A 142,658-nucleotide genomic window follows, 5' to 3' on the forward strand; every position below is an offset into this window, starting at 1 on the left:
GGCTCCATCTGCCAGGCTGCTAGCCCCTCCCTCGGGTGCAGGCAGGCCAGGCAGGATCGGCGCCCCAACTCCTGAGCGGGCCCCCGCCCCACATGCCAGCCACCCTCTGCCCAGCTGCCAGGCGTCCCGGGCAGGGCCAAGTGGGTGTCTCGGCGACTGTGGACCATGAGGCCCCCCTAGGCGCACACATGGTGGGGGGGTGGGATGGAGCAAATGTCCCCGTAGTCCAACCCAACAGCTGGCAGGAGGCAGGCGCTAGGCTGCAGGTCCTCAGCAGACCTTTCCTAGTGGACATGGGTGGGAGGCAGAGGCAAAGAGGCTGGAGTGGTAAGGAATGTGGTTGAAGGCTTGCTGGGAACAAGGGACCACAAGTGGAAAGGGAAAGGGAAAGCACATGGAATTTTCTCGGCATCTTCCATGCACCATGGGCCTTGGCTACCTTTTCTTGTTTGATCTTCACAACAGCTCTGCAATGAAGAGAACTTGTCCCCATAATACAGATAAGGAAACTGAGGTTAAGAGATTACAGAGCCCAGGGGAGTTCCCGTTGTGGCTCAGTGGGTTACAAAACTGACTAGGATCCACGAGGATGTGGGTTCGATCCCTGGCCCCACTCACTGGGTTAAGGAACTGGCATTACCGTGAGCTCTGGTGTAAGTCACAGATGCGGCTTGGATCCCACATTGCTGTGGCTGTGGCACAGGCTGCCAGCTGCTGCTCCAATTTGCCCCCTAGCCTGGGAACTTCCACATGCCTTAGGTGTGGCCCTAAAAAGCAAAAAATAAAAATAAAAAATTTAAAGAAATAAAGAGATCACAGAGCCCAGGTAATTAGCTGATAAGAGGCAGAGCCAAATTTCCTACTTAGCCTCAAGTGCATCCAATTCTAAATTCCATAGTCTTTCTACTGCATGAATGTTTCCAAGTTCTTAAGAAGGCAACGAACAACTCACAAGGTTTTGAGAACAGCTCAAGTTAGCAAAACCAGAGCCATCACAAGGCAGTCACAACCAATCGTAGACAGGGAGCTTCAGACACAGCAGGAGACTGGAGGAAAGCAGAATAGTTTCAGCAGAATGTCTTGGGATGGCTGCATGCGGGTGGAGGGAGTTATCTATTTATAATTATCTATTTATAATTCTCTACTCACCATCTTCTAAACAGTATTGAAGAAGTTACAGTAAGATCACATGTACAATAGAACTGTCAAAATAGAAACTCAAAGATAGTACAGAAGAAGGGATATTTTTTGAAAATCTCAAACTAATAGGGAGGCTGGGATTGAACATTAAGTTTACGTGGAGCTTCCTGGCAGTTATGGCAAAAAGGGAAATGTAACCAGCTACATCATTCAACTACAAGATGAACTATACGGATGTATCAAGAGAGAGATTTATTTCCCAACAGTAAGTCCTAGAAATCAGGGATAAGGGTTCCAGGTGAATAAAATGTCACACACACTTGTTATCTCATTATATTTTTATACACACAGACACACACATACATAACTACATATAAAAAAGATGTGTGTATGTAACAAGATACAGTTATCTGTAACTACACAACTATACTTGTATATATAACTCTATGCACTCTTATGGTTTTATATATAATTATCTATGAAGTATGTAACTCTATAGTTATATATACAACTGTAATTATAGTTATATAGTACACAGTTATATGGTACATATTTAATGTAGCTTGTGTGTGTGTGCCTAAGCTCAAAAGAAAGAATATCCTTCCTGTAATAAATCATAATGGAAAAGAATATAAAAAAGAAAAAAATATATTTTATATATAATATGCATAATGAGTCACTATGCTGTACACCAGAAACTAGCACATCGTAAATCAACTATATTTCATTTTTTTCATGTTTTTTATTGGAATATAGTTGTTTTACAGTGTTGTGCCAATTTCTGCTGTACAGCATAGGGACCCTGCCATACCTATACATACATTCCCTTTCTTATATGATTTTCCATCATGGTCTGTCGCAAGAGACTGGGTAGCCTTCCCTGTGCTGGACAGCAGGACCTCATTGCTTATCCATTCCCAATGTCGTAGTTTGCATCTACCAAGCCCAATTTTTAAAAAGTTAAGTTGGAGGCTGAGAGCTCCGGATTCGTCCCTGGGAAGCTGGGCACCAAGAACAGAGCCCTCTGTGTAAAGCCTGGATTCCGAATTGCTGCTCTGGAGGCAAAAACAGGACAAGAATTGCTGCGCGCACTGGGATGCACAGAAGGAGTGTGTGGCCTCTCGGGGCCTTGGGTGGAAAAAGCACTGGGGCCAAGCCTGTGTGGGATCCCGGTTTACACGCCCTCCTTGATCACCTGCAGATGCTGGGGTCCCACAGAAACAGCCTGAACGTGTCCTGCAGGATGTGCTTATACCAGAGCTCATCGGACTTCCCGGGTGCGGGTGGGGGCGGGGGGATGCGCAAAGATAAACACACAATCTGAAGTCCCCGACCACTGAGGAATCGGAACCGGCAGAGTCCTCCCTGGAAACAAACAAGAGAGAACGAGAGAACCAGGACGATGCAAAGACCAGAGCAGAGCAATCAAATTACTGGGTTCAAGACGTCAAACGACATAACGGAAAAGGCCTTTAATGGCTTTTCTGTTTGTTCTCATTGGACGCAGTTGGGAGAATTGCTAGGTGACAATAACTGCTTCTGTGGCTAGCCCTGGCAGTGACCATCCATGGCAGATGAAAATATCCTAGTCCAATGAATTGCATCCTAGGTGTTGCTGTAGGGCAAAGCTGATCGCCTCTCTAGAGCAGTGTCGGGATGCTGTGCCTGGAAATGAGCTGGAACATGAAATTCAGAGAGAACTAGGTAGCCAGGGTGGGAGGTGGGGGGGGGTACCTTTACTGATACACGTGGTCAGACTGTGGCGAGAGTCTGAGCTCTGGTCCCCTGAAAGAAAGGGGACAGCCGTTAGGCCCAGTTAGAGGTGCTTAGAGTTTCCTGCATGGTTGGTTCACCACATATGGACGCAACTTACAAATACTTATTAATTAACTGCATCCTCGTCCTGTCTCTCCGAGGGAGTGCCTGGCTCGGCTTGGGCTGCCAGAACAAACTGCGAGAGCCTGGGTGGCTTAAAGAACAGAAACGGAATGTCTCACCATTCTGGAGGCTGGAATTCCAAGATCACAGGGTTGACAAAGGTAGGTTTCATTCGGAGGCCTCGTCCCTTGGCTCGAAGGGGGCCACCATCTGGCGTCACGCTCCATGAAGCCTTCTTGGTGCGCACAGGGAGAGTAAAAGAGCGAACTAGCTGGTGTCTCGTCTTGTAACGACGCTCAGTCCATCATGAAAGCCTCATCCCCGTGACCTTCATTACCTCCTAAAGGTCTCGCCTCCGAATATCACCCTGCTGTGGGGTTAGGGCTTCAACTTATAAACTGGGGGGAGGGGAGGCACCAACATCCTGTCCAGAGCAGGTGGGCACTGTGATTATTCCCACTTTTACAAATAAAGAAACCGAGGTACCGCCAGCTTAAGGGGTTGAGCCAAGATCCCCAGCTCCGAAGTGCTGGAACCAAGCTCTAAGCTCAGGCAGCCTGCACCCTGACCGTCTGATCTTAGTGGCTATGCTGTGCCGTTGCTTCGCAGATAGGTATTCCTGAATTCTCTTGACAACGCAGGGAGACACATGCCATCAGCATTTAACTAGAAGCATCCCTCGCTTCCCATGCCCGGCAGTACCCTGATTACCTTCACACCTGACCTCTGCTTGTCATCTCCACCTCTCTGGATTTGAGTCCGAGCTACCAACTTCTGTCCCTCCGTCACCTGCTTTACCTCCTGTTCAGGACAGTCCGCCCTCCACACTCGGCCAGAAGAGTCCCCCTAAAATGTAATCCAGAATCAGGCACCACTATCCCTCCCCTGCCTTTCCTTCCAGCAGTCGGTTGGATATGTGTCTTCATCAAATCACAGGTATATAACAGACCCTGTAATGTGCTCATTCTAAAACCTAACATCCCATCATGGACCTCTCTGCAATGCTATTGAGGTTTGCTCCCAGAGTATTATTTTTGATATCTGCATAATATTCCATTGCATGGATGTCCTATCATTTCACTTTTCTAATTCCACGTCATTGGGCATTTGCTGCCTTACAGTTTTTGCTATTATAACTCTAAGCTCCATGGGGAGTTCCCATCGTGGCTCAGCGGTTAACGAGCGCGACTAGCATCCATGAAGATATGGGTTTGACCCTAGGCCTTGCTCAGTGGGTTAAGGATCCATCGTTGCCAGAAGCTATGGTGTAGGTCACAGACTCGGCTTGGATCTCGCATCACTGTGGCTGTGGTGTAGGCTGGCAGCTACAGCTCCAATTGGACTCCTAGCCTGGGAACCTCCATATGTCACGGGTACAGCCCTAAAAGGACAAAAAGACAAAAAAAAAAATTAATGATAAACTCCAGTGAACATCTTGTGGTGAAATCTGTGACAGAAATATCTTTAGGGTGGTATTTTAGAAAAGACATTATTTCCAAGATGAATCAAAAAAGACAAGTTTTCCTCTGTTGCAATAAGTGCCAGGCTTGGGGCTGTATAGGCATCTCCCAGCTGCCCAGTTGATTCTATATGGAGTCTTTACCTGTCTTAGAAAATCGTCATCTAGAACGAATGGCTCCCAGAGAGAACAAATACTGGAGAGACATTTACGAGAGGCTCCCTGACACACAGTATTCCCTTCAATATTTTCCATTGCAAAGGCAATCGGAGTAACTTCCTGAAAGTGTGGAAAAGGTAGGAGAAATTTATTTCTGGCGAGGCTCCCCCTCAAGCACCCATAGCTGATACACAGCCATTGCCACGTACAGGTGGAGCCAGATAATTCGGACATCGCGGTAGGTGAGCATGTTCAATTCTATTCCAAGTTAACATTATCTCACATACAGCTTTTCTACTGTTACCAAAGCCATCAAACCCCTCCTTTTATTTATGTATTTACTTTGCCTTTTAGGACTGAATCCACGGCATGTGGAAGTTCCCAGATTAGGGGTCGGATTGGAGCTGCAGCTGCCAGCCTACACCACAGCTCGTGGCGACGCCAGGTCCCCACCCCAGCGAGCACGACCAGGGATCAAACCCGCATCCTCATGGATACTCGTTGGATTTGGTCCCGCTGCACACACAGCGAACTCCCAATGCCCTCCTTTTAAATGGATGCAAATACTCCATTTGAACAAACTCTTTCTCATTCATTCATTCCTTTTTGGTTGAACAAAGGCGATGCCATCAACGTTTTGCCATCATGTGTGTCATTGGCTGGGATGCTTCATCCTCATGAATAATAAGCAGTGTGTCTGATTCTTTTTTCCCTTCGCCTACCGAGAAGCTTAGCCTCAGATTTATGATTTCAGGGTAGCCTGCTTCTCTAAGGTGTATTTTTACATATGTGTATTTGCCTTACTCTATCTTTTCATCTCTCTGGTCTTGATGTTTTATCACTCCTTTACAGTTTATTAGATTTCCTAGCGGCCTCCTCAGAGCTTTCTGAAGGGAGGAGGCATGCAAATTACTAAAAAAGAACTTAATGAAATGTCGAGTTGATCATCTGCAGGCATGTAACCCTTTTACTCGTCAGGCAATGCTAACTAGGATACTTAGTACGGTTTCTGAGAATAACCTGACCAGCTCAAATAATCGAAATATCATGAGGCCCTTGCTATTCACTACCCCAGAGCTTTCAAAAGCAAATAGATGAACGTGGGAGAAACGTGATGGAGATAAGAAAACTGAACCCCCAATCACACCATCAAACACAGGCCGAAGAGCTGAGTTGCACGGAGCACCAAAGGTGACTGGAGGTCTGAGAGTGGCACCTGGTTACTGCCTCATTCTTCCTTTCACTGAACGGGCTCCTTGGTTCTGCACAACTGCTTCCCCACTGTATTGTGGGACACGGAGCAGATGCTACGACCTGTCTTGTTAACGGAAGGGAAGAAGAGGAGGTACATAGAAAAAAAGAGGGAAGGAGATGTCATCTTTGACCCTTAGTCGCTCTTTGCTTTGCTGGAAAGCCTGCCTACCCTCAGGAAATCAGCCTGCAATCCTTTTGACCCAAAGAAGTTTCACACGGCCTCGGCCCATTGAACGACACGCCAGCATCGCATTGTATCTTGGGATGTGGACAGGGAGAATGTCCGCCCATTTCTTCTGGACAGGACGCCAGAGTTCACATCCTGCATGTGTCCTAACCTGGACATTTCTTATTTTTTACACCTTTGATTATGAACAGTCACAGACACACAAGTGTACTTTTGTCATGGCCTGTGAGAAAGAAACCATAGAGAAGGAAGCCACCTTGGACTGTGGTGGGATACAGTGGGTTCCCTGATCTGTAATCCTGCAGCCTCCTGCTGGACCCTGCACTCCCACCCAGAAGACAGAACCCTGACTGTCTGTTCAGTTCCTGCCTCTCCAGCTAACTGGGAGTCACCCGGGCTGTGGACTGCATCTCCAGGGTCTGGGAGTGTGGGGTACTCTTTAGAACTCCAGAAACATGAAGGGGATAAATAACTGAATAGATGGCTGAATGTCCCACCTTGATCACTGAAAGATAACACCTTGGAAGGCAGGAGTGACTCTTAATGGTTTGTAACTTCCCAGTGGAACCTATGACACAGCGTAGATCTTTGATAAGTGCTTATGAAGGGAACAACTTATGGATGGTTGGACGGATGGATGGGTAAATGGATAGGTGGAAGGATGGAATAGATGGAAAATGGATGGATAGATGGATGGATGGATGGGTGGATGGATGGGTGGATGGATAGATGGATGGATGCATGGATGGATGGATGCATGGGTGGATGGATGGATGGATGGATGCATGGATGGATGGATGCATGCATGCATGCATGCATGCATGCATGGATAGGTAAATGGATGGATGGATGGACAAATGGATGGGTGGATGGATGGATGGATGGGCGGATGGGTGGGTGGGTGGATGGATAGATATGCTGTACTTTTAGGGTTTGGGAGAGATTCTTACATTAGGTGGGCTTGAACTAGATGACTTTCAAGAGTCCCAGTCAGCTGTAAAGTTTTGCTTCTCTATGGGCCTCACTGTGTTTTTCCAACATGCATTTTCCTAGGCCATACCCTCTGCAAGGCATGTCATTGCCCCTTCACCCATCCTCATCTTCCTAGTGTATCCTTACTCATCTTTCAAGGAGCAGCGCAATTTCCATAATCTTTCCTCTCCCCAGCTCCCTCTTCCAAGCTCCTCTCACTGCCCATATTGGCCCATCCTGCAGCCTTGTTTCATAACGCATTTCTCTCACTAAACGAGGAGCTCTTTGAGAGCAAAGAGCAGGCCCTGGACCTCCCTGTGCACCCAGGCCTGACATCCAGCTCAGTCTTTGCTTTGGGAATTAAATAGACTTTTGAGCTCAACCTGCTTTGGCTTCTTTAGAGCATCCCAGATGGTATTTAACCAGCATCCTCTAAAACTGTTTTGAAGCTTAGACAGTTCAGGCAATTAGTGACGAAGATTTTACCTGCATGCAAGAAAGTCAGAATTTAGGCCTCTGTGGCTTGAAAGTTACATGAGTTTCATTATATATTTCATCATGTTAACAATAGAGCTTTTAAAAAAAGCTCTGCTCATCTGGTTTTCTCTCCAAAGCAGAAGAGGAGGTTTTCTAGCTTTAATTACTGAGCTTAAGGTTCAAGAGCGAGTGGTCCAGTAGCCTGCTCTGACGCCCTAACCATGCTTTGAACTGCTCAGAAAGTAGAAAGACCCATGACTTACAGGGTAGCTGTAGACTCAGGGTGCAACCAGCAAAAACATGGGAGGTTTCTATGCTCAAGGACCCACTCTCCTCTCGATTTCCATAATCTGAATAGGGAGCATTTTTGACAGTAACCCTCCCATCAAATTTTGTTACCCTGGGCACACACAGCATGCTCACCAGGGTCCAACTATCTGAAGGCAGAACGGGTTCTTCCAATGGGGTACATATATTGTATACGTAACGGACTACTACTCAGCCATCAAAAAGAACAAAGTAATGCCATTTGTAGCAATGCGGATGTAACTAGAAGTTACCATACTAAGTGAAGAAAGTCAGAAAGAGAAGGACAAATACCACAAGATAGCACCTATATGAGAAATCTAAAATATGGCACAAGCACCCTATGTACGAAACAGAAACAGACTCACAGACATAGAGAAGAGACTTGTGGTTGCCAAGGGGGAGCAGGAGGGAGTGGGAGGGATGGGGAGTTTGGGGTTCGTAGGTGCAAACTATTCCACTTAGAACAGGTAAGCAAAGAGGTCCTGCTGTCCAGCACAGGAAACTATATCCAGGCTCCTGGGGATGGACCATGATGGAAAATAATATATATTTTTCAAAAAGGATGTAAAAAAATTAGGTCCTTCCAAGTCACCTTAAGGCTCCATTTTACAGATGGGGAAATGAGATCCAGAAAAGGGAAAGGACTGGCCCAAGGTCACACTGATACTGATGTGACAATGAAAACTGAGTTGAGCTTTTCCTTTGCCCTGCTAGTCATCTCCAATAGGGGCCCCCTGGGAGGGCCGAGGGAAGGTGTGACAGGCTGTGAGTGTGAGCGACAGGCGCTCACAAGGGTTAACGCCTTATCCCCAGCAACCTTTTTGTACTTGGTTTAGGTGTTTGTTTCTCAGCCCTAAGACGCAAGTTCTTCCTCAGACAAATGAGCATCTCTGTGTATTCCAATCAGAAAGCAACTGAGCATTTCAATGCTGCTATTTACACGGTGTTCCAGGCAGAAAAAAAAAATCACTAAGTCTCCAGGACCTGTGTTTTAAAGCCAGACTTGGAGCCCAGCACCTGCAGAAAAGAAGAGACTGGCTCTTTGGGAATTCGTACTTCCTGCAGCCCTGGAAAGGTAGGCAGGTCTTCTCCTGCATAACCAACTCCGTTTTTGGTGCTGGAGTTTAAATCCTGCTTCGATGCATCCAGTGGTTCAATGGGTCCTTGAGAAAAGAGTGACTTTTTGAAAATAGGACGCAAAGGAACATGCCACCTTCGTTTCTCCTATCTTCTCTGTGGGCAGCATCCATGCAGCATCTCAGCAAGCAGGCCCTGGTCTTTTCTCTTCTTTTCTTTTCTATGGCTGCACCCATGGCATATGGAAGTTCCGGGCCAGGGCTTCCATTGGAGCCACAGCTGCGGCAACACCAGATCCTTTTCACCCACTGCACCGGGCCAGGAAGGGAACTTGCGCCTCTGCAGCTACCCAAATGGCTGGAGTCAGGTTCTTAACCCCTGGCACCACAGCAGGAACTCCTATTTGCACTTTTTGCAAAGTCTCCTGGCAAAGGTTCTCAGGCCGCCTACCTTGGTACCTGGTTCCTAGCTGGTGCCTAGTGAGTTTGCAGAAAGACGCCTGAGCGGAAAGTTCTTGTGCTTTTAAGAGGAGGAAACAGAGGAGGGGTCAAGAAACCGGTGGGTCTTTGGTGTTCGTTCAGGAGTGCGCTCTGACTCTCACTCACGAGGAGGAAAGCAATGGTTCTGTGGTGCCTGGGTGGCTGAAACCCAGTGGAGGGTTGCCATCTTCCTCCTCCTTCTTGTTGGTGGCTCAGGGTGGGGCCCTGGGAAAAACCAAGCTGAAGCCGTTTCCTTCTGAAAGACCTTGCCTCCTCCGCCTCCGGATCTGTGAGCTTTTCCCTCCAATCTATCAACATCTGGCACATGGGAAGGGAAGGTGGGCCTCCTGCGTGATCGTGTTAGAACTCACAGGTGGCTGGAAGGTGCTCTCCAGTCCAATACCCTCCCTTCCCGATGGATACTCAAGCGGACAAGCCCAGACCAAGGACCCAGGGCAGCAGAGCCTCTGTCCCACTCACTTCTCACCCCTCGATGCCTCATGCAATGGCTCTCCCTGGGAATCCAGGAAATGTTAGCTGAATTAACCTAGACCCGAGCCTCATCATTCCCAGACAAGGACTTTTTCTTCTAAACCACCTGTTCTCGAGCCTGTCTGGGTGAGAGTCTCCCAGATCACGTTCAAAGATACGGACACATGGATCCCACCTCCAGAGATGCTGATAGAAACTGGCTTGGGATGGGGCCTGGACGGAGATTTTTTTTTTAATTTTTTTTAAAATTTTTGAATCAAAGTATAGCTGATTGACCATGTTGTGTTCGTTTCAGGTGGACAGTAAAGTGATTAAGTCATACAAACTTTTTTTCAGATGCTTTTCCCTTAAGGGTTATTACCAAATATATGAAGTATAGTTTCCTGTGCTCTACAGTAGGTCCTTGCAGGTGATCTATTTCTGGACACGGGGACTTTAAAAAAAAAAAAAACACAAAAACAAAAAACCTCCCGTGTGATTCTGATGTAACCAGGACCGAGTACCCAGTACCTCACTGGGGTCAATGAAGAGGCGCGTGGGTCTCTCCTGCCATTATTTCCTGGATGTGGGAATAAGGTTTGGGTCAGGAGAAAAATGGAGAAAGACCTTCAATTCCCCCTTGGAAATAAGCTGTCCCTTCCCTACCCTTGAAAGACACAGAAAAGGACAAGGTTTGGAGATCAAGTTAAATGTCCAATTTATTTTTATAACTTGAAACCAGAACAAACTTGGTTTTGAACAAGCGTACAAATGAAATGGCAGACATGCTGAACTCAACATTGTGACATTAAGGGGAAAAAGAAGAGGCCCCAAATCTTGTACAGAGAATAAAAGAAACAATAAATATTTTACTAAGCCATATTGAAATGACCTCCTGTCATCTCAACATTTTATCCATAATAATAAAAAAAAAAGTGCCTGTTTCTTAAACAGAGCACAAATACCAAGCAATAATAAATAGTTCCAAACTTGTAGTAAAAGACAGAACCTCCAGGTAAACAACAAAAGCTCATACAATAATAGAAAAGGTAGTAAAAATATTTCGCCTTGCCAGTACAAATGCAAATACTTAACTCAATGTAACTTTGCTTCACAAGGCTGATACAAAGAGCACCAAAGTCATGGGTTTGTCTGTGTTCCAAAAAAGCCTTTGACTGTCACTCAGGACCGGGACAAAAAGGCCCATTTCCCTACTTTTCACATTTTGCCTAGAGGAATTCAGCCTCCTCCTCTCCCCATGAAAGACCCTCCAATGGCAAGTGGCAGGTTCCAATTTGGGGCAGCTTTGCACCAAGTGGTGGCAGCATGGAAACCAGCCTGAGGTCGGCTGGGTCCCCACCCCTCCCCGGGGCTCAGGCCTCTCTCACACGGAGTCGTCTGCTTCAGCGTTGGCTTTTTAAACATGAAAGAGAAGCCACGTACTCTTTTCTCTGCCTTCGTCATCGACAGAGACACAATCTTTGTGCTTTAGGATGGCTTAGTCCTGGCATTGGGGTGACTTTGCACGGGCTGGCGCGCGCTGGCTAGCATTGGTAACTACGGGAGGATCAAGACCGAGGCTCTCGGGGACCTTCCCGGGGCATCCAGGGCAGCCCCCGGGTCTTGGGGACAAGCAGGCAGGACAGGGACATCTCAGCTTTATCTCGTACTTCCTCCCCTTTTCTTTGCACTTTGCAAAGGTAAGTGGCAAGAAGGAAAGGGCGTGTGGAACAGAAGAGCGCCCAGAGGAAAGATTTCTGCATTTGGTAAAGAACTGCCCAAAAGGATGCTTGGTTATACTTTCATAACCTGAAATAATGGTTTCTTAGAGTTCCTGAAATTAAAAAAAAAAAAAAAAAAGACTTCCTGATATAGGTTTTTTTAAAAAATGTATTATTCCCTCATCCAAAAAACCACCAGTTTATTATCTTAAAGCTACCTGGCTTTACAAAAAAAAAGGGGGGGGGGGACAGAAAGGGAGAAATAAATCAAATAAAAATGGAAAGGACAAATCAAAGACCGACAGAGGCTGGAGGATGGAGAGGAAATGCAGAAGAAGCAAAGAGAAAGAGCTATGGAAAGGCACCGAATTCAGCCCAGGCCCTAGGCATTCGGAAACTGACGGAATGTAGGTTTCGGAGAGAAAAGCAGCAAAGCAGGTAAGAAAGACAACAGGCCAACCCTCTCCATGGAATATAAGGTCCTGGTTGTGACAGGGACGCCTTCCTGAAATCCGATTTGATTTGCGCTGGTCCCAGCCACAGAATACGTCACCTGCGCCTGATACGCCAGCTCCCTTTATTACATTTTTCTGTTTAATGTTTTCTCAAGGACTAAAGGAAGCTCGGTGTGCACTTCTTTCTGCTCTGAAGGGCGGGAGATGTGGCGGTGGCAACGCCACGGTGGTGACAGCAGAGGAGGAAGATGCTTTTGGCCTCTTTTCCTCCACAGCTGCCACCCTTACGATGGCCTCGGAGAGAAAGGAGGACTGTGAAATGTTACCGACGTCTTTACAGAAACTGATTTTTCCACTCAACACGAGTGCAGAATTTCCCGTCTGGTCTGCTGTGGCCACACCAGGGAGCCTTGATGCAAGGTTGGGGGCGTTCAGAGTGAAGCCCTAACTATTCCAACAGTCCTTTGTCGAGGCCAATTCTGACAAAAATATATACAACTAAAATGATTTGTGAACCAAAGCATTTACCTACTTCCTTTTGTTTCTTTTCCTCAGAGGTTGTCAAACAACCTTTTTTTTTTTTTTCTCCTGTACAATAGGACTTAACATACAAATTTTTTTTTTTGCAATATTTTATCCTGCCAAATTAAAAAAATATATTATGGCAGCCTGCTTGTTTTTGTTTTTTTTTTCTTTTTATTTCCAAATTCACTAACAAAAAGGTACATTAAATCCCTTTAAAAGGACAAGCTTACAGTTAAAAAATTACAAGCTCCAGTAAAAATACAGCAAGTGCCTACATTATATGAACCAACCAATATATCCATTCCAGAGGGAGGTGGGAGGAGAAAAATAAGTACAGATCAGAAATGTGGACTTTTTTTTTTTCTCTGCAAAGCAATAACAATATTAAGCACTTTTTTTTCTACATACTTTTTCTACATGGTGTAGCAATCCCCTTTTAATCCCCCAATACAAGTTTCTATACATTTTTTTTTGAAATAAAAATTCAACACCCAAGGCAGAAAAAAATTTACTAAAACTCCGACTTTACAGTTACTGTGACAAGAACAAATTATTAGAGACCCACCATTTAAATTTTACTGCAACATTTTCAAGGAAAAGAAAAGGGTTTTTTTTTTTCTTGTTTTGTCAAATGCCCAGGCATTCTCGATTATTACAAATACTGGTCCACTTTTACAGTAATCAAGAAATTTTAATATATATAATATATACTAAAACCCCGTCACCAAAAGAAAACAATATACACGCAGCCGTTGTGGCATTTTTTTTTTGTAACCTATTAAGCAAACTTTGAAAAAAAAAATGATCGCTCCAACACACATACACACAATTTTTTTTTACCCTTGTATGTATCCAATACTGTAAACGTATTTTTAAGACAGAGTGCACTAAATTTAACTTTAGAAAAAAATTAGCCGTTGTTCCTGAATTGTTTTTGTTTTTTCATTCAACGATAGCAACTTGTAACTTGTGTCACTTGAGTTTTAATTCAGCAGTAAATCACCTCCACTCCACATGTAAGCAGCGTTGTCCCACAGACAAAAGGGGCTGAGGATAATTCAGCTAATGATGTCCAAGGTTGTGCTGGGTTTATTTCTTCATTTGATTGGGTCTTATGGCATTGTCATGTCTTCAACCAGGATTTTTAAAAATTTATTTAAAGGAAATGTGGCTTTGTTTGTTTCTAAAGAAATGTACTTTTCTCGTTTTACTTTTTTAAAAAGTCTTTTCATTTCAAAAAAAAAAAAAAAAGGTTTTGCATTTGTCTCAAGAGACTCAAATAGGAAGATCAGTTTTCAAGGCACTCACATCAAATTGAATGGCAGTAGAAAAACTGTCCAATAAATTATTATTTTATTTTGTTCTTTATAGTGCCAGTATTGTGAATGCCACGCTTAGCAATACTGACACTCAATCTCAGCGGTCCCTTGCAGTTTAACCCACCTCTGGGCCAAAATGAAGAAGATGCTGCAATTTCTTGTTTAGAAGCCATTTAATTTAAATGCAAACAAAAGCTTTAAAGTGCGGGTCAACAGAATCCAAATGTCTAATCTCAACACTCCAATGTTTAGTACTTTCCAACCTAATGGGACAGAAAAACAAACAAACAAACAAACAAAAAACACACACACCAAAAAAAACCTGGGAAGTAGCGCTGGGTACCTCCGGGTGGAACTCTTCCCGATTTCCGGTAAAAAGGGAACTGAAATTCACGAGATTTCCCCCTGCCTGTCTGCACCATGGCATCAGGATGCATGACAAGAGAGAATGCGAACTTCCCTCATTTTGCCATCAGGACACTTGTCTGCTTGAGAAACGATCGGTTGTCCCCTGTAGCAACGTGTGACTTAGGATTTCTGTGGTGGGGGTGATAAAAAAGCTAGAGAGAAGCAGTCAAGCCAGGAGACACCTGAAAGGACACCGCTGGTTTCTTGTGTTTGGAGTCCCTGCGGGCCACCACCATCCACCCCCCAAAAGTATCCCCAGCCCATGGTAGACAGTCTAATCTACCGCAAATAGCGAAGGGGGCATCTCAGGGCACATCGACATTCCAAGAAATGGAGAAGATCGGCCAGAAATGCACAGTTTTAGAACGCTCTTGGGCCATCTCCCTCAAAAACCCCTGCGTCTCTGGCAGTGCTGAGGTTTTTTGGTGGGTAGGGGGGCCTCTCCCCCCACGGCCACCACCGCGCAAAGGTTTCCTCATGTACGGTAGGGTTGAAATCAACACAGAAAAGGCCTCTGTTACTTGGGACAACATCAGTGCTGCTTCCCCATATTCCAAATCTGAAACAAAGTGCTACAACTTTAAAGATTGTTATCGCTGTACATCTGCACCCCCCCCTCTTTAAAAAAAAAAAAAAAGCATGCCACTTTTTATTTCAGGACTGAAAAAAGGAGGACTAAAAAAGTAAACAACTTTCAAAGTCATTTAAGTGTTGGCTTCTTCACAAGAAATTACACATGCTTAGCTTAGATTTCAAAAAAGCAGCGCCCTCCCCCCCAAAATTATAATTTAAAAAATGTTTCCCCTCTAGATAGCTTGGGAGTCATTGCTCAGGCTACTACCGGGTTTAAAAAAAAAAAAAAAAAAAAGGAAGAAACTGAAGAAGGGACGGCTACCCAACAAAATCTCTTAAAGGAATTTCAACAGAAAGAATAATAATAAAAAGTACCTGCACATGCCAAAAAAATTACAAAACCCAATAAATACAGAAATTATTGCACAGTTAAAAGGCTCCACAATTTTTACTGCCTTAATCAACCCTCGGGTTTCCATAGGACTTCGCAGACACAGGTTAGGTTGGAGGGGCCGCCTCCCCCGGGCTGCCGAGTGGCGGTGACGACGACGACGACGACAACGACGCGGCGGCAAGTCAGCATTCTCTCGCTTGGCAACGGGGCCACTGTACAGGTGCGCGGGGGCCCGGGGCCGCGCGCGCTTAGCTCCTCTCGGCCTGCTCGATTTTGACGTCGTTAGTCAGCAAGTGCTCGCCGTGCCACTTTTTCATGTGTTTCTCCAGGGTGCTGTAGACGCTGAAGGGCATCTGGCAGATGTCGCAGCGGTACACCTCCTTGCCGATCTGCCCGTGCGTCTTCATGTGGCGCGTGAGCTTGCTGCTCTGCGCGCACGCGTAGTTGCACAGCTCGCACTTGTAAGGCCGCTCGCCGGTGTGGCTCCGCCGGTGCACCGTCAGGTTGCTGCAGTTCTTGAACACCTTGCCGCAGTACTCGCACGTGTCGCTGCGCCGGCCCTCCTTGGAGCTCGGCCGCCCGGGCCCCGGGCCACCCAGGTGCGGCGTGCTGCCCCCGCTGGCCGTGCCGCTGCGGCCCGACAGGCCGCCGTCCAGCAGGTCCCCGGGCGGCGTGGAGAAGCGCAGGCTGCCGTTCTCGGACGAGTGCTCGGACGACGTGGCGAAGGGCGACTGGCGCGCGTCCGTGAAGCCCAGGAAGGGGTCCTTCATGAAGTGCCGGGACGCCGCGTAGCCCACGAGCCACTGCGAGTACACGTTCTCGGACGGGATGAGCGCGGCGGGCGGCAGCTCCAGGTCCTTCTCCACCTTGATGCGCTTGGCCGCGCTGTTGAGCCCGGGGCTGGGCAGCGGCGCCGGCTTGCGCGGGAAGAGGCCCGGGAAGGGCTCGGCGCCCGGCGCGAAGCCGCCGCCGCGCCCGTTGACCGCGCCGCCCGGGCCCGCGTCCCCGCAGCCGCCCGCGTCGTCGTCGTCGCCCGGGTCGCCGCCCGCCGCGCGCTTCAGGAAGGCGCCGCGCTTCTGCTTGTCGGCCAGCAGCTCGCCGTACTGCGGCAGCGCGCCCAGGCCCACGTTCTCCATGACCTTGCCCAGCACCAGCGCCTTCTCGTCGGCCAGCGCCTTGGCCGCGCCGCCCGCGCCCGGCACGCCGGCCACGCCGCCGCCGCCGCCCCCGTTCTCACGGTTGCGGCTCAGCTCCGAGTCCATGCTGAAGCTCGACTCGGGCCGGCTCTCGTTCTCCAGCAGCAGCTCCTCCTCTTCCTCCTCCTCCTCTTCATCCTCCTCCTCGGGCTCGTGGCCCAGCGACGGGTCACTCTCGTGGTGGCGGAAGTCGCCGTCGGCCGCCTTGAGGCCCTCGCCGGCCAGCTCGCTGGTGCCGGGCTCCGGGGAGCTGGCGGCCGAGAGCCCGTCGTCGGAGCGGCCGGCCAGCGAGCCGGCCTTGTGCATGTGCGTCTTCATGTGGCGCTTGAGCTTGCTCGCCTGCGAGCACGCGTGGTCGCACAGCTGGCACTTGTAGGGCTTCTCGCCCGTGTGGCTGCGCCGGTGCACGATGAGATTGCTCTGGAACTTGAAGGTCTTGCCGCAGAACTCGCACGACTTGCTCTTGGCGGGCGGCTGCGGGGGCGGCGTGCCGCCGGGGGGCATGGGCGGCAGCGGCGGCGTGCTCAGGAACGGGGACTTGGGGCTGGGCTGGAAGGGGTTCAGGAGCCGGTGCATAGGGTTGCCGCGGCCCGGCGACACAGGCGGCGGCGTGGAGCTGTTGCCCGCCAGCTCGCGGAGCCGCCGCGAGAAGTCCATGGCGGGCGAGTCGATGGCCATGGGGTTCAGGCGCATGACTCGGTCGAAGGCACTGGGGTGCTGGGCGACGAGTCCCATCTCCTCGGCACTGAGGCGGTGCGGGTCCAGGTGGTGGCGCGGCGGCGGGCTGAAGAGCGGCGGCGTGCCGGGCAGGCGGCCCTCGCCGAAGCCCGGGTGGTCCCGCAGGATGGGGCCCGTCATGCGCAGCAGGTTGAAGGGGTTGCTGTCGCCCAGGAAATTCATGAGCGGGGACTGGGCCACGGCCTCGGGCCCCAGCGGCGGCGGGATGGTGAGCCGCGGCGTGAGCGAGCTGCTGGCCGGCCCGGGCTCCAGGTAGATGCGGAAGCCGTGCGTGTTCTGCGCGTGCTGCAGCAAGAACCACGCGCTGTTGAAGGGCTGCTTGCATGTTGTGCAAATGTAGCTGGAAGGCTCATCTTTACCTGGGGAGACACACGGACAGAAAGGCAGAGAGAGCATGAGAGACGGCCAGGGCGCGCGCACCGCGGGGCCACTGGCCCTGGAGGGGATCCGCGGATGTCCGCAGCGGCCGCCGGACCCCTCCTGAACAAGCCCAGGCCTGCGACAGCGACATACCCCCGTCAGAGGGACCGGGAACCTGTTCTGTGGGCGGGTGGTCGACAACGCCCAGATCGAGCATGGACTTCAGCCAGTTACTCCCAGTTAGGCCTTGGTTTGTGCCCCTGAAATACAGGGTCCCTTACACCCATTATCTCAAAGGCCAGAGGAGCTGTGTTGGGGAGAATGCCTGATTCCAAGCGCAGGGAGTATCGGCCGGCTGGACAGCTGGACGGCGCGCAGAGCACACGTGGAGCATTCAGCGCCCTCCTCACACCAGCCACAGTTGGATGGGGATTGTCAAGCAAGGCCCGGGGGGCGTTTAGACGGCAAGAAATCTCGTGGGGGCTGTCCTGTGCCTTGCAGGGGGTTCAGGCGCATCCCCAGCCTCTGCCTACTAGAAGCCAAGAGCACTCCGCTCCCCAGTCATGAGGGTCAAAAATCTCTCCAGGCACTGCCAAATGTGGGGGGCAGGGGACTGGCAAAACTGCCCTGGCCCCCGTCACTCAGCAAAATATGATCCAAGGAGGTTCTGAAAAACACACTGAATCACCTTGTAAACATTTTAAGGGAACTAGCTGATACCCCTGTGTCGTTTAGGATTTTTTCTTTCTTTTTTTTTTTTTGGCTTTTTGGCTTTTCTAGGGCCGCACCCATGGCATATGGAGGTTCCCAGGCTAGGGGTCTAATCGGAGCTCTACCTGCTGGCCTACATCAGAGCCGCAGCAACATGGGATCCAAGCCACGTCTGTGACCCACACCACAGCTCACGGCAACGCCAGATCCCTGACCCACTGAGCAAGGCCAGGGATCCAACCCGCATCCTCATGGATACTAGCCAGGTTCATTTCCGCTGAGCCACCACGGGACCGCCCAAGCACTGTCTAATTTCAACACGGATGTGTAGCGACAGAGGAAATTCAGCATGTTGTGAAGATCACGACTGGGTGATGGCTCCCGCCCCCATTGCTCGCGTGGCCTCACACAAGTTCCCCCCCAACAGTAGCATCGAATCTGGCCTCTACAGACCCCAGGCGGGGGCGGGGGCGGCCACTGGCCTATGTGAGGTCATGAAGTCCTGTGCCAGAAATGCTGAGTGAAGGAATGTCACATCTGACAAGACAGTCAGGATGAATGGCAGCAAGCATGGATTTGTGACGAACTGGCACTGGTGGCATCAGGAGCAAATCCGAGTGGACACTGGTGGCACAGAACCAACACGTCCCTGTCTGTGTCCCTCACTGGAGCAGTCACTGCATGAAGCCTGCATGTTCCATCCAGAGCCGGTCCTGTGGCCGCTGTCCTTGACCTACAGGTGAAACTGGCTGCATCTCCAGCCAGAGTCTCTCCTGATGCCTCCTGTGGACGGGGTGGGTGTGGGAAGGCCCTGCCTCCCACCATCAGATCTGCTCACTGACCAGGGAAGAAAAAGGGAACAGGACATCACAGCCACAATCTCGAAAACCCCCTTTTGTTTTCTCAGACTTTCTTGTACCTGGGAGATTTGAACGCTGATAAAGTACAGTAGCTGCAGGCATGTTCCTTACCATAGGCTGGGTCCTTTGGGGGGGGGGGTGAAGCCAACCTCCATCTCCCCGGGAGATTAAGGACTTCTGAAATCCTGTACAGGGACGGATTTTTTGTTTTTCACCCACAAACTCTGCTTCTCCAGGGCTTCACCCTTAGCAGTAAAAACCAAGTGGCTCCAGGACCAGATGCCCCGAGTTCTATACAGTTTAGACCCAACAGGTACCAAGGGCCTGCACCCCCACAAGCCAGGCAGGGGGGCAGGGTGGAGAGTCTCCCAGACACAGAGCCAACTGGGCCAGATCACCTACTGCCAGAAACCAAGACATGCCTCCCAAGCCTGGTGTCTGCACGCGGGCCTCACTGCACACTCGTGTCTTGTTTGGTCTGCATGTTTGGTGGTTGAGGAGACCAGTGGGGGGAGCCGGTATAGGCGGTGGGGGAGTGGGGGGAGAAAGGAAAAAAGAGCTCTAAAGTTCAGAGCTTCTTCTAAGTTCCTCTTCTAAGTTCAGCTTCACCTCACACACAGCTCCCAGAGAAATTCTGAGACGATTCTCTTTCTCCAGGATGCCTGGGTACCTGCCTTCCCCCAGTTACATCTGCATGATTCGGTTCCCCATGTGGGCGCCTCCGAGGGGGGCTGCCCCCCCACAAACAGGCAGGAGGCCCTAGGCTGGAGCAGTCAGGCCGCTGCACTCCCCAGCCCCCCTTGCTGTGTGCCACACCGCTGGCACAGAAAAGCACCTGCTTCTTGTCGGCACCGGCTCCTTCCCTGGCTTATTGGTTAATGGATGTGGGGAGCAGAACTCTCCCCTCAGACAGGCTCACAGGAGGACTGGCCAACAGCCATCGTATGCAGAGTCCCCCTCAAACCCTTTTGTGGAGCAAGGCACAATAAATAAGTAATACATAAGAAGATAAATAAAAACTCCCTTTCTGACCAGCCGCTAAAAACACAAATGAAGCGCCACTTCCACGAGGTCATAGGCCTTCACGTGAAGCTCTGTACCCTGGCTGCAGCCACCCTCATTAATCGAGTGACGGCCCACGGCTGCTTGGCTCCTCGTGTTTTTAAGTTGGGCCCCCTCCCTTGGCCCAGTCTCCTCTGTCCTCATCTTCATGTCCTGAGGTATCTCCAGAGCACTTCCTGTTTCTTATTCTGATGTCCACACAGTTTCTAGAAAGTTTTATGGCTCCTGAGGAATGCAGGTATCAGAAGCCAGCGCAGAACTCCCGGGCAGGCCAAGAATGAAGACTGCAATGCAGCCAGAATGGCCCATTAAAATATATATGTATTTTTAAAACTCAAATGGCAGCTGCCGAGAAGCATGTAGTTGCATGTTCTAAAGAACTCAGATGTTTCCATTTCTTGTTTAAAATTAAAAAAAAAAAAAAAGGAGCAAAAGATACTTTTAAGATTCTAACTGGAGCCGCCTGGGGAGGAGGTTACCTGTCCATCAGGTGGGGAAGCGTTCTGTGTTGTATCCATCGAATGGGATCCCAGGCAGGGCCCCTCTTCCCGCACCCCTGAACCAACTTGGTTCCCCCACCCTCCGCTGCAGGTGGCAAGATTCATTGCAGGTGACTCACTTCCCAGGACCTGACAGCTCCCAATACTTTTTAAATCTCCCAGCCCTCAAAGGCCCTCCCTAAACAACGCTCTTTCTACTCTCCTGGAATTTCCTTTGAAAATAAAACGTTCTTTTCCATGTCACCACTCCTGGTTATCTTTCGCCTGGAAGTAGCCTTCAACACAGGGGCTGCTCGCTTTTTGAGAACTGAACCATGTCAGAGAAGAGCCACTTGGAACATTTTTTTTTTCTCTTCGCCACCTTGCTGAGTATTTTAAAGCCCCCACACACATGGTCGCAGATGGCTCGTGTTTAAACGCAGAAGACCCCCAGGAGCCGGCTGCTTCAGACTCAGGGCTGTCACCCCGTCCTGGAGCTCAAGGCCACCTGCGGGGGGAGGGGTCTGGAAGATCCACCTTTGCCGCCGGCGGCCCAGAGAGGATCCATGTCCCAAGACGCTGCCACTGTGGCTGCTGGGGTTCCAATGGATAGGTCCATGCCGAAGAGATTCAGAAGCAACCTAGCCAGCAATGCAGCCTACAGACCCAGAAACGTCAGCTGCACTCGGATCCTTCCATCAGGCTCGGAGACACAGAATCCAGGGCCCACGTTTTCCTGGTCTGCTTGCGTGCTTCCTTCCTCAGACATATTAGAATCCACTGGACCTTCTTGGCTCTGCACGCTCCAAAGGGAGACCTGTATGTTCTTCTCAAGTTCCAAATCCTCCCTGCAACCTCTCAGTTACGAGAACCCTGGGCAGCAGCCCGGGTGCCTACCTCTGCCTTATTTGCAGCAGAGTGACATTAATCAAGGTACCTAACCTCTCTGAGCCTCGGTTTCCTCATCAGTGGAGGGGGAACGACACACCTGCTTCCGAGGAGGGACAAGGGAGCAAATGAGATCCCGCACGTGGACACACCCGACAAAATCTGCGCATCACCGTGCAGGTGGTACGGCTGGGCTCTGCATGTTTCATTTTTTTATGATCCGTCTTGTGCCTGGCAGTGGCTGGTTCAGGGAAGCCTTCCTGCGTAAGGCTGGCAGTAATAAAACTGCGGCGGAATTTTAAAGCAGCCTGCCTGATGCAGTCGAGGTGCCAGGGAAGTCGAAACGTGCAAACGCTGAGGAAACATCATTTTTTATTGTGACTCTTGGGAACCAACCTGCAGTTGGGCTCCTGCAATGCAAGGCTACTCTCCCTCTGCTAGGAGCTGTTTGGTGTTCTGTGTGTTTTTTTCCTTTAATGAGCATTTAAATAACTGTTCATCCTTATTATTCGGGTTCCTGAAATAACACCAATAAAGGTATCAGGGATGCTCAATGAAAAGCACACCTGAGTTATTATTCAATAAAAAGGCCGTAATTGAGCGCCAGAGTTTAAGAGGCTTCTCCTAAGGCCGAGTGATGGCAAATAGAAGGGGATTCCTGCCTGGGGGGAATGTGGTCGTTCACGGCTGCTCAAGAGGGAGCGGCAAGCAGACGCCACCTCCCAGCTCAAGCAGGGGATCGCCAGCCCAGGCCTTTCTCCTCCAAAAGCTGGAGGCAGAAATGAGAAGCCTGACACTTGGACACGGAAGTCAGAACCGGGTCTTGGCTTCTACACAGAGCACTCTGCAGTTTGCAGGGCACTTGACTGTTGGTTTGGCATTTCAGCATCCCTCACGTGACCTCTGAGGGAGGCAGGTCAAGGACCACATGCCTGCCAGCGCGTGATGAGCGGAAGCTCAGAGAAGCAGCTCAGGCTTCCCGCTCCATCCCAGCCGCCCCCGGCACCCCTGAGAGATGGGGCGTTCCCTTTACATGTGGCAGGTCCTGTTTCACAATGGAAAGCCCGAGGTCCTCCTGCCACACCATGTGTGTCCTCCTCCCAGTGACGGGCGTAGATTTCCCACTGATGGAACACAGTCGGGTCCACCAGGGTCCCTGGTCTTGGGGGGGACGTGTTTCACGGAGCAGGTGAGCCACTCAGGACCTGGTGAGGGATCATGGGATGCCAGGCAGACCCATCCAGGGGCAGGCTGGCTGCTGGACCCAGGGGCCCCTGGGCAGGCCCCTTCCCCTTTCTGGATTTCGGGGTGCCCAGTGTCCAAGAAGAGGGCCGGATTCACTGGTCAACCACCCAATCCTTCTCCAGAATCCATGCCTGCCGACAACGCCGTCTCCTCCGTCCCAAAGGGATTGCAATTATGATCACTATTGACTCTAGGAGGTCCTGTCGTGGCTCAGTGGTCAAGGAAGCTGACTAGCATCCCTGAGGACGCAGGTTCAACCCCTGGCCTCGTTCAGTGTGTTAAAGATCTGGCGTTGCCGTGAGCTGCGGTGTAGGTCACAGATGCGGCTTGGATCCCATGTGGCTGTGGCTGTGGCGTAGGCTGTCAGCTGCAGCTCCAATTCAATCCCTGGCCTGGGAACCCCCATGTGCAGCGGGTGCAGCCCTAAAAAGCAAAAAAAAAAAAAATCACCATTATCTCCCAATCAGGAGACCGCTTATTGGTCTAAAGACTGCCTCCCCTTTTCCCCTTTCGTGACCCCAGAAAGAAAATGTCCACTGGTCTCCGGCGGGGGCGGGGGGGGGGGGGTCTTGGTTAAGTTTTGTGTTCAGATTATTTCTGAGCCTGGTCATTGATTGACAAAACCTATACGCGTCCCTGCTTGTTCTGAATGCTTCCTCTCAAACAAACCTCAGCCTCCCCAAGACAGACGGCGGAGCTAAGGGAATGATGACAGCAGTCACAATAAACCCTTATTAAACCCCCAACATCAGCCGCCCACAGCCAAGAAGAACTGTCCTCACCACAGCTCCCAAGGTCAAGAACTGTCATGGGCACCATTCTAACGAGGAGGAGAGTGAGGCCTGGAAGAGAAGAGGGGTTTGGCTCAGGGCCACACAGCCAGCTGTGCTCCAGATAAACACCCCCAATGGAAAGCGGAAAGGGCACCGACCTGGGCGCCTCCCGCTCCCAAGCCCAGGGACCCGGGGGAGGTGACGGGCCCATTGTGTGTCTCTGTACCTCACCTTTCGTTCCAACCACGAGCTAGCGAAACGTGGAGATGCGTTGTTCTTGGCTAGAACTGCCACAACTTGGTGAAATCCGGCCGATTATCTCATGGAAAGGTAATAAAAGCGCTTGGCTGGGTGTTGCTGCTGCTGGGGGCGGTGAAAGTAGTAAGGGAACGGCTCCTAATAACCAGTGTGCCTGGTGATGAAGGCCTGAACCAGCCTCTGTCTAACAGAGCCCTCACCCCACCACCAGGGCCCATGCCAGGCATGCCCAATCCCTCCCTGCGCTCGCCCTCCGGGCCTCAGAATCCTCTCTGACCCAGACAGCCATCACCACCACACCGAGGGGGTGTCGGCCTCGCTGCAGTTCCTGGATCCAAGCTTACATGAGCCCAGGACGTGGGGGACCAGGACCGACAGGGCTGAGTGGACGAGGTGGCAGGGTGTGTCCTGCTGGGAGCAGTGACTATACCTGCCTCTCATTCATTCACTGAACGGGCGGGCACTGGGGACGCTTCATCCGCTAGGAATCTGCTGCTACCGAGAGACAGTAGCGCTCAGATTCTGGGGGGGGAGGGGGCACCTAATAACCTCGGTGATTTCATGAAAAGCACGGGCGCTGCCAGGGCAGCGTTCAGGGTCCCGGGAGAGAGACGCGTTCGAGGGCTGGAGGGGGGGGTGAGAACCCGCATCATGAGTATCATGATAACGGCTTACGGGAGCCATAAAGGAGGATCAGAGAGTGGACAGAAGTTGCACGAGGCCACGTGACTGGCCTTGGGTTATGTATGTAATAAGGATTACCTGGGCCGGATTCCAGGCTCCCTCAAGACCGGGACCCTAGCTGATCCTGTCCACGGCCGTGACCCTGGCCGCCAGCAGGGTGACTAACGCAGGGTGACTAACGCACCGTGCCTGAGAATCGCCAGTGCCTGTGTCCATGCTGTGTTCTGTTTGCGCCCCCCTGGCCGGCGTCGCTGGGTCATCACCAGCAGGACACGTCATCCCCAGCGTCTGCCCAGGTCTGGGTGAACCTGCCCAGGCTGTGCCGTCTGCCCTCCGGGCGAGGCCGCCTCGGGAGCAGGGCGCAGCTCAGACTCAGCAACGCCCCGCTTCCCGGGCTCGCCGGTTGGGGCCCCACCCAGCACGCCCACGCCTCTCTGCTGGCTGTGTTCCAGCCACCGGGCACGCTGAGATGCCAGGTGACTTGAGCAGAGCCCAGCTGCTCCGCCACCACCCCTGTCCACCTCTAAGCCACCTGGGGAAGAGCGGGTGAGCGGGACAGCCATCCTCCCTGTGCCCGGAGGAAGCACTGGGCACTCCGCCTCCAGGATCCAGCCAGACTCGCTGCCACCTGTGCACTGGCCACGGGAGAGGCTCCCGTCCTCTCCTTGCCCGAGCTTTTTACACCTCTTTGCACCTGCTGTTTCTGCTGCCTGGAAGGCTTGCCTTCCTTCTCTCCCTGCAAGACATCTGAGACCCAGCCCAAGGGAACCCCCCCGCCCCCCGAATTCCCACAACCTCTGGGAAGGCTACTTGACGCTGGTAACACACGCCTTGGCATCATCCACCCTGGACTTTGGTGGGCCGGACTCCCATCCAAGCTGCACGTGCCAGTGGTGGACTTGGGCTCATAATGACTCTGGAAAGTGAGTTCTAATCCAGATTTTAACTAAAAGAGGAACTCGGTCTCATTAAGTTAAGCGAGGGGCCCGAGGTCACATAGCTCCCGGGTGACAGAGCCCAGATTCACGCCTAGGTCTGAGCCCAGGGCCTGTGCTATGGCCAACACACACCTGGCCGCCCGTTCACCAGGACTGCAAACTGCTGTCACCGGCCCCAGCAAAGTGCTCCTGCACCACGCACACCAGCGAGCTGGCCAGCGCCAGCAAGCTGCAGGCTCTGGGCAGGAAACGCCACCCGTAGCTTGGCTGAACAGAAAGAGGCCTAACAAGTGAGAAACCTCACTCAGCAGCAGTCCACCTGCCCCGAGAGCAGCGGAGGTCAGCGCTGTGTTCCAGCTGCCCAGAGTTAACTTGGTTTGAGGAACTGGGCCTCCAGCCCTCACTGCAGCCTCAAACGGAGGCCCCTAATGTCCTCCTAGACAGCCAGGTGCACAAAAACACCCCCGGATCTAGCTTCGAACAAAAGAGCATCCGGGGAAGTTACAGGACCCAAGGAAAAGGAATCTTATCCCCCACTTTCTCATCCGTTCACTCATCCATTGTCATTGCGTGCTCGGTGCTAGTCCGCGCACACACACACAGGGACTCCTTGGGGGCATGGGCCACGGGTGGGGGGGTGGGGAGCAGGGGTAGGTTAAGCTGTGGGGACAAAGGATTCTGTGGCACAGCAGAATCTGCCTGGGGGACCTCGGAGCCTCCAGGGAAGGGGCAGGCAGGGCGGGGCGGGGGGGGGGGTGCACCAAAGAGAAGGCAGCTCCTCTGTTCCCACCTAAGGAGGTGGGGAAGGGGGGCTGGGAGAGGCGCTGAGAAAGGCTAGCACGGGAGGAGAACTCTGCAAGGGTGCTTCCAGCTGTTGGACCCATCCCCTGCTCATCCTTCAGGTTTTCCAGGACAGAGCCGTCCACACCCGCCCACCCTCATCACCCAGACGGAGGCTCAGAGACCCTGCCAAGAGGACACCTGGCTCACGTTCCCATCCTCCTAAGAAAGCCAGAGAGCCTGTCCGGACCACACCCAAGGTCACACCACATCTGGCACCCCAGAAACCATATCATCGGAGCAAAAGATGAGAGGCCCATCTCGACGCATGTCTGCTGTGTGCCAGGCCCGCACTGGGCAGAGGGAGGCCCGCAAGGAGCCCGCAGTCCAGGGCAAGATGCTACTGACACCATGGACATCCAGGAAGGGCTCAGGCCACTGGGTCCCTAAGAAAGGCTGTGCCACGTGGTCCAGGACCCAGAGGAGGAGACACTGACAGCCTGGGAGGGTCAGGGGAAACTTCTCCCGGGGGACCCCAGGGCCAAGCTCAGAAGGAAAAATGAGTCTAAAGGGTGTGCCTGGCTGAGGAAACTGCATGCACACAGAGGCGTGGAGGTGGGATCCTGGATTCACGATGGGAGGACCTGGATGTGGAGCTGAAAAGGGAGGTGAGATCCATCCGAGAAGGCTCGGAAAACATGCAAAGAAACAGGACCAGATACAGACCAAATGCCATGGCGGCGAATTCCATCACAATGAAAACTTTGATTTTTTTTCTTTTTCTTTTTACATGTAGGCCACACTCAAGGCCTACTTGAATCACAAATTGTTCAGTATAACAGAATCTCGATATAACAAAGGGGTGGAGGTGAACCCCTTGCAGAGTTTTGCTTCAGACCAGGCCCATTCCTTCCAAATTATGAAAACACTAGATACAAAGAATTGAAACTGGAGAGGAGAAAACACAAAAGAGGAAATTTAAAATCCAATCAGTGAGGACCACTAGCCAACGACGGAAGCTGGCATCTAAGTCCCCTTCTCCAGAAGAAGTCCTATTATGCTAGCACAACTCCTGTCCAAACATCCAAGGCTGTGAAGCCACCTTCAGGAACGGGGTGGTCCAGCTTCTCAGTGGTACAGGGACGTATTCAAACTGAGCCACAGCTGCAGGCACCATGCACCCTAGATTTCCACAGAACAGTCTCACTTTCAACTGCTCGATTCTGTGGTCACACCAGGTGTGCAGTTCAGGCTCAGGAAACAGCCACCTGGCCCAAACCCAAGTGACATTGCTGATCGTGCGGGTATCTCAGGGCAGGCTGAGAACTGCGGGGTTTGCTAGTCAGGCGGAAGAGCCAGAGGCTGGACGCTGGAGTGGTGTTATACGTGGCAACTCATTGACGGTGTTTTTGAAAAAATACAGCACAGGAGTTCCCGTTGTGGCTCAGTGGTTAACGAATCCGACTAGGAACCATGAGGTTGCGGGTTCGGTCCCTGCCTTTGCTCAGTGGGTTAACGATCCGGCGTTGCCGTGAGCTGTGGTGTAGGTTGCAGACGCAGCTCGGATCCTGCGTTGCTGTGGCTCTGGTGTAGGCTGGCGGCTACAGCTCTGATTTGACCCCTAGCCTGGGAACCTCCCTATGCCACAGGAGTGGCCCAGGAAATGGCAAAAAGACAAAAAAAAAGTACAGCACACTCCTCAAGGCCCTCTTTATACAGATGACCCCCTTTGCACACGGCACTCAAATGCCCTGGAAATAACACCTTCCCTGAAACAGACAAATGCATTGTTAGGGTCCCCTGAAATGTGCCTTCTATAGATGTCTCTGAAAAGGCCCTCCGCTTGCACAGAGGGTGCTGATGGGCTGATAGATGAACGGGACCCCCCCCACCCCCATCCCGCAAGACAGAGCTTTTCTGAAAGGATTCTGGAACTCTGGGGACAGGGATTTCACAGAGAACACGAAGAGGAAGCAGAGAGCGAATCATCCTTATCATTTAATGGAAAAATCAAGAGTGACTTAAGAAATAAACAGGCAAAAATAATCCAGCAGTGAGCTGCGTGCGCGCTCAAGCGCCGTGTACACACGTGGGGACACGCCGGGCACCTCGCATGCACACGTTCTGGCTGGCCCACCCGGGACGTCTCCTTTCCCAGCGACACACAACCTCCTTTGAGAGGCAGGCCCCCATCCCTCCTTTCCTGAAATCCACAAAAATATCCACCCTTCCACCCCAAGAACTATTGCAGGGGCAGTAAATCTCGATTTAATGGAGTGTCCGTGGAGCTGGGAGGAGATAACTGACGTTATGGAGAGTCTGGCGGCCGAGTTATACAGGTTAGCGAATGCAAAAGGGACTCATAGCCACACGCTCCAAACAAGCAGTAATCTATGTATATTGTTCTGAGTGGCGTTAGAGCAAAAGTGTTCGGTCCGCGGGGATTGATAAAACACAAGAAAACAGCAGACGTGCACTTGTAAATTTGTCTCATTTGTCTCTGAAGTTAAAGGTTATTCCCTTGTTCTGAATTTGTAATAAAAACATGCTAGCCCAAGGTTTGTGGAGGAGGTTTGAATATTTAAATGGTGTATAATGATAGGCAATTACAGGGTGAAAACTGGACCTCATGAACGGGAGAGCGCTGTCAGGATCACCCAGTGTTTTCCCACCGATGACGCGTGTCTCTTTAATGCATACGCGCTTCCCCACCCCCACGCCACTCCGCACCCAAAGGGCTGCAGGGACCATTGGGAGATGCCACCGCCATAACCAGCAACCACCCAGGGTTTGCCTGCACGGGTGGATTCTCTTCTTTCTTTCATGTTTGCTTTCTTAAATATGCCTAGTACATCTCAGCGCCAGCCACGAGCTGAGACCGGGTCATGTCTCCCAGGACCACCTCTGCACCCAGCTGGTCCGTGCCTGCCCAGGTGTCACAGGAGAAGAGGCCAGGTATCCAGAGGGGCCTCTGTCCCCACGTGGTCGCCCCGCTCCCCAGCACCCTCCCTGGAGGAGAGCAGGACGGGGGGGGGGGGGGCGGAGGGGGGGAAGCTGGAGGGGAGCCCCAGCCGCGTGCCCCCCCACCCCGTGGCAGGGCAGCGTTCCGGCTGGAGCCAAGGTGCCCGCCTGGCCCCATCCAGGTTAACCAACTGCAGTGTTAGAGTAACTCCAGCCAGCTTGTCACCAAGCACAAAAGTCATCAGCGAGTGAATGTTCTTTTCTGCACCACAATTAAGACGAATCAATACGACGTGCCACAAATGGTATTTTACTCTCAATAAGAACTCGAGCTGAGTTTATTCAGAATATTTTAGCGCTTCCCCGGGGGATTTGGGGCCGACGCAGATGGCAAATAAAGTACTCAGCCTAAGGCTACAGCACATTATGGTAATTCTAATGTCAGATGTACTTTAATATACAGCTCTATTTAATCACCCCATTATTTCACATTTCCATATGAAAAACCTGCGGCACTTCTGCGGCGCTTTGCCTCTGCCACGGTGCCAGCTTCCTCCAACCCGCGGGCAGCCGGGAGATGGTCATCCTCGCCAGGCACGGCTCACAGCACCCGTTTCCGGTGCCCCGGTGCCCAGCGGAGCGGCCAGCGTGATGGGAAACCAGACGCTTCGGAGAGGTACCAAATGGGAGGGTACGGGAGAGAGAAACGAGCGTCCCACCCCCACGCACTGGTCTGTGCAAAAATGCAAGGACTGCAGGGGTGTGTCTCATTCACACACACACACACACACACACACACACACACACACACACGGGAGCCAGGAGAGGTTTTCACCACGATCGCCATGCGGCCCCTCTCCAAACCCCAGTGCCCCACACGACACACGTGCCTGGCGGGCCTAATGACGGGACCTAACCATGTCTAGATGTGCCTTCTACCCGTGGCCCAGAGAGCTGTGCCCACTGGTTGTCACAGCACTGCCCACCCACCCGCAAGGGCGAGCAAGGCAGCAGCGATGCCAAGGGGCAGGAGGAACCATGCAGGGGCAGAGGAGGCCATCCGGTGACAGAGGAGGTGAGGGAAGCCCGAGGTGGAGTGGGAGGGGCCGGGGAGCCGCAGCCCCAACTGTCCCTGCAGCCTGGAGCCAGGGCGGCTCCCTGGAGGGTCCTGTCGGGGTCTACCCTGGAGAATCTGAAGCCAAGGTGCCTGGGCCCCCTTTGAGGGGAGTCCCGTGAGTTCCAATGGCTCCAGCACCTCAAGGCTGGTGGGGCGGCCGGCTGGCAGGGAGAAGCCGGCGGAAGCAAGGGTTTGGGCTGAGCCCAGGAAATCACTCTCACGCTGTCACATGCACACTTGGCCACACGGCCTTCAGAAAGCCGGGCACAAAACCCGCTGACGGCCCAATTCTAGATTTCTCAAAGATGGGTGGCTGATGGGTGAAATGAAACCTGGCACCTGGCACCTCGCCCCATCAGGTGACCCACGAAGGAGTCAACATTTCAAGCCACAGAACAGGATTCCTGGAAATGGTTACAGAAACCATCCTGCCTGTGAGAGGCCAGGGCCCGCTCCGGGGGAGGGCGGGGGGGAGGGAGGAAGGAGAGGCAATGACACCGAAAAAGGCCTAGCGAATGTTGCCAAAAGCACCAGCAATGCCTCAGATCTGTCCATTTACCAATAAGACGATGGGTTACCTAATCCTAGCAGCTCCGTCTTAGAAGCTCAGCCTGGGAACATTTTTGTTAAAGGAAAAGTCTTGATTATTTGAAGGTACAGACTCTGGCCCTACCTGGCCATTCCAAGTCCCGTGGGTACCACGGGGCCAGACAGCTCATCACCCCACGTCCGCCACACACCAGGGTCGCCCCTGAAACCGGGAACAGCGTTTGACTTCTTTCTAAAAGACACTTTTTGGGGGGAACTCGTTCTTAGGTGCCAAGGCCTTTGAGTCCACTCTGTTATTATTGGTTATGTGTGAACCTAAAAATAGATGCTAATATTCTCCACTCCTTTTCCTGGTTGTAGTGACTGCCAGTTTGCGGGGGGAAACCCCTCTCCAACAGTGGTTTTGAACTGAGGACTATTTATCCGCTCTGCAAGAGGAAAGTGGGAGTCAGGGGACAAAGCAGAGAGGGAGAAGGCGGGGGTGGAGAAACTCTGAGACGCCAGAGCAGAGGAGGGGGGGGGGACCTCATCGTTGACTTTTGGCAGCAAATGAACTTGTGGCACCCCAGATCAATTTCATCATTATGGAAATCATTTGAATTCCAGAGGTGCCTGGAGCTTTGGATTCGGGCTCCTAGGGAGCTCTGTGCCTTGGAAAGGGGACTGCCAGCCTGAACAGGCGGGGGCAATCGATGTGTCAGCACACATAACACCCCCCCGCCGCCCCTGCCACCAAAAAAGCCTTCATCGTGACAGACGCCTCCCTGCAGAACAGGGCTCGGCCACCAGTGCCGGGGTGTCAGGGGCTGCCCTAGATTCGGCTGCTCAGATGTGAGTCTTGCAACGGCGGCTGCAGGAGATGAAAACCCAAATATACTTCCTGAAGTCAAAGAGATAAAAATACAATTTCTGCTGCGCACGCCACTCTTTTACGAGGCAGCAATACTGACGCGTGGGGGAGGGGGGGAGGATGACCACGCACGCTTAAGCCATTAAAAAAAAAAAGCGAGAGAAAGAGATTACATAAAAAGTACAATTAAGGACCGCTCAGAATTCCGAGGCCTTGGAGAACGTGCTGCCTCTGGAATATTTTTAGAACAATCACTGGAGTGATTCTTCTTAGTTGTAGAAATACTCCAAATCAGAAAGTCAATTTTTCCTCTATTTGCAGAAGTGAGCCGGCTCCACTGGACGGAATGCGTGTGTTTTGCTTGGCGGCTGCTCACAACGCTGTCTTGGCAGCGTTTCCTTGGAGCACGCACGGGAACCTGGCGCTCACACACAGTAGCACTTTCATCCGAAGCGCCCCAGCCACGCTTCCTAACAACAGCCTGGGAACTGCAACCCCCCTGGAAGCCCAGCTCTTTAGAGGGGGAACAGAGGCGGGCTTGGGGGGGCCCCTCTGGCCACAATAGGGATTGTAAACTGGGGCTGGTGCTTCCAATAAAGCTGTTAAAAGGCGGAAAATAAAACAATGCCAGCAGTTCTGGCCACTTTTCACCTCACCCCCTGCCATACACACACACACACACACACGCACACGCACACGCACACGCACACGCACACGCACATGCACACCCCTTCCCATAACTCTGCCTTCTCTCCAGTTCTGGCCCAGAGACCAGATTACCTCTGGACCTGCTAAAGTTTGGATGGCAAGGGACACGACGGCCATTTCCAAACCATGTTGGGGCTGGGTTCTTGGGCCTAACTGGTCTGATTCTCCTGCTTGGCAGCCTTGGCTGAACGTGAATGGGCGACCTCAGCTGTGAGCTTCAGTTTCCTTCTCCACAAACGGGGTGAAGACCCGTATTGAGGATCCAGAATACGGGTGTAAAGAACCTTACATCTGGTCGGTACCCAACGGAGGAGGCTGTGCATGGGTAAGAATGGGAATGAGTGAACAAATGGGTGAATAAAGGGAATGAATAAGAGAGTGAACAAAGGAGTGATACGCGAGTGAGCAAATGAATGAATGAGTGAAGCAATGAGTGAATGAATAAGTAAATGAATAAATGAGTGAATAAATGAATGAATGAGCGAATGAAAGAGCCAATGAGCGAATAAAGTGAATGAATGATTAAGAGAGTGAATAAATGAGTTAATAAAGGAGTAAACAAATAACTGAGTGAAGGAATGAGTGAATACATGAATGAGTGAATGGGATGCACGGATGACAGCAGAAGGCGCTGGGACGAAAGGGGAAGAGAGGGGGCGCTCATGAGCCCGACCCTCTCCGTTCACTAGTCAGTAGCCCTGGTTCCGCACCCCCAACATGGGAGTCATCACTCAGAAGGGACTTCCAGGTACCATTTCCTTCCCTCCTTGGCATCAAGCAACATAGTTATTTCGGCCTCTTAGAACTGGCTCATCACCACTGTCTCTGCTTCACACATTCCTCTTTCTTTCTCTCTGTGTTGTTTACAAAGGTTTCATTATGTTTTCAACTAATCAGAAAGGCCCCGCTAATACACAATTAACATGTGATTATAAAAAAAAATTAAAATAGCTTCCAGAAGAAGGAAATGTAATTAAGTAGAGAATGCTTTTCAATAAGTGCTTGCTTTAACCCATTGTCAGAACACAGTCTACGTTCGTCCACAACGCCTGGAACAGATGCCAAGGGCAGAATGTTAAAAGCAAGTTTAAAAAAAAGGACCTTATTTTCTGGGGGAATAATAACAACCAACTTGGCATAACATGCTGGAGAACTCCGATTCCGGCTGCAGAGGGCTGACCTCCCCCCCTCCTCTCACCGCTCTTTTCTGTTAAAAAACGCATCCCTTCTAAAAAATAAGACACGATGAAGCCCCAAATCTAACATCATGCGTGAAACTGAGTGAAGAAACAATAGCCACACACACGTACACACTCCACCATAAACAGCAGTTCTAGTCCAGTTCTCAAAGAGAGTCTGATATCACCACTTTTTCATCAAGTCTGGCATCATTTCATTTTGGCCAGATTTCGGAAGGGATCTGTCTTTTTAAAAACCTCAAATCTGAAGAGGATTTTGAACCCAGGTTCAAGAAGCAGGCTGACCAATCGAAGGGGTTTGTTTTCTGCCCCCCTTTGCCTGCCGCCAACTCAAATCAATTCTCTATGCCAAGGAAATCCAGCCATTCCACGCGCCCGGATGCTTGTCAACGGCAATGAGGGCCCTGTGGCTTTTGATGGTTTCTGCCAACCAATATGGCACCACAGCAGGCTGCAAAGTCAAGGAGTTCCCATTTCTTCAGGGACGCGTGTGTCCCCCGGCACACGAACCACCTGGCCTTCGCCATATTTCTCCCAAACACGATGGCGTGGAAACAACCTTGGGAGGCCGGGGGCTGGTCACAGGACCACTCTACCAGGCATGCTGTCCTCTACGCCTGAGCACAAAGCAAATGCTCCCAGCCCCAGAATGTCCCCAACCACAGAGGCAGCAGTCTGTGAAGGGCCGAGACCCCCACCCGCCAAGGAGCTGGGGCTTTCGGACAAGTGGCAGGAGGCTTCTGCCCTCTGGGCCACTTAGGACACTGTCCTGTGCGGCCACCTGCACCGTGAGCAAAGGACAAGACACCGCAGGCTTCTGGTCTCAGCTGGTGATAGCTGGGCGACCCCAGGCAAGGTGCTCGGCTCCTCTGAATCTGTCATCCAGGGTGACAGTCCTTGTTTGCAAAAGGGCCTCAAGAGGAAGCGAGCATCTCTGTCTTACTCAAAGGGCTGAGGTGTCCAGCCTGAGGTCCTACAGGAAGTGAAGGAACAGAGCCCCAGGCCTGGACAGTACGGCCCCAGAGCCTGTCTTAACCATGCGGCCAAAGCCCGTGGGGACAGCGGGCCCCAGGAGCTGGCAGACCAGCTGGCACGGGGTCAGCAGGTCCTCGTCTCATTCCACAAGGTACGTATTTTTGCGGCAGTCCGCGGAGGAGGAGCCCGAGGCTGAGGACTTACTCACGTCTGCCCACGGCCACCCAAAGTGGAAAGTCAAGGCAGGCAACAAGCAAGGCCGCCCAGCCCTCCCCACGGTACCCGGAGGAGGAAAGACCCCCCCACACACACAAGTCACACGTGTGCTCAGCAAGCCAACCAGGATTCCTGACCCTGGACTCTAAGGGCCCTCGACAAACCCAGCCCCAGAGGCTGGTCTGCCCTGACCCAGGGCTCCCTCTGAAGAAAAGGAAGAGAAGCCAGCAATGGCTCCCCCCATCTCCTCCAGGGGTCCCCAGCACACCCATTTCATAGAGACCGAATCCCGAATGCCACAGCATGCCCATAGCTTATACTTCCCAGCTTAGCACCCCTCATCACCCTATCCCACCCCACACCCCAAGACCCAGGACCCCAAAAACAATGGCCCACATTTCCCAGCGTTTCTTTGCTGACTTCTACTAGGGTCGTTGCCTTGGATTCAGATGGAGAATCCAAGGCTCAGAGAAGCAAAGTGATCTGCTTGAGGTCACACAGCTCAAACCCATCCAGGGGCCAGCAGTCCAGGTGGCACTCAAAACCAAATGGAAATCCATTTCCCAGTAACAGCACTCCCACCTCGCCCCCAAGCGACAACAGATCTCTCCATCCTTGAATGGCTTCATCACTGGGCAGCATCTGACACATAGTAGGTGTTCTGTCAGCACCTGCTGGACCGAAACCCACCTGCCACCCAAAAGAGCCATTAAGATTCTGCAGCTAAGGAGTTCCTGTTGCGACTCAGCATTAACGAACCTGACTAGTATCCATGAGGATGCGGATTTGATCCCTGGCCATGCTCAGTGGGTTAAGGATCTGGCGTCGCGGCGAGCTGTGGTGTATGTAGGTTGCAGATGCAGCTCAGATTTGGTGTTGCTATGGCTGTGGTGTAGGCTGGCAGCTACAGCTCTGATTCGACCCCTAGCCTGGGAACTTCCATATGCCTCGGGTTTGGCCCTTAAAAAAAAAGACTGAAAAAAAAAAAATTCTGCAGCCGATGCCTGCCCCGCACGTCTGCAGGACGCAGCAAGAACTGACAATCCTTCCTAGATAAATATCTGGAAAGAAGTCGGGAAACAATTAAAACTAGGAGCTAATAAATGATGGAGAAGCCCATGAGCCAAGTCCTGGCCCACTTCCCAGTCTTCATTCATGCATCAAAAAACCCCAGCGGTCCGAGGCTTCAAGAGGGCAGCTGGGCAGTGGGGCTGTCCAGCGTAATATAAATGGGAATTAGATATGATCAAATGTACTCATTGCATTCCCAACAGCAGACACTATCTCCTGACGCCCCCTCCCGCGTCCCCCCAGCCAAGCCCCCTCCTCGGGAACTCGAGACAGATGATCTTGTAACCAGGCAACCAGGCGGAGGGAAGGTTCCAGAGTTCCTCCGCTGGCGCGCGGCGGGCTGCGTTCTGCTCGGGGTGGCTACTGGGGTGCAGTGCCGTGCTACCCTCTTTTGGACCATAAAAAATGGGGGGGCGCTGAGGGGCTCCAGCGTCCTCCCTTTCACTCCAAGCCAGGCCAGTGGCCGGCTTTGCAGGGAGACAGGTCCTGACCCCCCAGCAACAACCATGGCTACGGATGGACCTGCATGTGATGCAAGGTCCCAGGCCACAGTCTTCCCAGAAAGACCCTCCCTCAGAGCAGCCCAGCCTCCTTGACTCTTTGCCTCTGCGGCTGTTTTAACAAATGCTCCCAAGATTCCGGGGAGCCTCAGAGGTTCAGCCAGGTCAGTGGCACCCGGGTAAATATGTGCCTGCAAAGAGAATGCCCTGCACCCACATGAGAGGGGGGACGGAAAAAGGATCCTGGGCTTCTTGACCGACCAAACGGACGCTCTGTGAGCAGGGAGCACGTGCAGCTGTCCACCCTGACGAGTCAGTGCTTTCAAGGCCCTTTTAGACACATCGCGGGCTCTTTCACTGGGCACCTGGCACAAGCCGGGGGTCCCCACACCCAAGGTGACACTGGCTGCTCACGGGGTCGGTGGCTATTGGGATTATCAGGCTGATCCTGGTAACAGTGAGGCTCGGGGACAGAGGGGGACATGCAACGTGTACCACGAGCAAGGAACTGGCTAGGAGCTTGGCCAGAAGGATTTGTATACACGTTCCCATGAACTTTACTCTCGTCCTCCAAGTATACGGAGACCCAAGATCCACACCTGGGAGCCCACTGCGTGATGCCCCCACGCCCGCCCTGCATCCTCCCCAGGCAGAGCCTTTTGTTAGTGGCCATCCCATTTTAGGGCGCTATGTGGGATTATGCTGGCGGCAGCCAGCGGACAAGTGAGAAGAGGACTGCGGGCAGACGTGCACCTCCGCAGAGGGCCTGGCACCACCCCTGGGGTCTAAAGACCCCCCTGTTCCCTTCCCACCAGCCGGCTGAAGTCAGTAGGCAAAGCAGAGTCCACATACTCTGAATTCAGGGCAGAGCAGTCATTTTCCTTCTTTCTCTCCAATATTCACAGTGCACTCACTAAAGAAAATGAGTGACATTGGAAAATTGGAAATTGCAAAGAGAATCATTTTTTTTCCAGGAGGTTCCTGTGGGTATCAGAGGGGGAGTAAGGGGAGGAAATGAAGGGGGGGGATATCACCCGAGTATCTGATCAGATTCGCTGACAACACTAAGATACACACACACTCCCCACACCTCCCTCTGCTTAGCCGTGTGAATAAACAGGAGTCTGTCTCGCATCTCTATCTGAATGGAAATGACCGTGGCCAGAGGTTGGAGTGGAGAAGAGGCAGAGACCACAGCCCATCAACTCAACACATGGCCTCATCACAGGTCCCCACTCTGGACCACGCAGCCTCAGCCCCGGAGGAGAAGAGCCCCTGACTCCCCATGTGGGGCCGCAGGCAGGGCATGGAAATAATGCTGATAAAACTAATAATGCCTCCCGATGCACAGGGATCCGAGCCTCCCAGGTTGGGAAGCTATCCATCACCGCCGGACTGACACACGCGCTCTCAGCTCCTATCCCCCTGTTCCATCTAAGGGCTGAATGGTTTTCTGGGAAGTGGGAGGAGCTAATGAAACCACAAGCTTGGCAGAGCCCCATGCAGGGTGCCCGGCTAGAAATGTCTCTTTCCCATCAGCCAAAGTCACCCCAACTTTAAACCAAAGTTACTGCACCTTCTGACTTTTAAAGGGACATCTTCTCCTCGGAGAAAACGTCACGGATTGAGATTAGGATACAGAAGAAAATAGGAACCAGGTTAGAGATTGGGATACAGGAGAAAGTAGGAACCACCAAAGTGACTTCCCATAACATCTTGGTGTTCCCTCCCGGTCACTTTTTCGGGGACTTAGACACGCACGCACAGACATGCACTGATTGAGCTCTGACTGTATACAGTTTGGGTCTGCGCTTTTCTCTCTCGATACTACATTGGGACCCTCCTCCCACCTCGCTAGAAACGCCGTGGAATCGTGATATGTAATCGCTATGCCATGTCCCATCCCACGGCTGGGACACGGCTCAGGCAGCCCTCCTCCTCCTCTTGGAATCTACGTGTTTTCAAAACCTGCCACTACGACAAGGACCCCGCAGCTTATGCGTCTGTGTTATCAGGCACATCCCTGGTGAGTCGTCAGGGTGGCATCCCAGGAGTAGAATTCCTGGGTCCAAGGCTAGGAAGGCTCTCGTCCCGTGTTCCCAGCCGGGCCCCCCAGCCCTCCAAACACCGCTCGGCTTTACGACTCACCCTAAAAGGGCACAGGACTATCCGTGGATCTGCAAGTCAAGAAAGCGTTCTGTTTGCTCAGTAATTTTGGGAAAAAACCCTTCCCCAGCGGGGTTGGCAGGCATGTGCTCTCCTGGTCCCTGCCAGGCTGACAACCTGTTGTGTGGTTCCGCCGTCTCCCCCACGCCCCCCGAAAGCAGGCCCTGGACAGATGACCCACCAGTGAGTGCCTCTCTCGGACCCAGACGCCCCAGACGCCCGCTCCCCATGGATCGGGGCCATTGTCCACACACAATCATTTAAAAAAACCAAACAAACAGGACGAGCACATCACCGATACTTTTGCGAGATCCTTGTCCGCTTTCTGAAAATGCGAGATAATGAATAAAAATGTTCATTACGGAATTATTCACTTTCCTCCCTGATTCACGTCCTGGTAATTACCGTGACCAGCCTAATAAAAACTGCTACAGACCGAGGGTCAACTGGCAGTTAGAAGTGTTCATTTTCATTTCAATGTGTTCATCTCTGGCTCCTAATGGCCTCATTTTCTCCCATGCTCCTTAATAAATACCACTGAATTACAGGTTAAATAGCTAAATTAAATTATTGCAATTACAGCGTGCAGAGCCCTGAATCTGGGTTTACCTTTCCCAGTTCAATTAGAAGCGAAGTTTCAACAGCCGTGGAATTGTGATTGCTGTCGATATTCTCAATTGCCGAGACGCCACGCGGACGCCCAGATATTTGGTGAGAGGGTTGTGTGTGTGTGTGTGTGTGTGTGATTTTTTTTTTTTTTATTCCCCCTGCTTGTTTCTGAGGGGCTGATTGGAGCACTCTCGACTGAAACAAAATCACACAATCAAAAGTGGTTTTTGGAAAGAGACCACAAGGCATAATTGATTCTTCTCGACTGAAAAGGGAAAAAGACTTAGCGGGGTTCTGGCTAAACGTTCTGTGCGTGCGTGCGTGTGTGTGTATGTGTGTGTGTGTGTGCGCGCGCGCGCGCGCGCACGAGCGCGTGTGTACGTACACAAAAGGAAACCCCATCTTCTGAAGGGGAAAAGAACATTTCAATAAATCCAGATCCTCCCTCCTTCACGCCACCGGCCCACAATTATTTTACGGGTCCACATTAAAGAGCTTCCTCATTATTTAAATATATTCGAATGATTGTTGCTATTGCCTCGCCGCAGGATTAATTATCCAACATCCCTTATAAGACAGAGTGTCTTAATAATACAGAGTGCCTGGGAAGGGAAAAAAGAAAAAAACACCTCGCCAGTTCTGTTTCCCCAAATCCCAAGATGTGAGAGTCTATTTCTTGTGAAAGAGCTCCCCCTTACTTCATCCCTCTGCTTCTAAAGGCACCAAATTCCACCACGGACAGGGACTCCTGTCTTGTTTCACTTTTCTTTTTTCTTTTTTTTTAACAATCTTATTAACCCAGGGTGGGTGAACAGCAGTGAACCCCACCACCCCCCCCCCGGGCTCACCCGCGCGTGTGCAGAGATCTGAGCTGCTGCGAGGTCCACACCACAGACAGGCAAGCCCACCCACTGCCCCGGCCTCGGCGCCCAGGCCTGGTCAGACTGCAGGGAGGGCAGATTCCGCTCGGGTGGGCAGGGGCGGCTGAAATCCCGTTTGGAGCTTTGTCATCCCAGTTTCAGGAAGCCCACAGCTGAGCTGGTGCCAAGTTGCACTGCACGGTCAGTGCCAGGGCTCGAGATGCTGGCACATCCTGGCCCCATCAGGGCCAGGGGTCTAGGCCGTGCACTTGGCTCCAGAACGCACAGCTGGCAGCCCTCCAACCTCGACAGGCCTCCTCTGGAGGCCAAGGGCGCGTTGTCTGCTCCCCCAAAGGTGAAGGATTCTCAGCCCAGTACCTGGGGATGCCACCTTGGTCGTGACACTGGAGTGGGAGGCATCTGTGTCCTCTCCCCCTCCTGCCCCCAACCCGTGCTGTGTGGCGCACCCCTCCGGCCAGGTTCCCGGTTCTGGACTCCTCAGCACACGGCAGGAGGCTGGCACGGCCGCCTCCAGGTCAACCCAGAAGGAACTCGGGAGCAGGGAGCTCACTGAGGACAGGGCCTGCGTGGGGGTCACCTGGGGGGCCCTTCCCCAGGCTGGGCACAGACCGGCCCTCCATCAATATTTGCTGATCCAAACTAAATGGGAAGCCTCCCCGCTACCAAAGGGAGCTGGGCCTCCCCACCCAGGGCCAGCTGCCTCGGGCCTTTCTGCCTCCCAGACCACACGCTGCTGACCTAGGGAAGCAGGCACAGCCCGGCCCGGCATGGGGAGGCGCGGCCTGGGCCTTGAGGCGGGTCAGAGAGTGGACACACATCGTCCAACTTCCCAGGCCCCCAGCATTCTCCTAAGGACGGGAGCAACGCCACAGAGCATCCAGTTTCCCAGGAGAAGTGGCCAGTGGCCCATGCAAATATTTCTACAGAGGAAAAAGCAACTCCAGCCAGGGATTCCTACCCCTGGAAGCCAAACCGAGACTCATTTTAAAGAAAGCCTGAAAAACAAATTGACCATCAACGGCTTAAGAGTGATCACTAGTTGAAAAGCTGTCACACACAATTAACACATCAGACCCTGGGGTTGGGGGGGGGGGGCCACAAAAGGTGACAGGGCAGTGCTCCCGTGCACTAGGGCTGCGCACGTCTAGAGCCTTATTCGAGCCCCGTAACCATCAGCATCACCAGCTTCCCCAGTTTACAGATGGCCACGGAAGGCTCAGAGAGGTGAAGTGATTCTTCCCAAGTCACACAGCTGGGAACCCTCCATCTCCCAAGACAAGGCTGCCCCCCTGGAGAAACAACAGACCCCCAAGCCTGGCACCTGTGCACCCCTTGATCTGCTGCTGGTGACCTGTTCCGCCCCCTCTGCACTGTGTCCTAGGCTCCCGAAGTCAAGCTGGCTACTTGCAGGGCCCAGAACACCCCGAGTGCCGTCACTCCCTCCGCCTCCAGTGGCCTCCCATCCTCCATGGGGAATGGCTTTGCCTCTTTCATGTCCCGGCTCAGGCCCCTTCCAGAGCTCTCAGCCTCCCTCGATGGTCCCTGAAGGCATCGCACGGCTCCCAGTTCCCTTGCCCGGCATCCTCCAGGGGCTGAGCCCTCATCTCTGTATCCCGCTGCCTAGAACAGCGAACAGCCTGAGCAAGACCCTCCCCCTCCCTGCGCCTGGGTCTCTGGCTGGGGAGGGACTTAGGCCAAACGACCCCCCCACCCTCCACCAAGAACCCTGGGAACTTGGGGCAGGGGCAGCCACTGAAAGGTTCTGTCCGTGGAGACGCACAGAGGGGCCCCTGATTCCTGTCCTCGGCCGTTTGATGCCACAGCCCACCTGGACAGAATGAATGGCAGCTGCCTTTCCAGGTGTCCAGCATGCCCAGGCACCAGGCTGGCCCCTTCCACGCGTTATCTCGGTTAACCCCCCACTTCCCAAAGGAGGAAACAGAGGCTTAGCCATGGGAAGGAGGTTCCCAGCCACCGAGCACCAAGGCAGCAGCTGCTCCTCTGCCCGCCAGCCCCCTTCTCGTCCCTGCGGCCTCAGCAGACAGAAAGGGCCTCAAGTGCCACGTGAGCAAGGACCCACTAGAGCATCCACAGTGAGCTCAGTCCACGCCTGGAAATGCCACCACCGGGGTGGAAACAGCGCAGACGTGCCCAGGCTCTGAGCTGGCGGGGATGCGGGTCTAAAAGGGACCCCCCAACACACACACCTGAAGGCATCATTACAGCCCAGCACAGCAGGAAGCTGCCACCTTGCTTCTTGAGGTCTAAAGAATCCTTTTGCCACACGCCCGCCCCAGCCCCTGTCACCCCACCTTCGAGCCAATGGGCATCGCAGAGAGGTCCTGGGTGCTGGGTGGCCCCTGTCCTCCCAAGGCTGCTTCAGTCGGAGAGGCTTCTTCCTCGTGGGTCTGCCCCTGCCCCAGACTTCCAGGCTCTGCGCAGCCCCCAGAGCGTGGACCCTCTGGGACCCCGCTCAGAGCTGACCTTGGAAATGGAAAAGGCCGCCCTGGGCATGATGACAGGGTGTGCAGCTGAAAGGGGCCAGTCACCGCTGTGGGCGGTTGCTGCCGATGGGATCCACCCCCGAGCTGTGTGGTGGCCCCTGGTGAACTTGGAGACCAGCCGTTCCCTGGCATCGGGCAGAAGCTGAGGGCCTGTGGACCCGATACTGAGCTCCCTGAGCGCCTCCTGTCTGCAGTGACGAGGCATCGCGCCCTCGGTGGAGGGGATGGGGGCATGGTGGGGAGGGAGGCAGGTGGTGGGGGAGCCAGAAACTTGTGCCCCCCACCCTGGCACCGCACCCCAAATGCACACAGACAACCCCTTCCCCCAGGCAGTGCCTGGCAGGGATCCCTCCTCTGCCCACCCCGCAGTCACTCAGAGCATCAGTGATGGGCGAGCGCTGGCCAGCAAGAAGCTGGACATTGACATGTGCTTCCAAAGAGTCCAGAACCTTCTCCCTCAAAGGTGGCCCCCTTCTTCCCCTGCACCCAGGCAGAGGGGGAGCCTGTACCCAAAGGCTGGAAGGCATACGCTTCAGACTAAACCGAGCACCAGCATCTCAGGTCCAGCCTTGGGTCCCTGAAGGTGGTCGCAAAGGGCATTCTCTGTTCAAACATGTTAAACATGCCAAAATCTAAAGAAACCCATGAATTTATCTACAATAAGGCCACATGAGCAACGTGAACACGACTGCTTGGCTTGGGTCCTAATTTAAGCCCACCTGGGCTGACAAGACCTCTTATCAAAGGGTACCTGGGACAGGACAGGTGGGCCAGGTCCCAGACCTGTGGGCAGGTGTACAGAAGATGCAGCTTCACTAAATTACTTTGAAAAGGCAGTTCCCATTGTGGCTCAGCGGTAACGAACCCAACTAGTAACCACGAGGATGCGGGTTCAATTCCTGGGCTCACTCAGGGGGTTAAGGATCCAGTGTTGCCATGGGCTGTGGTTTAGGTTGCAGACGCAGCTCAGATCCCGCGTGGCTGTGGCTGTGGCTGTGACTGTGGTGCAGGCCAGCAGCTGGAGCTCTGATTTGACCCCTAGCCTGGGGACGTCCATAAGCCATAGATGCAGTCTTAAAAAATAAATAAAAAGGAGTTCCCATCGTGGTGCAGCGGAAACAAACCCAACTAGTATCCATGAGGAGGCAGGTTCGATTCCTGGCCTCGCTCAGTGGGTTAAGGATCCGGTGTTGCCGCGAGCTGTGGTGAGGTCAGCGGCTGCAGCTCCAATTCGACCCCCAGCCTGGGAGCTTCCATATGCTAAAAAGCAAAAATAAAAAATATACAAATAAAGAAAGAAAGAATAAAAACATAAATTACTTTGAAAAGGAGGGTGAAATGGTCGTTACTTAATGGAAACGCAGTTTCTCGCAGCCATAGGAAGAGAGAATGAAAATAAAACAGTCGTGGAAGGAACGGTAGGACTGGCCTGGGAAGGGGAGAAAGAATTCTGGGGCTGGTAACTCGGGGGGGGGCTCGACCCTCAGCCGTTTCTTCCAGGCGGTGTGGCCAGTGGTTCTCCAGACCCTGAAAACGAGCACGCAGGGACCACCCTACCTCAGACGCCAGGGCCAGCTGGGCCCCCCGAGAAGTCGAATCCACACTGTGGGCCCCATTCCAGTTCTAGACCGCCTGGAAAAATTCAAAGATTTTCCCAAAGGCTCCACCTCCCCCCTGGACATTAGATACACGCAGCCGCGCAGGGCAAGGTGTCAGTGACCCTGGACCCTTGGGAAAGGGGACAGCCGAGTCTCAGCAGCTCCCGGCCTCACCCTGGGAGCTTCAGCAACCTCTGTTTTCTGTAGAAAGAAAAGCAGCTGAGATGTTCAGCACATCTTGGCAGGCCTTGCCCACCTCCCAGCCTTTGTGGAATGAGGTCAGGAGTAAGTAAATAAACAAACTGAAAGTTACTGCTAATGAGCAGAACGCACAGAAATTTCCTTTTCCTATATACCGCCCCCAGCAATCAGAAGAAAATGCCACGATAACTACCTCTTAACCCACTGTGGAGCCATACCTCCAGCCCAAGGCCCTCCTTCCAATACCCTTCCTTCCTTGGCAGAACAAGCTGTTGACAGAGGGTCAAGGTCAACCCACAGGGGCAGCCTGTACAGTGAGGTCACGCAGGAAGGGAGCCTGCGGGGCCAAGGCCGGGGCTTCGGGAAGGGCGCACCCAAGCTGGCGAGGTCCATCTGCCCCAGGCCGATGCCGCTGGCTTCCTTGACCAAACCTCTCCCTCTCCAGGGAAAAAGATGCAGAGTGAGGTCTGGGGGTGCCGAATAAGAGGACCAGACCCCCTCTCTCTGACGTTCTGTCTCACTTTCTGCGCGGGTCAATGTGAAAACCTGTCTCCATTTTTGGATGCCACAGGCCATCGTGATGTGTCCGCGTGACACTCACGGCTCCTCATCTTGTAGACCCGAAAATGACAGTTCTCGGACTGGCTGCCTGTTTTTGTAAAAATAAAGATTTATTGACACTGCCACACCCACTCAGTATACACTGTCTATGAACACTCTTGCCCTGCCGTGGCAGAGCTGAGTAGCTGCAAATGAGAGGACGGGGCCCACAGAGCCTCAAATAGCTACCAACTGGCCTTTTATCTTAGAGGAAGCCCTGCCTGATCTAAAAAAGTATGGGATGGACGCTCCTAGACTTGAAGCTGATCTCTGTCCTGAACCATTCCGCTTATATTCAGATGCAAATCCAAATTCACCAGGTTTCCCTTTTTGCCAAGGCCGCCAGGAAGTTCAGAGCTAAATTCTGTGCTCCATTGCAGTGCAGGTTACCGGAACAACCCTTTCCATCCCTTGAATGTCTGACTCCCAGCCTTTCAACATCGTTTTAACGCTTCTGACACTGGTTCACTCAAGGTAAGAGATTGTATAGTCCTTTCTCGTGGAGGCAGTTATGGCACACATAATAAAGGGAAAAATAGCACGAGAAGAAGACAGCACGCCAGCTCAGAGGTCCCTCTGCACCGTAAGCCTCTGCAGCCCCCACGCTCAGAATTCACCTGGGCAAGGGCTCCCCCTTCCCTTCCCTTCCAATCAACTCCCTCCAGCTGAGCCCTCTGGACTGGGGGTTCCCGCACGAAGCTGGGCGAGCTTTGGGCGCACGCTCGGGTGACAGACAGCGCCCACCTGCTTCTGGTGGGCAGGACCTTCCTCTCTCCCCCAGACCCTCCCAGGTGCTAAGGCCTTGCCCTGGGTGCTGAGGCCAGAGACCAATGCCCAGAGCTCAAAGCACAGTCAATGCCCCGGGGGAGGGACACAGGTAATGGGCTCAGCCCAGGGGTGTGTACTAAGTGCTGCCCGGGGGAGCAGGGACCAGAGATGCGGCAGGGAGCGGGCTCTTTGGGAGTAAAGAGGCTGCTGGGTGACCGAGGGGCTTTTGCTGGGCAGAGTCCAGCCAGGCCAAAGGGCAGTGGTACCCAGGACCCAGCAAGGAGCCCCGGAGGCCAAGCTCAGCCACCTGCCAGCAACCACCAGCCCTGAACAACACAGTTCTGGCCCAGCAGTGTCCCACAGCAACACCTGGCAAGCAAGCTGCAGGCGGGCTGGGTGACCCGAGCCAGCTACACATGCTCCCTGTCCTCGCCCCCACAGCGCCGCAGCAGCCATAGGAAGACGGGAGACAACAGGTGCACCAGCCTGGCACGGAGACGGTATTTCATCAACGGAAGCTACGACGGGGCCTGGTTGGGACGGCAGGGCCCAGGGGCAGCACTGAGAGGCGAGTCCCAGAGGCCGTGGAGGCTGCAATGAGGAGCTCCTTCCCCCCGGGCGAGCCTCAGAGCCCTGACCTTGAAAAGCAGGAGCTGAAGGGTCGAGTGCCTCGTCCTCCTGAGCAGCACTGCCTGAACTTGAGTTCAGCCAGGTCTGCCACCCCCTTCTCCCTACGGAAAAGCCCAGGTGTCACCAGGGCATCAGCCACAGGCCCTGGGACTTCCCGGAGCCCTGGATCCCAGGTGTGGACAGGGATCTGCCCCCACAGAGGCCAGCGTCTCCGGGGCCGCCATCCCGCTAATCAGCACATCATTTACTTGGAGTTTATTAGGCGGTTGCTGCCACTGGCTGCTGGCAGGCGCGCGTATTTACACCTGCTTTCTCGAGGTCTCCTGAAGTGCGGACGTAAGAAAAGGCCATGCGCCACCGATGGGAGACTAACGCAAGCAGAATCAAGTGTGGGGCTGCGTTTAACAAAAGGAAAGGGGCTTTCAGGCCCTCTCTGGCTTGACTGCAGGACTCTGGCTACTAACACCTGAAGAGGACATGCCAGCTGTCTCCATGCTGTCTGGGGAGGCCGGGAGCAGAACTCCTGCCTCAAATTCAGCCGGACTTGTGGAGGCCCTCCTGGCCCAGGGCACGATGAGGGGAGTTTGCTGGAAGGACCCCTCTGGCTTTCCACGCACCCGTCCCCAGGACATCATCACGTGCCTCCCGTGAGCCGGGCAGGATGCTCACATCAGCGATGCTGAGGCCTCGAGACACGGTCCCTGCCTTAGCCAAGGCCTGTCTAGAGGGGAGACGGGCAGACAGGCACCCACGCTGCAGCCAGGCCAGGGCAGCCAGGAGGAGGAGCGGAGTGACGCTGCGTGGGGAGCACGTCCCGGGGCGGAGGACAGAGACAGCTGCCCCCCGAGGAAGACCCTGGACTTCAAACCACACCTAGAGGGAGGGAAGGAAGGGCTGGGGCCTCGGAGACCTGGTAGGAGCCTCCTTCTGCAGCTTCTTTACAGCCACACGGTTCTATAGGAGAGCCTCGACCTGCTGAGCCTCGGCTCCCCATCTGTGAGATGGGAGTGGCCACCCCATGTCAGGGAGCTGTGACGAGGATTCAGGAGGTAAAGGGGGAAGCACAGGCTCCCACGGGGCCCCAGTGTCTCATCTCACATTCCTGCCGGACCCCCAAATTCAGCTTTTTGTTGATCAAAACACACAGCCTGCGCTGACATCAGCAGGTAATTCTCAGGCGACTGAGGAGCAGGCCACGGCTCTGGGGTGGAAACCCACGGAGACCACGGAGGCCATGTGATGGAACAAGCCGAGTCCCAAGCCAGGACCAGGTCAGCGCAGGGACCTCCCCGGCCTGGAGCACCTGGCATGAGCAGAGGAGAGAAGCGGGCACCCACAGTCCCACACTCTGCCTCCAGGGCTCACAGGGATCTCAACCAGGTACCAGGGAACCCAGGTCCCCAGTGCCAGGTGGGCGGGGAAACCGCAGCCTCGGGGCTGGGCAGCCCACTGCTCCAAGCGGTCAAGCCAGAGCAAGACCCCAGAGGGTGGGGCTGGGGCAGGACCCCAGAGGGCCCACCTGTGGCTCGGGGGAGGGGTCAGAGCCCTGGGGCTGAACAGGTGGCGTCAACCATCCTTCCCGCCTCTAAGTCTGTGACCTCAGCCAGGCCTCACCTTCTGCGCGTCTCCACTTCGACACTGGGCAACATTGTCTGCCCGGAGGGTCCGACTGGCCTCTCACACACCAGCCCCTCAGCAGGGCAGCCACCATCTTTCCAATGGCAGCGCTTAAGCCAAGACCTCCCAACTATCCGATAACCCAGAAAGCCCCATACAACCCAGGCTTCCCCTGGAGGCTGAGCAGACACTGCAAGCTCTCCTACCATGCCCTCACAGCAAAGGCATACTCGAACGGAAATGCAGTTTCAACTTCTGAGCCAGTGGGATCGATTACTAGTGGCTGCCTCACCTATTACTTGAGGTGCTCAGCCCCAGGCCCAAAGGAGACAGGTGCTGTGATCGACTAGTGATGTCTGCGATGGGTACAGGAAGGGGCAGGGGAGGTACCTATGCTATATACACGCCTGACCCTAACACATCTCCGGACAACAGAATCCGATTCCACCAGGAAGAAACAAACAAACACAGATGGAGCAAGGACGGTGGAAAATAGGAAAGCTGGGACAGCGGGTCCAAAAGAATGGCCCAGCCCAGGGAGGGGAGGAGGAAGAGTTGCCCAGACTGTCCATAAATCTCTGGGATTTACCAACAACAATAAACACAAGGCCACAGGTTTTCCAGTCCATCTTGCCTACAGAGGTGTTTACTGAGAAGGTTTTCTCCAGGGAGAGGTAACTGAGAATAGATCTCTACTCCACTAGCCACCTCCCGGCTCCAGCCCTTTGTTCTGGGTCTGGAACAGGCTCCCAAAGGAAGCCTGGGTCAAGTCCATCATCCTTTCTCCCCAGGGCGACCTCCTTAACACAGGCGAACCTGCAGCCGCCGCATCCAGAGGCTCTGACATGCTGGCTCTTCTCCCACCCAGAGGTTCCCTTCAAACTCTTACCCACCCTGCGGAGTCCCCAACCTCGGGGTCCTCCACTCTTAACCTTTGTTTATTTTCTGGGAAATTTAACGGGTAAACACGCTGCCTTTCCAGCCAGTGCCTCTCAGGATCTGCACGGGCTTTTACTTCTTCCTCGAAAAAGAGGAAACTTCAATTCCACCTAAATTCCATTCAGCGGTAAATGTCCCATCTTGACAGTTCCACACTCAAGACACCATACTCCGTATCAGACCCCAAAGCAGAAGCCTTTCCATATCCCTGGCCGCCGACTTCCACGGGTTCCCTCCTCCCCCCACACCTTCCATCTTTCTCAGATGCAGCCCTGAACACACTTCTCCTGCTCAAGGATTCACCTGAGTGGTGGGCAGGTTAGAGCATGTTGTGGGATAAAGAGAAGCAAAAGCAAAATGGACTCCCCCCCTTCAAAAAAGGCTAAATTTCCAAAAATCAAATGGCACACCTGAAGCCGAGGGAGGTAATTCCTGGTTGGTCTGACAGCTGCATGTGCAGAACCTCAGATCTCATATGTTTCCTCAAAGTGCAGCCCTGCAGCTTCCCGGCCCAATAGAGACTTCCCAGGACAGTCGCTTGCTCCCTCCCTGCCCCCCAGCTCTGGTGTCTGGGCCAAAGATCAGCTTTCCTGTTGCCCAGGCCCACGGCAAGAGGGCGAGGGGAGCAGGGAGGCGTGGGACACAGCCAAGGGGGCTGACCCTGTCCTCCAACCTCCCCCACCTGCCCGGGCTGCTCTCCCTCGAGCAGGATGCTCGGCCTCCACGTAAGAAGGTCTGAGTCTACCCCCCTCCCCCAGTGACACCTCCCTATCTTGGTCTAGGACTTGGGCATCGCAGGCTTCGGGGAAAGATACACCAACTCTAGAGACCAGTTTCTAGGAGGGAACGAAACCCAGCCTCTGCATCCTCACCTGAGCAGGAAACCCACCGGGGGAACGGGGCCCTGGGATTCTGTGCCAGGGCCAGGCAGGGAGCAGGGAGCCCCCTCCGCCCCACTCCCATCTGCTTCCAATTCGCATGAGCAGACAGATATGGAACCTTTTCAACTGGACATTAATCATTCGCAGCAATTAGATCCCGGAGACCTCGCAGAGGGAGTCCCATTAGCCCAGGGGCGAAGGAAGCCCTGAAGCGCTGCACGGCGCACGGCTCCGCCAACCTAGGTGTGCGACATAAAGGGAAATAAAGTCCCGGGCTTTGCGCCCTCTCAGGTGCCGCGTGCAAAGCCCCAACCGTAATCAGATGGCAGCAGGCCGCGATGCAAAACGCCTGGTGGATTATTCGGCAATAAGGTATAATTGAAAGGATTAACATGAATGCGATGCTTTCCTTCCAAAAATTCGAGGAACGCCAGAACGACTCTCATCTGGGCTGGGATGACTCATGGTTTAATAGAGGAACTTAATTTTCACTTCTGAGGAATCTGGGCTCTGGGGGAACATTGTCTAAGAAACAGTCCTTATACCCCCCCCTGATGACAAGAAGTACCGCCCCTCCGGAAGTAAAAATAAAGGTGCCCCTGCCCGTCCCTTGTCTCCCAGAATGCACCACAGCCACAAGGGTCAGGGCGGGGTGCGGGGGCCTGGACAAAGCACGATGTCTCTGGGAAAAGGGTGGAGTCCGAGGTCAACCAGGCAGGTCCTAACGTGGCTTGGTGGCCAGGGACCAGTCCCTTCCTGTTTCCAAGGTGCTGCTCGGGTCCTGCTCACCCAGAGGCATCTGGCAACACCGCCCAGGGGCACCTGGCATGGTGTGCCGTGTGGGTAGAAAGTGAGGCTGCCCACCAGCACAACGGGCACAGGGCGTCTTTCCCCTGATCCCCAAAGGCTCCGTGTGACACAGCACCCATCTCAGCATCCGATGCCACAGCGTCCTCCTCCCATCGGCTCCCAGGAGACGGCGCCTCAGGATGCTGACTCCTCCTCCTGCCTGAGCCTGGTCCGCACACCCAGCAAGGCCTGATGGAACCAGGGCTCAGAGGTCGGAACAACCTGCCACGGCCCACCAGCTGCCTCGTTAGTGGAGGTGAGGTTCCGTACCTCTGTGACGAGACACCATGCAAGTTCCAGAAGCGCCTATCCCTTCCCAGACCCCTCCTTCCTGACACAGTCCGTCGTCCACAATCCACGTCCAGACCCTGAGTCCGTCCCCACAGAGACCCTGCTTCCCAGGGGCCTCCAGGACCGCCTCGCTCCGTTCCAGGTTCCAAAGAGTGTCGAGTTTTACATAAAAACTGAACCCAAGTTGAGCATCTGGGGTGCAGATTTTTTGCCAGCAGCAGTACCTGGCAAGCCACTGGTTTTCTGCCTCTTTACCTTCCAGGCTGTATCTTATTTACATAACCCCCAGCACCCACGCGCTTCTGGCTGACGGATGGTTCCTAAAGGGGAGTGGGGATCAGCCAGCCCACTTGAGGCCGCAGCACCGAGTACCAGCATCACAGCACTGAAGCGGCCCGCAGGTGAGAATTTCCCATCAAGCATGCCTGGAGAGCGGATGCTCCAAGATCACACGGAACCTTCGAAGCTCATCGCGGCATCCTGGCAGCTGTCACCTGGCCGCACACCATTCACCAAGGCTTCCACAGGACCCAACAGTGACCAGGACAGCGGCCGCCACCCCTGCCCCCGCCCTGCGATGGAGAGCACCTCCCCAGGTCCCCTCCCCAACTGCTCCCCACCGCAGCTCGGGCCAAGGGAGAGGCACAGGGAGAGGCACTCGTTTCTAAGTTGCAGAGAATGTTGTCTACCGTTCCTCCAAATTTGTCACTTACATCCCATTAGACTGTAATTATTTTTTAATTAAAACTAAGAAAACTGGCATGCCTGTGCCGACTTTATGCATCTGTTATGGGTTAAAATAGCTTTTAAAAAATGTTTCGGAGACCGCAGTCTATTGTGGCCACGGCCTCTGCCAAAGAAAACGCAAGCTTGCTTATTTTCTCCGTGGGGCGCAACAGCGCCTGTGTGTGCCGGAACAGAATCGGCTGGCCGTGAAAAGAATTCTAAATAAAACACAAACATGGAATTTGGCAACGCCACAGAAGCAAGCTTAAGACTAATTCCAGCATGCGGACGGCTCTCACATAGTAAGTCTGGCTCCAGCATAAATGAAACCAGGCCCTGTAAAATACCAAGCAAGTTAGAATTTCAACTTAAAGGGGCAGAACGCTGGTTCCAGGTATAAAAGCTTATTAGGCCGGTTGGCACGGGCTCCATAAATCCATAGGTTATTAGCTGTTTGCTTTCAGCCGATCCCTCCTTAAAGAGATGCATGTTAAGAGAGAGAGACCCAGAAATGAAAACCATCACTTTGCACTTGACTTTCAGTGCAGTGGTTCTGGAAACACTGTGTTCATTATCTCAATTAGGGGAGAAAGACAATCAGACCTCATATACACACAAACCCAAAAGGGAGGGGAGAGGGAGGGAGGGGCCAAAGGCTGCGAGGTAAGGACGCCCATCGCCTGGGAAGGACGAAATGGTCCCCCTGGGAGCCAGAGAGGTCAGGAGGCAGGTCTGAGCCACGGGGGGGGGGGGGGGGGGGGGGGCGCATGCAGATGCCAGGAGACAGCGTGGTAAGGATTGCGGTAATACCTACAGCCGTAACAGCCATAAAAACAGTATAGTAATGCCTGCCCCTACTCACCTCCTCCACACACCAGCGGCAGCTGGAGGTGGGCGTGTAACAGGGAAGGTTCTAATCTAATCCAGGGAAGGTTCAGGGCTCTCAAGTCAGACTCGCCTCAGTTTCCACATCTGCAAAATGGGGACAACAGAGCCTCCCTTGCAGAGCTGGGCTGAGGGACACTGAAAGGGTTTAGCAAAGTGCCCTCATCAGGGTCGGGACTCGACCCCAGGCGTCCACGTCCAAGTTGGCATTCCCCCCATCTCCCCCCACTGCACACCCTCCCGGGCGGGCGCACTCAAGACTGGCCACATGCTCCGGGCCTGGGAACTGCAGTCTCCCTCTGAGATTGGGGTGGGACGGGGGACGCCGTCTCCCCCAGAAGGGACGGAGAAGGCGAGCTCACCCCCAGAGGGAGACTTGGCCTCAGCGCCGAAACCTGATCGCACACAGAGCGATCCAGGAGACGGCAAAGTTCGGGGAGGAAAAATAATCCAAAGTGTCTCCACCATAAACACCCGGCACTGGGCCGGGGCGGGCGGGGGGCTGCTCTGTGCTGACAGCGTCCCCACACCACAGGCCACTACCACCACGCACGCACACACACCAGAGTGCCCGCCTCCATACACGCGTACACACACGCACACACGCACAACCACACGCACTCACATATCAACGCACATCTACGGTCACAATCACATACATGCACATACATGTGCGTACACATGCATGCACAACTACACACTCGCATACACATATGCACACACACACATGAACATATGCGGAGATATTAATGCACAAACACACAGGGCCTTTTATTACGGGGTCTGTGCCAGTCCCAAGGCCCCTGGCAGAGGCAATGGGAAAAACCAGGGAGAAAATTACATGAGGCAACGTTTGGCTCCAAAGGAAAAAGCCATGGAATGTTCTCCCTCAAGTCTTGGTTATTTCTTGTAGGTCCACTCAGACCCGGGTCAGCACAGGAGGGTGGGGCAGGGCGGCCCCACCCAGAGGGAATCCCTGGGCCTCCGGGTCCCAGAGCTGCAGCAGTTTCAGCCCTCCCAGGGGGCCCAGTGTGGCCACAGTGAGGCCACTCAGGGACTGTCCTCCCCGCAAAGACATGCCCAGCAAACCGGGGGCCAGGACCCGGCTCCTGACCCTCAGACCCGCCCCGGTCCCCGCCCAGCTCCACAGGCCACCTGCCTTGGGGCCTCACACACGTGCTTCTTCCTGAGAAGACCCACCACGTCTCAGACGATGCAGACGAAAATACTCCTGGCTTCTCAGAGCCTATGTCCCAAAATAATTACATTTTCTTAAAAAAAAAAAAAATTATAGGCAAGTATGTGTCCAGCTATTTTTAGCTCCTATGCAACTCTACTAATTTTTCTCGTAATAATCACTGCAGACTGTTTTTTAAAGCTACCCCCCTCTCTGGTAACAACCGCGTTCTGTGGCCTGGGGCCAGAACTGCGGGGCAGGGGACACAACCTTCCACACACCGTGGAGGTCTGAGTCCTGCCCAGAGGTGACAGTATCTGAGAGCCACCTGGATCCTGGGGAGAGGACCACGTGGCCGTCCCATCGGACACCAGCTCCAGGTTCAACCTGACCCACCTTTGGGGCACACCCCGCCTGTGCCTGAAACTGCTGGGATCTTGGGAGTTCCCGCAGGGCACCCACCTGGGGTTCCTGCCCCGGAGGGCACACCGTGCAGGAGGGGTACATCACGGGTTGAAGGGCAGACGCCGAAATGAAATGTCCCTCATCCTTAGAATCTGTGACTGTGACCTTACTTGGGAAAAGGGTCACTGAAGGCACAATCAGGTTCAGGAGCAGCGATGACGGCCCTTCTGCATTCTACCCCTGGGGGCTCCAAACCCAATGCCGATTGGCCTTTCCAGGTTTTTTGTTTTTTGGGGTTTTGTTTTTTTGGGTTTTTTTTTTTGTCTTTTTGCCTTTTCTAGGGCCGCACCCGCGCGGCATACAGAGATTCCCAGGCTAGGGATCGAATCGGAGCTATATCCACCAGCCTATGCCAGAGTCACAGCAATGCCAGATCCCAGCCGCGTCTGCGACCTATACCACAGCTCACGGCAGCGCCGGATCTTTAACCCACTGATGGAGCCCAGGGATCGAACCCGAAACCTCATGGTTCCTAGTCGGATTCGTTTCCGCTGAGCCACAAGGGGAACTCCCTTTTAAATTATTATTTTTTTTTATGTTCCCTTTTTTATGGGTGCACCTGTGGCACATGGAGGCTCCCAGGCTAGGGGTCAAATCAGAGCTGCAGCTGCTGACCTATGCCACAGCCACAGCAACACCAGATCCGAGCCGCATCTGCAACCTATACCAAGGCTCATGGCAACACTGGATCCTTAACCCACTGAGCAAGGCCAGGGATCAAACCCACATCTTCGTGGAGACAACATCAGGTCCTTAACCCGTGGAGCCATACCAGGAACTCCTGTCCTTTTAATTTTAATCATCCACGAGAGAAGACTGACACGAAGGCGGAGGCCAGCTGACCAGGGAGGTAGAGGCAGGAAGGACACAGCCCCAGGCTAACGAATGCCTTGAGCCACCAGAAGCAGATTCTCCCCTTCAGAGGGAGCCCAGCCCGGCTGACACCTTGCTTTTGAACTTGTGGCCTCCAGAACCGTGAGACAGCGACTTTCGTTGTTGCTACAGCAGCCCCCAGTAACTAACGCAGGGCCACGGGGAGAAAGCACAGCAACAATCTGCACTGCAGCCCCTCACCCTCTCCCTGCAGCAAAGCACCCAAGACTCGGAACCAGAGTGGCAGACCCAGGACGCCGCCCTGTACTCCACCTAAGGCTGCCCTCCAACTCCTCCCAGCCCAGCGGGGTGGGCAAGGCTGGCGTGGTGACAGCAGGCAGACGGGAGATGCTCAGAGAGGACGGAGAGGGCCCAGGACACCAGCCAGCTACCCTGCCCCCATGTGTCCCCACTCTGAACACCCGCTCTTTCTGCTGAACTGAACCCAAAGCAACGCCCTGAGGACACAGCAGAAAGGAAAGTGAAAACTGTCCATCTGCAGAATTTCTCACCGCCACCCCCCCCCCAACTCTCAAGCTAGTGAACTGTTTAGCTGACTGCAGAAAACCAGCATCCTGGGAGATGAGAGCTGACGTCAGAGACCCTCAGAGGAACCCTGGAGGCACTGGTCCTTGATCACGGCCACAGGCGCCAAGGCTGGGGTCAGTGGGGGCCGATCCCACCCCAGACCCTCAGGTGTATTAACCACGTAACTTGGGCCGACTGGTATCCCTACACCTGAGGCTCGGGGTCCCCAACGACAAACTCCAGAGGTCAAGGGCGGGGGTGGAGAAACAGGGCCCCTGAGCACCGCTGGTGGGAATGAAGGCAAAGCCGCGCAGGCACTGCGGGAAATGGGTGCACGGTTCCCGAATGAGTTAGACCCAGAGTTACCACACGATCCAGCAATTCCACTCTGGCCATTCGCCCCCAAAGAACTGAAGGCAGGGTCTCCAACCACAAGGCGTCCACCCACTCACAGCCACACTGTTCACGGCAGCCAAAAGGTGGCAACAACCAGCGCCCATCGCACGATGAATGGATAGACTGAGCCCCGTCCACACAGCGACTCTTACTCAACCTGAACCCGGAGGCGATGCTGACACCAGCTCTTATGTGAAGGATATGATGCTGCGTGAGATGAGCCACGCATAGGAGACCCCCAGGGCGGTCAAAATCACGGAGACGGAAGGGGAAGAGTGGCTGTGGGCTGGGAGGCAGGGGGTGGGGAGTCAGTGTTGACGGGGACAGTTTCAACTTGGGACGACGACAAAGTTCTAGAGACGGAAGGGGGGGACGGTCACAGAACAATGTCAGAGGACTTAGCGCCGCTGGGCTACAAACAGTTACAGTGGTAACGTTTATGTTCCGTGCAGTTTACCACAATTAAAAAAAAATCCAACAGGCAGAGCCTCACACCATCATGAGAAAGAATGCGTGTACAGAGCCCGTGCACACAGTAGGCCCTCGAGCACGGATTCCCTTTACTATGATAGCAAGAATAAAATGAGGCGCTCGTTAATAAAGCACCAGGGGATTCTAGAAGAGGGTGCCCGCATCAGAAAGGACCCGTTAAATACAGCTCCACGGCCAACGCCCGGGCCCAGGGGGGCCTTGTCCCCCCAGCCATTCCTCACCTCTTATTAACAAAGGCAATAATTAAAAATGGCTGGATTTATGCAAAGACTCCTACCGCCCCGTCTCTGCAGGTAGAGACGCCGCTTTCGCATTAACCTCCTTGCAGGAGTCCTGCGCCCTCTGATCCCTCCCCCTGAAATCATAAAACACAGGCGTTCTTATTATCCCGGGCTCGGCCAGCCCTGAGCAGCTCCATGATTTATTGGCGTGCCCCTCGCCCTCACACGTGCCAGGTAGAAGGCCCGCGGGTGGGCAGTCTGGAAGCCAGAAAGCAAGGAGAAGAGCAGGCCGTGGCCCCCAGACCCAAGAGGACCTGGGTTCAAATCCCACCTCTGCCAGCCGTGCCATTTCAGGCAAGTCACCTCACCTCTCTGGTCACAGACGTCTCACCTGTGAACTACAGAAGATGTTACCTTCCTAAGAGAGACGCTGCCAGGAAGCTCAAATGTGTGGGAAGAGCCCTGCAAGAGAGCGTGACGCACAGCGGGGATGCAGGAATGATGACCTGGGGTGCGGACCGACGACTCTGATCATAAAGAAAATCCTGCCAAAGGCACCTACCCCACCCCAACCACACACCACCCCCCGGGCTCTCACTATTATGGAAGAACGCCCGAGGAGGCGGTGGCAGTGTTGAGCGGGCTACGAACCCCCACAGGTAGAATCCCGGGCAGCAGACCTCCACGCAGAGGGACCCCTGCCCGCCGAGGGTTTCTTCCCACTGCTTTTTGGATTAAATTGGCCAGCCTTGATTATGTTTGGATAAACTTTATTTCATGGTTTAGACTTTTGGGGTTTGATTGTGAAATATGTACAGCACGAAGCCCCTCCGTCCTGCCCGGCCCGCGGGTTGGAAAGTCAAGTACATCTAGTTCACCCCCACCACCGAAAAAAATTTTTTAAAATAAAAAAAAGCAACAAAAACACCTCCAGCTGTAAGGAGGATGCAAGTTGGTTTCTCTTGCGTCTAAGGAACTGGGTAGGAAAATGAGGGAACATGGTGTTGCCATCAGGGCCCAGCGGTCACAAACCCGACTAGTGTCCCTGAGGATGCAGGTTTGATCCCTGGCCTCCATCAGTGGGTTAAGGATCTGGCATGGCTGTGGCTGTGACACAGGCTCCAGCTGCAGCTCCAATTCAACCCCTAGCCTGGGAACTTCCACGTGCCTCGGGTGTGGCCCTAAAAAGACCAAAAAAAAAAGAAGAAGAAAAGGAGGGAAGTGACATCACTCCCTGCATTTCTGCTTGTTCCCAGGTGGCAACACACCTTGTCTGGGTCTTGATCCTCCATCGGCACTTCCTGAGCACAGAAGGCAGGGCCCGGCCAAGCACTGGAAGACGCGAGGGGATCTACACCGACCTGGTAGAGGAAGGAATTTGAGGGTGGCTGGATGACAACATCTCGTCCCATGCTCCTGGCCTCTTCTTCAACCTCAAAGCTGCCCTCCGGCAGTATGAAGTCCATTCTGCTGTGTCCTCTTAAGTCACTAACAACCCGGACCTCTTTGGGGCCAGCCGGGGCTACAGAAGGCTCACTGGGTCAGCGGGACCTCATGGCAGAGGCCCACACCCACCTCTGTCACTGGCCCACACTGTGGAAGAAGCTGGTCCCCACGGCCGGCCTCGCCCTCTCCCCAGCAGACTACCGGGGCCGTCCCAGCTCCCGTGAGCCCAGTTGTTTAATTTTCTTTAAGCAGAGAAAGGCATCTCGAGGCAGAGACACCCCCCTCCCCCACCGCCCCCGCGAGCCCCAGGAGCTCACTTCTGGATCCCTACATCAAGGCCAGATCAGGCACCAGCCTGACCGGGGAAGGAAGAAAGGAAAATGCAGGGACCATGTCTGCATGTGGTTTCCCAGAGGCCAGTGGCTTTTCTGCTGCCCACGTCTGAGCTCCCAAGTAGCCCAACTCGAAGCCGGAAGGGAGAGCTGAGAACATGACTCCAGGGCTGGCCAGACCCAAGTTCCAGTCTCAGTTCTGCTGTTTGTGTGCTGTGTGACCCCTGGCACGTTGCTTGGCCTCTCTGAGCCCAGGTACTCTCCTGAGCAAAAGGAGGGGGCCGCTTTTCCTCACGGGAGTTATGAGGAGAGGTGCCTGAGCGAGGTATGCAAAGCACCCGGGACAGTGCTGCACACAGTAGGCCCTTTAAATACAGCAGCCAGTCTCAGGAGCAGTGGTGGCCACAAGCCTTTCTCCTCTTTCACGGAAACTAAGAAAACCTCCCAGGCAGGACTTTCAGAGATGGCAACCAAGTCAGCATCCGGGTACCCAAGGCTTTTCAACAGTCTGGCTTTCTCCTTCCTGCCTCCCCCACGTCCCTCTGCCTTGACCTCCCCACGTGCAGGCAACCAGCTAAGGCCACCTCAGGATGAATGTCAGATATTGCTAGTGTCCCCACTCCCCAGGTGAGGAGACTGAGGCTTAGAGAAAGGAAGTGGCTTGCCCAGGGGCCCATATTCACACCCAGACACCTTAAGAATAAGGACCAAGCATCTCTGGAGCCTCCCACAAGGCCTGCAGCTCCTCCTCCTACACGTGTCCACCACGGCATCCAATTTCAAGCACAAGCGTTCCCACAGTGGTGCAATAGGATCGGCGGCATCTCTGCAGTGCGGGGACACAGGTTCAATCCCCGGCCCGGCACTGCGAGTTAAGGATCCAGCATTACCACATCTGCGACCATACTTCGCAAATGCAGCTCAGACCTGACCCCTGGCCTGGGAACTCCATGGGCCGAGGGGCAACCAAAAAAGAAAAACAAAATTTAATTTAAAAAAATAATTTCAAACCTAAATCCATGCCCCAGAAGAGATGCCTGAGATGAGACAGGGCAGCCAGCGATCAGAGCACAACAGAAAGCTGGGACCCCCGGCAGCTGACAAAAGTAGGGGTCCCAGAGGCTACGGGGGACCTCAAAGCAAATATTCTCTCTGTTGCCAGGCCTATAAGCTGAGACGTGGCTTCAGCCAGATGATGAATTTCCTCCTCCATTTTCAACAGAACGCAACAGGGCCAGCACGGCCCGGTGGGAGGAGCCTGAGGGACGCGGTCCCAGGCAGCTTGCCGCCCACAGCTTGTGGCCTCTTCCCCACTCTGCCTCCATGTCCCCATCTAGGTAAGGAAGGGGTTGGGTGAGATGATAATCTCTGATCCTAGAGCGTTAAAAATTAGCTCAAGCCTTCAGGTCACCCGTGGAGGACCCGCTTCTGGACCGTCCATCCCCGCTTTCGGATTCCCTTTCAAGCTACAGACGGTGGCCGCCTGGCTCTGAGACCCCGGATGCCGGTGGCCAGGGCTGGTTCTTCACATCCACTAACTGCTTTAAAGCGCTGCATCCAGCGCTGCATTAAAAATTAATTACACATGCTATTTTATTGCCAGTGCATAATGTAATGAGCACCAGCTGTGCTAAACAGCCAAACTCCTTTTTAAGACAGCTATAAAAAAAAAAAAAAAAAGAAAGACAGAAAGAAAGAAAAGAAAAGAAAAGAAAGAAAGAAAGAAACGGCACTTCCAAATGCCTCTCCTGTCAGAGCAGAAAAACAGCAACATCTTGGGCGGATTTGAACAGAATTCTTTGATTTAGCTCTGCTTTCAGAACGTCTGAAGGGCTGGCTTGGAGACGGAAACGAAATCTGGCCAGGCTGCAGCACCTCTGCTCCAGGACCTCGCTGGGACCCCCTTTCATCCAAGGACAGCCCCAAGGGTAGGTGGCCCTGCCCCCCACTGGGCAGCTCTGCACTGCTTCTGCCCCACCCCCACCCCCACCCCGATCCCCAGCTCCTCCGGCACCCATAGTGCTGGAGGAGATGTCACTTTGCAGCTCTGGCCACCAGGGGACTTTTCTGGAGTCCACTCAAGCCCTGCCACCCTCGGCCACCTCTGCCAGCCCGGAGAGGCGGCTCCCTCTGCACTGGGGGCCTTGCAGCTCTCCGTGGCCTCTCCCAGCACTTCCTCCAGTTTCGGAAGGAGGCGTCTGGGTTTCAGAGGCAAGCGGTCAAGGGCAACCTCGGCAGTGATGTGATCCCCAGAAGCCAGCAGACACTGGCGCAGACGCCAGGAACCTGATGAGCTGGACCGCCAGCCCCTCTAGCGAAGCAGACATCAGCGCAGGGCGTACAGATGACTCTTTGAATTTTTAATAACTCCCCTGGGAGCCCGTTTTCCACAATGAGCTGAGCCCCATCGACCTTGGGACCTGGTCGAAGGAAAGAGCCCACCACGAACGCACCTTCGTGGAATCGAGAGAATGGCGAGGGCGGGTCTGGAACCCTCCCCGACGCTGTGTTTCTGGTCCATGCACGCTCACCCACACTCACTCCTCTTCCTCTCCCCGTACTCACCCCTCCCTCCAAGGTCTCCATGGAGGCCCCCGGGCCCCACCAGGGCGCCTCTGCACCCCCTGCCCCAGAATGGGGGTGCAGGGCCAGCAGGGGCCTGGAGAGCACGGCCACATAAGTCCACATCGCCCTGTGACTGCCCAGGGATCCTCCGGTGTTAATCAAACCCAGTCCAAAGTGAAACTACAGCGTGCGTCTTGTTCTGGTATGAAATGTGCAAAGCACAGACCATATCATTAACATAAAACTTCCAGAAATAAGGCCACTTTCCAGACAGACTGTATTAATTGCATCAAGCTTCCACAGCTAGGGTGGTCTGATCCACACACAGCAGATCCCATTGGAAGGTTCTGGTGATAAAACCAACACAAAACGAACACTGGGATATAATTGAAGGAGGAGAAAACGACAGATTCTACTGTGAAACCTACTATTTACGCACAGGTATTCTTTTATCTTTATTGTCCCTTTAACCCATGCCAAGAAACCCCAGACTAGTTAAATAACACAGCAAGTACAATTTCAGTAGAAAAGTAAATTGAATTTAACTTTACAAGATTGCCCTGTGATTTCAGCATATACTAATGACTGCAACTGACTCCTTCTATTAAATCCAAACACTTGGCTTCCCAGGGCCAGGATCCTGTGTGTTCTTGCCCAAGACCTTAAACTTCACCAAGCGTGCGTATTAATCACTGTGGCTGATGACCACTGGCGGCTCTTAAATATGCAGTGAAGTTTCTCGGTTCCTGTTCCAACCTCCCAAGGAGGAAGCCAGCCAAGAGGCGAAATACCTTTAAGAATGGAAACTAGGGATCCAGCTTGACCATGATCTGAGACAGTTAAGGGGCCAACGGCTGTTAAGGCTGGGAACCAGGGATCCAGCTTGAAGTCGGCGTCCACATGGTGCCCGGCAGGTCGGGGTACGAGGTGGTGAGACATCCTGCTGGGGCATGAATGTCTGGAGGGCATGCTTGGCAAGACGGATTGTTCTCGGCACCTGGCACATATGACCTCATTCAATCCTCAGAGAAATCCTTCAATTACCCCCATTTTATAGGTGGGGAAACTGAGGAAGAGGGCGGAAATGACCTGTCCAAGGTCACCCAGGGTACATCAGCCTTTACTCCGCAGTCTGATACCCTGATGACAGCCTCCCGATGGCGAAGACCTCAGAACAAGGAAGGGTTCAGGGGATCCACAGCCCCCTGTTTCTCAAACGGAACACCCTACCCCTGCCCTGGGAACCCTGGCCAAGTCCCACCCGCAGGCAGACACAGCATTTCAGTCATTGACTGATCAATGTTCTGTCTCAGAGATCAATATGAGGAGCCTCGAGGCTTGGGGAGGGTTTTTTGGTTATTTTGTTTCTTTTTATGGCCGTACCTTCAGCGTATGGAGGTTCCAGGACTAGGGGTCAAATCAGAGCTGCAGCTGAGGCCACAGCCACAGCAACACCAGATCTGAGCCACATCTACAACCTACACTGTAGCTCATGGCAACATCAGACTCTTAACCCATGGAGCCAGGCCAGGGATCAAACCCACATCCTCATGAAGACTATGTCAGGTTCTTAACCCGCTGAGCCACAACGGGCTTTTTTTTTTTTTTTTTTAGGGCTGCACCTATGGCATATGGAGGTTTCCAGGCTAGGGGTCGAATCAGAGCTGTAGCTGCCAGCCTACACCACAGCCACAGCAACATGGGATCCAAGCCGTATCTGTGACCTACACCACAGCCCACGGCAACGCCAGATGCTTAACCTACTGAGCGAGGCCAAGGATCGTACCTGCGTCCTCATGGTTACCAGTCAGGTTCGATTCCGCTGCACCACGACGGGAACTCCAAAGCCTTGTTTTTAAATGTTACATGTATACCATAAATATATACATGCGTTAATATATATATTTACAGAAGGGGAGACTGAGGCCCGGAGAGGTAAAACGACTTATTCAAGGTCATAGGCCAGGTGGAGTAAGGGCCAGGACCACAGCCCCAGCCTTCTGACTCCCCAGACACCTTGGAGAAGGTCCTACCTGGAATTTCTCAGGGAAGAAATGTCAGTTTCCAGGAACACTCAGACTCAAAGCCCCCTACTATTTCAACGGAGTCAAAAAGCAAAGGGGACCCCTAGTCCCTTCCTCCCACTGTGACCATCAGAAGGCGATCTGGGGGTGGGGTCCTGGGAGGCAGGGCTGTTTGGCATGCCGCCAGTAGGAAAGGTACACAGACACACACACCTGTGCGCTGTCTCCCCCATATTCGATACCTAACCACAAGGGCATTCAAAGGCATGACACGGTCACACCGAAGTTTTCCATGTTAATTTGAAGAGACAGGTTCAGCACATCCTGATCCGAAAAGGGACAAAACAAAGCGAGTGAGGCCGGTGGCCCTGTTCCATCTTTGCCGAGGACCGGTTCCTCCGACCAGGTTACCGGGAATGCAATGACTCCATTCCAACTACTAATTAAACAGGCACTAAAAACACTTAAGCCAACAGCCCAGTGCCAGGGGCCGAAGCCACAAAGGGACAAAAACCGCTGGCATAGGATACTTCCAGGTATTGAAGGTGATCTGAAAATATGATGGTGCAACCAGGTCCAGCCTAACTACTGCAGACCCAAGCATGCTGGGGATCCAGGCAGAGCGTCGGAGGCTGAGAGCTGGCCCCTGAGGAGATCGGGAGCTGGTCCAGGGACCCCAGGAACTGAAACTGCGCCCCCCTACCCTCCCAGACACTGCCAGCCAGCCTGGGGGCTGCCCAGGGGCGCTGAGCCTTCATGGCATCAAGTTCTAAAATCCAAGAAGGCCTCTAAGCCAGGTGGGCCAAGCCAAAGATGAAGCAGGTGCGGAAGGAGCAGCCCAGGATCAAACCCCACCTCTGCTCCTCCCTCCCCTCCCCACAGGTCCCCATTCCCACCGTGCCACCCTGCCCGCCAGACTGCAAGCTGCTGGAGGGCAGGGACCTGCCGTGCTGGGCTGCACTGTGGTTGGCACAGTGCCTGCAAACTAAGTGCCCGAGAATGAATGAATGAGTCAGTGAACGAATGAACAGGAACCGTGACACCTCGTGTCCCTGAGCCTCGTTTTCTCATCTGTAAAGTGGGGATAGCAAGCCTACCTGCTAAGGCGATGATGAGGCTTAAATTCAAGAACATTCACGACATATGCAGCCCACGGCAGGCACTCGATACACGGCCCCTAGACAGGGCGAGAAGGAACCCTGGATGGAGGGAGGCAGGTGGCTCAGTGGGAAGAGGGGTGGCCTTGAGGGGAAGGGTCCTAAAGACACTTCCCTGTTCTGTGACCTGGGCCCAGCCACGCACCCCTGGCTTTGCTCCCCCATCTGTAAAACGGGGATGTTAACAGCTCCGCCCTGCACCACAGCTTCCAAGCCGAGCCTGAGCCACCAGCAGGATAAGCCAAGCCCCCAGGCGGTCACTGCCAGAGAGGTCATGTTTCTGCACCACAAAACTTGACCACGTCCAGTTGTAAACACCCAGGCTGGGCTTTGATAGTGCGGCCCCCGAGCAGCGGTAAGGCTGCAGCCTGATTTAAAGGAAGCCATGGGAGCAAGGCAGCCACCCAGCAAGCAGGGATCATGGCCCAGAGCCACGGAGCTGGGATGGGAGCCCCATTCACCGTGGGCACCGGGGCAGCCTGAGGCAGAGAGCCGGCTTCTTCGCAAGCCATGCAGACTCCTTCCCAGGCGATGTAGTCTTTGCTTTGTGCATTCAAGACACAAGCCCAGGACTTATGAAGTCACCATCTGTCATGGGGAGGGGTGAGGCAGGCTGCAGGCCACCCAACCAAGCAGGAAGGCCCGAGCAGCTCTTGAGCCTGAGCTGGGCTGCCCTCTGCAGAGCCGTGGTTCCAGCAGGAACCATCCTTTGGGGCAGCTTCAATTAAAAGTAAAACCTACCCAATAAAAATCATTTTCCCTTCACCATCCGCATCGAGAGAAAGCCTGCAACATGCCTGGGGACAAACAGAACCTGCCCCTGCTCTGCACCCACCCTCTCTTTTCCTGGCTCCTGCCTGGAAACCAGACCCCAGGGCCCTTACCACCACCTGCGTCTGTGGCAGCATCCAGGCTCCTGTGGCCTCAGTGCTCTTTGCATCAGGCCCTGCCAAGATCCTGGGCAGGAGCAGCTGGGGTGGCAGGTCCCTGCCTACAAATTCCAAGGACCCCAGCCCACAGTAGTGGTTTGGGTTTTGTTTGGGGAAGAGAGAAAGGATGTCACAGAGAACAGGGGATGTTGCCGCACTGGCCCGGTCCGCCCATCTATGGAACGGGCAGCCCCCCGGACCCCAGCCCGGCACTCAGCCCTGCCCCCACACACCCTGCCAGGCATCGCTCCCTCCCAGGGCCAACACTAGAAGACTCCTTCCGAATGACTCTATTTTTTTCTTTCTCAAAGTTAATGGGCAACACATTCTCGCAAAGAGAAACTCAGCATTTTGGACGGTTCCGGCAACGTACACAGACTACCAAGGAATCTTCTCCTAGCAGCGTCTGGGAGGTGGGGGGTAGTGGCTGGGTCGCGGGAGGGGGGTGGCAGTGACGAGGGCAGAAGAAAACCTCAGATGTTAAGCGTTATCCAATTAAGCTTTGGCTAAACAGCCCAGAGAGGGGACATCGGGAGGCTGGGGAAAGCACTGCGGGAGGGACACTCTCAGGACGGGGGGCGGCGTGGGTGGGGACCGCTTGACGGATGGGGACCAGGGCCCTGGTGAACAGTTCTGCTGACATCCTTCACCGCTTCCCCAGCACCTCCCCAAAAAGGCCTTGTGGGGCGCACGTCGTCGCACATCTCCCCTGGTCCCCACCTGGCCCCAGCCCGCCTGGGACAGGCCGCCACCGGGGCACACCCCCCCATCCCCGGGAGCCCGCCCCCCCCCACCGCGTCATCATCGTCGTGGTCGGTTACCTGACAACTGACACTGGCATCCAAAGGGAGCCTCCGTCTGACCCTCACCCTGAGTCCCGTCACCCGAGACAGGGCGCGCGCTGCAGCACGGCAGAGCGCCCAGGGCGCGCAGAGGTGAAGTGATCACGGATGTGTGAGGGTGGGAGGAGGAGGCAGCTATGGGGGCCATCGCTGGCGGCTGGGCAGGCCTGCACGGCCCTGGAGAAAAAACAATAGAAAAGGCTGGTCAGTCGGACCCTGGACGGGGCGAGGGGTTGGGGGTGCAGAACCGGGGCCCGGGGCAGAGGGCTGCGGGCCATCCTTCCAGGCTGGGAGGCCCAGGGTGCCGGGCGGGGGGGGGCGGCGGGCAGTGGGGACTCAGGCAGGGGTGGGGGCAGGGAAGTGGCGGGGCCTGAGAGGTCCTATGTTCACAGCTGCCAGGTTGGGTTGTCTCGAGATCAGACTCCCATCCCAGGCAGGCCCAGTGCACGGGGCTGGGGCGAAGAGGGGCTCCCTGATCCCAGGAGGGTCTCCCCAGGTGGGGGCTTCGGGAGCACACTCCCTTTGGGGATTTGCTTCCCCCAGATCTGAGCCACCCCCTCCGGAAGAGCCAGGAAGTCTGCGCCATGGGGATGGGCCGGCTGTACAGGCCTCGGACAGCTCCAGTCCACCTCCCAGCGCCAAGGATCTGCTGAGCCTCCGGCCCCGGTGGACCGCCAGCTGGTGTCTCTCTCAGCCCACACTCCTCCTCGACACGGACACCCACACACAGCACCCAACCGAGGCCTTTCCGAAGGCTTTGACTGCCCCCCCCACCCAAAGCCCTGGCACTGCCCAGCGTCCCTCCTCGCACCTCCCAGCTCTGACCTCCACGACGCAGGGCCAGGGGCCTGCCCGTCTCCACCCAGCCCCCCAGCCTGCCTGAGCTCCCCGGCAAGGCCTGCATTTGATTTGGCTGTTTATCTTAAATGGCTAAGAGACCACCAGGGCAAACCATTTGTGTGAAGCCCTTGCCAAAACCACAAGTGAAGAAGCCCAAATTCCCTGGGTAAATAATTGAGCGGGGAAGCATCAGAGAGACAGAAGAAAAACATCACCAAGATGACGGGCACCTCGGCCCCCAGCCCGCTCTACCAGGGACACCCCCCCAATGCTGCTCAGTGCCCCCCACAGGTCTGTGGGGGGGAGGGGAGGGGATCTGCCCACGCTGTGGCCCCCATGAGGGGCTCCCGGGGTCCTGAAGAGCCACGAGGCCCCACAAGCCCACTGACAGCCAGCAGCCTATCACTCTTCATCTTGAATGAGCTTCCCAGCACGCCCTTGGGGGCAGGGCTCCGCTGACCCATTGCACAGACCAGGAAACTGACAACATAACCACAGAAAACTGCAGACATCAGCAGCGGCCCCGCCAAAACCCTGGCTGCCTGGTTCCAGAACCAGGGCTCTTTCTCTGTGTCCCTGTCTCTCCCAGACAGGTGTGATCCAGGACTGGCATTAGAGCAGCTGAGGACACCTGCACGTGTCCTGCCAAGAGACCAAAGCTAGCACCCCACCACCTCGACCCTCTGGGCCAGTGAAGACCTTGTACCAGGCTAGTCAGGGCCCGGGACGTTTCTGAGCCCATGACAGCCCATGACGGGTGTGGCCAAGACCCCATGTATAGTCCCAGGCACGGACGCTGAGAGGGTCCTGCCCCAGATTCAGCACAGGCCCTCGAGAAAGTTCAGCACCTGATACCAGCATCACCAGCCTCCTCCCAGAAGCCCGCCCCAGCCGGCCGCTCCTCGCCCGAACCCCGCCGGCACTGGACACACGGCGCGTTCATCTTTGTCTACTACGTCAGCCCAGCCTTCGGGCCACGGAAGGTTCCGGGTCATCCTAACTGGGACAGCAGCCTGGAGGTGAGCACCAACCACAAGGCACTGGGCGCAGTTCATCACAAACACCCTGCCGGGCAGGGAAGACCACCCCCATTCCTCAGGGGAGAACGGAGGCTCTGGCAGCTCTGGACTTGAATCCAGGTGAGTCTCCAAAGCCTGACTATGCCCTGTCTCTTTCGGGGGCTGCAGCTGGGGTGGAGTGACCAAGATGCCCCATTAATCCTGAGAGGAAGGGTTGCAAGGGAGGAGGGAGGAAGCCTGAGGGTCCTAGGACTGGGTCGGGCCTCCGGAAGTGGCCAAAATCAACTCCAGGCCCTGAGGTTCTGAGTGAGGCCACGACACAGCCACCCCCGAACACCAAGGCTGAGAAACCCAGCTGGAGCGCCCAGGTAACTGCGGTCCCAAGCCAGGACAGACACAACCTGCGTGTCGGTGGCTAGGAGGAAGGGCAGGGGCAGGTCCAGCCACAGCCTTCTCCTCCTGGAAAGGTGGGGCTCCGTTAAGCCAGAGTCTGGAAATGCCACGTCGCCCCCCCCACCTCAGGCAGGGATGGGGGCTGGGCCGCCCCCCGGAGACGCTTCAGTCGAATTCCGGCCTCAGTGAAGCCCACCTGCTCCAGGGGCTGGCCTGATGGAGGAAGGGGAGGGGGCAGAAGGGTGAGGGACTCCCAAGTTTAAGCTGCCCGCAGAGGGCCCTCAGGAGGCTCTCAGAGCACCCTCTCTCTCGGGAAGAGGTCCCCCATCCTACCCCGAGCAGCTTAAACCAGAGCTCTGCCCGAAGGTCAAAGTCCAAAAAGCGCTCCTCTGCAACTGCAAAGACAAAGGTGACGCCAGGAGCCACCTATCCTCCAGGATAGGTCGAGAAAAGCAAGTCCACGGACATGGAAAGCGGGACGGGGAGTCAGGGCTGGTGGGAACAGGGCTTCTTTGGGGGCGATGGAAAATGTCTGGCACCAGCAGTGGCGACGGCCGTCCAACACCGCGAGCACACACAAGGCCACCGACCGCACACACCTTACAACGGTGAAACGTCACCTTCAAACGGTGGATTTTACAACTTACGCATCTTCTATCAACCTGTGTTTTGAAAGCTCACTGTGAGACTGTCTCTGGCCGCAGCACCTGTCCCAGGCCACCTCCCAGCACGCGGGAGCCGGAAAAGCACAGCCAGGGAATCCAGGATGCACACGACAGAGCACCTGGGACCCTGGGCCACGACTGTGCCCTGACACAGGCGGAGGAAGCCCGGAGCACAGAGGCCACGCTCTCTCCTCGAGGCCTGGGTCACAGCCTCCTCTGCCATCTCTCGGCCACGTGACCCAGGGTGAGTCACCTTCTCAGCCTCGCCTTTATAGGAAGGTCGGGACACGCCTGGCCAGAGCCAGGCTTCTAGTAAACACTCAATAACCGTCACTCGTATTCTCTTATTTTCCATTCTGGAACTTTCCCTCCTCCTGACCAGTCCCTCCCCCCCACACACACACACAGCAGGGCGGTGAAAGCCTTCTACACAGGCCTGCAAGGCAAGGCACTCCTCTAAAGCAGCGCTTTCTTTTGCGGTCGAGGCGGGCTCCCCCCTGGAACTGAAACAGACACACGTGCAGGGAGGTATGTGGCAGGGGGACGCCGAGACGCCATCTCAGCTTTACCCAGGATCCAGGTGGCTTAAAAATAAAACCCCGGCTGGCTCCGTTCCTTATCATGAAAGTTCACTTTCATTAAAGGAAAAAGAAATAAATGACGCGAGATATATACATAAATACACCATCTCATTTAAGCCCAGCAGACGTCCTATCAGCAGGTGCGAGGACGCTCCTCCCACAAACAAGGAAACAGAGGCTCGGGGGTCCAAGACCACAAAGCTCACGGGGGCACGAAGAGGTACAAAATGTCCAAAACTCAGACCCCTACCACGTTTCGTAAGCTCCACCCCGGCTCATTTTGCAAGCCTCCCTCCCCCGCGGGGGTCTGTGACCCATCTCCCTTCTAGAAAGGGCCCTGCGGCGCTCCCTCCTCACACATGCGCACTACCCCGACAACACGCCCACCCCGACCGCCCGGGCGTGCAGACACAAAAAACTCCCTGGAAAAGCCCCAGCCTGGTTTCGAGGGGAAGGCGAGCCTTTCCCAGCGCTGCATCCTCCGCGTCCCCACCCACACGGGAGGGGGGATACAGATTCCTAGCTGGCGAGAGGCGCTCTGGAATACAGCGTGCAGGAGATGTATATTTTTCTCCCTACTGCTGCCTTTCAATTGATACATTTTTTAAGCCAAGAACTCCTACTGATAGTGCAAAAATGAGTCATAGATCAAGGAGAGAGACAGACAGGGAGCGAGCGCATGTGAGTAAGGGCCACTGGCAAGGCGACCTGACAGTCCCGGCGCCCCCTCCCCCCATGCCAAGACATTAATTCTCACAAGTCGGAGAAAATTACTATGCATGAATGCAAAAAGCATGATCAGGAGTAATTAACATGGCTTCATATGCAAATTTTATTAATGCAGAAGTACAAAGTCATTATGCAAATGAGACTTACGTCAACTCTCTTGACAAATATTCATCTCTGAGGCTCAAGTTTCTTCCCTTTTTATTTATTTATTTAATCCCCCCCCCCGTTTTTTTTTTTCCCTGTTTTTTTTGTGTGTGTGGTGGGGGTTGGTGTTTTGTGTGTGCATTTTTTTCTTTTCTTTTTTTTTTTTTTTTTGCAGGTGGGGGCAGGTAGTGCTGGTGGCTGCTTTGGTGGCAGCAAACCACGAGGACTGTTTGACAAGTTTGCAGAGTTGTTTTTCAACGGGAGAAATTTATTCTTGCATTGTTGACTTTTTTCGGTGGGGGGGGTTGTTGGCAGGTATGAGACAGCTCATAGGAGAAGAGGAAAAAATAAAAAATAAAAAAGCTCTGGGCAGCAGGCAGCCAATCAAAACGCCAGAGCCTGTAATGAGGACGATTGATGGCTGTTTGGCTTTTACTGCAGGGTAATGAACTAGACTCTAGTCTGAGGAGGGGGAAAATATGAATATTCATGAGACTGTGCTCCTGCCTTTGATGATTAAAGAAATTTTTAATATTCAAATAAGCACTTGCCAAGTGATTAACAAAGAACATGCACGCAGAAATATGGAAATGGGAGCTGGGAAAGATTTGAGAGGCGAACAGACTGCAGGAAAGGCAGCCCCAAATTTCATAAACAAGATAGGCAGATAACCCAATTCGCACGCGGGCAAATAAAAACATTTCTTTCGGATCGCTTAAATATTTTGCCAGCTACTTTGTCTTAAGGATGATAAAAATGCTATGTATTAAAGGGGAGGAGGTGGGCTGGGGGGAGGAAGCTCAGGAAGTCAGATGCTCTGCTCACATTTAAGAACCATTACCCTGATCCTGGCCCACCTCCCCCCACCCCGACGGGAAATCGGGACTCTTTCCAGTTTGCAAGAGACACAAGATGGGGGGACAGGGGCTCAGATTTGCAAACCCAGCGCCAGAGGCTCCGTGTGGGGCAGCGGTTGGGCCTGGGTCCGCATGTCCGAGGCACGTGGTCAGCACGGTGCTGCTTCGAGGCTGGTCCAGGGGCCCAAAGGCGGGAGACCTCCAGCCTGGTCCAGAGGGGAGGGGCGTGACCCTGGGGGTCCCCAGCCCGGAGCGCTCAGGGGCCCTCTGCCCTCAGGCCCTGGTCAGAACACCTTAGGAAGGTAGTCACAGGGACAAAATGGTCCATCCTGAGATGCTGAGAGGCCTCGGGCTCCAACACGGGCCGGGCCTGGGCCTCTTCGATGCCAGGGAAGGACCCCCACAGACCCCGCAGGCCCCAGGAGCGTTGTGCAGGGGCCACGCGCTCCTCTTTTAACAGCTCCACCACAGCTTCACGCTGAAGCACATAATAACAGTATTAGCTGGTAAAACGATCCTGCAGTTAAAATACATCTAATTAGCAGCCAAGGACATCCATTTTGGCAATTTCCTATTTGAAAGAAGCAGAGTGTTACCTTAAACGAGACAGGCCGCGCGTATTCACCCAGCAAGCCCTCGCCTTCCCCTCATCTGTCTCCTTCTCCCTCTCCCTTTTTTGGGGGGACTGGGGGTGGGGAGGGAGTGGGGAGCGGCTGAGACAGCAGGAGTGGAAAAGAAAGATTCTTCGGCATCTTCTTTGTTGGTTTCAGGCTACGCGGGTCTTGAGGGAGGAGCGCTCAAAAAATAAATTCCTTCCCTCTACAGGTATTATTGCATGTCTTTTTCTTAGTTTTTAATTACTACAAACTAAGAAACCAGCAAAGACTAGAACTTGTTTTTCAGTTCATTATTATATAAATATACACACACACACACACACGTATATATTTATGTGTATATAAAGAGAGAGAGCGAGAGAGGGACGAAGCAGAGAGAAAAGGTATCCCAGGCTTTAAGTGAATACAGTAAGCCAGTTGCCATGAGAACCTGCAGGCCCAGGTCGTCTGGTCCCCAAGGCAGGCCCTGAGGGTGAGTAGGTGTCGGGCATGGCTCAGTCCCTGCACCAGAGCTTTGGAAGGACCCAGAAATTCTCTATGGGGACCTGGGGCTCCCCAGGTCACGCTCTGCACCCTTGGATTCTCATTTAGTCTGAGCACCCATCGGGGGGTCCCCTGCTGCAGTGGGTTTGGGCTTGGGGGTGCATCGCAAGGGTCCGTGAGAGGAGAAGCAAGGAAAAGGAGAAATCAGGTCTCCCAGGGTTTGCCCAGCTGTGTTTAAAGCATCCTTCGGGGTCGTTCCGCAGGAGACATGAAAAGAGAGACCGGCCCTCACACTGCAAACAGCAGCCCTCTCACATGGCTGGGAGGGTGGGGGTCCCAGCGCAGGGGAAGGGGCTGCGTGGCTTCCCTCCTGGCAGCCCGGTCCTGTCTGGCCTTAGAGGGGGGCAGGGGGGCAGGGCAGCAGGGAGGAAGGGGCGGGCCCGCAATGACATCTCTGGGTTTAAGGCTGGGTCTGCTGCCACTCCCCCAGGGACCACCCAGGGACCACCCAGAGCCCTGTGTGAAGACGAGGACCATCTTCCAGCACCCTTCTTCCCAAGAAGGCCACCTGGCACCCGCCAGGCCGCCTTCCCCTGCGCGCCTGCTGCCTCGCGCACTCCTGGCAGGGTGAATCACCCCTCAAACTATTTTTGCTCTCCGGTGTGCTGGAAGTTTGATGCATCCCAGAGAAGGGAGAGGCCAGGCCAGGAACAACTGTGCCCCCCACCCCCCAACAACACCACCACCAAAACCCGTCTCCCTCCTTCCAGCAGGGCCCGGAAAGGGAACACCCTCCCCAGCAGCCACGTCCTGCAATTAGAAGCAGGCACAGAGGCGCACCCCCTGGCCAGCTCCAAAAGCACCTGTTTCCATGGCTGCCAACCCCAATTTCCTCAAGATGCAAGCAGCTGAACTACTCCGGGGCAACAGATCCCCTTTCCTGTGCCCTGAGCCAAGGATCCGTGAGGTTACGTCACAAATTCCAAAACCTTCCCAAAGGCCCCGGGAGGGAGCAGAGGAAAAGTCAGGCGCTGCTGGGGAGGCAGGGCGTGGCGGAAGCACATTCTGTCACCTATGGGGGTAAGACGGAGGTGGCTGACCCCACGCTCAGGGCTGACCACGCCAAGCCGGGTGGCACCTGCAGGAGAAAGCGTGCAGACGCTCCTTTTGCTGTCATTTGGGGAAATCCCTGGAGCTCTCTGAACTGCTGGAATGCCAGCAAACACAATCATTTGTCCTCCAGCCAGAACGTGAGGCCTATGCACTGTGGCTTTGGGACACCTGGATAAAGAGGTATGAGTCCTCTGCCGTGACCTCAGCAGGAAGGGTCGGCCAACTGGGGGTCCCTCCGATCCTGGCATGGGCAGGCCTGGGGACAGCAGAAGGTGAAACCATGTGTTTCACTGGCTAGAACAATGTATGCACGCTCATCTATTATACAGAGATTATACATACATGCACGCACACATGCACGCGTGCATAGATCACCAACGTGGACATGTTAAAATGTCTGCATGCATCCCACTGAATGTAGAGAGGCAAGGACAAACTGGAGTTGACAGATTCTCTGAATCTCACCAGCAAAAACAGCCAACCCACACCTCGCAGAGGAATTTCCCCTTTGCCCCTGCTTTGGGCCTGCCTTCCGCGTGGAAGCTGGGTAGCAGCTTCAACCTGTAGCAGTTTCTGCCCTAAAGCACAACTTATCCAAGATCCTCCAGTAATGTTCTCTTGGAAAAAGAGAAGAGCCACAAACAGAATATTACCCGTGTTTCATGAAGCCCCCCTGGACGAAAAGCTCAGTCCATCAATGGAAGTCAGAAGCTGGTTAGACCATTTGGATTTCAAGCAGGAGGAAATCGGGAATGGGGTCAGGATCCCGGGACCCTTTCCCAGATGGAACTTAGAGGCCAGGCATGCCTTGGACATGCCCCTCCTCATTTCAAGCTGGAGGGAAGAGGGGGGATCCACCGTCAAGACAGAAGTCTCGCGTCACATGACAAGGGCAGCCCGGAGGTGATTCTCCGGATTTGGTACCTACAGTGAGGTTTCAATTAACGCCATGTTTTGTTTCTCATCAGCATCCGCTGTGCCTGGCCTCTAAGAGATGCCCGGGGAACACTGAATCCAGACACTTGTTTACACGGGGGGAGCTTAGAAGAGGGCACGGTCTACAGGTCGCACAAACGCCAGCATGGACCCTGCCGCGTGCAGGGTGCACAAGGGAATAACAAGGGGAAAATCGGAACCGGGAGACTCCCAGGGAATTAAGAAGGAAAACCAGGCAGCACAGCCCATGAAAAGAACCTGAGCGCCCAGCAAGGTGACTGTGATGACTCCAGCTGGGGGCAGGCGGGACAAGGGATGCCATTCCAGGGGCCGATGGAGTCCTGGGTTTGAGGGATGGTGGCGTCATCCACCTTCATTCAGGTGAGCCCATAAAATTCTACCTGGGCAATAAGAAAACGGGTAGCCACGAGGGCCAGCAGGGTCCACCCTTTTAGATGGACTAGAAATTTAACTCCATGAGTCAACTGTTTAAAGAAATAAAGGAAGAAAAGGAGGGAGGAAGGGAAAGAAAAAGAAAAAAGCCAAATAATTGTATTTAAATGCTTTGGGGGGGAAGGTTAGTTGCATTTATTAGAATTACATACAATTGATTTCCACTGTTGTAATAAAAAAATAAAAAAAAAGACCCAACCCAGCTCTCCTCTAGATTGTGTGGCTGATTGAGTCTTTCCTTTTCCTCTCTTTTTACCTTTTGCTAATGGACATAGAGAAAACCAAGGTTCAATGCTTTGCATCACCTAAGAACAAAATCTTTCTATGGTCTCTTTATGTTTCTCAGCCAAGTCTGAAATGTCACTGCCTAAAACATGGAGCAGGCCTGTAATTACTTTCAACAAAGTAGTTCCTTGAACTGAGTTTTCGGTACGTAGATGGCATTTAATATACATATTGTGAGCCTTCCTTTCAGCACAAAGTAGCATTTGATGGCGAAAATCACAAATTTTCTTCTAAGGGAGCAAATCCGACAGCCACCTTCTTACTGATTTTTCGACGTGAAATCATTTTCCTCTCCTGCCACACCAACAGTGACGTACAGTGTGTGCCCAACAAAATTTGTAAAAATTAACACTTGGCGGGATTAATTTAATAAAGACGGTTAGCACATTAACACTGCTCCTTACAATTCAATCGAGCCGCGTTCCCGGTGCCGCTGGAACAGGGGTTTACGTTCAGCTGAGGTTTATACCGCTATTTAATGTAATTAAAGAAACCGGTTGTGCGGTCCTCCACGGAAATATCATTTCTATTGCAGAGTATTCCCATTAGAAATAGGGGGGAAATCAGAGCACGCTGACTTTGATTTTGTGTAATTTTTTTTTTCCCTGGGCTGTCTTTGAAACGGAGCTGATGTGCAGGACCTCAAACTGTATTCACTGCAAAGATTCCCTGATAAGACCAGCCTCGCCCCCTGGCAGGAGTGCCCCACGTTTCTGTGCCATTGTTTTGCTTGTGAAACTGTTTAAAAAAAAAAAAAAGAAAGAAAAGAAATTTTTTTTTTTAAATCTGCGGTCTCTATTCAGCTGTAATTCTCTGCTCAGCAAACAACATCACATTATGAAAATAACTTTTCAGATAGCCCCCAGACAACGTCCTGCACAAAAAGCCAGAGGCAGCGAGGCCTCCCTGGCTGTTCGTACAGATAAAACAATGACAAGCAGAGCTAGGATCCCAACAGGCTCCAAACCCCCGAACCTGGACCAGAATCAAGCATCACAGAGGAGGTTTGCAGCAGGCACTGCTCAGGAGGCCTCGGAAACTAAACAGACACATAAACCAATCCGAGAAAAGAAAACAAAACAAAACAACTTTGCCCCACATCATCCAAAATGGCAGAGAAAATTAAGTCCTGGGGCTGAAAAGAAGGGACCCTGACTCAGCTCTCGGGCCGAGACAGCCTCTTCTCAGCCGGCTGCCTCCTGCCCTTGAAGCCGCCAAGTGCAAACAGAAGTGAGACCCGGTTCTAAACCCGCTCCTGCTCGCAGCAGGTCCCCACGCTGTGGGGGTGACTGGGTGGGTTTTTTTCCCTTCTTCCCTAAGTGCATTTTAATACCCGTACTCTCCCTCCTAATTTCTTTGGGGGAAAGGAAAAAAAAAAAAAAACATTAGTGTCACTTAAAAAAACGTCACTCTGTTTTGCAAAATCCAGCAGCTTCCTTGGCAGCGAGAAAGGCTGGCTGGCATTATCCCCTCGTTTGACAAAACTACTATTTCTGGGCATGTGCTCAAAAACAGGTAGGAAGCAAATGCTGAGAAATAAGGAAGTAAAAACAGCCAACAGATTTTTCACTACCAAGAACGCCAAGCGTAAACATGATTTATTTAGCTGTGTTTAACGTGTCTGTCCTCCACGCAACTAGGAGCCCACTTGGGCTGAAGGAAGGGTGGGGAAGAGGGGACAGGCGGGGAGGCAGGGAGCGGGCACTGCAGGGGACAGAGAGGAGAGGGGGCAGCCCCAGGCCGAGAGGACTTTCTGAATGCTTCCGTTCAGAATTTTAGGAGAACAAGACTCTTTTGCCCCCAAACCCATGCATGTGTCAAAAGAAAGCAGCAGTAACGCACTGGTTAATTATTGAGCTGCCCCTAACAAAAGATAGACGACCCAGTTCATACAATGTTTACATGGGGCTGCGCCATCCTGTCCCCCACTTGTCACTTGCCTTCCTCTTTTGCAAACCAAGTGGGATGGGTGCAGGAGACCTGGAGAGGAGGCCCTCCAGGTTTTTTTGGGGGGGGTGGGGGTGGGGGGGGGTGCTGCAAGGTTCCAAGTCCAGATGCAGGGAAGAGGGGGAAATGTCACCGCCTTCCCCGGCCACCCTTGCATGCCCACGTGGAACTGACTGCGATCTGTCTTCAATTAAGGAACACCAGACAGCTCCTGGCTCCAAGCCGGCCCCGACCCAGACTAAGGGATCTGCCTCGCCCCCTCCGCCCCACTCTGGCTCTGAGGCCGATGCCAGGGAACTGGGCTCCATGGAGAATGCCGTGGAGAAGGCTCACTGCCCCCCTCCACCCCACCCCCAGCCTGGGGTCTCAGGCCTCCTGGGTGACCTGTCCACATATACTGAGAAAGCATCAGGATTTTCCAACGAGCAGGACTACATCAGAGGTCTGGGGCCCTGCTAGAGGTGAGTCCTACTGAAAATCAGATTCGGGTTTGCTGGAAAAAAGATCCAAGCCTCTTCAGAAGAAAAACAAACCAAAAAAAAAAAGTAAGAAAAACAACAACAACAAAAAATGTAAGATGAAGCCCCAACAGGACACTTGGGGCCTCCTGTTTCCCCTGTGAAGGTCCCATTTCGGTGCAGCCAGCTGCATGCTCGGTGGGCAGAAATGCCCATTTTTGTTAGCTTTGAGCACACCAAGAATTTCCTCCTCCGGCTGCACCAGAGCTCCTGGTGCTCACCTGCACGTGGCAAGACGGTGCACTTAAAGGCTGCCTGCTGGATGCACTCCTCCCCAACCCAAATTGACCAGTCCTTTGCCCTGGGGCATGCCTGTCAGAGGCCACAACTCTGTATTAAGATTCTGAATTACGTGATGGACCCCAATAATAACAAAGAGCTGAGGGAGAGGGGGGCAGTGCCCTGAAATCAATGGGGATGGGGAGAGGGGCTTCCTACTGGTTCGAGGGTCCTAAGTTGACCATTTAAATCCTGCCCCCTTGTGCTCCCCCAAAATCTTTACTCGCCTTTGTCATCCCCTCCCCCCCCCCCCCCCCCCCCCCGTGCTGAAAATGACACCCTGCATAAGGAGCTATTTGATTCCTTTCCCTTTTGCAAATTAGTCACCCTGCCCCCAGGGGTGAACCCTAGCAGGCTACACGCTGATGATGTCTTTGCAAATCAGCAATTGCTTCACTCTCACAGAAGGGGTTGTTTTCAGGGCTGCACGGCGGGCGTCAACAATTGGGTACCCCCATTTTACAGATGAAGAAACAAAGAAGTGAACCGGCTGGCCCCGGGCCATTTAGGAACAAATCCTTTTTGAGATGTGCAACCACAGGCCTACGGCTGGCATCGCTTTTCAACAAGCCCCACCCCCCACCCCCAGCCAGGGTTCCAGCCACAGCAAGTACTGATCTCAAGTCCGACCAAGGCTCAGAGGCTGCTCTGGGAGGCCTCGCTCCTAGAAAATCCTGGAGGAAAAATCTAGATTTCTCAAAGTAATAAAGCTGAACAGGCTTCACTGCATCCCTGAAGGCGGCCTCCCCAGGATCCCTTGGGCTACCAACTCTACTGGTATTTCAGCACCATCCAGCTGACAAAACCCCTCATTCTCAAGCAACTCTCCCACAGGGGGCTCCTGGCACCAAGCAAGGCTAGTCACCTGTGCCCTGCAGACCTGTCCCACGGCTCAGAAAAACACGCCACAAAGGCAGCCCACCTGCCATTCTGATACCAAAAGGTGTGTGCCTTCCTTGGGGACCTGGGGCGGGGGCGTGCAGGGGTGGGGGGAGGTGGGGGGGGGAGGCTGCAGGCTCTCTTCGAGGATGCTGCACAGAACCTTCCACCACTCTGCCCCAAGCCTTAACCACGAGCTAGAGGGAGAAATCACTCATAATTTTTATCCCTGTTGAGGCACCAAAATAAAGAAAACAGAGCTAAGGTGGCCTCCTCCTCCTTGTGATAACCGTTCCATCAGCCATCACATGTTTATGTGCCTTTCAAGCAAAATATAAACCATTACCTACCCCCCCACCCCCCCACACCCACCTTTTCTCAAAAATCCTGAAACGTACATCTCTCTAAAGGAACTCTAGAGGCCTACGATGGGGCCCCTCCAACACACACACATAATTAGTGTTTCATCTTTCTTTCTGTAAAGGAATCCGGTAACATAAATATTAATCAAACACGAGAATCTGCCTCTTCAGTCTTGGACCATTACAAGCGCCGGATTGTGATTTTACCCGTATTTACAGATATTCAAAGGCAGATTCTATCTTGTTAGAACTGTTATAAATGGAAGTCTGAGAAATCAACGAGCAAGTTCAGGCAGATATGAAAACCTTCCTGTCCAGGGCTGGCAGCAGCCTTGAGTTCCCAAGTGCTGAATTTGTTACCTTTTCTGTAGGCCTTTCAAAAAAAAAAAAAAATTGACAAATGCCTCCAGATTCCTCCAGCAGAAAAGCTAGCCGCTCAAAGTTCGAGTTAGCGACATCTGAGGGGTGTTTTAAGATCAGCTCTTCCTCAAAATGCCACTTCCTCAAAATCCTTTCACCTTTGCGCGCACAGAAAGTGCCAAATTAATATTGTTATGATGTGGGTCGGCCCCAATCAGAAATATCTAGGGATATACACAGTTTTTTGAAATTATCTTGACGCTTGTTGCAGCAAGTAGGTTTGGTCTGCTTCAGACCTCTTTCTGAATAATGGAAAATAGAGACATGGTTCCAATTCTCGCTAGAAAAGCCGTCACAGCGAAGGTAAACTTTTAATCTTCCATAGGCAAACAGCATACATTTTGATTTCCAGAGCAACAGCTTTGGGGAAAATGTTTGAACATTCTCTTAAGAGCTTCGCGGTAAATAACCCTGGGCCTCCAACCATTGCTTTTCTGGGTCTTTGACGGCCGACTGGAGAGCTTTGAACAATTGGGGGCCAATTTTCAGGGAGCCATAGAGACTCCTAGCAAGGTGATCATTTGCATTGTTTCTCTTTGGCTGGGGGGGGGGGGGGCGGGGAGAAGGTTGAGAAGGTTGGGGCTGCGGGAAGGACTGACCTTGACTTTCCTGTGATTCCAGGAAGCTTTGTGCCCCACTCTAGTGCAGGGTTCCAGTCCCACACCTTTGGGAAAATACTTCTGCTCGTGAGTGTTTTAAAATCCCAGCCCCAGGAATTCCCTCTAGAAAAACAGGCTCCCTCTCCTGCCCGAAAATCAAAACAAAATAAAACGACTCCAAAGAAAACCACTTTGGGACGGCGCTGTCTGCCCTGGATGGACGTTCTAAAGGCACGACCTTCTCACCGGACCTCACCTGCACCTAGGGGGCTGCCGGGGCTCTGTCGGGCCAAGGTGGGTTGACGAGGGCGGCCCGACCCTCCCGTGCCTGGGCAGCAGTTGGAGAGGGGATCCCCCAAGGCCGGGGACCAATGCCCGGGAAGGAATGCCACCCCAGCGAGCAGCCCCGCCCCTCGCGCGCTGCGGTTTCGGGGAGGGAGGCCACTGGCAGGAGTTTTCAGGGGTCCTGAAAAGCAATTCCCCACGCCCGGGAGGGTCACCAGCGCGGGCGCACGCTGGGGGACCGGGAGAGGGCGGCGGGAGGAGGAGGGGAGGCCCTGTGCGCACAAAAGGGCCCCGGGCCGGCGGACCCCCGCCCTCGACCTCGGGTCTCCGCCCCCATCCCTCTCCGCGCGCTGCCAGGGACCCGGGCTGGCCTGGGGCCAGGGGCGAGCTCGCCGGGCGGCTTCGGAGCAGGGGGCCGCCAGGGGGCCGCCAGGGGGCGGGGGGCCGGGGCCTGGGGGAGGGTCTCGGGGAAAAAAAAAGACTCAAGGGCTGCAAAGTGCTCAGAAGAAACCTGCATTCCAACTCCTTCGGGAGCCGGGTCCTGGGGCGTCTCCGATTCACTGCACGCTTCCCCCAACCCCCCACCCCCGCCCAAAGAAAAGTTGCACGGACGCGCGAAAGAAGCCCCCTCTCCTCGGCTAACCCTACGACTCTCCCGTTGTCCCCCCCCCAACCCCCCGCCTTCCTCGGACCCGGGCCGAGAGGGGGAGGGGAACTGTCACGGGAGGAAGAAAGGAGCGCGCCTTCCTGGTGAGGCCAGACGCAGGCAGGGTCAGCTGCGCCTCCGCCCGCCCCTCGCCGCCCAGCTCCGGCAGCTGGCCCATTAAGCCCCCGAATTATGCATGGGCCTGGAGCCCCCTCGGTTCTCCCGCCCCAGGAAGACACAATCTACGTGCACGGCGGCCCGGGGCCCGGAGAGAGTGGCCGATGGTCGCACAGCCGCGCGCCCGGGGGGCGCAGGCCGGAGAGGCCACGGGCGAGTCAGCGAGCCCGGCTGCCCAGCGGGGGCCAGACGCGCCCCAAAGTCCCTGAGCAGCGCCTCGGCACCCACGGCGGGACCGGAACGGGCCGAGGAGAGGCCCCGACCGCAGGGGACGCCCCTGGAGCAGTCCTTAAGTTGCCCGAGTGTCCACCCATTAACCCATCCCGGGTCGGGAAGGGCGGGCCGCCGGAGAACCTGACTGAGCGCCGCACCACCCGCCCCGAGAAGGGCCATTGTGTGCCGGGTCTGGGCAGTGCAGGAACACTAATGGACCCCAACCTTGGAGCCACCCCCAGAGGGTGGGGCCTGAAGTCCCCAGCCAGCGTGGCAGGAGGAGCTCTGTCCCTGCCCCCTCCCACGGGGGAGGGGATGACTTGCAGGTGGTGGGCGCCGTCGAGGGGACGGCTGGGGACCAGGCTGGGGGTGGGGGATGGGGTCCCTGGAGATCCGGAGACGGAGCCTGAGGAGTCTTACACGTTGCGACCGTCGGGGCACCCGGGAAACTGCATTAGTGGTAAAGGCAGGTGGTGCCGGGTTTCATGGGAGCGGGAAAAGGCGTCTCAGCGTTGGGAGGATTTTTTATGTCCATCTTCCCGCCCTCCCCCATAGCGTTAGACCGGCGGCCGCCTAGGAATCAGGCTCCCTCACAGCACGCTGCTCTGGCGGTGTCCGGGGCTGCTCCGAGCAGCAGGACGCCCGAGGCCGGAGTGTGGCCCTTGTTTGGCTGTCTTAGGCCCCCTTTGTTTCTCTCTCCCCTTCTCTCCAAAGCAAAGGCCAGGTCAGGAAAATTACATCCTTCTTCCCAGCGAACCGAGTAGCCTCGCCCCCTTTGCAGGGAAAGTTTTACAAGCCAGTGATGTCAGTGATGCAGGGAGAAGCCCAGGCTGTTTAGATTTCTTAATTGGCTGGCTTTGAACTCGGAGTGGGAGGGGGAACGAATCCACTCTGGCTCCTTTGGTGAACTTAGTTTTGTGGGGTCTCACAGCCTCCCTGGTTTTAGCCAGTTGCTGGGGGGGTAGGGGGGTCATCAAAGATTTGTCCTGTTTCTCCTTTAAGAGAGAAAGAGCTCTAGATGGCTGTGTTCATACTGCGCCCAGGACAGGCAGCCCATGGCCCCCAGCCCCAAGGGAGGGCCCCCTGGAACCCAGCGGGGGGAGGGGGAGCTATACTCTCCAGATGCAGTGCTCTGGCCCCCAAAGCCTCTGAAATAAGGCCAGTGCTTTCTCCACTCGTTTGCAAGGATCCCTTTGGTACCTGAAGTCAGGAGAATAGAAGCGTGTTTTCTGGGCACTGCTGGGTTGGTGCTGTGTGAGCTCCATCGGAGCTCGGGCACTGGGGCTGTCAGGCCGCGGGGCTTTGCGTGCATGGGTTTGTCTTGGGTGGGCAAGGACTCAAGCATCTGTTTGTATCTTGGGGTCTGGATTCATCTGTCTACACTTAAGGCTGTGTCCCCACTTGCAACATGAAGGCCACGGAAGAGGCTCAGGGTACTCAGCCAGGGTCGGCAGCCCAGATCAAACTCTGCCTGGGCTTAGAGAACTAGCTGGCTATTTCAGGCTGGAGGCTTCACCCCATCCTTGGTGCATGAAAATCACTGCCCCCTCCTGTCCACACCAGGAGTGGGGTTTTCTGACCTCCCACCAAATAAAGCCATCGTGCTGCTATTTTCCCACACAAAGGAGCCTGGGGTCCTGGCTTCCTCGCTGTCCCAGCGGCGGTGGGCAGCCCCTCTCCTGGACCTGTCCCTCGCTCAAATGATCCCACCTCTCCCTCCCAGGCCTCCCCCTCCACGCCCACCCCCCTCAGCAGAGACTCTTTTCCTGAGCCCCCAGGTGGCCCTCCAGATCAAAACCAGGGGACCAGGAGGAGGGCCCTAAGGAAACCCACTTAAAACCAAAAGGAAGCCTAGAAGCCTTGCCTTCTCCAAACAGGCCTACCCACCCCTGAGTCCGGGTCAAGGCCTCCAAGTCCTGACTCTCTCTGCCATCTGGTGCACCTCCCTGGGCTCCATCCAGCCAAGCTGACACCCCTGCCTCCCGAGGTCACTGGCTACCACCTAGCAGTGTCTGGGCCAGGATGGGTCCAGGTTTTCTGGGGCCTGGGGTTTATACAATGGGGGATGGGTCCTCTTAGCAAAAAGAACACACACCAAACCAGATCTACGACATTGACAGTGCCCAGAAGGGGCCCGAGTACCCAAGGGACCCAGAGCCTAAACTCCAACAATCTCACAAGTAAGCACCAAATCCGCCCAGAAGAACTTCCAGTCTGGGGCAGAAAGAGGTCCTGTTTATCCTTTAATATGTACTAGTTTTCATTCTCGGCCACCAATTTCTTCAAAGAAAACTGACTTCCTTATAGCCCAAGGTAACAGATGCGGAAAGTTCGCCAAGGCTGCTGGGTAGGAAGGGGATTTGGGTGGAAGGGGGGAGTCTACTGCGGCCCTGACCCCCCCCCCCCCACACACACACACATATACCAGGCTCTTGCAGCTGTTAGAAACCACTGGTGGCTCCTGCTCAGATTCCACCTAGGGAAACTCAGGCCCAGAGAGGGGCTTGGGTCTGCCCAAGGTCACACAGCATGTCCACTCCCGGGTCTGGGGCCAGAGTCCACCACGCCTGGCCCTCCCCATGCTGCATCCAGCAAGCCCACCTGCCTGTTACGACCCCGGCCCTGGGTGGGGATCAGCTCCTAACAGGCTGGGTTTTGCACACGCGTGGGCAGGAAATCCACAGACGGGTAGGACAGGGAGAGGCCCACTGTTCTGATTCCTTCACCCCACACCAGACCCCACGTCCCGTCACGGAGTGCCACCCTGAAGTGGAAATTGGAAGCAGAAGGGGCCAGTGCCAGCCACAGTTGAAGACCTGCTCAATCCCGTCGGCCCCGGGAGGGGGGCTCCCTGGCAATGACCGGTAAGGACTCTATGCCACCCTGTGAAGGTCACTGGCTGGCAGTCAGGAGCCTGGTTTCTTTCCCTTTTTTTGTCTTTTTGCCTTTTCTAGGGCCACTCCATGGCACATGGAGGTTCCCAGGCTAGGGGTCGAATCGGAGCTGTAGCCGCTGGCCTACGCCATAGCCACAGCAACGCGGAATCCAAGCCGCATCTGCGACCTGCACCACAGCTCACGGCAATGCCGGATCCTTAACCCACTGAGCAAGGCCAGGGATCGAACCCGCAACCTCACGGTTCCTAGTTGGATTCATTCATCACTGTGCCACGACGGGAACTCCAGGAGCCTGGTTTCTAAGCACCACTGCTCAGCACCTCACAGGGAGGCTATGCAAGGCGCTTCACCTCTCTATGACTCGGTTTCCTCATCTACAAAATGAAAGTAATGTCTGATTTAGGGCCCTGGCGGGGCGGAGAAAGTGGATGGGAATGTGGCATGAAATACCACCACAGGAAAGAGCCTAACTACCGGAGTTTACACCCTGGGCCCCTGCTCGCTGGCTGTGTGACCCTGGGCGAGTGACTTAACGTCTCTGGGCTTCAGTTTCCTCTTCTTCAAAGTGGGGTTGCTCGGAGGGTTACAGCAGTTCACACGAGTAAAGCCCTTCAAACAGCGACTGGCACATGGTACACTCTAATAAAGATGTGTTAAAAATCCAAATGCGAAAAACTCAATCGTGTTGTCTCCTCAGAGACAAGAGGAGTCCAAGGGCACAGGGGTGACAGCCAGGCTGCCTTATGTATACAGCTCAGCGACAGAGAGCCACACTGAAGAGATTCTAGAACTGGGGGTTATGCATCAGTCAGGCATGAAGATGGGGGGAGCTGTCAAATGCCTAATAAAAAACTCAAGTCAACTGCTAACTATTTACTGTCAAATAAAAACACATAAGAAGAAGAAGAATTGAGGCTGAATGTTGGTTAGTTTCCCCGCTTGGAAGCCCGGCGCCTTTTTCTCTCACTCTCTCCCTTTATCTTCCTTCCCTTTTCCTGCTGCTCGAAGCAGGACCCACCTATGCAAATCACAGATAATAAGGTCCCAAACCTAAAAAAGAACAAAATAAAAAGGACCTTCTAGCTGACTGGTATTTTGTGCCTTCTTTTTTTTTTTTTTTTAAACTCGATTTATTTATTTTTTTTATTACTCAATGAATTTATTACATTTGTAGCTGTACAATGATCATCACAATCCAATTTTAAAGGATTTCCATCCTTTTGAATTCAATGCAACTTTCAACTACAACTCTGTGCTACAGTCCTGCCATGTATCGGCTGACATCTTTTGTTTTGTTTTGTTTTTTTGTTTTTTAGGGCCACACTCGCGACATATGGAGATTCCCAGGCTAGGGGTCGAATCGGAGCTGCACCTGCCAGCCTACACCACAGCCACAGCAACACCAGATCTGAGCCTCGTCTTTGACCTACACCACAGTTCACAGCAACGCCAGATCCTTAACCCACTGAGCAAGGCCAGGGAACAAACCCCAAACCTTATGATTCCTAGTCAGAATCATTTCCGCGGTGCCACGATGGGAACTCCAGCCGCTGACACTCTTTGCCGAGGTTTGGACAGGTTGCACAGTACCTGCCATCAACTGCTTCCCTAGGAAGCCGGCAGGCCTGAAGGGGGTCACTCACCCCCATTTACAGGTGAGGAAACCAGGGCTTGGCCAGGGGAATGGCTCACCTCTAGCCGCAGGGCTGGCCAGCCTGCTATGGCAAGAGGTCCCCTGTCCCCACTCAAGATAACCGGGGTCTGGACTCAGCCCTGCCAGCGACCAGTTACACCAGCTCAGACAAGTCCCTTCACAGTGGAGAACAGGGGCCTGGCAAAGACATCCTTCCAGCTCAGGCCAGGAGGCCCCTACCCCGTGCACCCCACCGGTGACTCTGTTATTAACAGTTAACCATCCACAGGCACCTACTGTATGCATACGTCGTCAAAATCCAACCTCATAACAAGCATGAAAGATCAGGATTAACTCCATTTTATAGGAAACCAAGATGTAAAGACGTGAACACTTGGCCGAAGGTCATACAACAAGTCAAAGGCAAAACCTAAATTCCAGCCCTGGTCTGTCCCAATTCACATTTGATTGCTTGCTCTTCTGCCATTCGGCTCTCCAAAGGGTCCCGCCTGAAACAGGTTCCAAAGGCTGCCCTGAATGGGGTCTGTGCCTGTCACCAATGGCTCCACCAGCCAGGCAGAACTAGGCTAACTCTCCATATCCTGTGCTATCCGAGGAAGCCGGGCAGACCTGAGTCTGATTCCACTTTGCTGTGTGACCTTGGGCAAGTTCCTTGACCTCTCTGAGTCCCAGCTCAAATTAGAAACAGCCATCAAAGTGGAGGTGACAGTATCCATTGCAAGACTGCCATCTATTTCAAGGTGAGATAACTCCAGAAAAGCAGCGGGCATGGCGGGGGTGCCCAGGCTGGGCCCCCTCTTCCCCACCACCCACAGTCCCTGCCCAAGCTCTGCGGTCAGCCCTGCAATGCCCGGGACCCCAGCCCAAGCCCAGGACGGTGTCCCCCAGACAGAACACTCAATTATTCCTTGGTGCAGACAGAACTAATAATTAGCTGTCACGATTTAATAATAAAAAAAGATAATCCATGCCACAACACACATGGATTTAACTAATCTTAATTTGAAGGGAAAATAACAACTCTAAATATATCAAATGCAAGTTTTTAAGACAACCTGCAAGTGGGGTTTATCTCCAGTTTCCAGCACAAGCTAGTTATTTAGCTTCTCCCACTGGCCAAGCTAATATGCTTTTTTTTCCCCCACATTTATTTTATTTATTTTTTAAAGTCTGAAACGAACATCCACAGAGCAGCATGTAAATCCTCCGGCTGAGCAGAAGCCCTTTTCTGCAATGCAGTCTGCCTGGCCATGGGGTCACTGGGACCCCAAACCTCACCCCCTGGGGGGGACCCGCCATCTTCTGTCACCAGCTGCCTGTCTCCAGCACTTTTCCAGAAATCCGACACTTGGGGTTTGGGGGTAGGAAGGGCAAAAGGCAAAAGCCCACAACTGACGGCGCATCCTATCCCTTTGGGCTTCATTGGTTATGGGCGGTATGATAAGATCCAAAAAAATTAAAATAAAAATAAAAAAATAAAAGAAATACCTGTGATCCGAGGCTATCAAATGGGACCGCTAAGGAGAAGCCAGGAGGACATGGCTGAGGGAGCTGTGTCCAGGGTGGGTTTTCAAGAGTCGGGCTGAGAAAAGCAAGCACCTCATGCTTGCAGGCAGGGTCCCCGTGCTTTTCAAAGCTTTCCAGATGCCTCCACTGCTCAGGGGTCTAGCCAGACCCTGGGCGCGGAGGGCGCTTAACACGTCTCATCTCATTTAGTCCCAGGTATGAAGTCACAAAGTACGTGCAGAGGGGGACACTGAAGCTCAGAAAAGTGAAGTGACTTGCCGGGGTGGGCAGAAGCCCAGATGCCACCCCACCCCAGGGCAACCAGCCCTCAGGGCTGTCACCATATGACATTAATGTGACTGAAGACAGGGGAAGGTGGGCCAGGGGACACACTGGATGGGACAGGTGACCGTGGTCCTGAGGTTGTTTCTGGCGGTGACATTCTCAGAACGAACAGGCAATTTCTCCCTGGTCCCCAGGAGACGTGCGTTCATTACTCCAATGCCAAGAGCTGACGGAGCAGAGAGAGCAGGGCATCTGCACCCATGAGGGAACGGGCAGGGCGCTCGTATTTGCAGCACGCGCCCCCTGTGCCAGGCACACATCATTTAAACGCCGCAATGACTGTGGGGTAGGATCCCAGATGAGGAACCCTAACCCTAACCCTAACCCTAACCCTGGCTCAGAAGGTCAAGCCACACTGCAGGAGGCTTGGGCTCCCCAGGGCAGGCAGCAAACCCAGACACCCCTCAACCCCGCTCCTCCTCTCCCCGCCTCAGGACGCCCTTCCCAGAAAACAGCCCAGGGACTCAGGCTCTTCACAAGCCCTGGTCCTGCGTCCCTTGATGGGCTGGCGGCTCCCAGTCCCCTTGATGGTGGCCTCCCAGCTCCATCAGAAGCCTCTGCAGAGGCAGGGAGAAGGCACCTGCACGGGACCCGAAGGGACATGAGGAACCCCACACAGGTGGACGTATTTCAGATGCCTGCCTCTGACCCACGCCAGCGCCCCGTGCTCTTGGGACCCTGGACATGAGCTCCAGGGACCGCTTCCGCCCACAGTCAAGGAGCCGGGCCCAGGACGAGACGGGCACACAGCAGGGGCAGCAGGGCTACCTGCTCACGCTCCGGCCATGTCCCCATGTCCCCCAGGCCGGACAAAGCAGCAGCCTGGATGGCCAGCCCCCTACCTTCCTTCCACCCCCTGGGGGTTCTTTCAGGTGAGGATGTCAGGGGGGGAGGGGCAGTAGGTGCTCAGGTGTTGAGCGCGTAAATGAATGAATGAATGCCCTCTAGGAGACGAGGCTTCAGAAACGTCCTCCTTCCATTTCTCCTACTTCTCTACCATTATAAGAAAAAAAAAAGAGTTCCCATCCTGGTGCAATGGAAAAGAATCTGACTAGCATCCATGAGGTCGCAGGTTCGATCCCTGGCCTTGCTCAGTAGGTTAAGGATCCAGCGTTACGGTGAGCTGTGGTGTAGGTCACAGACGCAGCTCGGATCCTGCATTGCTGTGGCTGTGGTGTAGGCAAAAGTTCCCATTTGACCCCCTAGTCTGGGAACCTCCATATGCTGCAGATGAGGTCCTAAAAAGCAAAAAAAAAAAAAAAAAGAAGGAATAGTTAACTATTCCCTTCACGCCTGTTTCCAGAATACCAGCCCAAGGAAAGGGTCCCACCCTGGCGTAATGACTGCAGAATTCCAATGTGGGTCTCACCCTCGGGATGCCCTTAACAATGGAAGGCATCCCCCATATTTACAGGCCAGCCCTGCATCCATCTTTGGAGCACGTGGCAGGAGAAGAGTGGGGACCCGTCTAGACAACATGCAGATTGCTGGCTCCAAGAAGGGGGGACCCTCAGGAACCCCTGGGTACCGCGCTTCAGACTGCCAAACCCAGAGCAAAGCCCCAAGACTCAACAGCGCCCCCGCTTCCCGCTCACCAGCTGCCCACGCAAGCCAGCCCTGGGGACGACAGAACCATGGAAGAGCTGGACATCCCCTCACAGCAGGGCCAGGAAGCAGGGACAGGAGAGGCCCGGGTAAGGCCAGCGGTGCCAGGGGGCTTGGGCAGCAGCTGTGCGGATTTCCGGACGCCCGGGCGGAGAAGCGCCTGTGATTCCTAGTCCCCCTCTTAAAATATAAAGACTCAATTATCTTTGAGCAGCTTGCTTTACACATGAATTGACACATTTATTTTACAATAAATAACTGAAAGTTATCTGTGTTTCCTTTACTGTTAATCTACACAGAGAAATAATAAACAGGGCTTGTCTACAAAAATGCAACTACTGCAGTCCTCGGAATTCAATTAAGCTAAAATAATTAATGCTCCCACCATATTAAATTACTTTATACATTTGAGCCACTGAAGTTTTTCTTCTTTAATCTTTCCTTTTTATTAAATAAAAAAAGAAAGAAAGAAAAGTTAGTGCCCACGTTGGGAGGGGAACAAGCAAAAAGGGAGCCGGCGAAGGAAAGACAGGATGGGCTTTTAAAAGGGAAGGGCCGTCTTCAGCTGACACAGCATGGAGACGGTTTTGTGCCTTTGATTAAAATAACATTTTAAATGCTTTGAACAAACACATCTCTTTAGACTTCTAAGGGATTATTTTACATATTTCTTCGAGAACGAAGAAATCCATTCGTCCTGTTGCTGCACAGTGAAAGGCCAAGAATAGCTTTCGTCACACATAGAATAAAAATACGGTATTACGACCCGAGGAAAGGGGGCTGGGGAGGGGCCGGGGGCTGGGGGGAGGGGGTGGGGGGGTCAGGACAGAGCTGCCCTGGAGATTAACTTGGCCTTTTATGACATCATATTTAGTCGCTTTCTTAAACACACCTCCCCACAATGCTCTGCAGCCTGGCATTGGCAAAAACACCTTTCATGTGCCACAAGGATTTGGATGGATTTGGGCGAAAGCAAAAAGTCCTTCCACAGAAACAGGAGCAGGGCCCGCATCTCCGGGGCAGACGTCACCCCCAAAAGGTCTGTGTGCACGGATGGACGCCAGGCGTGTCGACCAACTGGGGAAAACCAGCCCTCCAACGTCGTCAGACAAAGAAAGGGGTGGGGGCCCCCGAAGGAAGGGGCACGGCACCTGTCCTGCCCGTGGCTCCGGCCCTCAGGAAGGAAGGATGCTTGATATCTGCACGGCACCCTGAGAAACCAGACTCTATGGGACTTGAGCCTGAACAGGTCGGACACCTTTCTCGATGCCCTTGGCAGCTTAGCATTGTGGGAGAGTCCTCGCTAGGACCCCCACCGGAAGGCCAGGCCCATGGGCCAGTCCACTTCAAAGGGGTTTCCCCTGTCCCTGACAGGTGCCTGCAGGAATCTGCCTGCCACCCCCGCCTCCTCACAGGAGGGAGAGCTCATGAATCCCACTGTCCGGATGGGCAAATGGAGGCCCAAGGTCACGGAGCTGCCAGGCAGCTGCCGCAGGGCAGCTGGACTGGCTGCGTGAGCCCCCCACCCCCCGGGGTGATAGGGAGGATATGTCCAAGCCCATCCGTCCCACACGTGGGGACAGTGCTCCGGTGACCTCAGGCCCACCCGCCCAAAGCCTCAGCCTGTCCGGCATCTCCGCTGGCTTCCAGAACCAAAACACGGCGCAGACGGATACAGAGTCTTCCAGCCGGCCCCCCTGGCAGCACCAGCAGGGACCCCGCAGGAGAAAAGGTTCCCTGACAAAGCATTTATGGAGCCCCTGCTCCGGGTGACACGAGGAGGAACGAGTCTGGGACCCCGCAGGGGCCACAGTCCACTAGCAGCATCTGAACCCTGGCCTGCATATGCTCTGATGGCGGCTGGCTGCAGGACAGGCTGCCGCTTCCAGGAAACAGGCCAACCAAGGCCCACAGCTCAGAAGTGTGAACCGGAAGCAAATACTCTGGGCTGCACAGAGCGCGGGCTCCCTGGAAGAGGCTCCGGCCTGCCATGGCTGTGGCCTGGAGAGAAACTCACTGGGGTGAGGAGAGCTGGCTGGAGGAGGCAAGCTCCTACACCTGTTCCACAGCAGGTAGGAGCCAGGCATCCAGGTGGCCGGGAGTGGGGGCTCCTGGGGACTTGCCCAGGCCGGCCCTAAGATCAGGCAGTACCAGAAGGGTCCTCGGAGACCAGGGGCCTAGCCCCTCTTTGTGCAGATGGGAAACTGAGGCCAGAGAGCAGAGGGGCAGGGAGGGCTCCCAGCAGGCACCACCCACACGCAACGTCTCATTAAGCCTCCCAACGACCCCAACCCCGGTGACAGGGGGTCTCAGCAGCTCCATCTCACAGACAGGGAAACCGACTTGTCCAAGGTGTGAAGCACAGATTCCAAGCCATGACGGTCCGGATCCACAGCCAGAGACCAAGCCAAGAACACCCGCACAGTGAAGGCCAACTAGCTTTCCGAACTCCCACCCTAGATTCCTGGATCACACCCCACAAGGGAGCCCACGACCAACGACTGAGCAACCATCAGCCCGCTGGGCCGCTCTGAGCCCCACTCCGGCCCGTCTCCTCCGGAGACCTGGACGGCGGCCCCTGGGCCAGGGCGAGCCCGCCTGGTGGCCCCATCCGGGGGGGTCCTTGGGCCCTTCGAGCACCGACACCCTGCAGAGCGAGGGGCCCAGGCGGGCGTGGGACCCGGGAGGTGGCTTCGGCAGCGGCCGGGCGAGCCCCGCGTTCCATACCTGCCATGTTCTCCTGCTTGGGGCAGATGCCTTTTGTGGGCGAGAGCAGGTGGTCATCTTCGTCGGGGGTGACCTGGATGCCGATCTCCACCGGCTCGGACACCTTCCTGAGCTCGGAGCGTGAGGAGGGCGGCGGACTGCCCTTGTCCAGGCCTTTGTCGTAGCAGGCACCCAGGCTGCCGCCACACTGCTTCTTCTTGTGCTCTATAAAAACCAGGATGTCCCCCAGGGGGAAGTTCATCTGACACTGTCCACAGGTGAGCAGGTCAGGGTCGGGGCCTGCCACCATCAGCCCCAGGCCGCTGGGCTCTTCTATCTCCAGACCCTCGTCTTCTTCGAGGATGGCGGCCTCCACATGGTCAGGTTCTGCTGGAGAGAGAAAGGGGGAGGGGAGGGGGGCAGAGAAGACAAGATGGGCTTAGGCAGTCACAGGACCCGTCGCTCCTTCCAACCCGTCCCCACCAGGAGGCAGCCCCCCCCGCCGCGGGCTGCCGAGAGGTCACCACCACGTCCCTCCCAGGACCCCTGCGTGCGACGGGTGGGCAAACCAAGGCCCCAGGAGCCCACTGCAGCTCCCAGAGGTTGTGGCTTCAGCAGCGCAGATCTTAACTGCTCTCTCGTTTATTTCCTGCCAATTTCACTCTCAACATGGCGTGCGGGACACACACACACACACATGTCCACGTGCACATATGTCCACACACAGCCTGGTTTCTGGCCCAACCTGGCAGGCTCAGCTAGAGAGATATCCCTGAGACCCTGTGACATCTGGGAATCACCGGGAAGCTCTGAACCCCCCGCCTCGACGTCCAGGGAGCACCCCAAACCAAATACATCGAGAGCCACACATCAGGCTGCTTTTTTTTTTTTTTTTTTTTTTGAAGATTCCCAGGTGATGCCGCTGGGCGGCCAAGGCTGACAACTGTGAGCCAGAGCTGTTTCTCCCTGCGAGCTGCCCTCCCCCGTCCCTCCCCCCTTTCATTCACGTCCTCCCCCATTCATGAGCGGCCTGCTCGCATTCCCCTACCTGCGCCCTGGCGGGCACATCAGACAAGGAAACCAAAACTCAGACGGGCTGCCGGGCTGCCGAGGGAGGGCCAGGCCAGGCCTTACGAGAGAAAGAAGCCCACAGGCTCCGACAGCAACAAGTGACAGGTTGGTTCAAAAAGAAAAACCCAAGGAAAGAACAACCACCACAACAACAACGCGGGGAAGAGACGCGACGCGGCAGGCCGGCCGGCTGAAAGGGGGAGCTGGCTCTCCTGCCACACGCTCTGCTCCTGGTCAGACGGCCACTGCTTTGTAGATGTTCCAACACTCACCCACTCCCCCGCAGTCCGTTTTTTGTTGGTTGGTGTTATTTTCAACTCCCGGAAAAAAGAAAGAGGAGAAAATAATTCTTCAGACGCCGCAAGCGTTTCTTGGCAGATGACACACCACTCTTTCAATGGGCTGTACATGTTCATATTTCTCTAGCAGCCCATATATTTCTTTCTTTCTTTCTGTTTTTTGTTTTTTTGGTTTTTTGGAGGGGGCAGGGGACCCAAATATCTGCAGCGAATAAATGCCTCCAAAAGCAGTGACCCCCTCGGGGGGAAAGTGGGAGACGCGGCCGCCAAAAGTGTCATTATAAGGGGAGCAGACAGCGAGGCTGCTTGTCCTCCAGGTCTGAGCCAATTCTGGGTGGAATTTTTCGAGAACAAATGTCGGTAGCCGTGTAGGCAGCACAAGGGGCGGCGGGGTCTTCAGAGGGGCCAGCCAGAGGTCTGAAACCCGAGGAGGCAGGTACACTTGACGTGGTGTGGCATTCAGGAAAGGCTAATGAAAACCACAGGACAACAGAGGGAAGAACCGAGGCAGAGGCAAACACATTCCCTGGCAGTGAAGTTATGGACGGGCCAGCGCCAAAGAACAGATAATTTAAGGAAAAAATTCTGTGGCATCTTCCATCCTACATGGAAATCACTGCTGTGTAGTTTCTGAACACCAGCTTCTTCAGGGCCCGCGAGGGTCCACGCCTAAGACCGGGTGGGGGGGGTAGATGGCACAGGACGTGCAACACGTGTGTGAGCTGGGTGTGTGCGGGTGGGTGCGCAGGTCTTGCGGAGACGGGACGTGACAATCTGAGATCCCCCCTGTGCTCCCAGAAAAGCCACCAGAGCCCTGGTAGCCCGCGCAGAAAAGGCGGCAGGACAAAAACACCCCACAGATGAGGAAATCCGAAAGCCCTCGTCTGCGTACCTCTCACAAAAAGAACCTATAAGGTAAGAGAAGCAGTGGGCACAAAGGCGGCCCGAGGAACCATTCATTACCCTTGAAAAAGAAAATCGGAGTTGACTTGAAAACGGAGTTGGAAGACAATGCTACATAATTAATTTACCAATTTATTTTATGAAAAGATGCTTGGCCAGGCCTTCAAATGTAATCACAACCCTCACACCCAACAGTGGTTCTAGGGGGGACTGGGTTCCCTCGAACGGTTTGTCAGAACGTAAAAGGTAATTATTCGGTGCCTCTTTTCCCTTTAATGATCTAACATTGAGCAATACTGTTTATATTGAAAAGCTCGCACCTTTAATTACCAATTACATATACATAATTTCAGAGCCAAAGGAGAGGGCTGTGAAAACAGTTCTTTAGAAATATAAGGATGTATTGTACGCCATTTCCAGAGAAGGAACTCTAATACATAGGAGGAGGATGTCAAAATATTGTTTTGTTAAAAAAAAGAGAGAGAGAGCGAGAGAGAGGGGCACAAAGGAAATGAGCTAAAAAGCAAAAAGGGACAAAATGAAATTGAGAATTCACATGAAACCAGGGTGAGTCTGTGAGAGGGAGGGCGGAGGTCTTGGCCCTCCGGAGGGGGCCTGGCACCTGGCCGCATCCGTAAGGGCATCTGATAAAAAAATAAACAAAGACAACAGCTCATCCAGCCACATCCCAACTGGATCATCCTTTCAGAGAGCAGGGGAGGTGTTTGCCGTCGTCTAATTTCATCTTTGGTTTCCTCGTTTGGTTTTCCTTTGGTTTGGCTTTTCATTAACTTTTTCGGCTGGCTTCGTCCGTCCTTTTTTCCCGGTGGGAGTTCTGCGATGCAGGAGCAGCTCCTCTTTGCTAGGGGGCTGGAAGCTACCTCATTTCAAGTTTATTTTCTCACTCGAAAGGAACAGAGGCTACTGTAGAAATTAGCAAAGGACAGGCAGGCCTGTTCGCAAGTGTTCCTCCCTCTCTTCCATCTTTTGCTGAGGACTCTGTACCAGCGCGTTTTCCTTTTTCCTCCACCCCCCCCCTTCTTTTGGTAACATCTGGTATTCTTTCCTTTATTTGGCAGTCCCTGCCTTTTCGCTTTCCTCATGCAGCAAGCCCTGTGAGCCCCCGTAATTGAGTTTGAAAGTATCCGAAGCCGTTCACTGAGCACAGGTCTGATTTCTGCCTCCAGCCCCCTCGCAGCCAAGCAGCCCGGGCAGTCGGCCTCTGCGGAGGGCCCGGATGGGCAGACAGCCCTGAACTGGGGCCCCCCACCCCCTCTCCAGACCCAGGCCCGGCTCACTGCCTCCGCCAAGGATGTCCAGGAGAAGACACACCAAAACCTCTCCCCACTCCCACTTGCAGTGTTGAAAGTCAGACTCCCAAGGATGACAGGGGACATTCTCCCAACGCCCAGGAGCTCGGCTTCCTCTTCCCGCCCCAGGGGGCGGGGAGCTCTGAGCTGCTGCTGGAGGCATTTGCCAGGAAGGGAGCAACGTCACCCGCCCCTCCCCAGGGTTCAGGCGGCAGGGTCACCCTGAACCCCCAAACTGTCAAACTTTTAGGTCAGACCAGGGGTGGGGGGGACCAACACAGCTTTACTGAATCTCATTCTCAAGGCCGTAGGAGACACCCCCCAAAGACGGGCTGTGGTTTCATTTCCGCTGGCAGGCGGATACCGAGCTGGGCGTGTGGGGTGTGCGCGTGCATGTGTCTGAGTGTGTGAGTGTGTGTGTGTGTGTGTGTGTGTGTGTGTGTGTGTGTGTGTGTGTCCCTTCTTAGAACCCTGGCTCTGATGGAAGAAATAAAAGGAGAAAGAGCCACCTGGCCAAGCTCAGAGATGGGCACAGTGAGATGGGCCTGCCCCCACCCACCCCCCAGAGCCCTCCTCCCTGTGTCCCGCGACCACCTGGCTGGGGCCCCGCAGCCCCGCACAGCCTCAGAGAACGGGGCCTCTGCGGTGACAGGCAGGATGGCCCAAACTGCCACCCAGAGACAGAAAGCACCAGGAGATGGAGGAGCCACATACAAACAAAACAGCCTTTGGAATTCCCAGATCCCACCAACCAGCCCCCGGGGCTGCCCTTGCCCGGCCCACTCAGGCTTCAAAAGAAGACGACCAAGGGGCAGTATTTTTCCCCTGCGCTGATTTCCGCTTTCGTGAAAAACTCCCCAAGTGTCAGGCAGCCCCGGAAAACACTGCTGCCTTCACTATTCCGAGCCGAGGAAAGGAGAGGGCTTTTTGCTAAAATGTTGGACTCGTTAAGAGGGAAAATGAATGAGGACAGCAGACAACTTGTTTCGATGTCAGAAGCCAGGCTGAGGTGGGTTCTTCTGCCACGTGGAATCCCAAAGCACGTGGACAAATGTATATTTACCCATATGCACACGCGGACTCTGAGTTCATGTTCTTTTTACAACAAAACCACATTTAATTTACAAGCCTAGGCCTCCTCCCGGCTGCTAAATGCATTTAGAAGCAATGAAATCAGGGTTCACAGATAATAATGGACACTGTTGTTAAGTGGCTGGGGAAGCACTTGATCCTGACGCCAACTCCTCCAAGCCTCAGCCTGGCTGGGAAGGAATTTGGGCAGAAGACAGAAATGGAAAAGGCACCATGAGCACCGGCCCGGCCAAGCAGCCCACAGGCCCCCAGCAGCTGCAAAGGCTTAGCAGCCTTACCTGGCCAGCGATTTCCTCGCACGCTGGGTTCCAAGGGCCCCACCCGCCCCGGCTTCTCCTCTAACAACTGCCCCTGCACCTGCCCTTGGGGGCATTCCAGCCAAGGGGCCGGCCTCCTGCTGTCCCCAGAGCACAGCGTGTGTGTCCGGCTGAACACACAGCCCCCGTAACCCGGCACTGATTCAAACCCCAATCCCTATCTTTAATGGCTAAGCCACAGACCAGGAGAAGGAGATGTCGAATTAGGGTCTCCGAGGGTGGGGGGGGGGGATGGGTAGGGGAAGGATGTGGGCGGAGGGGTGCCAAGCTCTCCAAATCGTGTGCCACCAACGTCACAGCCACTATGCTATTTGTACGCGTGTTTACAAGAAAGGTTCAGCAAGCTTCCACACGCCGGAGCTCTGTATCCGACTGGAGACTTTTACACCTGCTTGCTACGAAGCCGGGGCCTTTGCCAGCCAGTCCAGGCTCACCAATAATCTGCAAAAGGATCTTTTCATTCTCCTCCCGGTGAACGCGCAGGGAGGGAGGGAGGGGCCAAGACCCCTGTGACACCTAAACGCCACCCAAACACGCACCCGACGGAGCACAACACTTTCTGAGCTGCCAGCAATTTTTAATTTATTGGATCCAAGAGAAAATAACCACCGTGGGGAGAGGGGGGTGGGAGGGGGGAGACGGGAGAGAGGAGGGGTCAATTCTTGGTGGAGAAAATAATCTAGACTAGATGACGCTGCAAGCACGACAAGAGGCTTTATGAAGTTCTCTGCACACAGGGCCCGGCAGAGGGGTCAGACGTAACGGGGGAGCCTCGGCCTGGCCGGGCACTTGTTCCCAGGGAGGCCCTCACGGGCCGCAAAGAGTCAGGGCGTGTCCAAGGGTGGGGGCCACAACCCGGGTCCCGGCCCCATGTGCCCACCAAACTCCTGCCTCCATCCCCTCCCAGACTTCCTGCCCTCCAAGGAGACAGGGCGGAGGGAGGACTCCGGCCCCTTCCGGATGCCACATCCCTGGAGGTCCAGGCCCTGAGCCTCCCTGAGACCCTGAAAGACCACCCCCCCAGCACCCTCAAATGGGCCGGAGGGACAGGAGCCCACGAGGCCCCTGCCTGCTCGGTGCCAAACACAGCACACACCTCAAGATGAAATGAGCAAGGTCTCTGGCATCAGGGCCGAGAGAAGGGTGTGGGGACCTATGCGAAACATGGATTTCGCTTCCCATGAAAAGGACCCGGGGTCTGGCTGGCTGCGCCTGCACGTGGGGATTCCTGACCAAGGAGAGGTTTGGGTGTAGGCAGGACCCAGCCAGTAGGCTCCAGGCAGGGACTTCCGAGGCTGTGGCGAGCTCCCCCAGAGACACACACGTCTTCCACGCCCCCAGCCTGGTTTCAGGATCCTTGGGCAGATCAAAACCAGCTCCCTGAAACACACCACAACTTGCTCACAGTCTGTGAGCCCCCTCTCCCCACTCCCCCACGGCATCCATCTCGCCAGATCCCCCAAAACTGAGCTCCGGAGACGAGAAGCAGGAGCAAGACCCAGGGAAGAAGAAAAGCAGCGTTCAGGTATATTCCCAGAGCCCAGCCATGACGACAGGGTTTCTAAGGAAAAAAGAAGGTCAGGCCCATGATGCCAAAGAATGGAGTGACCTCTGTTTTGATAAACAAAATAGTTCTTTAAAGAAAAAATTTATCACTCCAGATATCCTTCTCAACACATTCAGAAGAGTCTGTAAAACTGCAAACGCCTTAAAGCTTCAGAGACACAAGGGGGCCCATAATGATGCGATATAAAAGCATCCTTTGAGGCTCCACAAAGAGATTTGTTTTATTTAATGCTGTGCGTTTGCAAAGGTGCCACACAGAAGGAAAGAAGGACCCCCGCAAACAGGACTCCAAACTGCCTGCCTTTAACTGGAGGAGCTTCTCGGAGGCTGACAGCAGACTAGCAAGGACCGAAGCTGCTTTCAACATCTTATTTCCAGGGTAGACATTTAAACATGGTCCCCTCCCTTTAAAAGAAAAAAAAAAATCTTAGGCGTGCATCCATTTCTAAGGTACACGTTCCTCACAAGAACCCTGGCATTCAACTTTCCTGAGTCCTATCCGCATGTTGTTTTGGACGAGAACTCGTTAGAACATTCTCAGATGGGTTTGTATTTCAGCAGTTCAGTCGACGGGGGTCATAAAAATGTTGTGTAAAACAGAGGATTTTTTTTTTTTTTTAACTTTCAAGTTACCTAATTTTGTGTGGTCTGGGTTTTCATTATCATAAAAGAGCCCGGGCTGGCTAATGCAACACCCGAGCAGATTATCAGCCGCCTGGGAAAAAAAGAAATAAAGAATGAATTTCTTGAATTTCAGCAACTACACAAAAGACTTGCATATGTCAAAATGCCGGACGCAAGTCCCCGTGAATGTAGGACCATTAATCAAACCGCGATCTGGTGTCACTTTTGCCCGTAAAAACGATGCTGTCCCCCTCACCCCCCTCCCTGGCTCGTGCAGAAGACGCAAGAAGTATGTCCCTCTGCTTTCATGTCTCTCCAAATACGCTGCTCGCGGCACTTTTTATACACGCCTGGGGAAAACGACCGCTCCTAGGGGGGCGGTCAACAAATGCCTTTTCTTGGGGAGGAGGGAAAAACTCTCAAGTTCTCCCTGACTTGGTTCCCTGGGAAGGAAGAAAGCTTCGTGGGATGGGAAGCAGGGGGTGGCGGACCCAACACCCCCCCCCCAGCCCAGGCCCCATCATGAGTCAATAAAGAGCACCGGAAAGTGACAAAGCCAGACGCAGAGCAGCTGGGGGACACAAACATTCACTCCTGGTATTCTTCTGTGCCCGCTCCCCAAGGGGGGAGAAAAAAAAAATGCCACTCGGCCTAAAGCTGACACCATCTTCAGAGAAGGATGCTGGGCGGGCATCCCTAACTAGACGAGGCGGGACAGGGCACCGTCCCCAAAGAGCACTGACTTTCCCTCGTCCTCCCAGGTGTGATGACAGCATGAAACCTCCTCGTCCCAAGTCCTTGGAGAGTTTCAGCTAAAGGCGGATCTAACCGGACAGCCAGAGGGGCCTTCTGTAACCCAGAGCAGACGCAAGGGATTGTGCCCAAAGGTCAAGAACCACATCCTCGACCCCATCTTTCCTCTGCCCCGTATCTGTCCTTTTTTTTTTTTTTTTTTTCTCCTTCAAACACTGCCCTCTCTGTGGTAAAACTCCCCCAAGTTCCAAGGCAAAGGATTGGGGATTTCTGAAATGAATCTGTGTAACAGTTTCCTGCAGGCCAGAGGCCACTGCCCAAGCCCAAGGCTTCGAAGTGACAGGGACGCTTCCTCTCTGAGTTGTCAAACACGCTCTCGCTGCTGCAGTATGCTTACCACCGGCTCGATTCAAACCGTCAATGAAGTAGAGAGATCATCAGATAAATGGCCGGCCCTCCGTCCTGGGAAGTGAAGGCTCCTTCTCGGGCTGATGACAGCGCCAGGCTTTTGTCTGACCTAATTTATTTCTCTTTCAGGTTAGAATAAAGCACTCCTTTCCTGTCGCCGTGGAACCTCCTCTGCCCAGATACTGAACTCAAGCGTGAGACTCAGGGTTAACTGTGCTGTCTGCAGATTTCTTGAACTTGGAGAAGACGTTAGAGACGCAGAAATCTGGTGATCAAAAGCACACCTATTCCCCCGCACGAAATGACACGGTTAGGGGAGACACGGTCTCATTAAAAGCCATCCGGTAAGGGCACCCTTTGGGGTGAAAGGTATTAGCCACGCTGGGTCTAGCAAGCATATACCCCTTCCAAACCAAGTTGCACGTGTTATTCGAGTTGGCATTTTATCTCTTTGGGGACTGGTGCTATTTCCCTTAGTACAGAAGGAACATGACCTAATAAACGGAATGGAGAAATCCAAGTGTTATAAAATCTGAGCTGAAAGGATTGCCATTCATCAAGCTGTTTTAGATACATGACTCTCCCAAAGCAGTGATTCTCGGCAGAGCCCTGGGTCAGTGACATACACCCCAGGAAGCAGCAAAATGAGGTTCCCTCTTCCCAGACCCCCTCGCCCCAGCATGAGTGTCTCAACGGCCAAGTGGAATTTTCAGAAAGTCAAGACCACAGACTAAGGGGGGGGGGAATGGGGGGGGGGGACACACCCGATAAAAACTAACAATTGTTAATTGTTTCATTTTTTTAAAACAATGAAAAGGAAAGAAAAAGAAACTTGCCCTCATCTGCCTCCTGAGGGCTTGTAAATCAATGCCCATAGCTTGAAAATAGATTTCTCAAACTTATATTCTCATTCTGTCCTGCTCGAATCTCTGCAGGAAAATCAATATTACAACTTCACACTTAAGACATTTTGCAGCAACGTAAACTGCTTTGGCGGCTGATGGAAGCCGGATCCGGCCCCTCGCACGGCGGCTCCACGGATGACACGGGCACCGAGCTCCCCCTAGCTGCCAAGTGGTGCCAGGCGCGGCTGGGCGTTGCAGCCTTGCCATCAACCCAAAGCCAATTCAACTGAAAGTTTATTTTGGAAAGTATTTTATCACAACAAGCAACAGAGAATGCAAAGTGATGGGGAAAAGAGATGAAAAGGGGCAAGGGAAGGCTGGTGTGAGCCGCGTGCTAAGCCCAGAGACAGCGCCAGGAGCTTGATGCCGAGAAGGCACGAGCAACCTGCGGGCTCGGTCTGCAGTCGGAAACTGATCTGGAAACGGTTCTGGCGAGCTTCTAGCTCACCTGAGACAGAAATCTCATTACTGTCCAATGCACCCGAAGCTGGCCCTTCCTTCGGTCACTAAGACCCGTCGGGTCCTGCACCACGTTCAGCAAAGCCTCACCACCCAGCCATTTCCCCCTGTCTCCACGTTCCCAAGGCCGGCTTCACCAAAGCAACTGCATTCACTCTAGCACTTAAGAAATTACTCGTTTTCGGTTGTGAAATATTTGGAAGGCCAGACAAAACTGGCCAAGGCCAAAGCACGGACAGAGAGCAATCTCCCGCCCTCAATCAAACAAACAAAAATGAATATGCATCTGCACATAATATTTGGGAAAGGAAAGACGACCCCTTTAAAAATCTTCCGGGTTGTTAAAATATGCTCATGGCTGTTTTCTCTCAGGTGTGAATTACAAATGAATAAAATCAGCCTGGATAACACCTCTGATGAACACATCTTTATCCTCCCTCAGAAGCAAGGCAGCTGACTTCTGTCACACTTTTAATGATACGGGGTTCCCTTCTGTGCACAAGGACACAAACTTCACTTGCCCCCACCCCCCACCAAAGGAAAAAGAGGGGCCCGGGGTCTTGGGAAATTTATCCGAGGCCCAGTTTTGAAAGATACGCAGACCCGAGCTATGGAAGGCCCTGGCGAGTTCACACAATGCTAAGCACAGCGGCCTTCAAAACCTCCAGCTACGGCCAAACCTAATTTAAAAGGCAACCATGGAATTAACGCAGTTAGCCTAACTTCCGCGTCAAATCTTGGGTCTCGGGTTGTTTTGCAAAAGCGTGAATTCTAATCGTCCAAGGAAACTTGGTGGTGGCTGGCTGAACACGCACCTCCATGGGCTTGTGTCATCTACCACCGGCTCCACTTCTCCTCCTCCGAGAGCCTCAGAGCTCCCGCGTGGACCAGAGTTCCTTCGCCTCTGCGCTCAGCCGGCTCCCAGCCCCGGCCTCTGCCTGGCCAGCCACTGCCCCTCTTCCTCCCCTCCTGACAAGTGTCACTGTGTTGTGTGGTGTTTGTGTGTATTCATAGCTGGGGCTGTCCTCTGGTTTTAAAAAGCCAGATCCATCTGGGTCAAACGTTGTGAAACAAACCAGAAGCCTAGGGCTTCATCCCCAGCTGTCTCCCACCCCCTACCTCCCTGCTCCCTCTTCTCCCAGACCCTGTCTGTACATCTAACCAGCTCGTTACGGCGCCCTTCTCTGACTCCCCCTCCAAGATTATCCATGCTGCGTGTTTCTCAGGCCGTCAGTTATCCTAAGTTGCATCATCATCTTTAAAGAACCTGAGGCCCGGCGGCAGGCTGCCACCCAACTGAAGACAACCGCGTTCTTCTTTCACATTTAAAATCTAAAATGGGAGCCTTGCCTCCCCCCTCTCCCCCCACCCCCCCCCCATCAGGGCTGTGACAGCACCCATGTTGTTGGCCAGGGCTCCAGAGCACCCTAAGACCACGACGCCTGCATCCTTGTGAAGAGGCCCTGCAGCCTCAAGTGCATCCAAAGCTTGCCTTTCCCCTGCCTGCACCCCCATCCCCGGGTGACACAGGACAGACAGAAAAGCCAGCTGCTGTTGGATAATAAATAGCCTTGTCTGAAAACTGGTTGGACCACTCTCCCTGCTTAAGCCCCTGCACATGCCCTGGGCTCCGTGTGCCCCTGCAAGGAGGAGGCGACGGGATATCCTTGGCCCTCTGGTCTCCTTCTCCCCACCTCTCCTTCTCTGCCCCTGCTTCAGCGGCAGCCGGCTTTCCAGCACCACTCTGAGCAAGGCTGAGAGAGCCATGGAACAAATGAAGGACGGAAGGAGGTGACACCCCTCGCCCCCCACGGCCAGCTGCCACCAGTCCTTCTGGCCAGGCCTTTCTCCTGAGGTCCCAGGAATATGCCAGAAGAGGAGAGAGCAAAAGCAAAGCAAACCTACCTGCTTCTTTCCCCCTTTCCACACAACTGCAAACACTCCTGGCTTCTTTGCTGCTGTACCAGCTTGGCAATGCAGCCCCCCCTCCAACAACTCCCCCTTCCAGGACCACCCCCACCCCCCAACATCCCCCTCCTCAAAAACAGCCCTTGCAAATATACAGAGGCTACGTGGGGCAAATTGTCTCCAGGAGAAATTAGGCGTCTGCAAGCACAGACATTCTAACAGCCACTCCACCATCTGGGGGGGGGGGGTGTAGAATAAGCAATTGCTAAGGCTTGGTAAAGGACAAAATGTCAACTGGTGAAAAGGACCTTGATCAAACCAGGCTCAGATCTGGTTGCAAAACATTTTGTTTTAAATGCAACCAGCGAACCTTCTTTGATGTTAACAAGGTGCAAAATCAAAGAGAAGGCCTCTTCCCTCCCACCAAAAAGGCATCCCCTCTCCCAAGGCAAGCCCACTTTAATAGCTCTTCCCCTCCCCAAAAAATAATAATAAACTCACAAATTCTTACTAATGTATCTGCTGTAACAAAGGAGAGATGGCAGCAGCAAAGGCTCCGAGCAGATGGCTCCTATGCTGGGTTTTCAGGGGAGGGGAGAACCCCTTTATATATTTATTTATTTATTTAAATTTTTTAAAATATAACATAAATATTCGGCTCTCGGCCGCCCCGCCGCCAGTCCTCGGCGGCGGCTGGGCGCGCAGCCCTCTCCAGCTCCCCACCAGCAGCCCGGCCCCAGCCTGACGAGGTGCTCCAAGGATTGCAAGGCACACAACCTGCCCGCGGTTTCGATGGCACCCAGAGGATGTTTTATTTCTATTGCAATTTTAAAAAAGAAAGAAAGGGACGAAGATTTAAAAAACAAAAAAACAAAAAAAAACAGCAACGGCGACCCAGGCACCACGAGAGAAAAGACCGCGGGGAAAGGTTTGCGCGCCGCGAGGCAGCGGCCCCGCGGGCTGCGGCGGGCGGGGAGCGCCGCGAGCCGACCTTCGCCGGTGCAAGTGTGCAGGCACCCGGGCGAGCTCCCCTGCAAACCCCGTACCTGGCCCGCTCTCGCCAGCTTCTTCCCCGTGCCTAAATAAACCCAACTGGGGCGCTGGAGGCTGCTGCGTCTCTGCCCCGCTGCCTGACTTTGCCCGCCCCGCCACTTGCTTGAAATCCACACGATTTCAGACAGTGGATTTCCACGGCGACCTGCCTTGTTTATTTAGACAGGGAAGATGAAAGCTCGGAGATAGGAAGATGGGTAAGAAGAGATTGATAGGTCTCTCTCCTTTTTCCTTTTTTTTCTTTCTGTTTTTTTTTTTTCTTTCACTGTTTTCCAAGCACATCCCTCTTCCCACTTCTAGCTGACAACCCTTTTTTCCCCCGTGTTGGGGATTTTTCACCAGCCCCCGATGCCCCCACCTTTTTTGGGGAGTGGGGGAAAGAAGACAAGATCATCCCAGGAGACGGACGGAGGTGGGGAAATGGGGGATGGGGGTGCAGGAGCCCGGCAAACAGCCGCACAGCTGGATTCTTTTGCAAATAGCAAGAGGAGGGGAGAGAAAGGCGGCTGCGGAATCCTAGGACCAGCGTGGCCGGCGCCCTGCCTGGCCGGGTGCAGCAACCGGGACTCGGAGCCGGCGGCCGCCCCTCGCCCCGCGTCTCCCCCAGGCCTGAGCGCACCCCGCTCTCCTCCGCCCGCGCCGTCAGCGCGGACCCACGCGCTCGCCAACTTTTCCCCACTTCCCGGCTCCCCCCTCCCCCTCCGCTCCCCCAGCCCCCTCCCCCTCCTCTCCAAACCCCGCCACCAGCGCCGCCGCCGCCACACACGCCGCTCGGAGGGGCGAGCGTCCAGCCGGGCTCCGCGCGCACACACACACCTCCTCCAGCCTGCGCGCCCCCTCCCCGGCCCGAAGCCCGCTCCGCAGGCCCCCGAGCCCAGGGCGCGTCTGACTGCACGGCGCCCCGACTCCCCCGGCTGCAAAGAAACTTTCCTAGGGCCCCCCGCCCCTCCTACCATGCTCTGGGCCGACGCCGCTGCCTCTGCGAGCCGCCCGGGCCACCGGCCCGGCGGCGCCCGGCTCCGTGTCCCCAGCCCCGGAGCCCCATCCTCCGGCCCCTCGCGCGCACGCCGCAGACACTTACGGGTGATGAGCTCCCTCTGGGACAAGTGCTGCGGGTTGCCCTGTTTGCGGCGGGACATTGCCCCGGCATCTATTCTGGCATCGCCCGGAGAGCTGCACTGATGGGGGCGCCGGGGGAGGGGGTCCGAGCCGCCGCCGCTGCTGCTGCCGCTGCTGCCGCCGCGCCGCTGCCGCCGCCGCCGCCGCCGCCGCGCCTCCTCCTCTGCCCCGGTTGGTGTTTTGGTTTTTTTTTTTTCCCCTTCCTCTCTTGCCCTCTCTTCCTTCTCTTCTTCTTCTTTATTTTGCTCTTTCTTCTATGCTGTTTTTTGTTTTGTTTGCCAAAAGAAAAAGAAGAAAAAAGAAAAAGAAAAATCTCTCGATCTAAAATAGGAGAAAGGCAAAAAAAAAAAAAATCTGTTGCTTGCCGCGGACTGGCTGGTTTCTTTAAAAATATATTCTTTTGAAGGAAAAAAAAATCGCTTACACTTCTTCAAACTGCTTGGCCTCCTGGACTTCCAAATGTCTTCTTGAACTTAAACCGGATTTTGCACCGGCTCCTGACACTTTCTTTCAGGGTCTGGTAGGTGGAGAGCGCACTTCTACCAGGAGGGGGGGGGGAAGGGGGAAAAATGCAAACAAATAAAAAATAAAAGAAGAAAAAAAGAAAAAAGCAAAGAAAACTTGGGGACTTGTCTCGTACCCCCTCACCCCGCCCCCTCAAAAAACCCAAAGCAATGTAGAACTGCCCCGGTTCGGTTGTTTCTGGGTTTTCTGCGGGCCGCCTGTTTTTTTCTCGGAGACTGACCCTTCCGAGGCTCTGGGGGGACTCCAGGAGCTGCTCCTTCCCAGTTCACCTGGCAGGCTGGCGCCGGCCGGAGAGGCTGCCGGGTCCCCGCGAGCGCTCCCCAGCGCTCCCCTGGCGCCGCGGGCCCGGGGGGAGCTGGGCTGAGGGGCCGCTTGCCCAGTGCGCCTGGGTCGGTGCGGGCGCGGACTGGGAGCTATAGATTGCAACGTGAAGATGGCGGAGTCCGGGTTCTCTGGGAGCTCTCGGTCTCTCTATGGCTGGGGCTGCCTCTGTACAATGGGATAAAATTCAAGTTCAAGTGCGGACGTGACGTTTAATCTGCACTAGAGACAAAAAGACCCAGAGAGTCGGAGCACTGGGGGCGACTAGCGGTGGCTTTTTAACATTGTACCCTGTAAGAGAACAAGAAAGCACATACACACACACACACACTCGCGCGCGCGCGCACACACACTCACACACACACACACACTCGCCCGTGCGCACACCCGCTGTCCAGGCCGGCCACACGTGCAGCGTTTTTGTGGCTCTTCTCCCTGCGCACTGACAGCGCAAAAGGGAGGGGGGGGAGAACGATGGGCAGGATATTTTTAAATAAAAGAAAATCCTCTCCATCCCTCCTCCCCTCCAGGGAGCAGGACCCCCTGAGAAGGGGGGCGGAGTGCGGTGTGCGTGGAAGTAAGTGGAATTAACACAAGTCCCCACCCACTCATCTGAAAGCCTTTTCGGACGGGGTGGGGAGGAGTAGATGGCTGTGAATGAGGGTTGGGGTCCCCACGGGGACTGGGGGGGGGGGGTTGGTGGTCAATTGCTTCATCTCCCTAGAAAAGTGGCTTGGTTGTTTTTACTTTTGTTTCATTGAGGGGTCGAGGTTAAACTTCCCAAAAGTGTCTCCATATAAATCCTGATATTCCAAACTCTGGGAGAGCGAAGTGGACAAAATAAAAAGAGACTAAGAGGAGATTAAGAGCACATGGGGGGGGGGCGGGAGGGATGTGAGACCTTGTGTGAGTCCCACTTGGGAAGGAATGCTCCTCCGAATCTGTGAGTTCCCTTCACCTCGCCCCCACTAACTCCTGGGGGTCAAACACCGGCCCCACCCCCCAACGCCGAGGTCTGTGGCAAAGCGCGGGGGTGAGGGGGCAGGGGTGCTCCACGTGGGAGAGATTCTTGAACATGGTGACCCCACAGTAGGTTTGGCTGGGTCTTCGAACACACTCGTGTGGGTGACCCCCCTCCCCAGGTCCCCCGGTTCCCTCCCACCTCCTGACAAACGCTGCGTGCGACCTGGATGTAACGCCCCCCAACCCCAAGGCTCCTCCGCCCAGGGCAGGACTTGAAATCGCCGGTCAGACTGGGAAGGACGCAGCTGCCTTGTCAGCCGTTTCATCTCCCGGCGAGGACAAGAGGAGTTGTGGGGGGCCTGTCGGTGGCCCGGGGACAAGGCCAGGCCGCGGGCCGCGTGGACATCCCCCGCCCTCCCTGTCTCTCCCCAGGCCGCGGCCAACTTCATCGGTTCCGCGACCTGACCTCCCAGCTGGGCGCGCCACGCGGCCGGCCCCCTCGCCCTTCCCAGGGTTTCCCGGGTCTGGGCCGGGAGGCGGCCAGGGCGGGTCGGGGCCTGGCTCAGGGCTGGGCTTCGCCCGCGAGCCCAGCTGCACCCACCCCACCCCGCCCCCAGGCCGGGCTCCGGCGGCCTCGCGGGAGCGAAAGGCTAGGCCGTGACGCCTCCGGGCGCGCGGTCTCCCTCGGGGCCTTTTCCGGGGGGGGGGGGGGAGGGGAGGTGTTCGCCCCCAGGGTCTTGGGTGGGGCGACGGCACCTAGAACTTAACAGAGCGCAGAGCCCGTGAGAGGAGACAGAAAGAGCTCCCTGCCCAAGCCACCCCTCGCAAAAATAATAACAATAAAATGTGCCCTAGCATGCAGTTTTGCGGACCGGGCTGCAGGGTCGGCAGACGAGCGAGCGGGCTGGAGACTGGGCGGAGGGGGCGGAGTGGGAGGTGCGGCAGGGCGGGCGGAGAGCGAGTCGGCACCCCCCACACACACACACCCCGTAACCCGGACTGCAGGCTGCTGCCCACCGCCCGCCACCCACACCCCACCTCCACGTGGTCCAAAGTGTAGAAGCCCCGCCCTCTCCTCCCATCCAGCCCCACCACGAAAATCTTTCCAGGAAAGGGGCCTAAGTAAGAAAAAAATGCCACACGCACCTTTAATAAACTTCTTAGGAAAACCATAAACCGGACATCCCAACTCGCCCAACATTCTTAAATTTGGGAGAGAGGGTAACTCTCTTTCTGGGAACTGGCGATGTGAAGTCCAGAGAGGGTTAGCGCTCTGCCCAAGGTCACACAGCGCAGGGGGCTCAGGTCTGGACTCCAATCGTCACGGCTTGCCTGCCGCCCCGCGCCGCCTGCGCTCCGGCTTCCGAAATCCCGACATGCGACCCTCACCCTCCCAGGGTAGATAACAAGGACTGGGGACCCGGTCTGTGGCCGGAGAGAACAGGGCAGCCCCCTCCTAGAACGGGGGCCCCGCTGCGGACTTCGCAGGGCGCTCGGGGGCCCTGGCTGCAGCTGCCAACTCGTGCGCGTTCAGGCGGCGGGGTCTGGAGAGGGGGCATCCCCGCCCCACCCCAGCAGGAAGTAGCGGGCAGGGGGCGGCGCGGGCCGCGACTGACCCGGGGAGCACTTCCTCATTGGCCCCGCGCTGCCCCGACGGCGGGAACAGGGACGCGCAGGCGGGCCGGCGCAGGGCTGGACAAGCCGCCGCCCGCCGGCGCGCTCCACCTCGCGGCAGCCGGGGAAAGGCTGCCCTGCCCCTGCCCAGCCCAGCGCTGGCCCCTTCGCCCTCCTCCTCCTCCTCCTCCTCTCGGGAGTGGCGGCCGGGCGCAGGCAGCGAGCGATCCCAGCTGCCGCTCCAGTCTCCTTTTTTTCCCTCTGCCCGTCTGGCACGGGCATCATTAGCGCTGAAAGCTGTTAATGTCTGGTCTCACAGCTCCCCCTTTAGTCTTGCTGTGCTCCCTGTCTCGCGTTCCAAGCCGGATCAATAGCCGCCTCTCCGCCGACCTTGACCTCTCCCTCGACCCCTCCCGGCTCCGGCAGCTGGCCCACACTAATGTTTCCCCACTCTCTAGATGCCCAGACAACCGGCAGGCGGGGTGGGAGCCGGGTGGCGGATCTCGGGCCAGAGCCTCGTCCCTACACCCTCCTTCAGGACCCCTGGCAGGCAGGCTGTCCAGGACCCTTCTGAGAAGGTTACTGCGCGTGCGCGCAGGCGCGCAGGGACAGACTCTCACACACACACACACACACACACACACACACACACACACACACACACACACACACACACACCCCACTCCTTGATCAAGCCTTTGTTTAGAATAAAAGTCACTCCTGTCCCCCAAAGGGGGGGTACAAGTGCTTAACATATGCAAATATAAGAGGGGAAAGTGCAAATACAATGTGGTCCTAAAAGCCACCAGTACTTCAGACTCTTCTCCAGCACCTGCTGCAGGCCTACTATGTGCCCAGCCCAGAGCCAGGAATCAGATGGAAAGGAATGCCACATTTTCTGCACTATCTTTGAAAAAAAAAAAAAAAAGTCAACAAGCTTTTTGAACTCACAACTATTTCCCCGGTTTTCTAGCTGCACAGTAGTACATTCCAGCAAATAATCTCTATATTTTTCAGTCTCCTTAAATTTCTTTATTGAGGAATAGTTCGGAAATCATAAATCATTTTATCAAGCCAGAGTGCATTTTTATTAACCTCGTGTGGGGCTCTGATTCCCTGTGTGTGCTGCACCGAACATGCCATGTAGTGGGGGCAGATTACACAAGACATGTGACTCTCAACCCAGGCTTCTTGCTTAAAATTCTTTGAACAATTCTCAAGACTTATCTCTTAGCTGAGGTGAGGCTCTCTTCGAGATTCTGCAATGTTATCTTTCCCTTCTGAGCTGTTGTATTTTACTTTATGTCTTTACCCCCCAAATTGGAAAGAAGCAAGATGAACAGCGTCAGTAGAAATGGGAACTTCCAATATTTCTGCAGAAAGAAAACCAACTTTTCATTTGTCTCTTGAAACGCTGATCCACCCTCTAAAATGGAGTCAAATAACTTGGTAACAATATTAGCCACACATCTTACCCAATTAGCTTGGGCTTCTTTTCCCGTGCTTAAAAAAAAAAAAAAAAAAAAATCCAGGCAAATAGAGGGCAAGCCTTTTCACATTCACAGCAAACTGTCTGTTGATTTCTATTCCTCAGCGGCCATAAACACTATTGACAATGAAGATGAGGATAAATGAAATGCATCCATCAGATCGGTGGATTGACTTGTTTTAACCTTCACGAGGAAACCGCTATGGACATACCAAGCTCACCATGTGTATGTACATATTAATAAGGCTCCCAAGATGGCCCGTATCTCCTTCCTTCCTTTTCTGGAACCTCCAGGCACTGTCAAATCCAGAAGCCTAAAAAGACAAAAGAGGCATGTTAAGCTTCCTGGCATATCTTCTAGAATTATTATATGTCATTTCTGAAAATTACAGCAAATTTCTAGGAGCCATAAGCTCTCAATTAAAGCTTTGCTAGATTTGGAGACGTTTTTTGCATTGTCACCTTAGAGCAGAGGCTGGACCTCAAAACTCGCCTTTCCAATAAGTGTTAGGTTGATTCTTTCCAAGTACTGAATTTAGCAGCATTGCTTTTGTTAAAGCATGACATCATGGGCACCTTATTTGTTTCTGCAGTAATACTTGGGTTTGATAACGGTAAGAGATTTCTGACTATTGCTTAACTACCCGAAGCCTTTAGCTCTAGGAAATCTGAGAGGCATCTTTGCCTGCTGTCTTAGAGCTGCAGCCTGCAAGGGGTTAAACCAAAGTCACTGCTCCTGATTCATGTATTATTTTCCTTAAAAAAAAAAAATACTTACCCAGCTCTCCGTATATGAAAAAGACTCACACCCACATGGAATGTTCCTAGCTTTGTCCCTGTCATGAGAGATGATATTGAATGGCTCAGTACGAGGGGATCTGGAACTATTTCTACAGCTTTTCTCACCTCATTTGGAATTTTCTTGCCTTGCTAATTTTAATTCTTTAGTTGAGTCATCAACTCAAATTTGGTGTGGAGTTGGCATCACCCAGTTGGTCGACTTGGGGGAAAGATTGTCCATGAAAAGGATCGGTCTCCACGAAAGGCCCCCACCCACCCCACACACCCAGAGATCTGAGTGCTGTGAGGAGTGTGTGTGTGTGTCTGTGTGTGTCCGTGTGTGTTGTACAGAAGGGGTCTCTCTCCTGCTTTACATCTTGTCACCAAGTCTCCAAATTGTCCATCTGAAGTTGCAAAACACATACACCCACCCCCCCCCACCCCCACCCCCCCCCACCCCCCCACACACAGGCAAGGTTGAATTCTGGGGTCTAGTGACCGTCAGTCTACCCGATTTAGAGCACAGACGAGGACGAGAAAGGGAGTTAAAATGGTTCCTTTGGGGAAAGAACTGGAATTCAGAAGGGAATTTTCAGTTCAGTTCCAACTCTGGCTGTCGGCGGCTGTCGTCAGAACTGGCGCTACTGTGAGGTGTCTGCTGATAGGAGACGGGGAGAGGCCGGGGATGGAGGCTTTTGCCATCACCTTCCTAACAAGGGTTTTATGAGGCTGCAAGGATTAATTAGTTTGTATCCTTAAGCAGTTCAAGAAGGAGGAAGTTTCCGCAAACGCGAAGCTGGAGTTGTATACGCATCTGACTCAGTTGTGGGCTCTGTTCTCCCCCCCCCCCACCCTCCCCATCGCAGGCTCTGAAACCTCCTGCCTGTGCTGTGATGCGACAAAGGAAATGGTGAAAGGGAAGTGAGGGGGAAGCACTTGCTTAGGGAAGAACAGAGGAGAGAAAGAGGCATGAGTCAGGCCAACAACCCTCCGAAAAGCAAAGGCACCGCCAATGAGGCTGCTGCAAGGGGGCGCTTACCCCCGCCCCCCCCCAAAAGAATACACCTAAAAACTGGCCAACGCCTTGTTTCAGATACGCCTTCCAGAGCTGGAAAAGACAAGGGGATCTGGGAGAGCTCATCTGTTGTTCCGTAGTTTTAGAAACAGCCGCATATGCTTTCCAGTGAATTCACAACAGAGGTAGTTTGTATGCTAGAAAACACTGAAGGGTCATTCCTGCTATTGAACAGAGGAGGGTTCAGAGTGTGCACGGCCAGTGTTTGTACTGCAGACACAGTATCGGAAATGGATCAGAGTACAGTACGTGGAAGTTATACAAGTTCTTCCACTGCGTGCATCTGAAAACCCTGCATCTGCTTGAAGGCAGACAATGTACAAGGCTTGACTTACAAGGCGGACAACTTGCTACAACAAAAGATAATTAATGCTGCCCAGGGAAAACTGAGATGCTGGACTGCCCTGCCTTCTGGTATTAGCTCAATCCGGGTCCTTTAAAAAAAAATATTTCAGCACGATTTCCAGCCTTTTGGGGTTGTTGAAACAACAATGGCTCCTAAAATATGGATGTGGCAATAACGTTTCCCATTTGAACTTGGGACCAAGCCCCTCTGCTTCTCTCGAGCTCTCCCTCTCTCTCTCCCTCTCCCTCTCTCTCTCTCTCTCTCTCTCTCACCTGTGTCCTGAAATGGAACGCTGCACAGGAGCACAGACACCTGTCTCCAATGATCCACCCTCTAGACAGGCCGGATCTATGGTTGATTTTTTAACATCCGAATTTGGACCTCTGGATTCCAACGCATAGATTCATCAGCTGTTGGGACGTCGCACAGGCATCTGCAGTTTCATTATTTCTATCTGCTTAACAGGAACAATTAGAGAGCTGAAGAGTGAGGACGCCTGCTTGGGGACCGTTTCGGTATTGTACCCAGACCACACATTCCGGCTGGGAAGGAACACAGTAATGTATAAAGCATTAGTGGATTTAACACCCCGCGTTGTGTTTGGGGAATCGAATTGTCAATGCTTCTGGCAAGAACTCATACTCCAGTTGAAATCTATCAAACACCTTAATTAGCTCCGGGTACCTAAAGGCACCCAACCCAGAGGCACGGTGGAAAGCAGGAGACCAAAGACCAGAGCGGCACAGAGGCCAGGACCCCGTGGCCTCCGTTGCAGGACCGAGATGTATGGGGCCACCAAGAGAAGCCCGACAAGCCCCGGCTCTCACCGTGGCAGCCATGGGGGATGAGATGGAGAGTGTTTGGATGGTTTGATGGGTGTCAGCTCACAGGATGGGGAGAGGCCACTGTGACACGAAGCCGTTGCTGACGGTAACCAAAGCCTTTTCCTCAGCCAACCGTTCCACCTGGACCTCTGCACAAATTATTGTTTTCAATTACCACCTGTGTATTCCTTCCCATGCAACTTATTGATATAAAATTACAGCTACACCGGTATAAATAAGTTATGCTGCAGTTGTAAAATGGAAGAAATTTTGTTGTAGCAATTATGTTCAGCAAGATGACAAAATAAATTTCCAGAGCTGTGCCTGCAGTAACCTGGGGAATTTAAACCTCATAATTTCCATTCATTTCAGATAATTTGGAGTAATTTCTATATGTAATAACTTTGTAATGAAAAACACAGCGGTACTGAAGTGATTTCGCTCTGTTTTTTTCTCCTATGGTATACATGGCACAAAATAAATGATAAAAATAATATTTCCTTTTTATATGTGTGTGTGTTGAGTAATTCCTTCAGCAAAAAAATCATAAACTAATACCCAGACTAAATCTCTGTCCACAAAATGAAAAATAAATTGAGTTAAAGAAAGTGGAAAAGTATGAAAGGCTTTGGATGTTTCATTGTGACTTTATTGAATTGTCTTATTCTCAGGTTGCTTCTGATCTCCGAAGGGTTACACTTCCCAAGTAAGGGGTGAACACAAGCTGGCCCCCAGATTCCCAGGAGGGGGCCGCAGGGAGACCCCCAAAGCTAGAATACCCCGGGCAGGTGGCAGTTTCTCCCCCAGAAACCGTTAGGAAAGGCGGTCTCTCCTGGGATAAGCTGGGCTGTCCCCAGTTGCTGCTTTTCATCAAGGTCTTTAACGGCAACTTTCTCTGCAACTGGAAACAACTTATTAGGCTTGGCAGTGGTCACGTAGGTCCTCCTTTAATTAAAGACCTGGCGTGGTGACGCTGCTTCCCTGGCTGCCCGCGCCCCCCCCCCCCACCCCGTGCCCTGCCCCACCTCTGACACCCGCCGTGGATGTGCACAGCCCCCCATCACCCTGCGTCATCTGGCGGAAGCTCCCACTGCGTTGCTGCAAGAGGTGACAAGGATCACAGCAGCTGCGTTAGCTCCCAGTGCAGTGCAATTAGCCTCTGCCGCCAGCGCCCATCAAAGGTTTCCTCCCAAAGAAAAATGAGGCTGGGTCTAGATGAGTCATCTCCCCCTAAATCCTGCCTGCCAAGAGGGAAGGTCAGACCAGTTGTCAGCCCCCCCCAGCCAGCGGAGAGGGCTGCCTCCTGCCTCCAACTCGAGTCCCATACCCCCCCCCCCACCTTGTGTTTTCCTGCCCCTTCAAGCAACCAGGGGTGCAGATGTGAGGTGTCTGCTGTGTACTGGGCACCCACTGGCTGGGTGGTCCAGGAAGAGGGAAGAGGGGAGAGCGCTTTCCCATCTCAGCCCAGTGACCGCCCTTGTCACATGGGCTCCAGGGCACCTGGGGGCTGACCCGCTAAGCAGAGGAAAGGGGACATTTGGAACGTGGTAGGCAATCCCTGGCAGGCAGCATTCAGTCCACAAGCACCACTGTGACTCGTCATTTCAACAACACACAATGATGGGTGCCTGCCACGTGCCAAGCACAGTATGGGGCACCGGGGTCCGATGATGGTGCTCTGTGTGGGGTTAGTACCCAGCTGCCTCGTTCAGGCAAACCTGGCTTTGCCACACCACCCATGCCCCAAGGACCATGTGCGGTACAGCAGTTACAGGACTGCAGTAGCGTAACACAGGCCACGGAAGAGACTCGAGGCCATGCATCCTGCGTGCTGTAGGAACAAAGGAGCAGGGGCCAGGGGTCCTGGTCACAGAGCGCAGAATCCCTCCCAGACCTCGAGGCCTGCTCAGTCAGAGAGAGACTCACTCTTGTCCATCGACAGAGGGGTGGATAAAGAAGACGTGGTACCTATACACAGTGGAATATTATTCAGCCCCCAAAAAGGAATAAGATAATGGCATTTATGGCAACATGGTTGGACCTAGAGATTATTGTACTAAGTGAAGTAAGTCAGACAGTGAGACACAAAAGTCATATGCTGTCACTTAGATGCGGAATCTAAAAAAAGGATACAAAGAACTTCTTTGCTGAACTGACTCACAGACTTTGAAAAACTTATGGTTACCAAAGGAGAGAGGTGGGGGTGGGCAGGGGGCTTGGGATGGAAATGCTGTAAAATTGAGTTGTGACGATGGCTGTACAACTATAAATATAATAAAATTCATTGAGTTAAAAGAGAGAAAGAGGCTCACTCGGTTTATCTTCTCTAATCCCGAGGAGAAAAGGACCTCCGTCCCCAGGAAGCCCAAGGCCAGCAGTGCTGAAGCAGGGCCAGAACCACTGCCAAGTTTGTTTCTGGTGTCACCACGCCACCAGCCTCCACCCAGGAGTCCCAGCCCTCCCACCAGGAGCAGCGCGTGTAGCTCTAGATCAGCAAAGCAAAGCGAGCGCAGCCTGGGGACCCAGGGGACCCAGGGAGAAAGAAAAGTTGAAGAGAAGCAAGGATCGGGTGAGTGGAGGAGATGCTGCCTGCCCCCACTGGGGACTGCGAAATCCAGGAAAGCATGACCGTGGCTCTGAAACCAAATAATCCAGGCAGAGAGGAATGGGGGGAAGGGGCAAAGATAAAGACATCTGGGGATGCTGAGTCTCAGAGAGGCCTGACCAGAAGGAAGGGGCTGGAAGTGCAGACAGAAGGGGTGGGAGTAGCCAGAAAGGCCTGCCGGCTAAATTTTAGGACAGACAAATCCCTACGATTGGTGGCAGAAGGCCTAGCTCTTTCCCTTCCCTGACATGAGTCTGTCCTTCCCACAGCCTTGTGAGATGTGCAGGGCAGGTGCAAGCATCTCCCAGAGGCACGGGGGTCGAGTCCCTGGCTGTTTGCTGGGAGACCTCAGGCGAGCTGCTTCCCTTCCCGGCATCCCCAGTCCTCCTACGTTACATTCAAGGCTCGGGCAAAGATTACATCAGATAATCTACCTGAAAGCCATGCCCCCGCCCCAACACAGGGCCAGGCACGTAGTAGGAATGTAACAAATTATAAGTATTATTCTCATCATGCGGAGGCCTGATGCTGAGGCCAAGAGGAGATTCGTATCCAACCCAATCTATGGAGTACACCTGGGCTTTTCAGTTCAGGAGCGAAAGGCATGCTTCTCCCTGGATTTAATTCATGAACACATTTAACACATGTTGATGAAGCCCCTACTGTGTGCCAGGGACCAGGCTACCCTCTGGGAAGACCCAGAGGAAAACATCTTTATCTGGAAGCAGGTTTAGAGCACATCACTGGACTCTGAGCTCCTCCAAGCAGACAGTGGAATCAGCCTTTTCTCCTCAGCCTGTGACAGGCACATAGTAGGTGATCAAGGAGCAAGACAACAAGACCTAATACATCTGCACGGGGCCCTGAAAAAGCCAAGCCTGCAGAACCTAGGCTGAGAAGACACCCCTTGGGGTGTTTGCGAGTGTCATCTCGGCAACGGGGACCAGAGGCTCACCCTTCATTTCCTTCTCTTTCTCTCCAAAGCCCCCCCCCCCCAGTCGACATTTACGGCTTTTATAACCAGCCACAAGAAATTAAAAATTAAAAGTTGTGGCAGCTGTACTTCGTGTTAGGGGAGGGGGGAGATAAACAGACCACCTATAAGAAAAAGACTGGAGGGAAATACAGAGACGACAGCCACCACTGTGTTAAGATGATGGGGTTAGAGGGGCTTTTAAAAGAACTTGATTTTCCAAACCTTCTGAAATGTCATAAAAGACTTGCCATGCATTTTTAAATAAAGTTTTATAACAGAATCACAGGAGTGGTCACTGGGCTCTGAAGAGCTCTGTGGGGGCATCTGGCAGGAGGACACTGTCCTGGCACAGGGGCCATTCTGGGGGCAGGGGCCCCTGCGGGACGAGGTTGGACGGGACGCTTGTTAAGAAGCTGCCTGCGAAGTTCTGGCTGTGGCTCAGCAGGATAAGAACCAGACTAGCATCCATGAGGATGCGGGTTCGATCCCTGCCCTCGCTCAGTGGGATAACGATGAGGCATTATTTTGAGCTGCAGTGTAGGTCACAGACACAGCCCAGGTCCAGTGTTGCCAAGGCTGTGGTGTAAGCCGGCAGCTGTGGCTCCGATTCGACGCCTCGCCTGGGAACGTCCATATGCGGCAGGTGCAGCCCTAGAAGCTGCCTTCATTCCCTTCTGTTTGGGGGGCCTCCATCACCTGAACCTGTGTGCCGGACAAGACTCTCTGAAACCCAAAGGGGCAGATGTTAAACACCCCCTCTCCGCACCCGCAGGGGCCACGGCGGAGGAGCGAGCGTTCTTTGCTTCCCACGGGGCCATCCGCCGCGGGGAGCTGCCTGGCTGGGCCCGGCGTTGGGTACGTGCTAAGTGGGGGGTACTTTTAGACACGCACAATAAAGAATATGTCCTCTCGAAGCTTCCCCCTCCTTCCCACCTTCTGTCATCCGGGGAGATAATTCATTTATGCAGCTTTCACAGAAGACTGACATTTTCGACTTTTTTAGCAGAATAAATTTATCAGGTAAATTAGGGGGTGGGAACCCTAGTATCCTAGGCAGATTCAAACTGGTAATTACAGAGGCCTAATTATGTATTCACCGCAGAGCCTTCTGGAACAGGGACGGCTACGGGGTGGCTCTGAGTCCTTCTGCGGAGGACATACTCCCCTGGGAACTTCACAACCAGCGTTTGAGACTCTGCTGCTTCCAGCCCCGAGCTGTCGAGGGGACGTGCTCTTGTCAGAGGCACCCACGCCCTGGCATGTGTAGAGAAACTCCTGGCCCCGGTCAGGATGCCCAGATTTTCCCTGCAGATCAGGGGGGCCTGCCTTGGATAAAATCAAAGTTGTGTTCCTGTTTGTTTGTTTGTTCTGTCTTTTTAGGGCCATACCTGCAGCATAGGGAGGTTCCCAGGCTAGGGATCAAATGGGAGCTATTGCCACGGGCCTGTGTCACAGCTACAGTGGTTCCAGATCCGAGCCGCACCTGCAACCTACACCACAGCTCACAGCAATGCCGGATCCTTAACCCACTGGGTGAGGCCAGGGATCAAAGCTGCATCCTCATCGATACTAGTCAGGCTCATTACCCCCGAGCCACAGAGGGAACTCTCTGCTGTTTTTTTTTTTATGACAGTTTTGTGGGGTTTTTTTGTCTTTTTGTCTTTTCTAGGGCTGCTCCCATGGCACACGGAGGTTCCCAGGCTAGGGGTTGAATAGGAGCTATAGCCATCAACCTACGCCACAGCCACAGCAACGTGGGATCTGAGCCACATCTTCGACCTACACCACAGCTCACGACAACGCCGGATCCTTAACCCACTGAGCGAGGACAGGGATCGAACCCGCAACCTCATGGTTCCTAGTTGGATTTGTTAACCACTGAGCCATGATGAGAACTCCACAACAGTTGTTTTAAAAAATCTTGCTCTGCCACATTTTCCCCAAATCCCTCCTAGAAGTCTACATGTGCCTCTACCAGCCTAAGGGATCAAGATTACCCCTGCTTGGCTGGGCTCCTTGGGAACTGACATTTTACTTCTCCATCTCATCAGAACTCAGCGTGGAGGCTGGCCTCTCTGCCCCTGAATGAATGAATGAAGAGCAAAAGTGCACAGTGGCCCTCAGAAGAAGAAGACCCTGGGCCCCAGCAAAGTGATGAGCTGGCTGAACACCAGCCTTTCTCACTCATCACATGGCCACATCTGGAGATTTCCACATACCTTCATTGCAGAGCCCACCTCTCTGTGGCCAGCTCCTCCTCATTCTCCGGTGCCCCCTCTGTTTTCCATGACGTCCAATCATTCTCTTGGGAAAGTATGGATTGTGCTCTGTTATGAACTGAATTGTGCCTCCCCCCCCCCCTAAAAAGTACGGCAATCCTAACTGCTATATCTGCAAATGTAACCTGATTTGGGAAGTCTTTATAGGTATCGTTAGGTAGGGTGAGCGTCTCCCAGATTAGGGTGAATCCTGAATCCAATATGACTTGAGCCTTTACAAGGAGGGAGTTCCCTGGTGGCTCAGTGGCTTAAGGATCTGATGTTGATGCAGCTGTGGCTCAAGTCACTGCTGTGATGTGGGTTTGATCCCTGGCTCAAACTTCTGCATGCCGTTGGTGTGGGTGCAGCCAAAAAAAAGGGGGGGGGGAAGGAAGGAAGGAAGAAGAAAGAGAAAGAAAGAAAGAAAGAAAGGAAAGAAAGAAAGAAGGAAAGAAAGGAAGAAAGAAAGAAAAGAAAGAGAAAGAAAGAAGGAAAGAAAGAAAGAAAGAAAAGAGAAAAGAAAAGAAGGAGACACACAGAGGGAAAGACAGAGAAAAAGGTCATATGTCCACGGGGACAAAGATTAGCCCAGCATCCATGTGAAGCTAGAAAGAGATGAGAAAGCATCCCTGGGACCTTGTCCCTGGGACACCCTGATCTTAGACTTCCAGCCTCCAGAGCTCTGAGACCATAACTGCCTGTTGCTTTAAGCTCCCCTGTTTGTGATGCTTTGGTTCCCATAGTGCTAGGAAGTTGAGATGTGGTCCCATGGGGTGCCAAGCCATGAGGGGGGCACAGGGAGCAGAGCTGGACCGCGAGGGCAAGGACACTGCCCTCGGGGGCTCAGAGGCCACAAGCCTTTCCTACAAGGCAGTGAAACTGTGATAAGATTCCCCAGCATTGCACATTCACAAAGAGAATGTTGACAAGCTCGGCTGGTCCTCCCTGTTCCCCTAGAGAGAGCAGTGGCGACTGGACTGGCGATGCCTTGAGGCCAAGACAATGGCAGGTTCCTCCTTCCAGCTGGTACCCCGCGTACACCCCACGCCAGCCTCTTGTCCTCTGTTGGTACCTGCACAGACTTCAAACCCCAATTATAATGACAGAACTTGGGGAAAAGCAAAATTTCAGGGGGGAGGGGGTGACTTGGGGGGGCAAAGAGCCTTCCCATCAGCCCCCAAGTACCCCCCCATCCCACCCCTTCCCCCATAAGCTCACTCTCCGTATCTACACAGGGTTGACTCCAAAATGAGCCAGCTCCTCTGACACCCTTCAGCTGCTTGAGGTGTTAGCTTGGCCTGTGGTTGGGTTTCATTTTCATTTTGGGGTTTAACAAACAAAGAAGAAAAAAGCAAGCAACAACAAAGCTCTGACCACTTCATACTGCTGGTAGCAGATGACCCACAGGGCAAGGGAAATGGAATTGGGTAAAAGTGGGGTCTCTTGAGTTTTCCCAAAACTCTTTGGGGTGAAATAGAGTGAAGACACTCTCTTCGCTCCTCCCCACCCCCGACACGCCCCTGAATCCGCCTGGAAAACAGAACCAGCCCGGCTCCTACAGGTAGCAAATCAGAAAGAAAACTCTTTACCTTTCTCCCCGACATGTACCCTCTTAAGACAGCTGCAGCTTGGGCAGAACTGGCTCCAGATGGCCCTGCCACTTCCGGCCTGTGCATGCAGCCGGGGGGGAGCCAACTGGAGAAGTCACACTTCTGAGAAGTGCTGGGTTCACACCCAGAGGCAGGGCGCCTGCAGCTTTGACCAAACGCAGGCACCACTGGCAGCTGGATGTTAACTTAGCTTGTCTTCCAGTTAGGCTGTGAGGGATGGAACCACAGGGCCGGGCTTCCAGACAAGACGTGACACCGTCTGTGCCCCTACTATGCGCCAGCAATGGTGGACGGCTCACATGGATTCTTCCCACACGCCCACCTTGTCAGAGCGCAGGAGATCGCATTTTACACGAGGGGACACCAGGTTTTGCACCTGCCCAGGGCTGCTCAGAGTTAGGATCCAAAGTCTGGTTTTCCGCCTGTGTGGGGACCATTCATTTCTCCATCCCCACATGAGCCAAGCTCAACCAGGCTGTCCTGCAGAAACCAACTCTAAAACAGTCGAGTTTTACACAAAGACACCCACTGTCCCTGCTGTCCTTTGCTTTGCATGTGAGCAGAACTCCAGCCCCTGTGGCCACACCTCACGGCTGCCGGGGCCATGGCTGGGGAAGAGGGACAGCAAAGCATCCCCTTGGCCCTTAACTGCCTCAGTCCAGAAGCCACACCCATCGCTTCTCCTCACAGCCCATTGGCCAGAGCTCGTCATGTGACCCAACGTAACTGCAAGGGAGGCTGGGAAACGTGGACCAGCACCTGGGATGTTGGAGCGCTGTGCCTCTCGGCCACCGTGTCCAGAAACGGGGGGTGGGGGTGGGGCACTCAACTAAAAGGGACCATGGGCCTTAACTAGAAATTTCTGTACCAATCAACTTGGGGCAAAAGAGTATGGCGCCATGACAGTAATAACATGCCTGCTTCGTTACATAACTGTACTGAGGATTCTTATTCTGAGCCAATGAGATTTTTTTTCCCCCATCCTCTGATATTTACTGATGGCACTGCTTCTTCATCCACCGCTCCCTCTGCTTGCCCCCATCCCAGTGCCGACATGTGGGCCTGCAGGGTACCACGGAGGTCTTAATGTTAGACTCTGCATGTGGCGTTTGCCATCAGAAGCAAACAAACCTGCAGGATGGTGAGGCGACCGGTCACCTTCTCGGAAAAAGAGGCCCGCGGATGGAGCCCCTCCAGTCCAGAAATGTGTCCATTGGACCTGTCAGTCAAACCAGACTTTCGAACTCTGGAGGGTGTGAAGCAGGTGTGTGGGTGGATACGAAGCACCCAGGCTTCCCTTCGAAACCCTCAAAATAGTGTTTGATGGATGGATTTAGATCAGAGAGCTTTTACACTGGGAGGAGCCACGCGATGATGCTTGTCCACCTACCTCAGGAGGAAGCCTGAGGCCAGGGGAGGGCAAGGGGGAGCCAGGGCCCTGGGATGGGCCCCTGGCCCCAGGCTCCCGGGCCATGGCTGCAGCCCCAGATTTCCCCACACCCCCTTTTGACCTGTCAGTCAACAAAGGAGAAGGGAGCTCTGGAGGCCCTGCAGGACTTTGTTTCCATTAGGCCTGACAGGGGTTTGGAAAAGCTCATGAATCCCAGTCACCGAGGGTGACACCTGGTGACAGGAAAATGGCGGGCGTGGGGGGAGCCTGCCATCGTGGAGGCGGGAAGGGGCAGCTCTGCACGGCAGTCCCCTCCAGCTCCCTGCCATCTGCTGCCAGCCTCCCTGCGTCATTGCACACGCGTGTTCTCACTGGGTGCCACCCGCGTCCTGCTGGAGGCCAGACTGACCAGCCCTCACCTCCAACAAGAACTCTTCCTCCAGGAAGGCCTCCAGGTCCTAAAGAAGCAAGGCCTGACTCAGGAGGGCCCGGGGCCTGGGGGCGGGGGGGGGCAAAGAGCACCGTCCCCTTCTACGTGGCTACATATGCTGATGTGTGACCGGACCCCAGTTGGGCTGGGGAGCCTCTCCCAGGAGCCTCGTCTTGGCCCACAGACCACCCAGAGGCGAGTCTCAGGGCTCTGCCACTTTCTCGTGGTTGGCGATGCCCAGCACCCCCCCCCATGGGAAAGCAAACCCTGCCCTCTGCCAGGGACACCTGGTGGCCGTGGATCAGGATGGCTGTGCATCCTCAGTAAACCCTGAGAGCGGACGGAACCCCAGGAGAGCAGTTTAGCCACATCCAGTGATGGATGGGGAAACGGAAGCCCTGTCCCCAGCCGGGCTACCTTCTCCCTGCGACCAAGCCCAGCCTTCCTCCTGGCCCGGTGTCTGCAACAGGCGACAGAGGCTGCAACTCATGGTCCCTCCCTCAGGCGCTGGCTCTGCGCTCCCCCTTCCGCTTCACTTAGCCCCGTTCTCTGCTGTCCCCCACCTGGTCCACGACTAACCGTGGGCAGAGACCACGGCTCACTCAGCTGTGTGTCACCAGCCTCCACCCCAAGGAGGCTCCCAGGGTTCATGCACGGAGCCGGGGGCAGGGCAGGTGGAGGAGGGTGCTGGCATGATAATGGGGGTGATGATGGGAGTGGGGACCCGGGGGTGACCCACTGAGGTGCTGCCCTCGCTGGAAAGGGGGCAGCCTGCTTCCTCACCAGAACACAAAACCTGAGCCACAGCATGATCTCAACAAAACAAACACGTAAAAGAAAATATTTTATGATTTGTTTTTGGCTGTGCCTGTGGCATGTGGAAGTTCCCGGGCCAAAGACGGAAACCATGCCACAGCAGCGACCCGAGCCACAGCAGGGACAACCCTGGATCTTAACCACTAGGCAACCCAGGAACTCTTAAGGTATTTTTAATACAAGGGAAAGAAGGGAAGGAGCAGAGAGAGAGAGGGAAAAAAAGGAAGGAAGAAAAAGGGCTGGTGGTACTAAAAAGGCAGGGATGGAGTTCCCGCTGTGGCTCAGCAGGTTAAGAACCCAACTAGTATCCATGAGGATGCGAGTTTGATCCCTGGCCTTGCTCAGTGGGTTAAGGATCCCGCATTGCTGTGGCTGTGGTGTAGGCTAGCAGCTGCAGCTGCGATTCAGCCCCTAGCCTGGGAACCTCCATATGCCGTGGGTGCGGCCCTAAAAAAGAAAAAAGAAAAAATCAGGTAGAAGGAAAGAAAGGAAACAGAGAGAGAAGGAAGGAAGAGGGGAGGCAGGTAGGAGGAGAAAGAGGGGGAAGGGGAGAGGGAGGAGCTGAGGGAGGGGGGCAAGGACAGACTGGAAAGGGATGTGACAAGTGACCAGCTAATTTCACTGAACTTGACCTTCAGGGGTCCCTTACAGGGTCTGGGCAGAGGTGGGGCCCAGGGGGACTCGGTGTCACGTGGGCCCCTGCGGTCAGCCTGCAGCAAGGGCCGTGCCTCAGTTCTCCCTGTGGTTTACCTTGTGGCCCAGGGGGCCAGGTAGAAACCGTGCAGCCCCCACCAGGAGGTCCTGCGCTGGGGTGGCAGGAGAGCAAGACCCTCTCTGGGTTGTATCTATGCAGCCAGCCAGCCAGAAGACTTCCTGGGTCCAAGCCCGGATACTTTAATCCACTGTGCCAGGCCAGGGATTGGACCTGTAGCTCCACAAGAACCTGAGCCCCTGCAGTCATATTCTTTTTTTTTTTTTTTTGTCTTTTTGCCATTTCTAGGGCCGCTCCTGTGGCATATGGAGGTTCCCAGGCTAGGAGTCAAATCGGAGCTGTAGCCACCGGCCTACGCCAGAGCCACAGCAATGCGGGATTCAAGCCGCGTCTGCAACCTACACCACAGCTCATGGCAACACAGGATCCTTAACCCACTGAGCAAGGCCAGGGATCGAACCCGCAACCTCATGGTTCCTAGTTAGATTTGTTAACCACTGAGCCACGACGGGAACTCCTGCAGTCATATTCTTAACTCCCCATGCCACAGTGGGAGCTCCCTCACTTGGTTTTTATGTCCTCTCAAAAGAATCTTGTCCTGAGCCCCTGCTATGTGCAGAGGCCCCTGAGGTGAAAGATGAGAGTGGCAGGGTAGGGACTAAACTAAATTGAAATCAGAGCTCTGATACTTCCTGGCAGGCTGAACTTGGGCAAAGTACTTCATCCCTCTGAGCCTCAGTTTGCTCATCTGTAAAGTGGGAGTCAGAGCAGGACCTCTAAGGACTCGCTGAGATAATGCAGGTACCACACTGAGCATCTGGGTGGGGAAGGTTCCAGTACACTACATGGGATGTGGGTAAATAACCAGTACCAAACAGAATGAAGCAAGTTCCAAGGAGATGAAGATGGAGGACATGTGTAAAAACAAAGGCAGGGAAACTCTGACTCGGCAGGTCAGGGAAGACTTCCCAGAGGTGGAGACTCAGCCCAGCATCACTTCCTCCAGGAAGACCTCAGTGACTGCTCAGCTGGATCAGACCCCTCTGCAGGGCTCCCACCAGCCCTGGGGCTTCATCCATCGTCATATTATGTCCCTCACTGGGCTGTAAATCGCTGTTGCTAAACTGCATGGGGGCAGGGACAGTGTCTTCTTTGCCTCTGAGTCCCCAGAGTCCCACACGAATGACACATCCTAGGCATGAAGTAAATGGCTGCTGTATTCGGGGCTGTCATTAACACAGACTGCAGTTTTCTCATCTCCCATCTCTCTCCAGGCACCGCCCCAATTCTCCAAGAAGAGTAGATTCTTGTTTTTTTGTTTGTTTGTCTGTTTGTTTGTTTTTTAGGAGCACACCTGTGGCATATGGCGGTTCCCAGGCTAGGGGTCAAATCGAAGCTGCAACTGCCAGCCTGTGCCACAGCCACAGCCATGCCAGATGCGAGTCACATTTGTGACCTACCTACACAGCAGCTTGTGGCAACGCAGGATTTTCAAGCCATTGAGTGAGGCCAAGGATTAAACCTGCCTCCTCATGGATACTAATTGGGTTCTTAGCCCACTGAGCCACAACAGGAACTCTGAGAAGAGTAGATTCTTTTTTTTTTTTTTTTTTTTTAGGCCTGCACCCACAGCATATGGAAGTTCCCAGGCCTGGGGTCAAATGAGAGCTTAGGCTTCTGGCCTGCACCACAGCCACAGCCACACCAGATCTGAGCTGCGTCTGCGACCTACAGCACAGCTTATGGCAACACCGGATCCTGAACCCACTGAGTGAGGCCAGGGATCGAACCATGTCCTCATGGATCCCAGTCAGGTTCCTGCTGCACCACGACAGGAACTCCCTGAGAAGAGCAGATTCTTGAAAAAAGTTATCTACACTTTCTCAGCTGAATTCCTGTCTCCCATCCCCTCCGGAAGACACTCCATCAGCCTTGGCTCAGCCAGCTCCAGCCAGCTGCTCTCATCAAGGTCACCAGTGACTCCTTGCTGCCCGATGGTCGGCGCTCAGTGCCCACTGTGCGAGACATGTCGGGAGCCTACTGACCAGCTGACCGCTCGCTCCCTCCTCCTCTGTGAGCTGCCAAGGGGCCACGTGCCTCTAGCTTTTTTCTCCTGCATCTCACCAGTGAGCAATCTCTTTTCTCGTTCCTCCTCCGCTCTTGACCTCTGGACATAGGACAGTCCCGGGGCTCACGTCTTGGACCGCTTCTCAATTTACACTCAGGCGTTTGGTGACATCAACCTCCTAAGTCCTTTATTTTTATTTTTATTTTTTTGTCTTTTTTTTTTTTTTTGCTTTTTCTAGGGCTGCTCCCATGGCATATGGAGATTCCCAGGCCAGGGGTTGAATCGGAGCCGCAGCCACCGGCCTACGCCAGAGCCACAGCAACTTGGGATCCAAGCCACGTCTGCAACCTACACCACAGCTCAGGGCAACGCCAGATCCTTAACCCACTGAGCGAGGCCAGGGATGGAACCCGCAACCTCATGGTTCCTGGTCGGACTCATTAACCACTGCACCATGGTGGGAACTCCTCCTAAGTCCTTTAAAGGCTGTCTACACACCAGTGATTCCCAAACGTGTATCCCGTCCCCTGAACTCTGACTCCATCTCCACAACCATCTGGTTGACCTCCTTACGGGGAGCCTAACAGGCAATTCACCCCCTTTTATTTTCTTTTTTAGGGCCACTCCCCTGGCATATGGAGGTTCCCAGGCTAGGGGTCAAATCGGAGCTACCGCTGCCGACCTACACCACAGCCACAGCAACACTGGACACGAGCTGCATCTGCGACCTACATCACAGGCCCCAGCAATGCCGGATCCTTAACCCACCGAGAGAGGCCAGGGATTGAACCTGTGTCCTCATGGATACTTGTCAGATTCATTACCACTGAGCCACAACAGGAACTCCAAAACTAATTCATTTTATAAGGACAAATGTCACAAGGGTAGTACAAGAGAAGAAAATGACAGGACTTTATCGCTTATGAACACAGAAGTGAAAATCCTAAAGACATCGTTGGAAACTTTAGTACCACCGTGTAGCAGGAGGAAAATACATCATGACCAAGTGAGATTTATTCCGGGACTATGTGCTTGACTGACGCACTGGTGTGCAGTGATACAGCATAAGGTGAAAAAAGCAAAAGAGGAGCTATAGCCTATTACATGTGCTACCAAAGGATGGGAGACATAAGAAAATAGGCCTGCCTCTGCTCGTGTGATGAACAAAAAGAGAAAGAAAGGTAAGCAACCCAGGGCTGGTGAGGCTGCTGACTGTGTCAGCGTTCTAGGCCTGCCCTACGAAGGGCCATAGACAGAGGCCCTTAAACTGAAACCTATTTCCTCACAGTTCTAGAGGGTAGAAGTTCAAGATCAAGGTGGCCGCAGGGTTGGAGTCTTCTGAGGCCTCTGTCCTTGGCGTGTCCATGGCCACCTTCCCGCAGTGCATGTCTGTGTTTCTGTCGCCTCTTGGAGAAGGATGCCAGCCCCCCCCACCCCCCGGGTTAGGGCCCGTCCATATCCCCCCTTCTGTACAGCTTCAAAGGCTCTGTCTCCAAACACAGCCACACTCTGATGGTTCGCACTTGAACAGGGATTTGTAAGGTGGGCAGCTCAGTCCAGAGCAGTTCCCTGCAGGGCTCGGGTGAGAATCGGATGGGAAGAGTGGAGGGGGATGGGAGACGGAAGAACAGTTATCGGACTGCATTTTCCATAACCCTGACCATGTTCTTTCATATTCTCAGAAAAAAAAAAAAAGAAGAAACTCAATAAGGGGGGAGGGCATCTAAATTAGAAACTAAATAAAGCTATATTTCAAATGGCATAACCACACTGAAGGGAAAGAGCTAAGGGACACAGGATTTGCATTATCTGCCCTCAGACAATAGAAAAAAAGAGCCTTTAATAGATGCAAACACTTGCCTTTGGAGTGGATAAGCGATGAGATCCTGCTGTATGGCACTGGGAACTGTATCTCGTCACTTAGGATGGAGCAGGATCATGTGAGACAAAAGAATGTACACATGTGTGTGTGACTGGGTCACCTCGCTGTACAGTAGAAAATTGACAGAACACGGTAAACCAGCTATAATGGAAAAAATAAAAATCATTATTAAAAAAGAAACTTTAAACAAACATGAATTCTAATTGGTAGCCTTCCTTTTTGCAGATGAACAGGGCTAGCAATTCTGAAACTACTCTCTGCACCTTCCAGGATGGGCCGATAAGTGAATAAATTGGTGATAATAGGAGCCAGGCTTCCCACTGTTGAGAAGAGACTTACAAATGCGGAAAGAGGGGAAGAAAAGGGACTGTGAGGCTTTGTTGGGTATTGGGGTTATATCCGTGTCAATGTGTAGTTTTTAATACATGAAAAGGTAGCTAAATACAGTAGCTAAATACTATTTCTTGCGTGTGTGCGTGTGCGTGCGTGTGTGTGTGTGTGTGTGTGTGTGTGTGTGTGTGCAAAATGTCCCAGCTCTTGGCATTCCCGCTGTGGTGCAATGCGATCAACATCGTCTCTGCAGCACCGGGATGCAGATTCGATCCCCGGCCCAGCACAGTGGGTTAAAGGATCCAGCGTTGCTGCAGCTGGAGATCGGATCCCTGGCCCAGGAACCCCCTATGCCTCAGGGTAGCCAGAAAAAAAAAAAAAATCCCAGCTCTATCTGATAACAGAACTGAGTAACAATGAGCACATAGCAAGACAAGACCCCCCGACTCTCCACCGAAGGAACCAACGGCTGATTCCAGGGCTGCAGCAGGGAAAGCACAAGATGCACTTGGAATATCGCCTCATAACGAAAAGCAAGGAAACCCTTCAAAAAATGATGGAGACACGTCAAAGGTACAGGAGCCAGATCAAAAGGGCTTCCGCGGGGTCAATCTCGGACAAGTCAAGCACTGAAATAAACAATGCCAGCAAATAATTACAGCCTGTGGAATAAAGTTAAGACTCGAGGACTTCATCCTGACTTATAGATGAGGAGACTCTTCCTTCCAGTAGAAAGTCAACTAACATAGGTAGAAGGAATAACATCATTAGAAAATCACCACTTGGTAATAATAATAATCATTATCATAATAAGCCATTCTATTAGTAGACTAAAAGCACAGAGTAAAAATCGTTCTAAAATATAATGGCCTGCGCTCCCCAAGAGTGTCAGTGTCATGAATTAGGAGACAGACTGAAAAGGCAAGACAAATGCCTCCAACAGATGACCTTGGGTTTCCTTCTAGGATAAAGAACATTCTTGGGACAAATGGCGAGATCTAAACAAGGACAACGGTTTAGATGAGAGCTTGGCACAAACATCACTTTCCTGACTTTGATGACTGGACTCTGGTTATATAAGAGAACTCCTTGTTTTTAGGAAGTACAGACCCTGAAATATTTAGAAAGAAAGAGGTAATATATCTACATCTTACTCTTAAATAATTCAGGAGAGGCGTTCCTGTCGTGGCGCAGTGGTTAACAAATCCGACTAGGAACCATGAGGCTGCAGGTTCGATCCCAGGCCTTGCTCAGTGGGTTAAGGATCCGGCGTTGCCATGAGCTGTGGTGTAGGTCGCAGACGTGGCTTGGATCCCGCGTTGCTGTGGCTGTGGTGTTGGCCGGTGTCTACAGCTCCGATTAGACCCCTAGCCTGCGAACCTCCATGTGCCGTGAGAACGGCCCAAGAAATGGCAAAAAGACAAAAAAAAAGAAATAAATAATTCAGGAGAGAGAGAAAAATGAGAGGGAGAGAGAAGTAGAGATAGCGAGAGACAGGAAGAGAGAGAGAAAGTAACTGCAATAAAATATTAGCATTTGAGGAGCTGGATGAAATGTTGGAAAATCCTATGTGCTATTCTTGCAACTTTTCTGTCAGTCTGAAATTATGTTAAATAGTTAGTTGATGGAGTACATGAAATACCATTTCTGGTGCTTTCTATCTCCTCCTTGTGCTTTATTTTCCTAGGGAGCAGGTAAACATGTCACTGTAGCAAATTTTACTAATTTTGTTGTCTTCCTTCACTTACCAGAACATAAGCTCATGAGGGCAGAAAGTTGGGTCTGTTTTGTTCACTGCTGTGTTCTCAGCAGCGAAGACAGTGATGGCCACAGAATTTTAACAACAAACCTTCAAATGCATCCTTTGCCCAGAGTGGTGTTTAAATATATATTTGTTGAATGAATTAGTAGGGGGACGGGATGAATGTTAAGCTGGCCTAAAAGCAGAGTTTGTGTGGCCTCAAGATTCATATTTGAAGGCAAACATGAATGGAAAAACTGAAGCGCGTACCCTCCGCAGCCTGTCCCTGGAGTTTGCTCTGTTGAGCTGTTCACCCACCTTGGCTTTAGTGAGTCTATTCCCACCCCCGTAGGAGGGAGACCGCCGTGGGTGTGGCCCCGGGAGAAATGCCTGAGACGTGGTTGTCCTTAATCCCAGCAGCCTCCAGAGCCCACCAGGATGCAGCCATAATCCCAGGACCCGGAGTCAAACCTCCCCAGATACACTGAGTGTACTCACTGCTTTTCCTCAAAGGCAGGACTGGAGGGCAAAGGAGATCCAAGGACACCTGATTTCTAGCACAGGAAAGTTTGGGAACAGCTTGGGAAAGTGGCAATAGGACTCAAGGACATTAAGGTGGCAGAAAAGATACCCCTTCCCTCCTCCCTTGCTACCTCCCAAGAAAATGTGTAATCAGCTGTTTGCTTTAGCAACTCTGGTCAATTTATCATCATACTTTCCGCTTCTGTTTTAGAGCTGTTGTGCTCAAATTTGCTGGATCATAAGACTCACCTGGGATACTGATTCCATAGGTGGAGTCCTGGAACTTGGCTATTTGTTTGGTTTTTGCTTTTTAGGGCTGCACCCGTGGCATATGGAAGTTCCCAGGCTAGGGGTCGAATTGGAGCTGCAGCTGCTGGCCTATGCCACAGCCATAGCAACTCCAGGTCTGAGCTACACCACAGCTCATGGCAACACCAAATCCCCGACTCACTGAGTGAGGCCGGGGATCGAACCTGCATCCTCGTGGATACTAGCCGGATTTGTTTCCACTGTGCGACAACAGGAACTCTGGAACGTGTGTTTTTAACACGGTAAAGGCCCAGAATTCAAAACCAGGAATTTGTCTCAGAGCCTATGCCCTTCAACCCCTATGCCAGGCTCTTCTGATTCTGAGAGCATCCAAAAAGTGTGCAAAAAGTAATTATCCAGGTTGTAAATACTGTCACAATAACTGCTGCTTTCAAGCTCTTGGTGTGATGTCATGAATGTGAAATTAGAGATATTCACGACCAATTCCTGTGACATTTTAAGAGCTGGGTCCATACATTAACTTCCCTCACAAAAATGGAACATACGAATTTTTACCAAAATGCCGTAAATAACTTTATGCCAATAGGTTCAACAATCTGGGTGAAATAAATTTTTGAAAGACATGCATTACCCACACTAACTCAAAAAGAACAAGAAAAAAAAAAGTAACCCAATAACTATTAAAGAAATTGAATGTGTAATTTTAAATTCCTCTCTCTCTCTCTCTCTCTCTCTCTCACACACACACACACACACACAAAATAATGCCAGGCAAATATGGCTTCACTGGTGATTTCTGTCAAACATATACCAGTCCCACATAAACTCTTTCAGAAAACAGAGAAGGAAGAAATACTCCTTAGTTCATTTTCTGAGGCCCTGTTACAAAATCGTTACAATAAAGACATTAGAGAAAAGGAAATTATAAACCAAATCCCTTATAAAAACTGAACAAATTTCTTAATAAATATTAGCCATCAATTCTAGCAATATATAAAAATAATAATATATCATAACCAAGTAGAGTTTATCCCAGTGATGAGACGTCGATTTAAGATTTGAAAATCAGGGAGTTCCCATCACGGCTCAGTGGTTAACAAATCCGACTAGGAACCATGAGGTTGTGGGTTCGATCCCTGGCCTAGCTCAGTGGGTTGAGGATCCAGTGTTGCCGTGAGCTGTGGTGTAGGTCACAGACTCGGCTCGGATCCCGCGTAGGTGTGGCTCTGGCGTAGGCCGGCGGCTGCAGCTCCAATTCGACCTCTAGCCTGGGAACCTCCATGTGCCGCGGGAGCGGCCCTAGAAAAAGGCAAAAAGACAGAAAAAAAAATTGAAAATCAATCAATGTCATGTACCATTTTAATAGAAAAAAATGGGGAAGGAACATGATCATCTGAGTGGATGCAGAAAAAGCACTTGAATAATTTCAGCATTCGTTCATGATTAAAAACTCATCAAAGTACAAATAGAAAGGAAACTTCCTTATCCTGATAAAGGGTATCTACAAAAAACAAAAGACTAAACCAAACAAAAAAGGCATAGCTGACATACCTGATGGTAAAAGACTGACTGCCTCCCCCCCAAGGTTGGGCAAAAGCCAAGAATGTTGACCAGCTGAACGTCAGGCTCCTTCTCCTCCAGTCCCAACGGACGTGGGAATCTGCGGGCTCCGAAAGACAGGCTGGCGAGGGCACAGAGCCACCTTACTCATTTTAGCGCCCGACTAGGAGCAACCCTAGTGCCTGTCCGTAGTAGAACAGATGCGTAAGTGGTGGTGTGGTCCTAAAATGGAATACTACAGAACAATAAGAAAAGAAATGAACCCCTCAAATATGCGTTGCTATGGATGAATCTCATGAAGCCAGATACAAACAGCTTCGTCCTGAGTCCTTTCACAGGAAGCTCAAAAAACAAGCAAAATAAGCCATGGCGGCAGAAGTCTGGATGGAGGGGGACATGTGAGGAAAAGCATTGAACGTGTGGATATGACGGGGCTGCTGGGGTGCTGATAATTTTCTATTTCTTGATATATGTGACGGCTACCCAAACAGGTTGGCTTTTCAGAAATTCGTTAAATTTATACCATTAGGCCTGTATGTTCTCTGTATGTTCCACTGCAATTTTTAAATTACTTTTAAAATGATGGTGCCTCCACACTGCAAAATGCCATGTAACCCTTTTTTAATGAGGTAGCTTTCCCTACATGTACTAATTTGAACATCTCCTCAAGACACCTTAAGGGAAAATAACAAAAAAAAAAAAAAGGTACCATAAAACATGATAGTAAATTTTAGGATGATCTATTTATTATGCGTTTAACTGCTGTGTGTTTACACACATACCCATACATTTTAGATGGATGGATAGATACAGAAAAATAGATGTTAAACTGATAGTTTTGAATGAAGCCAGAGATATAATCAATTTGACATTCGAAAACGAGAGTCCCAACCAAGCATGAAAATTTTCTAAGGAAATACCTAAGTCACTGGCATATCGTGGAATATCAAGTATACGACCCCATGAGAGTAGGCCCTGCCGTGTGCAGACAATTGTCTATACTGAATTTTAAAACAATAATAAAACTAAGTAAGAGTTGCTTTGCTTTTTATTAACATCATGCATTGGCCATGCTCAGTAATGCTAGTAATAAAATATTCCTCTTAGAAAAAAATCTTTTGTGGATCTACGTTCTAAATAATTGCTGCCAGTACATTTGAGTTTTAAGAATAGGCAGGCAAGTTTCAAAATTAGCACATTTTATTATTTACCTTTTTATCAAATATTGTATCCTACATGGAAGTGAATTTGAAGAACTTCCACTAACTGGCATGCACCCAAATGAACTCAATTCCATGCGATCATTTGGAAAGCAAGTTCATAATGGCTGGAAATTGTTCAAGCTTGCAAAATGAGAGGTGTGGGAATTTTTGCTTGACATGTGCAAGTTTTAGTTCATAAATAAAATATTTGACTGAATTTAAGTACAGTTAACATGGGTATTTCTTTTTTTCTTTCTCTCTCTCTCTCTTTTTTTTTTTTTCTTTTTGTCTTTTTGGGCAGCATGTGGGGCACATGGAAGTTCTCAGGCTAGGGGTCGAATCGGAGCTGCACCTGCCAGCCAACCTCACAGCCACAGCAACATCAGATCTGAGCCATGTCTCCGACCTACACCATAGCTCATGGCAACGCTGGATCCTGAACCCCCTGAACAAGGCCAGGAATCAAAACTGCATCCTTGCGGTTACTAGTCAGGTTCGTTACAGGTGAGCCACAATGGGAACGCCCAGTATTTCTTTTTTTAATTGTTAATTTTTTAGAAGGAAATAAAAACATAACAATTATTACTGATTACTGTATGATCATTGTTAAAACTAGTTGTGCTATATTGAGAAGAAAAAGTGTTAAAAATCATTGGCTTTAGGTGTTCAATACACTAAGCATGCCACGCAGTAAGGATGCAGTAGGAAAATGTACACAAAGGTCATGGCGTGGTGCCAGGTATACAGCAGATGCTTAATCGGGGTAGCTCTTGTTATTAACATGTAAACGTGATCGGTTCCCTACCCACCCTCCTTAAACTTACCTGTCTACTTCCATGCATTGAGCCATTGAGATTCAAAGTGAGGTCAACACTTCAACCATGGGCCGAACCCTGCGATTAACGTTTTATATGCATTCTCTAATTACTCCCCAAAACCCTAGGAGCACTATTTTTTTTTTTTTTGTCTTTTTGCCATTTCCTGGGCCGCTCCCTCGGCATATGGAGGTTCCCAGGCTAGGGGTGGAATCGGAGCTGTAGCTGCCAGCCTACGCCAGAGCCACAGCAACTCGGGATCCGAGCCGCATCTGCGACCTACACCACAGCTCACGGCAACGCCGGATCGTTAACCCACTGAGCAAGGGCAGGGACCGAACCCGCAACCTCATGGTTCCTAGTCGGATTCGTTAACCACTGCGCCACAACGGGAACTCCTAGGAGCACTATTTTTTATCCCTATCTCATATGTTACAAAACTACAGAGAGTTTTTCTCAAACATGTTTTCTCCAACTGATTCGGATAATAAACGAAAGTATAATAATCAGACCTAAGTTGTGCTGCTATTAATCCTACACTCTTTCTGTAAAACCCTCCTGCAACCTGTGCTCCCCTCCTCATTGTCACCATCGCTACCGCGACAACCATTTCCGAGCAGCTACTCAGTATGCACACACCAGGTGCGTCTTTCTTAAATATATTGAACATGATTTTGTGCATTCGTTACATAAAACTAATATTTAAGTTGTTGCTGAGACGGAATAGCCAGCATCTGATTTTGCTTTCTCTCTCTCTCTCTCTCCCCTCCTCTCTCTTTCTTATCTGTTGCCCTGTCTGTCTAGTGATTTTTACATGGAAGTTGCTCCTTTCATTTGACAGACTCCATATAAAACAATTTGTTACCCACATTTTATCCCTTTCTTAGTTCTTCTTTCCTTCATGCCCCTCACTTTCACCTGGAATCATTTTCCATCTACTTAACGTCTATTCTTTAGAATTCTTTTAGTGAAGTGCTGCTGGTGGCATATTTTCTGGTTGTGTTTATCTTAAATAAAAACTGTATTTAATCCCCATTATTAGAAGATACTTTTACTGGGTATAGAATTCCACGTTGATTTTTTTTTTCTCTGCATATTTAGGATACCATTCCATTGTTTCTGACTTCTACTGTTTCTGTTGAGAAGTCAACCATCAGCCTGCCCCCTCCTTAATGTATTATCTTTCTTTTCTTATAAGAGAAAAAAGAAAATCTGCTTCCAGGAGTTCCCATCATGGCTCAGCAGAAAAGAATCTGATTAACATTCATGAGGATGCAAGTTTGATTCCTGGCCTTGCTCAGTGGATTAAGGATCCGGTGTTGCTGTGAGCTGTGGTGTAGGTTGCAGACTTGGCTCAGATCCCAAGTTGCTGTGGCTGTGGTGTAGGCCAGCAGCTACAGCCCCAATTCAACCCCTAGCCTGGGAAGCTCCATATGCCACAAGTGCAGACCTAAAAAGACAGCAAATTCCTTATTTTTTTCTTCAAATGTATTAATTCTTTTTCATTGAAATATAGTTGATTTACAATATTTCAGGTGTACAGCAAAGTGAATAAATTACCTGTTTTTTTTCTTTTTCAGACACTAATTAAGCTTTTTCTGAACTGTTATTAAATCTGTTCACTGAGTTTTAAACTTCAATTCTTACGTATTTTTTACATTTCTAGGACTTCATTTTCCTAGTCTACTTGCTTCCTACTCATTTGAAATTTCTTCCTCTTTCTTAAATATGTTAAACATAATTGTGCACATTCTTTATAGAAAACTAATATCTAAAGTTGTTGCAAGACTCTCTCTCCTGTTGCCTTGTCTGTCTAGTGGTTTTTACATTGACGTTTCTCATTTTCCATGGAATTAGGGGACGTTTATAAAGCCCGGGATGAGAGTCAATTCCTTCTGAGAGAATGTCTGTTCAGTTCTGTCAGGTACCTGGAATCACTACCAGTGTGAGGCCACTTGAAGCTGAAGTCTCAGCTTGAAGTTCTTTGGACTCCTACGTTGTGCGAATCTGGGCTACAAACTCTCCTTGGTTTCAGATTCACAGAGGAAGCTTCATTGTTTTTCTCTCCCCCAGCCCCACAGTCTAAGACAGGCATTTTTCTTCACAGTCTTAGGAAGAGGCCTTGATTTTTCTTTCTTTTTTTTTGGTTTTGGGTTTTTGTCTTTTTAGGGCCACACCCACAGCATGTGGAGGTTCCCAGGCTAGGGGTCGGATCGGAGCTACAGCTGCCAACAGTAATAGCTGTGACCTACACCACAGCTCATGGCAATGCTGGATCCTTAACCCACTGAGTGAGGCCAGGGAGCAAACCTGCAACCTCATGGTTCCTAGTCAGATTGATTCATTTCTGCTGCACCATGACAGAACTCCAAAATCTTTTTTTTTTTTTTTTTTTTTTGCTTTCTAGGGCCGCACCTGCAGCATACAGAAGTTTCCAGGCTAGGGGTCAAATTGGAGTTACAGCTCCTGGCCTACACCACAGCCGTAGCAACGCCAAGTCCCAGCGGCATCTGCAACCTCCACCACAGCTCATGGTAATGCCAGATCCTTAACCCACTGAGCAAGGCCAGGGATCACACCCACAACTTCATGGTTCGTAGCTAGATTCGTTTCCAGTGCATCATGACGGGAACTTGGCATTGATTTTCCTAGTGCTCCTTACACGGAGGTGTGCCCTTCTGGGTTCCTAGCTTCATACCAAACTTATCTCGGGTGGGTCCGGAGCTGCGTCTTTTTACTCCCTCGCTTCCAGGCACAGAAAATCAATTCTCAATGCCACTTGATGCAATGAATGTCCATGATCAACTTGCCTGAGTCTCTTACAGCCTGGCCTGAGTATCCCTTTTTTTTAATTCTTTCTTCTTTTGGGGGGCCGCACCCATGGTATATGGAAGTTCCCAGGCTAGGGGTTGAACCAGAACTGCAGTTACCAGCCGACACCACAGCCACAGCAACACGGGATCCAAGCCGCATCTGCGACTTACACCACAGCTCATGGCAACGTTGAATCCTTAACCCACTGAGCAGAGCCAGGGATTGAACCTTCGTCCTTGTGGATACCAGTTGGGGTCGTTACCAGTGAGCCACAACAGGAACTTCTAAGATTTTTTTGCCATCCAAGATTTTCAGTTGTTTCCAGTAAGAGAATTGTCTACGTGGTCCAGTGTTGCCTGAAATGGACATTCCTAGGGCTTAGTTTTCCTGTCTTCAAAAGTGGTTACTAGCTGTGCCTCCCGGGATTATCAGGAAAACCCAATGAGCTAATGGGTTTTAATATAATCAGTAAACCGATGATTCTGTTGCAAGAAACCAAAGTCAAGTGCCTGAGAAAGCAGTGAGGACACACAGGCCACAGCTCCAAGTGAATCCAACGCCAAAGAAAGACCGTCGCTCTGGGCCACACGGACCCTCTGTGTTTCCCCACTCATCCTCAGCACCTCAGTGCCGTGACCCTGCCTCCCTACAAGCAGAGACTGTGGAGACACAAGCTTCAGAGACGAGGCGGCATAGGAGCCAGCCTTGAGGGGGCTTCCGATGGGATGAGGCAGCGACCAGCGGAGGGCACTCCAGGCAGAGCCAGCAGTGTGACCAGAAGCACGGAGGCCTGTAAAGGGGGTCTGTCCTGCGGACAGTGAGGCTGCGGTTAGACAGCAAGGCTGGGGCTGGATGGGCGATGCCTCAAGGGCCGGGATGAGCCGTTCCCACTCTACCCTGGGGCACTGGGGCATCCTCGCAGGTTTGTGAGCGACGCCATCAGGCACACTGGGGAAATGGTGTCATTCATCGGTCTACGGCCGACACCCAGCACATCCCAGGCACTCAACAAACATTTGATGAACGAATGGGTGCGTGATGGAGTGAATGAAGGAAGCCTGTTGGCCTGACCTCTTTGAACTGTGGCCATATCATATGTCTTTGCTAGTTTCATCTGGACTTGTTTGTAGCTACTTACGTGGATGGAAAGTTAAATAATTTCAATAAACATTTCCAGGCATGCATTCAATGGTCCTGAGTGACCCATGCTGTCCGTGGCGACGTACTGACTGCCCCTGATTTCCTGTCTTGTCCTTGAAGAGTTTCTCAGGATGTTCCCAATCCATTCCCTGCCCATCCAGCCACTTTCCTGACAAGTTTCACCTTGTTGCTATCTTTTTCAGCCCAGCGTCTCTTCACTTAGGTGTTTGGAGATCAGATCCCCTCCCGTAGCCAATAGGATGAGCTCACAATCCAGGCTGAGCCTACTGGTCACCATGATAGGTCCAGACACGGTCGGGGGATGCAAGGCCAGTTGGGTCCTTCCCCAAACGTCTCCTGGATGGACCCAGTGGAGAAGCGTTGTCTTTGCTCTCAAGGCACTAGCTGGAAGAGTGTGATTCCAGAACTCTCTGGGGTCATAAATTCCTCCCTGGTCTGTTCTGCTCGCACAAAGGCAGCATGCAGAGGGGGAACCAGGACTATAAGATAGGGAGAAAGAGGGAGATGTGGGGGTGGGGGGAGAGAGCCAGCCACAGCATTGTCACAGCCCCCATCTCCAGGTGTCCTGAAGTCACCGGCACCCTGCCCTGGAGGGAGTCTCTTCACAGGAACTCTTTTCCACCTTCAGCCAAGGTGAGTTGGAATTCTGTCATTTGCAATCCAAAGGATTTCAACTAATTCAGAATACTCTGCACAGAGTGTTACTTAGAGGATATTGGTTCCCTCATTCATTTATTTATTCAACCATTTGTAGACTAAATGCAGCCAGTTTTCCACCAATTTCCTCAGGCAACTGGTAGCACAGAAATTTTCCAGATATCATCTCCACCTGCTCTTCTTCCAGAGGCCTCTCACTGTCAGCACCTGGGGCCAGGTGCACGGGCTGTCAAGGGACATGTGAGATGACGGGAAAGTGGGGACCACCTGGCCATCAAGCATCGTGTGTGTGTGTGTGTGTGTGTGTGTGTTGTATGTGTATTTTGTGTGTGCACAAGGGGATGCTGAGATTTTCCAAGATTCTTTGGCTCTGAATCCCCACCACCACCAGCACCCCCCACGCACACACACACACACGATGGAGATGCCTAGGTTTCCACCAAAGTGCAAGTCCCCACCTCTCCAGGTTCACCCGCAGGCATCCTTGGCACGGTGAGCTTGTCACACTTTCTTTCCCTCATCTTCTTTTTTTTTTTTTGTCTTTTGTTGTTGTTATTGTTGTTGTTGTTGTTGTTGCTATTTCTTGGGCCGCTCCCGCGGCATATGGAGGTTCCCAGGCTAGGGGTCCAATCGGAGCTGTAGCCACCGGCCTACGCCAGAGCCACAGCAACATGGGATCCGAGCTGCGTCTGCAAACCTACACCACAGCTCACGGCAACGCCGGATCGTTAACCCACTGAGCAAGGGCAGGGACCGAACCCGCCACCTCATGGTTCCTAGTCAGATTCGTTAACCACTGCGCCACGATGGGAACTCTTCCCTCATCTTCTAAGCACAGACATCCAGGCCCAGAGAGGTTAAGAACATGCCCCAAATCACACAGCTGCCAGGAGATGGAAAATGAGCCCAGGTTTCCCAGCTCGCATCCAAGGCATTTTTTCTGGAGACTGCGAGGTTTGTGGGTGAAGCCAAAGGGGGAAGACCCAGATGCAGGCAGCACCCCTTCGGATATTTAAGTGACCTCAGACAATTACCCAAGCTCTCTGAGCCTCTGTTTTCACCTCTTTAGAGTGTGGGAATGTGTTTGATCAGTATCTGGAGCGTGTTGGCCGCTACTGTTTTTACAAGAGGGAGAAGAAATTGATGGAGGGAGCGGGGAGGAAGGCTGTGTGGGCAGGACCATAAAGGGGCAGCCCAGGAGGTTCCTTGGCCGTAAAGGAAGAGTCCTGCATCTTGACTCTGATGTGTCGATATGAATCTATTCATGTGATAAAATGTCACAGGATCACACACAAAACCAAGCCCGAAAGCCCAGTGTGTGCAAATGTGGTGAGATCTGAGTTCAGGTTTGCAGCCTAGTTCAGCAAATTTCCTGGTTCTGATAACGGACAGAATTCCTCCATTTCACGCCTGGAGGAAGCTGTGTGATGGGTAAATGGGACAGCTCTTGTTTTCGCCATTTCTTTTCTTTTAATTTTTTTATTAAAGTATGGTGGATTTACAATGTTACGCCAATTTCTGCTATACAGCAAAGGGACCCAGTCATACATATACATACATTCTTTTTCTCATATTATCTTCCATCACAGTCTATCCCAAGAGACTGGATAGAGTTCCCTGTGCTGGACAGCAGGACCTCATTGCTTATCCGTTCTAAATGGAATAGTTTGGAGTTCCCGTCATGGCGCAGTGGTTAACGAATCCGCCTAGGAACCGTGAGGTTGTGGGTTCCATCCCTGCCCTTGCTCAGTGGGTTAAGGATCCGGCGTTGCCGTGAGCTGTGGTGGAGGTTGCAGACGCAGCTCAGAGCCCGCGTTGCTGTGGCTCTGGCGTAGGCTGGCGGCCACAGCTCCGATTAGACCCCTAGCCTGGGAACCTCCATATGCCACGGGAGCGGCCCAAGAAATGGCAAAAAGACAAAAAAATAATAATAAATGGAATAGTTTGCATCTATGAACCCCAAACACCCTGTCCATCTCACTCCCTCCTCCTCCCTGATTTTGCAATTTCTTGTAAGTCATTATTTCAAAATTTTTAAAAAGAGAGTTCCGGAGTTCCCGTTGTGGCTCAGTGGTTAACAAATCTGACTAGGAACCATGAAGTTGCAGGTTTGATCCCTGGCCTCGATCAGGGGGTTAAGGATCTGGCGTTGCCGTGAGCTGTGGGGTAGGTTGCAGACTCGGCTCGGATCCTGCGTTGCTGTGGCTCTGGTGCAGGCCGGCAGCTACAGCTCCGATTGGACCCCTAGCCTGGGAACCTCCATATGCTGTGGGAGTGGCCCTAGAAAAGGAAAAAATACCAAAAAAAAAAAAAAGGGGGGAGTTCCCATTATGGCTCAGCAGAAATGAATCTGACTAGCATCCATGAGGATGCAGGTTCTATCCCTGGCTTCGCTCAGTGGGTTAAGGATCTGGTGTTACCATGAGCTGTGATGTAGGTCACAGACACGGCTTGGATCTGGTGTGGCTGTGGCTGTGGGCAGCTGCAGCTTAGATCTGACCCCTAGCCTGGGAACTTCCATATGCAGTGGGGGCGACCCTAAAAAAAAAAAAAGGAAAAAAAAATGTTCCTGAGACAGGGGTCCTTCTGCTTCCCCAGCTCCATGACACAGAAAGGATTAGGAACTCGGGATGTGGCGTGTGCGCTAGCCACCAGGTCCAGATGAGGAAACTGAGGCCCAGAAGGGGACTTTAGGAATATCGTGAGGTCCCTGATTTCCAGGTTCACTTGAAAATTTCTCCTCCAGGAGAAGAAAAAAGCTCCTGTCCTCACTGCCAGCAGCCGCCCCTGGGTGGCTGTTTACTCTGCCAGGTGGGGTCCATCTGGGTCCACTCCGGGGCCACACGGTGGCCTTTGAGACAGAGAACAATGCCACATTGTGGCCCTGGCTTCAGATGAAAGAGAAACTTGGCCCGATTGCCCAGGCAAGAGCGACTGTCCTCTTAATATTAATACAAGAAGGGCGTGCCCCTCGCCCACACCCTCGCCACTTTCG

General features: G+C 53.2%; 1 protein-coding gene across 5 annotated transcripts; it reads right to left on the reverse strand.

The window, feature by feature from the left end:
• Window positions 1-10,563: 10,563 nt before the first annotated feature.
• BCL11B (BCL11 transcription factor B) lies at window positions 10,564-106,048 on the reverse strand. Of its 5 annotated transcripts, none has more exons than XM_047794734.1 (4): window positions 105,870-106,046; window positions 92,142-92,507; window positions 65,947-66,144; window positions 10,564-17,550 (listed from the first exon to the last, which is right to left on the reverse strand). In XM_047794734.1, exons 1-4 carry the CDS (start codon window positions 105,925-105,927, stop codon window positions 15,506-15,508), a joined length of 2,667 nt encoding a protein of 888 aa, XP_047650690.1. In that variant the 5' UTR covers window positions 105,928-106,046; the 3' UTR covers window positions 10,564-15,505. The 5 variants fall into 5 exon arrangements, with proteins under 5 accessions (XP_047650690.1, XP_047650689.1, XP_047650693.1 ...); XM_047794733.1 differs by having other exon boundaries at window positions 92,142-92,510; XM_047794737.1 differs by lacking the exon at window positions 92,142-92,507 and having other exon boundaries at window positions 105,870-106,048.
• Window positions 106,049-142,658: the final 36,610 nt, after the last annotated feature.

The sequence above is a fragment of the Phacochoerus africanus genome, chromosome 9 (assembly GCF_016906955.1).
Source record: "Phacochoerus africanus isolate WHEZ1 chromosome 9, ROS_Pafr_v1, whole genome shotgun sequence".
Classification (NCBI taxonomy): Eukaryota; Metazoa; Chordata; class Mammalia; order Artiodactyla; family Suidae; genus Phacochoerus; species Phacochoerus africanus.

What these genes read in the sequence shown, in the direction of transcription:
- BCL11B (XM_047794733.1), bottom strand. Translation starts at nt 105,927, where the DNA reads ATGTCCCGCCGCAAACAGGGCAACCCGCAGCACTTGTCCCAGAGGGAG. An exon ending in CCAGAGGGAGCTCATCACCC is followed by an intron (nt 92,511 to 105,869) that starts GTAAGTGTCTGC and finishes TTCTCTCTCCAG; the next exon opens with CAGAACCTGACCATGTGGAG. An exon ending in ATGCCAGTGTCAGTTGTCAG is followed by an intron (nt 17,551 to 65,946) that starts GTAACCGACCAC and finishes GTGTCTCCCCAG; the next exon opens with GTAAAGATGAGCCTTCCAGC.